Raw genomic sequence first — 144,179 nt, 5'->3', positions numbered from 1 at the left:
GGTATGCTGGACTCTTAAAACATGGATTTGGGTTTAAGGTTTTCGATGCATAAGTAGCATCTCTACTTAGTGCGGAGTTTTGGCTAGCAAAGATATTAGGAAAGCACCACATGTTAGAGGATCTATAACAATATAACTTCTATGTGGATGTGAACAAACATAAATCATTACGTTGTCTTCCTTGTCCAATGTCAATGGTTTTAGCATACTATAATTAATGGGAGCCAACAATCATAAAATATGTCAAGGATAGTGTATTAGCATGTAAAATCTTCTCTTCCCAAATTAATTCTTACATGTGTTGCATTATGGACCAGTGCTATGTTTGTCAATCTTCAACAAATTTTACTACTTATACTTTTCCTTTTGTGGTGTCACTACTTACTATAAGATTAGTATATGATCTTTTTCATTATTTTCCTTTATTTGGATTGCAGCAAGAAAGTAAATAAGCAAAACTCAAACTAAACTTTATTATATAACTCTCACTCGATTACATAGATAGATAGATAGACCACGAAGCTAGCATTCGAAAAGATGGATCAAACTAAACTTTTATTTGGCTGAATCACGAAATAGCTAGAGATCAAACTAAGATGGATAAAGATAATAAGAGTGATGGTGACACGATGTCGTGGCACCTCCCCCAAGCTTGGCACAAGCCAAGGGGAGTGCCCATACCCGTGTACTCAAGTCTCCTTCTTTGGTGATGAAAATGGAGGTGGTGGTGGTGTAGCATTTTTATTTTCCAACTTGCATTTGAGGCCAAAATTATCCACCCTCAGATTCTCATTCTCCAATTCTAGATTTAATATCTTCTCATAAGGCTACTTTGCTCTCCTGCAGAAAATGGGAAGGGATAAATTCGACCTTAGGTTTGTACTTGTTAGGGAGGATTGACTTCTTGAATTCCACATGCATATCTCCGGGTTGAGGTAGTGGATCCTCCTCTTCCTCGGAGCTATCCTCCTTTGCTTCCTTCATATATTCATCTTCCTTCACCTCTATAGTCCAGCTGTAGTGATCCACCTCTTCGTAGACCTTAGGGTTCGCGATGTAGTCAGTGACATGGCTCTCTCCCTCCGAATCTTGAGACGACATAATTCCAAATCTGCTAGGAAAACAACGCGAAACAAGAACATAGGATTTTTTCCTTGGAATGGGGGTCAAATCATTGAGAGATATATACAGAGAATTTTTATACAAGGAAATATGTGTCGCACAAAAAACGGAGCGAGGAAGGTGCCCGAGGGGACCACTAGCCACGAGGCCGCTCTAGGGGGACTGGCGTGCCCTAGTGCCTAGTGGGAACCTTGGTTGCCTTCCTGTGTGTTTATCAATTTCATAATTTTTCTAATATTCCAAAACTGACAAAAATTTTTTTTGCGGATTTTTCTGAGTCCGTTTACTTACCGTGTCACATACCTTTTACTTTTAAGGGTTCTGGAGTGTTCTGGAGTGTCTCCTTAGTGTGCTCCTCCAGTTTCATGGTTCGTATAATATTTGTTTCGACATAAACTGGTGTACGTGAAATATAATTCTTTATTCTTTGTCAATTGACCACCTTCAGGTTAGTGCCTTCGAGATTATTGATATTTATAGCTCCAGACCGATAAACTTCTTCGATGATATATGGTCCTTTCCATTTGGAGAGAAATTTTCCTGCAAAAAATATAATACGAGAATTGTACAATAGAACATATTCACCAACTTTGAATTTTTGCTTTTGGATTCTTTTGTCATGCCATCTTTTAACTTCTTTTTTGAATAGTTTGGCATTTTCATAATCTTGGGTTCTCCATTCATCTAATGAGGTAATATCAAATAACCTCTTTTCACCAGCAAGTTTGAAATCATAGTTGAATTATTTAATTGCCCAATAAGAGTTATGTTCTAACTCAAGAGGTAAATGACATGCTTTCCCATAAACCATTTTATAAGATACATACCCATAGGATTTTTATAAGCTATTATGTAGGCCCACAATGCATCATCTAATTTCTTAGACCAATTCTTTCGAGACCTATTGATAGTCTTTTGCAATATTAATTTTATTTCTCTATTGGTTAATTCTACTTGATCACTAGATTGAGGATGATAGGGAGATACAATTCTACGGTTAACATCATATCTAGCAAGCAACTTACAGAACGCACCATGGATAAAATGTGAACCACCATGAGTCATTAAGTATCTAGGGACTCAAAACGTGGGAAAATAACTTCCTTAAGCATTTTAGTAGAGGTGTTATGATCGACACTATTGGTTGGGATAACTTTGACCCATTTAGTGACATAATCAATAACAAGCAAAATATGTGTATACCCATTAGAGGAAGGAAAAGGTCCCATAGAATCAAATCCCCAAACATCAAATGGCTCAATAAAAAGTGAATAATTCATAGGAATTTCCTGACGTGTGATAATATTACCAATTATTTGACATTCATCACAAGAGAGGGCGAACTTACGAGCATCTTTGAAAAGAGTAGGCCAATAAAACCCAGACTGTAATACCTTGTGGGCAGTTCTATCTCCCGCATGGTGTCCTCCATAAGCCACGAAGTGACACTTCTGAAGGATTTGTTCCTATTCATGCTAAGGTATACAACATCTAATAATACCATCTACTCCCTCTTTACAAAGATGTGGGTCATCCCAAAAGTAATGTCTCAAATGAAAGAAGATTTTTTTCTTTTGCTGTAGGTGAAACTAGGTGGTATGTATTTAGAAACAATGTAATTAGCATAATCACCAAATCATGGTGTGTTCTAAGAAGCATTGACCATAACTAGTTGTTCATCAGGGAAGCTATCATCAATAGGTAGTGGGTCATCAAGAACATTTTCTACCTACAGGGTTCTCAACTCCTTTCCTATCAATGATATGCAAATCAAATTCTTGCAGCAAAAGAACCCACCTAATAAGTCCAGGTTTAGCATCTTTCTTTTCCATAAGATATTTAATAGCAGAATGATGAGTGTGAACAATTACTTTAGAATCAACAATGTAAGATCTGAATTTATCACAAGGAAATATATCTGGTAAGAATTTTTTTTAAGTGGTAGCATAATTTCTTTGGGCACTGTCTAGAGTTCTACTAGCATAATGGATAACATTTAATTTCTTATCAACTCTTTGTCCTAGAACAGCACCAACAACACAATCGCTAGCATCACACATAATTTGAAAAGGCAAGTTCCAATTAGGTAGTTGAAGAATAGGTGAAGAAGTTAACGCTTTCTTAAATGTTTCAAAGGCTTCTACAGAATCATCATGAAAACGAAAGGAACATACTTTTGTAACAAATTAGTAAGAGGCCTAGAAATTTTAGAGAAGTATTTAATAAACCTCCTATAGAAACCAGCATGACCAAGGAAATTATGGATACCTTTAATATCTTTAGGACATGGCATCTTCTCAATTGCATCCACTTCAATTCCTCGTTTGAAAATTTTATGACCCAAGACAATACCTTCATTTACCATAAAGTGGCACTTCTCCCAATTCAATACAAGGTTAGTTTGCTCACATCTTGGCAAAACTCGATCAAGGTTTCTTAAGCAATCATCAAAAGAAGTCCATAAACGGAAAAATCATCCATGAAAATCTCAACAATATTTTCACAAAAATCACAGAATATAGCAGTTGTACATCTTTGAAAGGTAGCAGGTGCATTATATAATCCAAAAGGCATAGTGCTATAAGCATAGGTTCCAAAAGGACAAGTAAAGGTGGGTTTCTCTTGATCAGTTTGTGAAATAGGTATTTGAGAGAAACCATAATAACCATCTAGAAAGCAAAAATGAGTTTGCTTCGACAATCTTTCTAGCATTTGGTCTATGAAAGGTAAAGGATAATGGCCCTTTCTAGTAGCTTTGTTTAATTTTCTAAAATCAATTACCACTCTATAACCACTCACAATTCTTTGTGGAATGAGTTCATTTTTATCATTACGAACAACATTGATACCTCCTTTCTTAGGAACATAATGAACGAGACTTACCCATCTACTATCAGCTATGGGCTAAATTATACCTGCTTCCAGAAGCTTTAATATTTCATTTCTTACCACTTCTTTCATTTTGGGATTCAGTCCTTGTTGGTGATTTACAACAGGTTTAGCATCTGGTTCCATATTAATCTTGTGCTCGCACAGAGTGGGACTAATGCCCTTAAGATCATCAACAGTATACCAAATAGCATCTCGGTGCTTCCTTAAAGTTTTTAACAATATTTCTTCTTCATGCTCTATAAGGTTAGCACTGATAATAACATGATATATCTTCTTTTCATCAAGATAAACATATTTTAAAGTGTCAGGTAATTGCTTTAGTTCAAACACAGGATCACCCTTGGGAGGAGGAAGACCTCCTAGAGTTTCCACATGCAAGTTGTGTTTAAGGATAGGCTTTTGCTCAAAGAACATATTATCTAGTTCATTTCTTTCACACATATGCATATCATTTTCATGGTCTAGCAAATATTGTTCTAAATGATCAGTAGGAGGAATGACAATAGAAGCAAGACCAATTACTTCATCTTTACTAGGCAATTCTTTATCATGGGGTTGCTTACTGAACTTGGAGAAATGAAACTGATGAGACATACCTCCAAAATTAACACTGATAGTTTCCTTTTTTGCATTCTATTCGAGCATTGACAGTGTTCAAGAAGGGTCTACCAAATATTATGGGACAAAAATCATCTTGTGGTGTGCCAAGTACTAGAAAAATAGTAGGGTACTTTATTTTTCCATACAAGACTTCAACATCTCTAACAATCACAAGTGGTGTGATGGTGTCTCTATTAGCAAGTTTATAGTAACATCTATGTCTTCTATTTCAGCGGGTGCTATCTCATGCATAATTTCTTGATATAATTTGAAAGGAATGGCACCAACACTAGCACCCATATCACATAAACCATGATAACAATGATCTCCTATTTGGACTGAGATGACATGCATGCCAGCAACAGGTCTATTCTTATCTTTAGTATGAGGTTTGGCAATTCTAGCAGCTTCATCACAGAAATAAATAACATGCCCATCTATATTATCGACCAAGAGATCCTTAACCATAGTAATAATAGGTTATACCATGATTTGCTCACACGGTTTGGTTGTTCTAACATACCTTTTGTTAACCATGGTTGAAGCTTTAGCATGTTCCTTTATCCAAGCAAGGAAAGGTGGTTTTTCAATATAAGCAGTAGACACAACTGGGTCAACATTGTAAATGATAGTTTCATCCTCAACTTGAATTGGTTCTTCAACTTTTTATTTAATAGGTGGATGATATTTAAACCATTTATCTTTAGGGAGACCAACATGAGCAGCAAAGGTTTCACAGAATGAGTCTACTATCTCAGAGGCAAGCCCATATTTAGTGCTAAACTCATTGAACGCATTGGTGTTCCTAAAAGATTTAACACAACCAAACTTTAGTTTTATACCTAACTCTTTACCTTCATCGATTTCCCAATCTTCAGAGTTACGTTTAATTCTTTCCAAAAGATCCTACCTGAATTCAATAGCCTTCTTCATAAAAGAACCAAAACAAGAAGTATCGAGCATGGTTTGATCATTATGAGAAAGTCGAGCATAAAAATTCTAAATAATAATTTCCCTTGGGAGCTCATGATTGGGACATCAATGTAATATTGAATTCAGCCTCCCCAAGCTAGAGCGACACTTTCTCCTTCACGAGGCCAAAAATCACACATAAAATTCCGATCATGATGAACAAGATGCATAGGATAAAATTTCTGGTGAAACTCCAATTGCAATCAATTCCAGTTCCAAGATCCTCTATCATCCCATAGCCTATACCATGTCAATGATTTTCCCGAGTTGGAGTTCAGCCTACTGCTATCCCACAGACAACATCGCCAGAATTTGACACATTGACATAGGCTGGGCTTGCGTTGGTTTTTCCCTTGTAGAGGAAAGGGTGATGCAGCACAGGAGCAGTAAGTATTTCCCTCAGTTTGAGAACCAAGGTATTGATCCACAAGGAGGGTCTCGTCAAGTCCAGAGTACCTGCGCAAACACAAAAAAGCTTGCACCCAATGCTTCAAAGGGGTTGTCAATCCCTTCAAGATTGTTTGCAAAGTGAGATGTGAAGGCGGAAAGTGCAACCAAGTAAAAAGTGTAAGGCTGGAAATATGGTGTGGAGTAGACCCTGGGGGCCATAGTGTTCACTAGAGGCTTCTCTCAAAATAGCAAGTGTTACGGTGGGCGAACAAATTACTGCCGATCAATTGACAGAACCGCGCAAAGTCATGACGATATCTAAGGCAATGATCATACATATAGGCATCACGTCCGAGACAAGTAGACCGATACTTTCTACATCTACTACTATTACTCCACACATCGACCGCTATCCAACATGCATCTATTGTATTGAGTTCATGATGAACAGAGTAACACTTTAAGCATGATGACATGATGTAGAGGGATAATATCAAACGAATGATGAAAACCCCATCTTTTTACCCTTGATGGCAACAACATGATGCGTGCCTCGCTACCCCTTCTATCACTGGGTGAGGTCACCGCACGGTATGAACCCAAAACCAAGCACTTCTCCCATTGCAAGAATCATAGATCTAGTTGGCCAGACAAAACCCACAACTCGAAGAGAATTACAAGGATATGAAATCATGCATAAGAGAGATCAGAAGAAACTCAAATAAGATTCATAGATAATCTGATCATAAATCCACAATTCATCAGATCTCGACAAACACACCGCAAAAGAAGATTACATCGGATAGATCTCCATGAAGATCATGGAGAACTTTGTATTAAAGATCCAAGAGAGAGAAGAAGCCATCTAGTTACTAGCTATGGACCCGTAGGTCTATGGTGAACTACTCACGCATCATCGGAGATGTCATGGTGTTGATGAAGAAGCCCTCCGTATCTGAATCCCCCCTCCGGTAGGGCACCATAACGTGCCCCAGATGGGATCTTGCGGAGACAGAAGCTTGTGGCGGCGGAAAAGTACTTTCGATGATCTCTTGATTTTTTCTGCAATTTATGGGAATATATAGGCTAAAGACCTAGGGCAAAGCGTGTCCAGGGGGCCCACAAGCCTGGATGGCGTGGCTTCCCCCTGGCCGAGGGGTGGGGGCTTGTGGGGCCCCTGAGGCTCCCCTGCCTTGGCTCCCAAGCTTCCCGATCTTCTTCCGTTCCAGAAAAAATCTTTTCGGGGATTTTCTTCTGTTTGGACTCCGTTTCAAAATCTCCTCTGAAAGGGGTCAAAAACATGGGAAAAACAGGAACTGGGACTTGGCACTGAGTTAATAAGTTAGTCCCAAAAATATATATATAAGGCATACAAAACATCCAAATTTTGACAAGATAATAGCATGAAACCATAAAAAATTATAGATATGTTGGAGACTTCTCAAGCATCCCCAAGCTTAACTCCTGCTCGTCCTCGAGTAGGGAAGTTATAAAGAATGAATTTTTGATGTGGAATGCTACCTAGCATAGTTGTCCTTTGCAACTTCTTTCGTGTGACATGAATGTTCAGATCCGTAAGATTCAAAACAATAGTTTGCTATTGACATGAAAACAATAATACTTCCAGCAAACTAGCAAGGTAATCATGAACTTTCAAAATAACAAGGCCAAATGAAGTTATCCCTACAAAATCATATAGTCTGGCTATACTCCATCATCCTCACTTAACTAATGTAAATCATGCACAACCCCGGTATTGGCCAACTAATTGTTTTCACACTCTTACTTTCTCAAACTTTTTATAACTGTCACGCAATACATGAGCGTGAGCCATGGATATAGCACTATAGGTGGAATAGAGCGTGGTGGTGGTTGTGAGACAAAAAAGAGGAGATGGCCACATTGACTCGGTGTATCAAAAGGCTATGGAGATGCCCATTAATAGATATCAATGTGAATGAGTAGGGATTGCCATACAGGGGATGCACTAGATCTATAAGTATGTGAAAGCTCAAAAGGAGAACTAGTGGGTGTGCATCCAAATTGCTTGCTCACGAAGACCTAGGGCAATATTGAGGAAGCCCATCATTGGAATATACAAGCTAAGTTATATAATGAAGATTCCCACTAGCATATGGTAGTGACAAAGCAAGAAGCTCTCAATCATGAAGAACATGGTGCTATCATGAAGCACAAGTGTGGAAAAAGATAGTAGCATTGTCCCTTCTCTCTTTTTCTCTTTTTTTTCATTCGGGCTCTTATGCCTCTTTTTTTTCTTTTCTTTTCTTTTCTCTTTTTGTTTTTGTTTTTGGGCTCTTTGGCCTCCTAATTTTTTTTCCTCACATGGGACAATGCTCTAATAATGATGATCATCACACTTTTATTTACTCACAGCTCAAAGATCACAATGATGATGACTCCATAGGAAATGCCTCCGGCAGTGTACCGGGATGTGCAACGGTCTAGCATGGCGTATGATGTTGAAACATATCGCTAGCTATCTTACGATCATGCAATGGCAATATGAGAATGACGACACAAGTCATGAGAAGGAACGGTGGGAGTTGCGTGGCAATATATCTCGGAATGGCTATGAAAATGCCATAGTAGGTAGGTATGGTGGCTGTTTTGAGGAAGGAATTTGGTGGGTTTGTGTACCGGCGAGAATTGCGCGGCACTAGAGAGGCTAGCAATGGTGGAAGGTGAAAGTGCATCTATACCATGGGCTCACATTGGTCATTAAGAACTCACATACTTGTTGTGGAAGTTTTTATTAGTAATCGAAACAAAGTGTTAAACGCATACTCCGAGGGGAAGGGTTGGTAGGTGTAAACCATCGCGCGATCCCGACCTCAACACAAAGGATGACAATCAATAGATCAATTATGCTCCGACTTCATAACATAGCGGTTCACCATACGTGCATGCTACTGGAATCACTAACTTCAACACAAGTATTTCTAGATTCACAACACCCTACTAACATAACTCTTAATATTACCGAATCCATGTCTCAAAATTAAATGAGAGGAATCAAAACTTCTCTTTCTATTCAATGCACATGAAGATGGAGGTTTTTGCATCCTCTTTGGGTACCTATCACATTTGGGACTACTTTCATAGCATAAGCCAACTACCAAATCACGCACTACCGTGCTCTAAAAGATATAAGTGAAGCACATAGAGCAAAAGTATATAGCTCAAAAGATAAAACTGAAACACTATGAGCATTCTAGCAAAATCACGATGAGTGCATGTCTCACTCTCTCAAAAAGGTGTGCAGCAAGGATGATTGTGACACAACAAAAGGAAAAGACTCCTACGATACAATACGCTCCAAGCAAAACACATATCAAGTGGTGAATAAAAATATAGCTCCAAGTAATGTTACCGATGGATTGAAGACAAAAGAGGGGATGTCTTCCTAGGGCATCCCCAAGCTTAGGCTTTTGGTGTCCTTGAATTTGGCTTGGGATGCCTTGGACATCCCCAAGCTTGAGCTCTTTCCACTCCTTATCTCTTTGTCCATGAGAACATCACCCAAAACTTGAAAACTTCACAACACAAAACTTAAACAGAAACTTGTGATAACATTAGTATAAGAAAACAAACTACCACTTCTTTTGGTACTGTAGCAAACTTGAATTCCATCTATATTGATGATGGGCTAATGTATTCTCACTTTTCCATGGCTAGTACCCCCGATACTAACCATAGTTTTATCAAAACAAGCAACCAACTCAACAAAAACAGAATCTGTCATAAACAGACCAGTCTGTAGCAATCTGTATACTTCGTATACCTCTGGTACCTCAAAACATCTGAAACATTACGACGGCCTGGGTAAAAATCATATCAATCAGCAGAAAAAAGAATCAACTCAAAAACTCTTTCTGAATAAAAATTAAAAATCATCTCGGGAGCAAAAAGTTTCTGTCGTTTTCCAGCAGGATCAAACAACCATTACCAAGACTAGTCATAAAGGCTTTGCTTGGCTCAAAAAAAAGGAAACACAAAAAACACAATCACAACAGAATTATGAAAGTGTGGACACAACAAAATAGAAAGAAAAAGATAAATTCATTGGGTTGCCTCCCAACAAGCGCTATTGTTTAACGCCCTTAGCTAGGCGTAGAAGCGATAGAATCACGTATCGTCGTCTTTGGTGCTCAAACCATAAGTGGCCCTCATCATGGATTCATAAGGCAATCTTATTTTCTTTCTAGGAAAGTCTTCCATGCCCTTCCTTAAAGGAAATTGAAATCTAATATTCCCTTCTTCATATCGATGATAGCACCGATAGTCCTTCGGAAAGGTCTACCAAGAATAATGGGGCATGTAGGATTGCAATCAATGTCAAGCACAATGAAATCCATGGGTACATAGTTCCTATTTGCAATAATAAGAACATCATTGACCCTTCCCATGGGTTTCTTGACCGTAGAATCAGCAAGATGCAAATTAAGAGAACACTCTTCAATCTCATTAAAACCCAGAACATCACATAAAGACTTTGGAATCGCAGAAGCACTAGCACCCAAATCACACAAAGCATTGCACTCATAGTTTTTATTTTGATTTTGATGGTAGGTTCCCACTCATCATGAAGCTTTCTAGGGATAGATACTTCCAATTCAAGTTTCTCTTCAAGAGATTTTATCGTAGCTTCGAAGATATGATCGGTAAAGGCTTTGTTTTTGCTATAAGCATGTGGAGAGTTCAACATGGATTGCATCAAAGAAATGCATTCAATCAAGGAGAAACTATCATAATTGAATTTATTGAAATCCACGGTAGTAATTTCATTACTACTCTAAGTTTTAACGTCTTCTACTCCACTTTTAATGCTTTTAGCATCAAGATAGATGGACTCTGAATCATTGGGGCACTTTTCAACCAAAGTGGATTCATATCCAGACCCATAATCATTAGGTTTGACAAGAAAACAAAAATTCAATGGGAGTCACACCAAGCACTTTAAGATCTTCGTGATTCTCATCACGAGAACACGCCTTTTTAAGCCATTCATGTCTAGCACGAATTTGGGCAGTTCTTTCTTGGTTCTCAATCATGGAAACACGCGTAGCTTTCAAAGTTTCATCCATGTTGATTTTGGGAGGAGCACATCTAACTTTCAAAGCATCAACATCACAAGAAATTATATCCATGCTCTTAGGAAAATCGTCAGTTTTGAGTAGTTTTTCCTCTATGGACGCATTGAAAATCTTTTGAGAGTTAATGAACTCTTTGATATTACTCTCTAGATCAGAGGGTAATCTATTGTAATTTCCATGAGTATTGTTGTAGGAGTTGCCAAAGTTATTAGAGGAGTTACTAGGAAAAGGCCTAGGAACATAGTTTCCTCTAAAGGCATTGTTGTTGCCAAAGTTATTCCTACCAACAAAATTAACATCCCAGCTAGCGTTGCTACTCTCAATCAAAGAAGACAAAAGCATATCATTAGGATCCAAAGGAGCACTTCTACTAGCAACCAAATTCATTAACTCATCCATCTTAGCACTCAACGAGTTAATTTCTTCTATAGCGTTGTACCTTCTTACTAGTAGGTGACCTTTCAGTGTGCCACTGAGAGTAGTTTCTCATGATGTTGTCTAAGAGCTTTGTGGCTTCCCCTAACGTGACTTCCATGAATGTTCCATCTGAGGCAGAGTCCAAGATATTTCTAGAAGCGAAATTCAAGCCAACATAAAAGATTTGAATAATCATCCAAAGACTCAAGCCATGAGCGGGACAATTTCTAATCATTAATTTCATTCTCTCCCAAGCTTGTGCAACATGTTCATGATCAAGTTGCTTGAAATTCATGATATCATTATGGAGAGAGATGATCTTAGCCGGCGGAAAATACTTGGATACATAAGCATCTTTGCACTTATCCCAAGAATCGATAATATTTTTGGCCAAAGAAGAAAACCAAATTTTTGCGCGATCTCGCAACGAGAAAGGAAAAAGCTTCAATTTCATCACATCATTATCAACATCTTTTTTCGTTTGCATATCGCAAAGCTCAATGAAGGTATTGAGATGGGATGCGACATCTTCACTAGGAAGGCCAGAGAATTGCTCTTTCATAACAAGATTCAGCAAAGCGGCATTAATATCGTATGACTCCGCACTAGTGGCGGGAGCAATAGGAGTACTAATAAAATCATTATTATTAGTATTCGAGAAGTCACAAAGTTTGGTGTTTTCGTTCATGGTGACTTCAGCAAGAAAGCAAGCACACAAGCAAACAAAGAGCAAGCGAGAAAAAGGGCGAACGAAAAGGCGAACAAAAAAGGCAAATTGGTGAAGTGGGGGAGAGGAAAACGAGAGGCAACTAGCAAACAAAGTAAATGCAAGAGATGAGTTTACGACACCTACTTGGATGAGTTCTTGACTTGATCTTCCTCCCTGGCAACGGCGCTAGAAATTCTTCTGCTATCCCGCAGACAACAGCGCCAGAAATTGACACGTTGACAGAGGCTGGGCTTGCGTTGGTTTTTCCCTTGAAGAGGAAAGGGTGATGCAACACAAGAGCAGTAAGTATTTCCCTGAGTTTGAGAACCAAGGTATCGATCCAGAAGGAGGGTCTCGTCAAGTGCAGAGTACCTGCGCAAACACAAACAAGCTTGCACCCAACGCTTCAAATGGGTTGTCAATCCCTTCAAGATTGTTTGCAAAGTGAGATCTGAAGGTGGAAAGTGCAACGAAGTAAAAAGTGTAAGGATGAAAATATGGTGTGGAGTAGACCCTGGGGGCCATAGTGTTCACTAGAGGCTTATCTCAAAATAGAAAGAGTTATGGTGGGTGAACAAATTACTGCCGAGCAATTGATAGAACCGCGCAAAGTCATGACGATATGTAAGGCAATGATCATACATATAGGCATCACGTCCGAGACAAGTAGACCGATACTTTCTGCATCTACTACTATTACTCCATACATCGACCGCTATCCAGCATGCATCTAGTGTATTGAGTTCATGACGAACAGAGTAATGCTTTAAGAAAGATGACATGATGTAGAGGGATAATCTCAAAACAATGATGAAAACCCCATATTTTTACCCTTGATGGCAACAGCACGATGCGTGCCTCGCTACCCCTTCTGTCACTGGGTGAGGTCACGGCACGGTATGAACCAACAACCAAGCACTTCTCCCATTGGAAGAATCATAGATCTAGTTGGCCAGACAAAACCCACAACTCGAAGAGAATTACAAGGATATGAAATCATGCATAAGATAGATCAGAAGAAACTCAAATAAGATTCATAGATAATCTGATCATAAATCCACAATTCATCGGATCTCGACAAACACACCGCAAAATAAGATTACATCGGATAGATCTCCATGAAGATCATGGAGAACCTTGTATTGAAGATCCAAGAGAGAGAAGAAGCCATCTAGTTACTAGCTATGGACCTGTAGGTCTATGGTGAACTACTCACGCATCATCGGAGAGGTCATGGTCTTGATGAAGAAGCCCTCCGTATCTGAATCCTCCCTCCGACAGGGCACCAGAACATGCCCCAGATGGGATCTTGCGGAGACAGAAGTTTGTGGTGGCGAAAAAGCACTTTCGATGATCTCCTTATTTTTCTGGAATTTATGGGAATATATAGCCGAAAGACCCAGGGCAAATGGCGTCCAGGGGGCCCACAAGCCTGGATGGCGCGACCACCCCCCTGGCCGCGGGGTGGGGGCTTGTGGGGCCTCTGAGGCTCCTCTACCTTGGCTTCCAACCTTCCTGATCTTCTTCCGTTCTAGAAAAAATCTTTTCGGGGATTTTCTTCCGTTTGGACTCTGTTTCAAAATCTCCTCTGAAAGGGGTCAAAAACATGGAAAAAACAGGAGCTGGCACTTGGCACTGAGTTAATAAGTTAGTCCCAAAAAAATATATAAAAGGCATACAAAACATCCAAAGTTTGACAAGATAATAGCATGAAACCATCAAAAATTATAGATACGTTGGAGACGTATCACCTACCATAGCCTATACCATGTCAATTTTCATCTCGAGCATACAAATTCTGAATAATAATTTCCCTCGGGAGCTAATGATTGGGGCATTAATATAGCATTGACTTCAGCCTCCCCCAAGCTAGAGCGATACTTTATCCTTCACGAGGCCAAAAATTGTAGATAAAATTCCGATCACAATCAACAAGATGCATAGGATAAATTTTCTGGTGAAACTCCAATTGCAATCGATTCTAGTTCCAAGATCATGTATCATCACATAGCCTATAACATGTTAATGCTTTTGCCATAAAAGTTCTGAAAAATAATTTACTCGGGAGCTTCTGGTTGGGGCATTAATATTACATTGACTTCAGCATCCCCCAAGCGAGAGCGATAATATCTCCTTCATCAGGCCAAATATTATAGATAAAATTCTGATCACGATGAACAAGATGCATTGGATAAAATTTCTGGTGAAACTCCAATTGCAATCGATTCCGGTTCCAAGATCCTCTATCATCACATAGCCTATACCATGCCAATCCTCCCCCCAAATATAAAGGGAGAACCTTCTTATTGACTTCATCTTCAGATAAGCCTGCAAGCTTAAATAATCCACAAACTTCATCCACATAGATTAGGTGCATATCGGGATGTTTTGTTCTATCTCGTGCATAGGAATTAACTAGCAGTTTCCTTATCGTACCCAAAGGAATTTCATAATAAACATTTTCAGTAGGTTTAGCAGGTTGAGGGTGTTGGAAAATGCCCTAGAGGCAATAATAAAATAGTTATTATTATATTTCCTTGTTCAAGATAATCGTTTATTATCCATTCTGGAATTGTATTGAATGGAAACTCAAATACATGTGCGGATACATAGACAACACACTATCCCTAGTACGCCTCTATTAGACTAGATCGTTGATTAAAGATGGTCAAGGTTTCCCATCCATAGACAAGAGTTGTGACTTGATAACGGGATCACATCATTAGGAGAATGATGTGATGGACAAGATCCAAACTATGAACGTAGCATGTGATCGTGTCAGTTTATTGCTACTGTTTTCTGCATGTCAAGTATATGTTCCTATGACCATGAGATCATGTAACTCACTAACACCAGAGGAATACCTTGTGTGTATCAAACGGCACAACGCAACTGGGTGACTATAAAGGTACTCTACAGGTATCTCCGAAGGTGTCTGTTGAGTTGGCATGGATCAAGATTGGGATTTATCACTCCGTGTGTCGGAGAGGTATCTCAAGGCCCACTGAGTAAAACAACATCACAACAAGACTTGCAAGAAATGTGACTAAAGAGTTAGTCACGGGATTTTGTATTACGGAACGAGTAAAGATACTTGCCATTAATGCGATTAAAAAAGGTATAGAGATACCGAGGATCAAATCTCGGGCAAGTAACATACCGAAGGACAAAGGGGATAATATACGGGATTAACTGAATCCTTGACATAGCGTTCAATCGATAATGATATTCGTAGAATGTGTAGGAGCCAATATGGACATCCAGGTCCCACGATTGGTTATTGACAGGAGAGTGTCTCGGTCATGTCTACATAGTTCTCGAACCCGCAGGGTGTGCACACTTAAAGTTCGGTGACGTTTCTTTATAGTTGAATTATTTATGTTGGTGACCAAATGTTGTCCGTAGTCCCAGTTGAGATCTCGGACATCACGAGGGATTTCAGAATGGTCTGGAGATGAAGATTGATATATAGGAAAGATGTATTTGGGTTTCGGAAAGATTTTGGGCATTACCGGTAAAGTACCGGGAGTGACGAATGGGTTCCGGGGGTCCACCGGGAGGGCACCCACCAGGAGGAGAACCACATAGGCATATAGGTGGCGCACCAGCCCTTGGTGGGCTGGGCGACCGGCCTCGTGGGCCTATTCGGCCGAATAGGAGAGGTGGGGAGGAAACCCATTAGGAGGAGGAGGACTCCTCCACCAAACCGAATTGGAGGAGGAGTCCTCCCCCTTGTGTGCCGCCGGCCAACCCTAGGAATTTTTCCCTAGGGCGCCACCTCTCCCTCCCACCTATATATAGTGGAGAGGAGAGAGGCTAGCTGCACCACAAGCCACAGTGCAGCCCCTCTCCCTCCACTAGTTCATCACACCTCGTAGGCTAATTCGGCAGCGCACGGCAAAGCCGTGCCGGATCAGCTTCTCCAACATCACCGCCACGCCGTCATGATGTCAGATAATTCATCTACTTCTTCACCCCTCTTGCTGGATCTAGAAGGCGGAGATCGTCATCAAGCTGCACGTGTGGTGAACGCGGAGGTGTCGCTCGTTCAACACTAGATCGGGATTGGATCACGAGACGGCTTGCGATTTGGATCACGAAGACGTTCGACTACATCAACCATGTTTCTTAATGCTTCCCGCTTAGTGATCTACAAGGGTATGTGGATCCAGTCTCTCCTCTCATAGATGGTCATCACCATGGATAGATCTTATGTGTGCATAGGAATGTTTTTGTCTCCCATGCAACGTTCCCCAACAGTGGTATCAGAGTTAGGTCTATGCGTAGATGATATCTCGAGTAGAACACAAAGGAGTTTGTGGGTTTTGATATTCAGATTGCTTCCCTCCTTAGTCTTTACTTGTTTCAGCAGTACTGTTGGATGGAGCGGCCCGAACCAACCTTACTTGTGTGCGTATGAGAAACCGGTTCCATCGAATGACATGTAACTTGTTGCATAAAGATGGCTGGCGGGTGTGTGTTTTTCGGCGCTAGTTGAATCAGATTTGACAGAGGCGGTCCTTGGAGAAGGTTAAATAGAACTTGTATATCACAGTTGTGGTTTTTCGTAGGTAAGAATCGTTCTTGCTAGATACCCATAACAGACACGTAAAACATGCAACAACAAATTATAGGACGTCTAACTTGTTTTTGCAGGGTATGATGTGATATGATATGGCCAAGAACATGATGTTATATATTTGTTGTATGAGATGGTCATGTTGTAATAGTTAAATATCGAATTGCATGTTGATGCTACGGCAACCGGCAGGAGCCATAGGGCTGCTTTAATTTATTTTGGCGCTTGGTGATGCTTTACTTTATCGCTAGATCAGTAGCTTTAGTAGTACAAGGATAGTTGGTGTGACAACCTCGATGGCAGCACAATGATGGAGATCATGGTGTGGTGCCACTTATGATGGAGATCATGCCGGTGCTTTGGAGATGGAGATCAAAAGCACAAGATCATGGCAATATCATGTCACTTATGATTTGCATGTGATGTTAATCCTTTTTATGCAACTGATTTTGCTTAGGACGACGGTAGGATTATAAGGTGATCCCTCACTAAAATTTCAAGATAAAACTGTGTTCTCCCCGAGTGTGCACCGTTGCGAAAGTTCATCGTTTGGAGACACCACGCGATGATCGGGTCTGATAGACTCTACGTTCACATACAACGGGTGTAAGACCTTTTTGCACAGGAGGAACACTCGGGTTAAAATTGACGAGCCTAGCATGTACAGGCATGGCATTGAAACACAAGAGACCGAAAGGTCGATCATGATTCATATAGTAGATATGAGAAACATAGAGATGTTCACCATTCAAGCCAACTCGTCTCACGTGATGATCGGACTTGGGTTGGTGAATTTGGATCATGTGTCACTCGAAGGACTAGAGGGATGTCAATTTGAGTGGGAGTTTATTATTAATATGATTAATTAAACTCATTATCTTGAACAATAGTCTAAGTAATGTTTGCAAAATTATGTTGTAGATCAATGGCTCGCGCAATAGCACCCCTGAATTTTAATGCATTCCTAGAGAAAGCCATGTTGAAAGATGGTGGAAGTAACTTTGTAGACTGGGCCCGAAATCTGAGAATTGTTCTCATGGTTTCCCAAAAGGCTTATGTCCTTGATGCACCGCTAGGTAACATGCCACCCAACCGGCGACCCAAGATGATATCAACCGCAGACAAGAAGGCGGCCAACGCCAAACAAGGTATATTTGATATACATGTTATTGATGTGTACCTCACCAACTCTCGTTGTAGTGCCTGGATATTTGATACCGGTTCGGTTGCTCACATTTGCAACTCAAAACAGGAACTAGAGAATAGATGGAGGTCGGCGAAGGACGAAGTGATGATGCATGTGGGAAATGGTTCCAAGGTTGATGCGATAGCCGTCGGCACGCTCTCAAATCAATTTCCATCGGGATTAGTAATGAACCTGAATAATTGTTATTTAGTGCCTACGTTAAGCATGAACATTATATCTGGATCTTGTTTATTGCGAGACGGTTACTAATTTAAATCACAGAATAATGGTGGTTCTATTTATATGAGTAATATCTTTTATGGTCATGCAACAATGTGAGGGGTTTGTTCTTATTGAATCTTGATAGTGGTGACACACATTGATGCCAAAAGATGTAGAGTTGATAATGATAGTATCACTTTCTTGTGGCACTACCGCTTAGGTCATATTGTTATTAAACGCATGAAGAAACTCCATGTTGATGGACTTTTGGAGTCACTTGATTGTGAACCATGCCTCATGGACAAGATGATTAAAGCTCCGTTCTCCGGAACAATGTGTGCAAGTGACTTATTGGAGATCATACATACTCATGTGTGCGGACCAATGAGCATAGAGGCACCCGGTGGTTATCGTTATTTTCTCACCTCTAGAGATGACTTAAGTAGACACGGATATATTTACTTAATGAAACACAAGTGTGAAATGTTTGAAAAGTTAAAGCAATTTCAGAGTGAAGTTGAGAATCATCGTAACAATAAGATTAAATTCCCGCGATCTGATCGAGGAGGAGAATATCTGAGTTATGAGTTTGGCACACACTTAAGACAATGTGGAATAGTTTTATAGTTGAAACCGCCTCGAACACCACAGCGTAATGGTGTGTCCGAACATCGTAATCGTACTTTATTGGATATGATGCGTTCTATGATGTCTCTTACCAATTTGCCATTATCATTTTTGGGTTATCATTAGAGACAACTGCATTCATTTTAAATTGGGCACCATCAAAATCCATTGAGACGACCCCATATGAACTATGATTTGGCAAGAAGCCAAAGTTTTCAGTTATTAAAGTTTGGGGATGCGATTCTTATGTCAAAAAGCTTCAACCTAAAAATCTAGAACCCAAAGCGGAGAAATGCATCTTCATACGATGCCCAAAAGAGGCAGTTGGGTATACCTTCTATCTCAGATCCGAAGGCAAAGTGTTTGTCGCAAAAAATAGAACTTTTCTTGAGAAAGAGTTTCTCTCGAAAGAATTGAGTGGGAGGAAGATAGAACTTAATGAGGTTATAGAACCTTTACTTGTACGAGAGAGTAACACACTGCAGAAAGATGTTTCTGTGGAACCTACATAAGTTGAAGAGAAAGTTGACGATGATGATCATGTAGCTTCAGATTAAGTTGTTGTCAAACCTCACAGGTCGACGAGGACACGCACTGCTCCTGAGTGGTACGGTAACCCTGTCTTGTTAGTCATGTTGTTGGACAATGATGAAACTACGAGCTATGAAGAAGTGATGGCGGGCCCGAATTCCAACAAATGGTTAGAGGCCTTGAAATCCGAGATAGGATCCATGTATGAAAACAAAGTATGGACTTTGGAAGTATTACCTGAAGGGTGAAAGGCCATTCATAATAAATGGATCTTTAAGAAGAAGATGGAGACAGACGATAATATCACCGTCTATAAAACTTGGCTTGTGGCAAAGGGGTTTTCACAAGTTCAAGGAGTTGACTACGATGAGACTTTCTCACCCGTAGCGATGCTTAAGTCCGTCGGAATCATGTTATCAATAGCTGCATTTTCTTATTGTGAAATTTGGCAGATGGATGTCAAAACAACGTTTCTTAACGGTTTCCTTAAGGAAGAGTTGTATATGATGCAACAGGAAGGGTTTTGTTGATCCATAGAACGCTGACAAAGTATGCAAACTCCAGCGATCCATTTATGGACTGGTGCAAGCATCTCGGAGTTGGAATCGACGCTTTGATGAGGTGATCAAGGCGTTTGGGTTTATACAAGTTTATGGAGAAGCTTGTATTTACAATAAAGTGAGTGGGAGATCAATAACATTTCTAATATTATATGTGAATGACATATTGCTGATTGGAAATAATATAGAACTTTTGGGAAGCATAAAGGATTATTTGAATAAGAGGTTTTCAATGAAGGACCTAGGAGAAGCTTCTTACATATTAGGCATCAAGATCTATAAGATAGATCAAGACGCTTAATAGGACTTTCACAAAGCACATACCTTGACAAAGTTTTGAAGAAGTTCAAAATGGAACAGTCCAAGAAAGGGTTCTTGCATGTGCTGCAAGGTGTGAAGTTGAGTAAGACTCGATGCCCAGTGACTGCAGAAGATAGAAATAAGGTGAGTGTTGTTCCCTATGCTTCAGCAATAGGTTCTGTCATGTATGCAATGTTGTGCACAAGATCTGATGTCAGCCTTGCCATAAGTATGGCAGGGAAGTTTCAAAGTGATCGAGGAATAGAACACTGGACAGCGGTCATGAATATTCTGAAGTACCTGAAAAGGACTAAAGAAATGTTTCTCGTGTATGGAGGTGATAAAGAGCTCGTCGTAAAGGGTTACATCGATGCAAGCTTTGACACTGATCCGGATGACTCCAAGTTACAAACCGGATATGTATTTATTCTCAATGGGGGTGTGGTAAGCTGGTGCAGTTCCAAGCAGAGCATGGTAGCTAATTCTACATGCGAAGCGGAGTACATAGCTGCCTTGAAGGCAGCGAAAGAGGGTGTGTCGATGAAGGAGTTCATGACAGATCTTGGAGTTGTGCCTAGTGCACTAAATCCAATGACTCTGTTCTATGACAACACTAGTGCCATTTCTCTAGCCAAGCAACCAAGGTTTCACAAGAGGACCAAACACATAAAGCGATGCTTCAATTCCATCCGCGATTACTTCAAAGAGGAGGACAAAAGTATTTGCAAGGTACAAACGGATCTCAATGTTGCACACCCGTTGACTAAGCCTCTTCCACGAGCAAAACATGATCAACACTAGAGTTGTATGGTTGTTAGATTCATTACATTGTAAATCACATAGTGATGTGAGCTAGATTATTGACTCTAGCGCAAGTGGGAGACTGTTGGGAATATGCCCTAGAGGCAATAATAAAATAGTTATTATTATCTTGCCTTGTTCAATATAATCATTTATTATTCATGCTAGAATTGTATTGAATGGAAACTCAAATACATGTGTGGATACATAGACAACAAACTGTCCCTAGTAAGACTCTATTGGAGTAGATCGCTGATCAAGGATGGTTAAGGTTTCCTAGCCATAGACAAGAGTTGTCACTTGATAACGGGATCACATCATTAGGAGAATGATGTGATGGACAAGATGATGAGGACATGACTACATTGGATATTATCACAATCATTGCATATACGTATTTATGTGAGGTGATTTCTGATGAAAGTCATGCAATAATTTATTTATGTTATCCGGAACAAAAATACTTCACCTATTTTTATTTTATGCCTAAATGTAGAATGACCGAACACTTGTATGAACCACGTGTGATGACAAGGGAAGAGGAAATGGTTGGGTGCTATTCAAGAGGTCCTCTCATGTCAAAGGAAATAATTAGTTGTTGTTCAAGAAGTTCTCTCACGTCACTTTTAGGCCAAGAGAATATTGAGTCCAAGTCTTTCACGTTCTGGACTTAGATTCGGACAACACAGATATACTTGTACGAAAACGCCTTCAACTTTTCCATCCTAAGTCCGAATTGGGTGATTTGTTTCGAGCTCAAAGTAGATTTTATGTTCTTTCCAGCCTAATTGGAATCACCTTCAAATTCTTCCGGAGCGTGGAGATATCGACCACACAATATGACGTTGCACCAGAATCCGAGTTAAACAACAAGTCCAAAGGTGTTGCACCACCTCCACTTCGTCCCATAGGCCTTGTACGACCTAGGATTAGTTTTATGCTGTCTTGGGATGTCCTCCCACCTCCTTGGCCATCACCCCTTGCTCCTATATAAGTAGATCAACCTAGTAGCTTTTTGCTTGGGATTTGTTTAGTTAAAAGTTAGTCAATGCAACTTCGTGTACTTTGTTTGTGTCCAATGACCAGACTAAGACCGCTTTAGGATCCCCACCTTTATAAATAATTCATATATATTCGTAATATTCAGATTACTTTTGTCATATTCTTGCTTGTACTTCGATTGCTTGCAGGAAGAGACCTTCGTGGTCAGGTTGATCGTGCTCCGGTGTGGTCAATAACCTCTTGGAGATTGGTTTAGCGATTGCTAAGGTGCAACATCATTCATGTTTGTAGTCAGATCGTCAAAGTCATCTCCACCAAATCGTAGCCACCATCTCATTGAAAGATCGGGACACCCTCGCTCTTATCAAGTGGTATCTGTTTTCAGGTTGCTCGGTGAGAATTTCCAGTTATGCCTAGATTCGATTTATTTTTCTCACCTATTACCCAAGAAAAAACCACAAAAAAGAGTTAGATCTAAACATCCTTTATCCAAGTCATTCTGAGCCTTTGCGATTTTCTTTCCAGTGCTTTCATAGTTGAATTATCGGTTGCATCATCGTGCTAAGTTGCTGGTCTTAGCGTCTAGTCTTTTAGAGTTTCGAGTTCTGTTCACAAGTTGTCACGCCGCCGCCGCACCATCTTCATCGTTGATGCCATATACCACCACCACGCTTTCGTCATCCCTTCCATTGTCGCCCACCACCATCCATCAATATTCTCCACGTGCTCCAATTGTTCGTTGTCATTATCATACTTGAGGTCATTCGCGTCTCTGCTTCATCAAATCTACATCTTATTTGCTTGTTCAAGAGAAGACGAAAAAAAGTGAGAAGACAAAAAAGATAAAAAAAGAAATTAACAAGTGAGAGAAAAACAGAGAGAAAAAAGTATAAAGAAGTGAGAGAAAAAAACACAAATTTCGGATCTATCTAGAATCAACCCCGTGTCTGAATTCAGATTGGAAACTGTTTTGCGCAGTGTTCAGTAAAACAGGTGTATCTTCCTTACACGAAGTCTGTTTTGGCTCCACGAGTAATCAAACTCGAGCTATTGACGAGCCGCATCTGAATAGTTCATCTAGCTTGTTCACTATTGTCACCTTAAAATAGGCTTCTAGATAAGACTTTTTGCCCTCCGAACATCAGGAGCACTGTTTGTCAATATTTTTTAGGTCTGTTCCAGATTTTTTTGAGTCCTCATATGATCTCAGAATTGAGTGATTCTATTTGAATTATAAAGCTTGAGTCAGTAGCATTCTTGCGAAAAAATATCAGAAATATGACATCATATTTTCAAGAGGGAAGTTCTAGAGATAGTTTTGGCTTATCCTGCTTGGAGGTCATTTGTCATCACTATCTTTAGTACCATTGTGAACTTCAAATATATCTTCCTATCTAGAGTTACTTCATATCATCCGTTGCTTCTATTTGTGCTGTGACGTGACTCCATTAGTATTCTAGGCTCGCGTCTCTAGTACGGTCTAGTCTAGGACCAACACAGTACCGTCGTTGAGCGTTTATTCAACATTGCATCTCTGAATTGATTATTGCTAATCTTTTGGTACCATATATTAAGCTTTCGTAACTCCACATATTTCTACACCTTGTATACATACGTTTACCTGGCAATCGCTATATCCAAGCTTTGAGAGTTTTGAATACACAGGTTGTCGATCACCACCTACTGTTGGGTAAGAACTGGTAAGAATTTGAGATTGGCTTGACGGATTTGTGACACACCACCACCAGCACCACCACCACTTCCCAGTAGTTCATAGGAACAATATTTTTGGATTTTTTTTACTAGTCATGACAGGATCCAGAGTTGTCAGTTCATGGGCTTCTTCGATCGTGGGAGACGTGCGACCAAAACAACTATTACGAGAGGTGCAGAGAGATACAATTGCACATCATGAGATTAATGTTTCTATACCACCATTTAATGGCCGTTCTAGACCTTCTTTATATATTGAATGGGAATTTGAAATAAATGATATATTTTCTTCCCATAATTATATTGAACATAAGAAAGTTAAGGTCGCGGATGGTTCTTTCACCGGTTATGTGATGACCCACAAGTATAGGGGATCAATCGTAGTCCTTTCGATAAGTAAGTGTGTCGAACCCAACAAGGAGCAGAAGGATCTGACAAGTGGTTTTCTGCAAGGTAAAATCTGCAGGCACTGAAATTTGTCGGTAACAAGTGATTGTGTGGTGAGATGATTCGTAGCAAGCAACAAGTAACAAAAGTAGCAACGATGCAGCAAAGTGGCCCAATCCCTTTTGTAGCAAGGGACAAGCCTGGACAAAGTCTTATAGGAGTAAAAACGCTCCCGAGGACACACGGGAATTTCTGTCATGTTAGTTTTCATCATGTTCATATGATTCGCGTTCGTTACTTTGATAGTTTGATATGTGGGTGGACCGGCGCTTGGGTACTGCCCTTACTTGGACAAGCATCCCACTTGTGATTAACCCCTCTCGCAAGCATCCGCAACTACGAAAGAAGAATTAAGACAAAGTCTAACCATGGCATTAAACTAGTGGATCCAAATCAGCCCCTTACGAAGTAACGGATAAACTAGGGTTTAAGTTTCTATCACTCTAGCAACCCATCATCTACTTACTACTTCCCAATGCCTTCCTCTAGGCCCCTAATAATGGTGAAGTGTTATGTAGTCGATGTTCACATAACACTACTAGAGGAAAAACAACATACAACATATCAAATTACCAAACGAATACCAAATTCACATGACTACTATTAGCATGACTTATCCCATGTCCTCAGGAACAAAAGTAACTACTCACAAAGCATAATCATATTCATGACCAGAGAGGTAATGAGTAGCATCAAGGATCTGAACATAAACTCTTCCACCAAGTAATCCAACTAGCATCAACTACAAAGAGTACTCAACACTACTAGCAACCTTACAAGTACCAATCGGAGTCGCGAGATGGAGATTGGTTACAAGTGATGATCTAGGGTTTGGAGATGAGATGGTGCTGATGAAGATGTTGATGGCGACGAGTCCCCTCAAATGAGAGGAGTGTTGGTGATGACGATGGCGACGATTTCCCCCTTCGGGAGGGAAGTTTCCCCGACAAGATCGTCCTGCCGGAGCTCTAGATTGGTTCTGCTCAAGTTCCGCCTCGTGGCGGTGGTGAATCCACGAAAAAGCTCCTCCTTGATTTTTTCCTGGACGAAACCCTTCATATAGCAAAAGAGGGGGCAAGTGGGCCTGCAGGGTGCCCACAAGCTCTCATGGCGTGGCCTTGGGGGGGGGGGGGGTGGCCGCGCCGTGCAGGCTTGTGGCCACCTGCACGCCCCCCTCTGGCATTTCTTCGGCCCAGTATTTTTGATAAATCGGGAAAAAAATCCTCGTTGATTTTTACGGCGTTTGGAGTTGCATAGAATAGGTATCTCAACTTTGCTCCACTTTCAGGCCAGAATTCCAGTTGCCAGCATTCTCCCTCTTCATGTAAACCTTGCAAAATAATAGAGAAAAGGCATAAGAATTGTACCGTGAAGTGAAATAACAGCCAAAGAAGGGATAAATATCAACATGAAAACATGATGAAAACATGATGCAAAAACCGTCTAGAAAGCAGAAGTGTGTGTGTGTTTGGACAGCCTTCCTAGCATTTGGTCGATAAAAGGCAAAGGGTAATGATCTTTCCTAGTGGCATTATTCAGTTTCCTAAAATCGATCACCATCCTATAGCCAGTAATAATCCTCTATGGGATCAGTTCATCCTTATCATTAGGGACAAAGGTAATGCCTGCCTTCTTGGGGATGCATTGCACCAGACTCACCCAATCGCTATGAGCAACATGATAGATGATACGTGCTTCCAGGAGCATTAGTATTTCTTTTCTCACTACTTCTTTCATCTTAGTATTTAATCTCCTTTGATGATCAACAACTGGCTTGAAATCAGGATCAATTTTAATCTTGTGCTGGCATAGAGTAGGACTAATGCCCTTAAGATCATCAAGAGTATATCCAATAGCAGCACGGTGCTTCCTCACAGTTTTTAGTAACTTCTTTTCTTCAGGCTCTGAGAGGCTAGCACTAATTATGACAGGATATATCTCCTTTTCATCAAGATAGGCATACTTAAGAGTATCTGGCAACTATTTAAGCTCGAACATAGGATCACCCTTTGGTGGGGGTGGATCCCCAAGCAGTTCAACAGGCAAGTTATTCTTAAGAATATGATATTGTTCTAAGACAACTCTATCTATCTCATCCCTTTCATCCATATGCATATCATTTTGATGCTCAAGCAAGTATTGCTCTAAGGGATCAGTAGGAGGCACGACAATAGAGGCTAAGGCAATAGTTTCATCCCTACTAGGCAACTCCTTTTCATGAGGTTGTCTACCAAACTTAGAGAAATTGAACTCATGTGACACACCTTCAAAGCCAACAGTGACAGTTTGCTTCTCACAATCAATACGAGCATTGACGGTATTGAGAAAAGGTCTACCAAATATGATGGGACAGAAGCTATCTTGTGCGGTATCAAGAACGAGGAAATCAGTAGGATACTTCCTTTTACCACACAAGACTTCACCGTCCCTAACAATTCCCACACGGCATATAGTATCTCTATTGGCAAGTTGAATAGTGACATCAATAGGCTCTGTCTCAACAGGTGCAATCTCATCTTTGGTTTCATCGTATAAGGATTGAGGTATTGCACTGACACTAGCACCCACGTCACATAAACCATGATAACAATGATCTCCTATCTTAGCAGAAACCACAGGCATGCCAACAACAGGCCTATGTTTGTCTCTAACGTGAGGTTTAGCAATTCTAGTGGCCTCTTCACAGAAGTGAATATCATGTCCCTCAACATCGTCGGATAGAAGATCTTTGATGATAGCAATGCTAGGTTCAACTCTAATTTGCTCAGGGGGTGTAGGTGTTCTAATATAGCCTCTACGTATCACAGTTGAAGCTTTAGAATGATCCTTTATCCTAACAGGGAAAGGTGGTTTCTCAATGTAAGCACTGGGAACCACAGGATCATTATAGGCAATGACTTTCTCTTCAACTGGAGTGGGTTTAACTACATTGACTTCTAAAGGAGGATGATATTTAAACCACTTCTCTTTGGGGAGATCAATATGAGCAGCAAAGGATTCACACAGTGAAGCTACTATCTCAGAGTCAAGTCCATACTTAGCGCTAAAGTCACAAAAAGTATTTGTCTCAACAAAGGATTTAACGCAATCAAACGTGAAATTCATACCTGACTCCTTACCTTCTTCAAGCTCCCAATCTTCAGAGTTGCATTTAATTCTCTCCAATAAATTCCATTTGAAGTCAATATCTCTCTTCATAAAACAACCGGTACAAGAAGTGTCAAGCATGGTGCGATCATCATGAGAAAGCCGAGCATAGAAGTTCTGAATGATAATTTCTCTCGAGAGCTCATGATTGTGGCATGAATATAGCATCGATTTAAGCCTCCCCCAAGCTTGAGAGATGCTTTCTCTGTCACGAGGCCAAAAATTATAAATATAATTCCGATCACGATGTACCAAATGCATAGGATAAAACTTTTGATGAAATTCCAATTTCAACCGATTGTAGTCCCACGATCCAGTATCATCACATAGCCTATACCATGTCAACGCCTTATCCTTCAAAGATAAAGGAAATACATTCTTATTGACCTTATCCTCGGGCACACCTGTAAGCTTAAATAAACCACAAACTTCATCTACATAGATTAGATGCAAGTCTGGATGTGATGTTCCATCTCCTGTAAAAGGATTAGCCAGCAGTTTCTCAAGCATACCCGAAGGAAATTCAAAGCAAATATTTTCAGTAGGTGCAGCAGGTTGAGGAGCAACTATTTATGCTTCCGTTCGATGTGAAGATACCCCAAACAAGCCCCTCAAAGGATTAGTATCCATAGTGACAAGTGACAATAAATTTCAGCACACTATATGAATGTTTCCTTACCAAGTTCCACTTACCAAAGGCGCTTCACTCCCCGGCAACGGCGCCGGAAAAGAGTCTTGATGACCCACATGTATAGGGGATCAATCGTAGTCCTTTCGATAAGTAAGAGTGTCGAACCCAACGAGGATCAGAAGAATCTGACAAGTGGTTTTCAGCAAGGTAAAATTTGCAGGCACTGAAATTTGTTGGTAACAAGTGATTGTGTGGTGAGATGATTCATAGCAAGCAACAAGTAACAAAAGTTGCAACGGTGCAGAAAAGTGGCCCAATCCCTTTTGTAGCAAGGGACAGGACTGGACAAAGTCTTATAGGAGGAAAATGCTCCCGAGGACACACGGGAATTTCTGTCATGCTAGTTTTCATCATGTTCATATGATTCGCGTTTGTTACTTTGATAATTTGATATGTGGGTGGACCGGCGCTTGGTTACTACCCTTACTTGGAAAAGCATCCCACTTATGATTAACCCCTCTCGCAAGCATCCGCAACTACGAAAGAAGAATTAAGACAAAGTCTAACCATAGCATTAAACTAGTGGATCCAAATCAGCCCCTTACGAAGTAAAACATAAACTAGGGTTTAAGCTTCTGTCACTCTAGCAACCCATCATCTACTTACTACTTCCCAATGCCTTCCTCTAGGCCCCAAATAATGGTGAAGTGTTATGTAGTCGACGTTCACATAACACTACTAGAGGAAAAACAACATACAACATATCAAATTACCGAATGAATACCAAATTCACATGACTACTATTAGCATGACTTATCCATGTCCTCAGGAACAAAAGTAACTCCTCACAAAGCATAATCATATTCCTGACCAGAGAGGTAATGAGTAGCATCAAGGATCTGAACAGAAACTCTTCCACCAAGTAATCCAACTAGCATCAACTACAAAGAGTAATCGACACTACTAGCAACCTTACAAGTACCAATCAAAGTCGCGAGATGGAGATTGGTTTCAAGTGATGAACTAGGGTTTGGAGATGAGATGGTGCGGATGAAGATGTTGATGGTGACGAGTCCCCTCCGATGAGAGGAGTGTTGGTGATGATGATGGAAACAATTTCCCCCTCCGGGAGGGAAGTTTACCTGACAGGATCGTCCTGCCGGAGCTCTAGATTGGTTCTGCTCAAGTTCCGCCTCGTGGCGGCGGCGAATCCACGAAAAAGCTCCTCCCTGATTTTTTCCTGGACGAAACCCTTCATATAGCAAAAGAGGGGGCAAGTGGGTCTGCAGGGTGCCCACAAGCCCTCATGGCGCGGCCTGGGGGGGGGGTGGCCGCGCCGTGCAGGTTTGTGGCCACCTGCACGCCGCCCTCTAGCACTTCTTCAGCCCAGTATTTTTGATAAATCGCGAAAAAAATCCTCGTTGATTTTTACGGCGTTTGGAGTTGCGCAAAATAGGTATCTCAACTTTGCTCCACTTTCAGGCCAGAATTCCAGTTGCCGACATTCTCCCTCTTCATGTAAACCTTGCAAAATAAGAGAGCAAAGGCATAAGAATTGTACCCTGAATTGAAATAACAGGCAAAGAAGCGATAAATATCAACATGAAAACATGATGCAAAATGGACGTATCATTATGCTTCAGTTTGGTGGAGCGAATATTGTCGATTACACCTTGATTATGTACCTACTACTTGGGATGATTTGGAACTTTCCATGAGACACACATTCGTTCCTACTTATTATACTCATGGAATGATTAAAAAGCTACACCATTTAAAACAAGGTAGTGACATTGTAATGAAATATTATGATGATTCATAAACGACCTTGTTGCATTCCTTGTTAGAAGAAAGTGAAGAAGATTTTATGGATATATTTTGGGGAGGATTAAACCATGATATTCAGGAGATACTAATTCATGAAAAGTGCTATCCTATGGATCGTTTGTTTCGTCTTGGTTGCAAAGCTGAACAGGAAATAAAATGACATGTTGCCCACAAGGAGAAAGAGTGCAGGGTGCTTATTCCAAGAGTTGATTTGGTTGTTCCTTCAACTACTGGGTGTACGATATCAACCACATCAATTGTTGTGAGGGCTATATGTCCTTCACCATGTGACACGTTACCATCGAGAGTGGCTACATTATTTGCGTTGATCATAAGGGGTAATGCCAAAGGTACTTATTTTCCACCTCCACGTGAGTATGATGAATGTCTTGTCAATTTGAATGCACCCCGTGATGAGCCACCTAGTACTTTGATCATATCACCTATTTTAGAGAACTACATTGATGATTTGACTTTGCCGCGTGATCAAACAACTACAATATCAACAATTTTGAGTGCACCCATTGAATAAACTATTGCTGAGAAAGAACCATGTGAACAAGGGAATAAATCAATTTTGGATCAAATATGTTTCAAAATAATTGTGCCAATGTGTAATCATTTTTATATGACCTCCAATCTTGGTGATGATTCTATGTCAAATGACATGTTGCATGTTTGCTTATTTCAGCCTGTTGTAGCATGTAAATTTGAAAAAATTCAAGTTTGTTCACCAATGTTGGGATGGTTTAGTGATGAGCATTGTCAACCTTTTGATATAAATAACAACTTCACTTGTATGTGGAAGCTGAGTTGCAATATTTTCATGCGTTATACTTGTTGTGATAATATTTTGGCATTATTTTTCATAATCTATGAAAGTTACTCATGTATACATTTTTCATATGTGCAAAAACCAAGGGAAGTAAAAATGGATGACATATACATGTACACCTTGTCTCTTTTGTTAGTCACATTTCAGATTAAGCATCGCCGAGGACGGCTTTATTTTCAAAAAGGGGAGGATGATGAGGACATGAATACCTCGGATATTATCACAATCATTGCATATACATATTTATTTGAGGTGATTTCTGATAAAAGTCATGCAATAATTTATTTATGTTATCCGGAACAAAAATACTTCACATGTTTTTATTTTATGCCTAAATGCAGAATGACCGAACACTTGTATGAACCATGTGTGATGGAAAGGGAAGAGGAAATGGTTGGGTACTATTCAAGAGATCCTCTCATGTCAAAGGAAATAATTAGTTGTTGTTCAAGAAGTTCTCTCACGTCACTTTTAGCCCAAGAGAAGATAGAGTCCAAGTCTTTCATGTTCCGGACTCAGATTCGGACTACAGAGACCTAACTGTACGAAAACGCCTTTAACTTTTACATCCGGACTCCGAATTGGATGATTCCTTTTGGGATGAAAAGTAGATGTGATGTGCTTTCCATCGCAATTGGAATCACCTTCAAATTCTTCCGGAGCATGGATATATCGACCAAATAATATGACGTTGCACCAGAATCCGAGTCAAACAACAAGTCCAAAGGTGTTGCACCACCTCCACTTTGGCCCATAGGCCTTGTACGACCAAGGGTTAGTTTTAGCCTGCCTTCGGATGTCCTCCCACCTCCTTGGCCGCCACCCCTTGCTCCTATATAAGAAGATAATCTTGGTAGCTTTTTGCTTGGGATTTGTTTAGTTAAAAGTTAGTCATTGCAACTTCGTGTACTTAGTTTTGTGTCCAACAATCAGACTACCGCTTTCGGATCCCCCACCCTTATCAATACTTCATATATATTCACAATATTCAGATTGCTTTTATCATATTCTTGCTTGTTCTTTGATTGCTTGCAGGAAAAGACCTTCATGGTCAGCTTGATCATGCTCCGGTGTGGTCAATAACCTCTTGGAGATTGGTTTAGCTATTGCTAAGGCGCAACGTCGTGCACGTTTGTAGTCAGATCATCAAAGTCGTCTTCACCAAATTGTAGCCATCATCTCATCGAAAGATCGGGACACCCTCTCTCTTATGACAAGACCCAAACTATGAACGTAGCATGTGATCGTGTCAATATATTGCTACTATTTTCCACATGTCAAGTATATGTTCATATGACCATGAGATCATGTAACTCACTAACACCAGAGGAATACCTTGTGTGTATCAAACGTCGCAACGTAACACAGTGACTATAAAGGTATTCTATAGGTATCACCGAAGGTGTCTGTTGAGTTGGAATGGATCAAGATTGGGATTTGTCACTTCGTGTGACGGAGAGGTATCTGAGGGCCCACTCGATAATACAATATCACAACAAGCCTTGCAAGCAATGTGACTAAAGAGTTAGTCATGGGATTTTGTATTACGGAAAGAGTAAACAGACTTGCGAGTAACGAGTTTCAACAAGGTATAGAGATAACGACAATCGAATCTCGGGCAAGTAACATACTGAAGGACAAAGTGAATAATATACAGTATTAACTGAATCCTTGACATAAAGGTTCAGCCTATGAAGATCTTCCTAGAATGTGTAAGAGCCAACATAGACATACGGGTCCTGCTATTGGTTATTGACCGGAGAGTGTCTAGGTCATGTCTACATAGTTCTCGAACCCGCAGGGTGTGCACACTTAATGTTCGGTGACGTTTCTATATAGTTGAATTATGTATGTTCCTCACCGAATGTTGTTCGGATACTCGAATGAGATACCGAACTCCACGATGGTTTCCGGAATGGTCCGGAGATGAAGATTTATATATAGGAAATATGTATTCGTGTTCCGGAAAGATTGCGAGCATTACCATTAAAGTACCGGGAGTGACGAATTGGTTCCGGGGGTTCACCGGGGGGCACCCACCCGGAGGAGAACCACATAGGCCTAAAGGTGGCGCACCAACCGCTGGTGGGCTGGGAGGTCAGCCCCATGGGCCTATTCAGCTGAATAGGAGAGGTGGGGAGGAAACCCACTAGGAGGAGGACTCCTCCTCCACCAAACCGAATTGGAGGAGGAATCCTCCCCCTTGTTCGCTGTGGGCCAATGATGACGAGGTGATGTATATACTTCTCGCCCCTCCTTGGATACCCCAAGTGGAAGGTGGAGATGTAGTCCGTATCAAATTTCCCTCACACAGAGACTGTAAGGTTGGAGAGAAAACATCACATAGCTACTGGTCATGGACTTATGGTCCAAGGGGAACTACTCACGGCACATCCGGGAAGCGTCCATGGTGGTGGAGAAGCTCCCGGAGGTCAATCCTCCCCCGGCACGGTGCCGGGAAGAGGTCTCCTCACGCTCCCGGTCTCGGAAGCGCTGCGGCGGCGGAATGATGGATAAATTCGTGATTCCAGAAAGTCTGCGAGGGCTTCCTCTCAGGACTCCAAATATAGGCCAAAGGAGGGCACCGGAGGAGGTGGGACCCACCTAGGCGACCTCCTAGCGTGGCCTAGGGCCTGGTCGTGCCAGCAGGCCATGTGGGAGGCACGTGGCCCCCCTCTCTCCCTCCTTCATTGATCCGGAAGCTTCTGTTTCGCTGATTTTTTTATATTTTTTCTGGATTTTTTCGGGCTTCGGAAAATTGGGTAAAATCCCCTGCAAAATAGACATCAGCACACAGAAACTGGCACTGGATGCACTGAGTTAGTAGGTTAGTCCAAATATGTGTAAAATGATATAAAAGTGTAGCAAAACATATAACAATGTCACCCAAAAGATCATGGAACAAGCAGAAATTATAGATACCATTGGGACATATAAACATCCCCAAGCTTAATTTCTTCTCGTCGTGGAGTAGGTAAGTGATAACACAATAATTTCTGTGGTAACATGCTAATACATATATAATAACTTCAAAGTAAATAAAGTGAGAGATGCAATTCAAGTCAAGACAATAACAAGCAAGAGTCTATATCTAGTATTGAATTTAGCAAAGTAAGAACAAAAAGGTGCAAGAGCCCTTGCTGTCCGTGACTCGAATGTCTCCAAATGGTGTTTGTGTGCAAGAAGTGAGAGATGGGTTGAGATCATAAAATATTTTTTTAATTGAGAACTCAATCTACTAAATCTCACATTTAGTCTCCTTCAGAATCTTATTTTGACTCATCCCCAGACCACTTGTCACACACAAGTCAAAATTATCCTCTCCCTTTCGATTTTGAGCACTCATGCAATTTATGAGTGTAAGCAAGATATCTTGGCACTTAGGATGGCAAATAGAATAATGATGGGGTAGGAAGACAAAAAGGTGTGAAAGTCTCACATCAACCAGGACAACCATAGACGAGAGAAAGCCAAATGATAGATATGATGTGAGGAGTGGGGACTACCATGTAATTTATGCACATATGAGCTACGGTAAGCTCTCCAATGGAACTAGTGGGGGTGCATCCAACTTGTTTGCTCATGAAGACCTAGAGCTCATTTGAGGAGGCTCATCATTGGAATATGCAAACCAAGTTCTATAGTGTAAGGATCCCCGCATAGTTATGCATGAATGATAATCTCTATGTAGTACCAATATAGTAATGGACTACGAGTGTGGATCTTTCAAAAGGAATAGTAGTGTTGCCCCCTTCTCTTTTTTTTCTTTTTCTCCTTTTTTTATTTATATGTGGCCTCTTTGGATCTTTCTTTTTATCTCTCATTTGTCCTCTTTGGGATCTTTTGTCTGTCCTCTTTGGGATCATTTCCTCTCTTAAGGGCAACACTCTATGTTTTACATGAATAAAAATAAAAATCATCACACTTCATAAGAAGTAATCAACATAAAGACAAGTGAAAACTATCATGATGTATGCAAATGTATGCCTCTGCCAGTGTAGCAGGATATGCAATGATACTAGCGCGTCATGTAATAGTAATAAGAGCAAGGCCCAACTAGCATGCGACTCTATGATCAAGCAAAATCATGTATGACATGAAGATAAAGTCATGAGATGGTGGATGTTGCATGGCAATGTATCTCGAAAGGCTATGTAAATGCCTTAATAGGTAGGTGATGACCCACAAGTATAGGGGATCAATCGTAGTCCTTTCGATAAGTAAGAGTGTCAAACCCAACGAGGAGCAGAAGGCTCTGATAGATGGATTTCAGCAAGGTAATAACTGCAAGCACTGAAAGTAGCGGTAACAAGTGATTGTGTAGCGAGGTGAAACGTAGCAAGCAAAGAGTAACAAGTAACAAGTAGTAGCAACGGTGCAGCAAGTGGCCCAATCCCTTTTGTAGCAAGGGACAAGCCTGAACAAAGTCTTATAGGAGGAAAAACGCTCCCGAGGACACACGGGAATTTCTGTCATGCTAGTTTCATCAGGTTCATATGATTCGCGTTCGTTACTTTGATAGTTTTATATGTGGGTGGACCGGCACTTCGGTACTGCCCTTACTTGGACAAGCATCCCACTTATGATTAACCTCTCTCGCAAGCATCCACAACTACAAAAGAAGAATTAAGACAAAGTCTAACCATAGCATTAAACTAGTGGATCCAAATCAGCCCCTCACGAAGTAGCGCATAAACTCGGGTTTAAGCTTCTGTCACTCCAGCAAGCCATCATCTATTTACTACTTCCCAATGTCTTCCTCTAGGCCCAAATATGGTGAAGTGTTATGTAGTCGACGTTCACATAACACCACTAGAGGAAAAACAACATACATCATATCAAAATACCGAACGAATATCAAATTCACATGACTATTATCAGCATGACTTATCCCATGTCCTTAGGAACAAAAGTAACTACGCACAAGACATAATCATAATCATGACCAGAGGTGTAATGAATAGCATCAAGGATCTGAACATAAACTCTTCCACCAAGTAATCCAACAAGCATCAACTACAAAGAGTAATCAACACTACTAGCAACCTTCCAAGTACCAATCGGAGTTGCCAGACGGAGATTGGTTACAAGAGATGAACTAGGGATTGGAGAGGAGATGGTGCTGATGAAGATGCCTCCCCTCCGACGAGAGGAGTGTTGGTGATGATGATGGCGACGATTCCCCCCTCCGGGAGGGAAATTTCCCCGGTAGGATCGTCCTACCGGAGCTCTAGATTGGATCTGCTCAAGTTCTGCCCCGTGGCGGCGGCAAAACCACGAAAAAGCTCCCGTATTATTTTTTCCAGGTCAGGATGCATCATATAGCAAAAGAGGGGGGCTAGTGGGCCTTCAGGCAGCCCACAAGCCTGCCCTGCGCCACCAGGGGGTGGTGTCGGTCGGCAAGCTTGTGGGGCCCTGGTGGCCCCCTCCGGTAGTTCTTTCGCCCAGTATTTTTAATATATTCCAGAAAAAATCCACGTAAATTTACAGGGCATTTGGAGATGTGCAGAATAATGGACTAGGATTTGCTCCTTTTCCAGTCCAGAATTCCAGCTGCCTGAATTCTCCCTCTTCAAATAAACCTTGCAAAATAAGAGAGAAAAGTCATAAATATGGTACCACAAGTAATATAACAGCCCAAAAAGCAATAAATATCAACATGAAAGCATGATGCCAAATGGACGTATCAACTCCCCGAAGCTTAGACCTCTCTTGTCCTCAAGCGAAAACTAAGTTCCATAAACATGTCCACGTGTTTGGGGACGAAGGTGTCGATAAAACATAATACGAACATGAGGGCATCATGATCTCACATAGAATAACAATATATCATAAAGATTCTTATGGGAAAGTAACAATTCCTTCACAAAGCAAAGCATGAAGAAAAAACCTTACCGAGAAGTAACCAACAATAATCCATAGTCATTGAAGCAATTGAAATTTATCACAACATCAGAAAGAGTCAAATAAGAGCTTGTAAGGCAAACCCACATACTCAATCATCTCTTTCGTTTTCCAAAATTGTTACAACTCACATGGTACTCATGGTGTCAAAGTTTCAGCTGGACACAAAGGAAGATAGGGGCTTATAGTTTTGCCTCCCAACGGTTTACCTCAAGGGTAAAGTCAACAACAATAAAGCATAAGTACTCAACTCCAAGTTGATATATGAATATAGATCTTTCCCAAACATGTGACGGTAGCCAAGACAAAGGCAAAAAGGGAATTGGTGACGATCACCATGACTCTTACAAGGGTAAAAAGTAAAGGTACAAGATAGGCCCTTCGCAGAGGGAAGCAGAGGTTGTCATGCGCTTTTGAGGTTTGAATGTGTGTCCTCTTAGTGCGGAGGAACGTCACTTTATATTGCCTCCTGTGATAAAGAACATTATTATGCAGTCTGTCGCTTTTATGTCTTCCTCATCATAGGTTCGTACAAAGCTTATTTTCCACACACTAATAGATCATACATATTATAGATCAATTTTTATTGCTTGCACCAATGACAACTTACTTGAAGGATCTTATTCAATCCATAGGTAGGTATGGTAGACTCTCATGGCAAAATTGGTTGGAGGTTTATGGATGCACAAGTAGTATCTCTACTTGGTGCGGGAGTTTTGGCTAAAATGAGGTGGAAGCAATCGTCCCATGCTAAGGGATCTCTAATCATATAACATTGTTTGGAACTAAGCAAACACAATTCATTATGTTGTCTTCCTTGTCCAACATCTACTCCTAGGCATGTAATAGTTTGGTGAATGCTCACAATTGTAAAAAGTGTCTAAGATGATATATTTATATGTGAACCTCTCTTTCCTCACTACTCCCTATTAATTGCAACAATGACTAATGTCTATGTTGATTTATTCTCAACAAGTTTCAATAATCATACGTGTCCTAAGTGAAATTATCACTTTCCATAAGATCGTCTCATGATCTTTCATGCTATCATTATTTTCATACTTTTGATCATGGCACAAAGCAAAGCCCTTGGCTAAGACACTCTTTATTATATAGCTCGTAAGCTCGAATACATCGGGGGAGACACAAAAGCAAAAGACTCAAACTACAAAGTATAGACTTATTCCTCTGAAAGAAGAAATAAAAACTGAAAAGGAAAGAACTAAAACAAAGGTAAAAGCAAAAGATATAAAGGTGATACGATACCAGGGCAACTCCCCCAAGCTTGGCAGAAGCCAAGGGGATTTCCCATACCAATGCTTAGTTGTCTTCCTTTGGCGGTGATGGTGGTGTTGTCGCCTTTGATTCCAAGAGAGCTATCAACCTTTGATTTATACCTCTGAGATCTGTGACATGGTTTTCCAGCAAAACAACTTCACGAGAAAGAGAAATATTGCGAGCACGAGTTGTTTCGCAAAACCTCAAGACTTCAATCAAGGATGGAGACAACATGTGGAGGAAGGGTTGGAGAAAGTCTATTCCTTCAACGTTTTCAACGTTGAACATAGGTTGAACTTCCTCCTTAGCTTGGGTTTTCTCCTTAGCTTGGTCTCTTGCTTCCGTAACTTCTACTCTTTTCATATCAGCATCTACTTCCTCATGAACTTGGTGAGGATCATTCTCCCCAACAGATTCCGGAGACATCTTTGCTCTAAATCTGCGGCAGACAACAAGCTCGAAACGAAAACAGAGGAAAACTACGCAATACAGAGATCGAAACCTTCGGGCGACTATATATTGATTTTCCTGGGCCAGAAGGAGTCCTCCGCATTAAAACGGAGTCCGGGAGGCACACGAGGTGCCCACAAGCTTGCCCACCGCCACCAGGGGGGTAGGGCGGTGTGGGCCCTTGTGGCTTCCTCATTTGCTCTTCGGACTGCTTTTTATTTTTCTAATTTTCCAAAAATTCCAAAACTGAGGAAATTTCCAATTGGAAAAGCATCGGAGTCCAATTTCTTGTCGAAATAGAAGCATCTTCTTTTTCAAGGTTTGAAACAGGCTGATAAACATCCCTTATGTACTCCTCTGGAGTTATGACATTGATGATATTGGTCTCAACATTTATGGGAGTACCAGAGATGTGATGCTTGATTCTTTTCCCATTAACCACTCTAGGAAAATTTCCTTCCATGTTATTGATTTTGATGGCACTAGAACGATATACTTCCTCGACAACATAGGGACCTTCCCATTTAGAGAGAAGCTTGCCTGCAAAGAATCTCAAACGAGAATTGTATAGCAAGACATAATCACCTACATTGAACTCTCGTTTATGTATTCATTTGTCGTGCCATCTCTTAACCTTTTCCTTGAACAACCTGGCATTCTCACATGCCTGGGCTCTCCATTCATCCAACAAGCTGATATCAAACAACCGCTTCTCACGGCAAGTTTGAAATCAAAGTTGAGCTCTTTGATTGCCCAATAAGCTTTGTGTTCCAGCTCAAGAGGTAAATGACAGGCCTTACCGTAAACCATTTTATACGGTGACATGCCCATGGGATTCTTATAAGCAGTCCTATAAGCCCATAGTGCATCGTCAAGTTTGCTAGACCAGTTCTTTCGAGATCTATTGACGGTCTTTTGTAGGATCAACTTGATCTTCCTATTACTCAATGCCACTTGACCATTGGACTGAGGATGATAAGGAGATGCAACTCTATGGTTGACATCATACTTAGCTAGCATCTTGCGGAGAACACCATGAATGAAGTGTGAACCACCATCAGTCATCAAGTATCTAGGGACTCCAAATCTTGGGAATATGACTTCTTTAAGCATCTTAATATAGGTGTGGTGATCAGCATTTTTAGTGGGGATAGCTTCTACCCACTTAGTAACGTAATCCACAGCAACTAAGATGTGAGTGTACCCATTGGAACTCGGGAAGGGTCCCATATAATCAAAGCCCCAGACATCAAATGGTTCAATGAGAAGTGAATAGTTCATAGGAATCTCTTGACGCTTACTGATGTTCCCTATCCTTTGGCATTCATCACAAGACAAGACAAACTTGCGAGCATCCTTGAAGAGAGTGGGCCAATAGAAACCTGATTGCAATACCTTATGGGCAGTTCTATCTCCAGCATGGTGTCCTCCGTAGGCTTCGGAATAACACTTTAGCAGGATTTGTCCCTGTTCATGTTCAGGCACACAAGGTCTAATAACACCATCTACTCCTTCCTTATAAAGGTGAGGATCATCCCAAAAGTAGTGTCTCAAATCAAAGAATAATTTCTTCTTTTGTTGATAGGTGAAACTGGGTGGTATGTATTTGGCTACGATATAGTTTGCATAATCAGCATATTTGCACTATGTGAAGTGCGGATGACATTTAATTGCTCATCAAGAAAGCTGTCATCAATAGGTAGTGGGTCATCAAGGACATTCTCTAGCCTAGAAAAGTTATCTGCTACAGGGTTATCAGCACCCTTTCGGTCAACGACGTGCAAATCAAATTCCTATAGCAGGAGAACCCATCTGATCAGCCTAGGCTTAGCGTCCTTCTTCTCCATGAGGTACTTAATAGCAGCATGATCAAAGTGAATAGTGACTTTGGAGTCAACTATGTAAGATCTGAACTTTTCACATGCAAACACGACTGCTAAAAATTCCTTCTCCGTAGTGGCATAGTTTCTTTGGGCACTGTCTAGAGTTTTAATAGCGTAGTGAATGAAATTCAACTTCTTGTCAACTCTTTGTCCTAGAATAGAACCAACAACATAATCACTAGCGTCACACATGATTTCAAAGGGCAAGTTCCAGTCAGGTGGTTGAACAATAGGTGCGGTTATCAAAGCCTTCTTAAGTATTTCGAAAGCTTCCTCACAATCCTCATCAAAAACAAAAGAAAAAGAGGTTGGTAAGAGGCCTAGAAATCTTAGAGAAGTCTTTAATGAACCTTCTATAGAAACCAGCATGACCTAGGAAACTCCGTATACCTATGATATCTGTGGGGCAAGTCATTTTCTCAATTGCATCAACCTTAGCCTTATCAACTTCAATGCCTCTTTCACATATTTTGTGTCCTAAGACGATACCTTCATTAACTGTAGCGACCCGACTCAAAACGAGTCAAGCCTCCATGTATCTGTGCCATCCCTGGATCAGTATGCTGGCACACACAGTACATCAATGTATATATCAAAGTGCAATCACATGTAAATAGCGTAAAACTGATATATACCTTAAATATCTCAGCGGAAACAGTCAAGGGAGTGGAGTCCCAAATAACACCAACGGCAGGTTGAGTGCGGACCGTAACCCTGAATCGTACTCTTACTCGTCGAGGAAAATATCTGCAACATAAGACGTTGCAGCCGTGTAGGTCAGCATATTGAATATGCCGGCAAGTCACAAAAGAGAGGGGTAAAATATCATCTATACTATATGCATATATGGCAGGTGGTGTTGTAAGTTTTAGCGTAAAGCAAATTTTCTCCTACAACAAGAGGGGCTAAAAGCAAAATATTACTATGCTGTTGGTAGTTAATGAGATGGTTCCGCCAACCAGTTCTCATACCCAGGTTATCAATATTACCCACATCAAATATATATAAATGGTGTTGAGAATTCCAGATAACTTCAGTTCATTTGGCTCAAGTTGTCCATGACCGTGGACATGGCTAATCGATTAGGTTTGAGTACTCTGCAGAGTTTTGCACACGTTCCCCACAAGATTTGATCGCCTCCGTGTATGTCCTCGCACTTCAGATTGTTTGAAGACCAGATGATCAAAACATGGTATTTCAACGGGTCCCTCTGAATCCCTGTCGGTGCCTATCCAAATCCTACCGTTCTTCTACATCTGCTGGCACCGCCTGTCCAGAGTCGCCGCGTTGTCCAACCAAGCCAGAGCCCATAATGACTTGTGGCTGTGCAGGTAAGCCTTGGGTCTTGAAAATATCTGTCCGTCTCTTTGAGCCTGGGTGAAGCTTTCCGCAAGATGTCATGGCACGTCTCCAGCATCCCGGGTCATCCACTGATTTCTTCAGGGAGCCGATCAACCGTCCTTCACCCAGAGTTGCATTGCATCACGAGGTCTTGAAAAGTCTTGACTTAACCGGTCTTGGTTATTACATTATTCTCGCATCACTCGTGATAAACTCTCAACCAGAATCCCGTCTACTCAAGCATAGCAATATGAAATTTGTCATCCCGGGCCAAGTAACGGGGTTGTTGGGTGGCTACCACATGATACTACAATATGTAACCATAATTTCCAAGTACCTACTCAGCATGCAATTGGGCATAGGATGGTAGAACTACGATGCATAAAACATAGGTGATACATGATCAAATGACTTGCCTGGTGATGTTGACGAAGAAGAATTTTCGTTCTCGAGGAATAACCTGATAGACTACTCGTCACACTCCGATGAAATCTATATAACAACCATATCATTCACGTAAGCACTGATACTAGCAATCATTCTAGCAATCAAAACAAAAGAGAGAGCGAATAAGAATCCGAAAGAAACTTCAACTAAAACTAGAAGTCTTCTACTACATCAAACACCAAATAGTATTTTTGTTCTAACTGAAAATAAAACATTAAATAACAGAGAACTAAGATATAAATTTAACCAAGATAAAATAAAGTATTTTTCACAAAACTATTTGAAAGTATTTCCAAACGGGATTTGAAACAGTAGAGAAATCAATTGCAAGTTATTAGAGAACTAGAATTGATTTCATGATAACAAATAAAAATAAAAATAAAAATTTGTTGAAAACCTACTGTTAACTAACAGAAACAAAATATAAACTTTCTGAAATATAAAAGAAAATAATTTAAAAACAATTATAGAAAAATAAATAGCCATAATCCTAAAAGAACTAAAACAGAATCTGTTTTGGTAAAAACCCCAAGTAAAATTATTTAAAAAAATTGAAACTTAAACTACTGAAAGGTATGATCACTAGTAAACAGCAGGAAAAAGAATTAAATTAAAATCTGTTTTTAAACTCCGAGAATAAGCAAAACAAGGTTTAAACTAAATCTGGTCTAATTCAAATTTTATAATTCCAAAATAGACAAATTATATATTTTCGGAAACTACAAGAAATTTGTGATCTAACGCAAAAGTAGTCACCTAATTTGGAGTTACACACTAATAGATATGAATTTTATAAATTTGCTCTTTTTCTAAAAAAACTGTGACGGGATTTCTTTGAAGCTCACCATGGATGGAAGGTTGGCCGTGGCTGGGAGGTTGGCCGGCGAGGGGAGGTTGCCGGCGGGAAGGGGGAACGGCGGAGGGGGTCCCGGCGCTGGTGGGGAGGGGCTTCAGGGCGTCCTGGAGGCGAGGAGGGGCGTCCTGGGCGTCTGTTTCGGCGTACTCCTGGCGGCTTCTACGGGATCTTGGTAGGGGGATGTCGGCGGGGAGTTGACCTGCAGGGGGCGACGTGGTGAGGGGGAGTTGGCGTGGGGGGCGCGACAGGTAGTGGGGGGGTTGCAGGAGGGGTGGGGTGAGGATAGGGAGCTCCTGTAGGCTTCGTTCTTGGCAGGAAGATGGAGATGGTGACGAGGTGGCTACGGGTAGGGAGGAGACGAGGTGATGGGGAAAATGGAACGAGGAGAGGAGGGGCGTTCTTATAGGGGTGGTGGGAGGCTCGGGAAGGAAGTGTAGCCTGCGAATCGGGGGAGGGAAGCTTCCTGGGAAGCTTTTCCCCTGGCCACAGAAGGAAGCTCGTGAGGAAGAAGAAGAAGGTGGGATTGGGCCAGATTGGTTTCCTAACGTGGCCCAAGTACATTCCTAAAGTAAGAGATCTCTTTCCCTTTTTATTAAAACAGGAATTAATACGAGTAAAAGGAAAAAGAATATCCTTGGAATATAGGGGAATAATATATTAAAATTTCTAGAAAAATAAATTCAAAAAGATGGACATTTTTCCACGGCCAAAATAAATACTTCAAAAAAAATGTTTTTCAGAAAATCCCCTAAATGCTTTATTTATTTTTGCAAATAATTACTCAAATAAATCTTGGGTGTCATGGCTCAAATATTTCAAAGAATATCCCCGGGTTTGGAGGGTCATGTTTCTCCTCTCTTTTTCTCTTGTTTGACAAAGTATTGTTCCCGGCATTCCGTGAGTGAAGAAGAAAACAAAATGCAAAGGAAAAATCGAAAGGAAATTCAAGTGCCACCTTGGTTCAAATTCTTTGTAGTTGAAGAAGTCATGCTATCTCCTCTCGCTGGTTTTAAAAAGATGGATTTGAACTCATAGGAAACGGGAAAGTCATTTTATTCCCTCTCATTCAAAAGTTTTTGAAAAGTTTCAAATTTCACTCAAGGTTCAATCACTCAAACAAACAAAAAATCAATCTAATAATTTTATTAACATTCCAAAATTTGGGATGTTACATTAACCATAAAGTGGCACTTCTCCCAATTCAAGATGAGGTTGGTTTCTTCGCATCTTTGTAAGATTCGATCAAGGTTGCTGAGGCAATCATCAAAGGAAGACCCATAAACGGAGAAGTCATCCATGAAAACCTCGACAATCTTTTCAAAAAAGTCACAGAATATAGCCATCATACATCTTTGGAAGGTGGCTGGTGCATTACATAACCCAAAAGGCATACGTCTATAGGCAAAGGTACCGAAAGGGCAGGTGAAAGTGGTTTCCTCTTTATCAGATTGTGCAACAGGTATTTGCAAGAAACCTGAATAACCGTCTAGAAAGAAGAAGTGAGTGTGCTTTGATAGCCTTTCTAGCATTTGGTCGATGAACGACAAAGGATAATGATCTTTCCTGGTTGCCTTGTTCAGTTTCCGGAAGTCTATCATCATTCTATAGCCGGTAACAAATCCTTTGTGGGATTAGTTCATCCTTATCATTAGGAACGACGGTGATACCTACCCAATCACTATGAGCAACAGGATAAATGATTCTTGCTTCCAGAAGCTTTAATATTTCTTTTCTAACGACCTCTTTCATCTTAGGATTTATTCTCCTTTGATGATCAGCAACTGGCTTAAAGTCAGGATCGGTTTTAATCTTGTGCTGACATAGAGTAGGACCAATACCCTTAAGATCATCAAGAGTATATTCAATAGCCGCGCGGTGCTTCCTCAGAGTTTTTAGTAACTTCTTCTCTTTGCACTCTGAGAGGAGAGCACTAATAATGACAGGATATATCTCCTTCTCATCAAGATAGGCATACTTAAGAGTATCAGGCTACTGTTTAAGCTCGAACACAGGATCACCCTTTCGTGGGGGAGGATCCCCAAGCAGTTCAACAGGCAGATTATTCTTGAGAATAGGATGTTGTTCTAAGACAATTCTATCTATCTCATCTCTCTCCTCCATATGCATATCATTTTCATGCTCAAGGAGATATTGCTCTAAAGGATCCATAGGAGGTACGACAATAGAGGCAAGAGCAATGATTTCGTCCCTACCAGACGACTCTCTTTCATGGTCTTGACTTCCAAACTTGGAGAATTAAATTCATGAGACACACCCTCAAAACTTATTGTGACAGTCTGCTTAATGCAATCAATGTGAGCATTGACAGTGTTGAGAAAGGGTCTACCAAATATGATGGGACAAAAGCTATCTTGTGCAGTACCAAGGACGAGGAAATCAGTAGGATACTTCGTCTTACCACACAGGACTTCTACGTCTCTCACAATTCCCAAAGGGCAGATAGTGTCTCTATTAGCTAGCATGATAGTGACATCAATGGGTTCTATCTCAGCAGGTGCAATCTCATCTTTGATTTCATCATAGAGAGAACGGGGTATTGCACTAACACTAGCTCCCATATCACATAAACCATGGTAGCAGTGATCTCCTATCTTAACAGAAACAACGGGCAGGCCAACTACAGGTCCGTGCTTGTCTTTCGCGTGAGGTTTAGCAATTCTAGCAGAGTCCTCACAGAATTTAATAACATGCCCGTCTATGTCTTCAGCTAAGAGATCTGTGATAATAGCAACACTAGGTTCAACTCTAATCTCCTCAGGGGGTCAAGTGGTCTAATGTAACCCCTACGTATCACAGTTGGAGCTTTAGAATAATCCTTCATTCTAGCAGGGTATGGTGGTTTCTCAGTGTAAGCACAAGGAACAACAGGATCACTAAAAGCTATGATTTTCTCCTCAACTAGATTGGTTTTGGCTATGTTGCTTTCTACAGGAGGATGATATTTAAACCACTTCTCTTTGGGAAGATCAACATGAGAAGCAAAATATTCACATAGAGAAGCTACTATCTCAGAGTCTAGTCCATACTTAGCGCTAAAATCTCTAGAAGTGTTTGTCTCAACAAAAGATTTAACGCAATCAAACTTGAAATTCATACCTGAGTCCTTACCTTCCTCGAGCTCCCAATCTTCAGAGTTGCATTTGATTCTCTTCAATAAATTCCACTTGTGATCAATATCCTTCTTCATAAAAGAACCGGCACAAGAAGTGTCAAGCATGGTACGATCTTCATGAGAAAGCCGAGCATAAAAGTTTTGAGTGATGATTTCTCTCGAGAGCTCATGATTGGGGCATGAATATAGCATTGATTTAAGCCTCCCCCAAGCTTGAGCTATGCTTTCCCTGTCACGAGGCCAAAAGTTATAAATAAAGTTCCGATCACGATGTACTAAATGCATAGGATAGAACTTTTGATGAAATTCCAATTTCAACCGATTGTAGCCGCATGATTCAGAATCATCACATATCCTATACCATGTCAATGCCTTATCCTTCAAAGATAAAGGAAAGACTTTCTTATTTACCTCATCCTCGGGCAAACCTGCAAGCTTAAATAAACCACAAACTTCATCTACATAGATTAGATGAAAGTCTGGATGTGAAGATCCATCTCGTGTAAAAGGATTAGCCAGCAGTTTCTCAAGCATACCCAAAGGAATTTCACAAAAGATATTTTCAGTAGGTACCTCAGGTTTAGGAGCAACTCCTCGTGCTTCCGTTCATGGTGAAGATACCCCGAACAAACTCCTCAAAGGAAGAGTTTCCATAGTGATAAGTGACAATAAATTTCAGCACAGTATAAAAATGTTTCCTTACCAATTTCCACTTACCAAAGGCGCTTCATTCCCCGGCAACGGCGCCAGAAAAATGCTGACGTCAGCTGTGCTTCCCTGGCAATGGCTCCAGAAATGTGTTGATCCTGCAATCTCTAGTGTTAGCTAGACGAATGCTTATAACAACTAACCTTCTCCTCCAACGACACTAGAAGAATGCTGCTAGCACTCCCCGGCAATGAAACTAGAAGAATGTTGTTGATGGCCCACCAGCGCGTGGGTTCACAGGAGTTTTCGAGGGTAGAGTATTCGACCCAAATTTTTAGGTAAGCCTAATGAGGTGAGAGTATACTCCCAAGTATTAGCAGTTGAATGTGTCAGATTCAACCACACCTGAAAGATTAGTATCTGCAAGCACAATAGTGACAACGAAGTAGTAACAGCGAAGTAGCAGGTATCGGCAGTGTAACGAGCAATAGCAGTGGCAAGGAACAGCAGTAGTGACAGCAGTAGCAAGTAGCAACAGTAGCAGTAGAGCAAGACAAGTAACAACAGTAGCAACAGTAGTAGCAGCAGAGCAAGACAAGTAACAACAGTAGTAACAGTAGTAGCAGCAGAGCAAGACAAGTAACGACAGTAGCAACAGTAGCACAAACTCGTAGGCATTGGGTCGGTGATTTGTTTGGATGATATTCATCATGCAACAACTATAACACGGATAGATATGTGGCTAGCTCTCGTTCGTCAATGTGATGTAGGCATGCATTCCATGTGTCGTCATACATGCTTAGGGAAAAGAACTTGCATGACATCTATTGTCCATCCCTCCCGTGGCACCAGGGTCCAAAAGGAAACTACGAGATATTAAGTTTCTCCTTTTAATAAAGAACAGGACCAACGCATTAGCACTTGGTGAACACATGAACTCCTCAAACTATGGTAATCACCGGGAGTGGTTCCGGTTATTGTCACTCCGGGGTTGCCGGATCATAACACATAGTAGGTAACTACAACTTGCAAGATCGGATCTAAAACACACATATATTGGTGACAACATAATAATTTCAGATCAGAAATCATGGCACTCGGGCCCTAGTGACAAGCATTAAGCATGGCAAAGTAGTAGCAACATAAATCTCAGAACATAGTGGATACTAGGGATCAATCCCCATCAAAACTAACTCGATTACATGATAGATCTCATCCTACTCATCACCGTCCAGCGAGCCTACAAATAGATTACTCACGAACGACGAAGAGCTTCATGGAATTGGAGAGGGAAGAAGGTTGATGATGACAATGGCAACGATTTCCCCTCTCCGGAGCCCAAGACGGATTCCAGATCTGCCCTCTAGATGAAGAACAGGTGGTGGCGGCGCCTCCATATCGAAAACGCGACGAAAACTTCTCTTTTTATTTTTTCTGGGACGAAGGACAACTTATAGAGATGGGATTGGGGGCGGCAGGTGCCTGTGGGCCCCACAAGCCTGCCCACCGCCACCAGGGGGGTGGTGGCGGAGCAGGGGCTTGTGGCCAACTAGCCAACCCCCTCAGGTGGATTCTCGCGCAGGTATTTTTGATATTTTCCAAATCTGCTCCCCGTAAATTTTCAGGACGTTTGGAGAACTTTGATTTCTGCAGAAAAATAACACCAAGGCAATTCTGCTGAAAACAGCGTCAGTTCAGGTTAGTTCCATTCAAATCATGCAAATTATAGTCCAAAACAAGGGCAAAAGAGTTTGGAAAAGTAGATACGTTGGAGACGTATCAACTCCCCCAAGCTTAAAGCCTTGCTTGTCCTCAAGGAACTCAGTTGACAAACTGAGAGAGAAAGAAAACTTTGACAAACTCTGTTTGATCTTGTTGTTGCAACTATGTCTAACTCATAACTAGAATTTCAGCAAGATCACAAGTTAACCACAAAAGCAAATGACACAAAGTTCTCACGGTAAACTAATATCAATGGCATAATCAGCTAACGAGCAAATAATAATGAGCTTCAAATACCAACAGTTCAATCAAAACAAGCATGAAGCAATATGAATAGGTGGTATCTTGCTAGCTCTTTCTGAGACCGCAAAACATAAATGCAGAGCACTTACAAAGATCAAGAGCTGACTAAACATTGTAATTCATAGCAACGAAGATCCAGTCATAGTCATACTCAATATCAATCAAAATCAAAGCATAAAAATGACAGAGGTGCTCTCTAATTGGTGCTTATATAAGAGGAGGATGACTCGACAAGAAAATAAATAGACAGGCCCTTCGCAGAGGGAAGCATTGATTTGCAGAGGTGCCAGAGCTCAAGCTTTGAAAACAGAGATAATCATTTTGGGTGGCATGCTTTCATTGTCAACGCAATGACCAAGAGTTCTCAATATCTTCCATGCTACTCATGCTATAGGCGGTTCCCAAACAGAAAAGTAAAGTTTTAACTCCCCCACCACCAATCAATCACACTCCACGGCTAGCCGAATCCTCGGGTACCATCCATACTAACATCAATCCAGGGGGAGTCTTGTTTTACAGTTATGTTTTCGATTTAAGCATGGAACTGGCCATCCCAAATACCGGCCCCTTTCTCATGAATGACTGTGAATAAACACATGTCGAGGATAACACTCCTAGCATGGAAGATACCAATAGCCCTCTATCACCACATGAGCGGTTCGGGCATGCAAAACAGATTTATTTCTTGAAGGTTTAGAGAATGGCACATGCAAATTTACTTGAACGGCAGGTAGATATCGCAAATAGGTAGGTATGGTGGACTCTCATGGAAAAACTTTTGGGTTTATGGAGGTGGATGCACAAGCAGTATTCCCGCTTAGTACAAGTGAAGGCTAGAGAGCGACAACAGTCATCAAGATGCAATGAGTTTGACTAACATTGAATGCAAGCATGAACAGGATATAAATCACCATGAACACGATCATCATAGAGGCTATGTTGATTTTGTTTCAACTACATGCATGAACATGCGCCAACTGAAGCCACTTGAAACATTCAAAGGAGAATACCATCCTATCATACTACATCATAGTCATGTCAAAATCTATGTTGGCAATCAAGACAAAGCATTATAAGCTCTCAGCTAAATAAGCATGGCATCAGAAACTATGATCTCTAAGTTGTCATTGCAAACATGGTTCTCTCACAACAAAGCTAAATCTGGGTCGACAAGCTAGTCATATTTACAAAAACAAAATAGATAGAGTTCATACCAGCTTTTCAGTCTCAGCCACTTCATCATATATCATCATTGTTGCCTTTCATTTGCACGATCGAACGATGAAAACGATAATAAGCGCATTGGACTAAGCTGAATCTGCAGGCAAACACAAAGGAGAAGACAAAGTAATATGGCTCTTTGAAAGCTAAACAGGTAAGCATGCAAGAACCAATAAGCATTGTAACCAATATCTTCTACCTTGACACAAAGAAAAAGAAAACTATTTACACGGGAGAGCTCCCAACAAGAAAAAGAAGAAAGAAAAATATTTTTGGGTTTTCTCAAAAGGACACAAAACAAGAAAACTAGAAAACGAAAAGAAACTAGCATGGATAATACAGTGGCAAAGTGTACACACCGGCTAACAAAGCAAAAGCATAAGCATGAATCTAAAGTCGGTGAGAACACATACTCCCCCAAGCTTAGGATTTTGGCCTAGCTTGGTCTACTCCCATGGATGATCCTGGCGAAACCCAAAGTCATAATCAGTGTTATATGAGAGTGCTGTAGCCACTGCCTGAATAGCTGCCTCACGAAGTCGAGCAACAGTCGCCTCCCTCTCATACTCCTCTGCCTCTCCTATTGTTATGTAGTATCTTCGTTTAACCTGAAAGTCAAAGAAAGCAGGAGCAGGAAGGGTAATATGGAAAACACGTTGCCGGTGAAATATCAAGCGGGATAGGAGAGATCCATGATCTCTCTCAAGGAACTGGTAGCGTGTTAGAGCGACACGATCAAGGTAGGTTGTACGGAGAGGAGGGTCTTCTCGACGGATGGTTACTCCAAGAAAATTTGCTAAGCGTGTAGCATAAACTCCACCAAAGAAATCCCCCTCACTGGCATTTTTATTCAGCCTCCTTGCTATAATGGCTCCCATATTGAAGCTCCTATCACCTATTACTGCACTCTTAAGGATACTAAGGTCGGAAGCGCATAGGTGACAATGTCCACCCTTGTCGTTAATGCACCTACCTATGAAGAGGGCAAGGTAGTGCAAGGCAGGGAAATGGATGCTTCGTATGGTGGCTTGCGTGATATCTCTGGTTTCTCCAACAGTTATACTGGAGACAAAGTCTCTCACAGAAGACTTAGGAGGATCAATAAAACTACCTCCATCGGGTATCTTGCAAATCCTATTGAAATCCTCCAGACCCACGGTATAGGATTTATCGTACAAATCAAACAGTATGGATGATTTATGCCCAGCTAAAAATTTAAATCTACACACGAAAGAGGCAGTGAGCATAGCATACTGTTCACATTTATCTGAGAGGAATTCTTCTAACCCGGCATTGCGGACAAGTGCACCAAACTCATCCTTGAAGCCTGTTCGATCATGAACTCATCGGAAGACCATTCACATGGTTGCACCGGCGCGTCCCTTAGTTGAAAAGGTTCGGGCTCCCGAAAGGAGAGACGAGGACACTTCTTACTTGAGGAACCACCATGAAACTTCCTCCTTAACGTAATTTCCTTTTGTTGAATTTTTTTGAAGTTCAAGAGAAAAGTGAATAAAGACCCACCACACTTTGTGTCAACTACTCCTACTAGTGCCTAGAGACCGTATCACGCGCTAAAACTACTTGGGACTAGCTAAAATCAACTTTTATAGCTCAAGAACAGGGTCAGCAAGGCAGCAAGAATTCGCGAAGGATAATGCACTAGAGCAAAAACTAATTGGTCCAATGGAGGAGTCACTTACCAAGGAGTAATTTCCCCAAAACAGTTCATAGAATGCTGCTTTGAGCAAGGAGATCGAAAATCACAGCCAAATGAGCAAGAACACGGGTTTGAGCTGCGAAACAATTTTTTCTGGAGGCGGAAGAAGAGGCTGAGAGCTGGAATGAGTGGAGGGAGTGCCTGTGCGCCCCACAAGCTTGCACGCCGCCACCAGGGGGGGTAGGTGGCGGTGGGGGGGCTTGTGGCCCACTGGTCAGGCCCCCTGACCAGCTCTCAGGCTCAGAAATTTTCAAAAATTCCAGAAAAAATCATACTAAATTTTCACGACCATCGGAGAACTTTTTTTTTGAGGTATTTTTCTCCAGGACGCTAAAACAGAAAACAGGAAAAGCTAAACTAATTCTATCATTTTTCTTCTAAGCAACAGAAAATGAAGACTCAAAACAGAGGTATGTGACTCTCTGATTCATCTGTTTCATGGTCATCGAAAGAAATCCGTCAATGCGATTGATCAAGTCCTTATGACAAAACCTTCTCGAATCGCAAGAGAGAACGGAGAATTTTTGAATAGCCACTAAGTCACCTCAATGGGGATATGGATCTCCCCAACAAGCAAATCATACTTCATCTTGACACGAGGAATAGGGCATTCAAAGCTCCCAATGAGAATCGATGAAGTCTTTTTGATAGCATTGATGCAATGTACTGGATATCGTTTCTTCGGAAAGTGCACTGTGTGTTGATTACCGTTGACATGGAAAGTGACATTGCCTTTGTTGCAATCTATAACAGCCCTGCAGTGTTTAAAAAGGGTCTTCCGAGGATGATAGCCATGGCATCATCCTTGGGAATATCCAAGATAACAAAGTTTGTTAAGATAGTGGTATTAGCAACCACAACAGGCACATCCTCGCAAACACCGATAGGGAAAGCAGTTGATTTGTCGGCCATTTGCATAGAAATTTCAGTGGGTGTCAACTTATCCAACTCAAATCTACGATAAAGAGAGAGCGGCATAACACTAACACCGGCTCCAAGGTCACATAAGGCAGTTCTTACGTAGTTTCCTTTAATAGAGCAAGGTATAGTGGGCACTCCGGGATCACCAAGTTTCTTAGGAGTTCCACCTTTGAAAGTGTAATTGGCAAGCATGGTGGAGATCTCAAGATCTGGTATCTTCCGTTTATTAGTCACGATATCTTTCATGTACTTGGCATACGGAGACATCTTGATCATATCAGTTAACCGCATCTGCAGAAAGACGGGTCTTATCATCTCAACGAAGCGCTCAAAATCCTCATCATCCTTTTTCTTGGATGGCTTTGGAGGAAAGGGCATAGGCCTCTGAACCCATGGCTCTCTTTCTTTACCATGCTTCCTAGCAGTGAAGTCATTCTTGTCGTACTTCTTAGGTTGTGGGTTATCAGGATTAACCGTAGGTTCAATCTCCACATCCTCATCATGGCTAGGTTGAGCATTATTATGAACATCACTATCCACATTGTCACCAGGTTCATGTTCATCACCTGATTGTGTTTCTGCATCAGACGCAGAAATATCATTAGATTCTTCAGGTGTGATATTATTTGGTGAACTGGCGTGCAGGTTTCTATCATCCTTCTTCTTCTCCTTAGGATGACTAGGTGTATCAGCATTGATTCCTTGAGAATCTTGATCAATTCTCTTAGGATGACCTTCAGGATACAAAGGTCCCTGAGTCATTTTGCCTCCTATAGTAATGACTCTGACAGAGTTGTCATTTAATTCATTGAGCAAGTCATTCTGAGCTTTAAGTACTTGTTCTACCTGAGTAGTAATCATAGAGGCATGTTTACTCAGAAGCTTCAGAGCATTGACATTTCTGTCTACACAAGCACTTAGATGGCTAAGCATACGGGCACTTTGTTCCAAATGTCTGCTAACACAATCATTGAAACTCTATTGTTTGGCAACAAACTTGTCAAATTCATCAAAGCATAGGCTAGCAGGTTTATCAAAAGGAATATCACTGTCATCAAACCTACGCAGAGAATTCACTTCTACTACCTGTATTGGGTTATCGAGACCGTGGATCTGTATGATAGGTGGTAGATTTTTGACATCTTCAGATGTAATGCCTTTCTCTTGCATATATTTCTTGACTTTTTGCATATCTTTGGGACTGAGGAATAGAATAACTCTTTTCTTAGGAGTTGGCTTAGGATGTGGTTCGGGAATAGTCCAAGCATTATCGTTGATCAAGAGGTTGTTCAGTAGAGTCTCAGCTTGTTCTACAGTTCGTTCCCTAAAAACACAACCGACACAACTATCTAGGTAGTCTCTAGAGGCATCGGTAAGTCCGTTATAGAGGATATCAAGTATCTCGTTCTTCTTGAGAGGGTGATCAGGCAAAGCATTCTGTAGCTGGACGAGCCTCCCCCAAGCTTGTGGAAGACTCTCTTCTTGGAGTTGAGCAAAGTTGTATATTTCCTGCAAGGCAGCTTGCTTCTTATGGGCAGGGAAGTATTTCTCACAGAAGTAATAGACCATCTCCTGGGGACTACGCACACATCCAGGAGCAAGAGAGGTGAACCAGGCTTTAGCATCATCCTTTAGAGAGAAAGGAAACAACTTAAGGATATATTAGTGGCGGATCTTCTCCTCATTAGCGAAAAGGTTGGCTATTTCGGATAGTTCGGCAAGATGGGCTATGACCGCCTCAGACTCATAACCGTGAAAAGGATCAGATTCGACTAGAGAGATTGTCTCAGGGTCGGCAGAGAATTCATAATCTCATCAGTGACAAAGATAGGCGAAGTGGCAAACTTCGGATCATTTTTCATCCTAACTTCCCAAGATTTTTCCTTCCACTTGAGAACTAATTTCTCAGCGTCATAGGCATCCTTACACGCAAGAAAATCCTTAGCTATCTCTCCCTCCATAACGTAACCCTCAGGTATATCAGGCAATTCATATCTAGGAGAGCTAGATCTAGCAGGATCAAAAGCAGGTTCTATCTCAATAGCATCAGCAGTATCAGAAGCATCACGAGCATTGGTAGTAACTCTAGCAATATGAGCATCAAGGAACGCTCCCAGTGGAACATGAGGCAAATGAGTATCTCTAGCAGTATCAAGCATAGCATCATCAGGCAAAATAGCATCTCTAGCATCATCAGGCAAAGCAGTATCAAGCATAGCATCTCTAGCAGTATCAAGCATAGCATCAAGCATAGTATCAGGCATAGCATCATCAGGCATAGTATCAAGCATAGTATCAGGCATAGCATCATCTGGCATAGTATCAAGCATAGCATCTCTAGTAGTAGTATCACAAGCATCATCAAGCACATGCGACCTATCAAGATTTCTAGCAGGAGGTGATGTCGCAAACTTACTCATAACTAAAGGTGAATCAAGTGCAGAGCTAGATGGCAATTCCTTACCTCCCCTCGTAGTTGACGGCAAGACTTTGGTCTTCGGATCCATCAGATTCTTCATAGTGATCAGCAGATATAAATCCCAAATGACTCAGAAAATATAGCAATACCTCCCCGGCAACAGCGCGAGAAAAAAGTCTTGATGACCCACAAGTATAGGGGATCAATCATAGTCCTTTACATAAGTAAGAGTGTCGAACCCAACGAGGAGCAGAGGGCTCTGATAGATGGATTTCAGCAAGGTAATAACCGCAAGCACTAAAAGTAGCGGTAACAAGTGATTGTGTAGCGAGGTGAAACGTAGCAAGCAAAGAGTAACAAGTAACAAGTAGTAGAAACGGTGCAACAAGTGGCCCTATCCCTTTTGTAGCAAGGGACAAGCCTGAACAAAGTCTTATAGGATGAAAAACGCTCCCGAGGACACACGGGAATTTCTGTCATGCTAGTTTCATCATGTTAATATGATTCGCGTTCGTTACTTTGATAGTTTGATATGTGGGTGGACCGGCGCTTGGGTACTGCCCTTACTTGGACAAGCATCCCACTTATGATTAACCTCTCTCGCAAGCATCCGCAACTACAAAAGAAGAATTAAGACAAAGTCTAACCATAGCATTAAACTAGTGGATCCAAATCAGCCCCTCACGAAGCAGCGCATAAACTGGGGTTTAAGCTTCTGTCACTCCAGCAACTTATCATCTACTTACTACTTCACAATGCCTTCCTCCAGGCCCAAATATGGTGAAGTGTTATGTAGTCGACGTTCACATAACACCACCAGAGGAAAAACAACATACATCATATCAAAATACCGAACGAATATCAAATTCACATGACTATTATCAGCATGACTTATCCCATGTCCTCAGGAACAAAAGTAACTACTCACAATACATAATCATAATCATGACCAGAGGTGTAATGAATAGCATCAAGGATCTGAACATAAACTCTTCCACCAAGTAATCCAACAAGCATCAACTACAAAGAGTAATCAACACTACTAGCAACCTTACAAGTACCAATCGAAGTTGCGAGACGGAGATTGGTTACAAGAGATGAACTAGGGATTGGAGAGGAGATGGTGCTGATGAAGATGCCTCCCCTCCGACGAGAGGAGTGTTGGTGATGATGATGGCGATGATTCCCCCCTCCGAGAGGGAAATTTCCCGGGTAGGATCGTCCTTCCGGAGCTCTAGATTGGATCTGCTCAAGTTCCGCCCCGTGGCGGCGGCGAAACCACGAAAAAGCTCCCGTATGATTTTTCCCTGGTCAGGACGCATCATATAGCAAAAGAGGGGGCTAGTGGGCCTTGAGGCAGCCCACAAGCCTGCCCTTCGCCACCAGGGGGGTGGTGGCGGTGGGCAAGCTTATGGGGCCGTGGTGGCCCCCCTTCGGTAGTTCTTTCGCCCAGTATTTTAATATATTCCAGAAAAAATCCACGTAAATTTTCAGGGCATTTGGAGATGTGGATAATAGTGGACTAGGATTTGCTCCTTTTCCAGTCCAGAATTCTAGCTGCCTGAATTCTCCCTCTTGAAATAAACCTTGCAAAATAAGAGAGAAAAGGCATAAATATGGTACCACAAGTAATATAACAGCCCAGAAAGCAATAAATATCAACATGAAAGCATGATGCAAAGTGGACGTATCAGTAGGTATGGTGGCTGTTTTGAGAAAAGATATAATGAGGATAATGTATCATAGAGCGTATCATGTCATGGGTTTGGATGCACCGGCGGAGTTTGCACCAACTCTCAATGTGAGAAAGGGCAATGCACGGTACCGAAGAGGCTAACAAAATATGGATGGTGGAAGTGCCAACAATCAAATACTCACATTAGTCCGAAGAACTTATACACTTATTATCGGTAACTTTCTATCTAGTTAGTAAATTCACAAAGAGACAAGTACCCCGAGGAGGAGTGTTTGGGGGTTTGGTTATCCTTGCACATCCTCGACTCATGGTAACATGACGGTACTCGATATATTCCAACCCCTCCAGAGGTTAGCGATCAATTTAGTAGCTAGAGTTCTCAACTAATTTTAGTTTTTGAAAAACACACGGATTTACCAAAATGCGACACCTATAACTAATAGGCTCAAGCTCTTGGCACCAATAGTCCAAACATTACTCAAATCAATACCTCAAAACTATTGCAAGTTACTACTATACTTAAATAACAACCTCAATTACCTACTCATGAAGAGGCACAACTTAGTGCAACAAGCCAACTCTCTAAACAAGATAAGCATGATAACTCAAGAAAGTTCCAAAGTCAACCTAGATAAAAGCTCTTAAAAAGATAAGCATGAAAGCTAAGAGCTAAGCAGAGAGTAGCTACGAAAAGATGAAGACCACACAAAAAGAATAAGCATGGAAACCTATGTTGTGTTCTAGAGTGGAATGGAGTGTGTCTCTCTCCCTAACAAGGTAGGCTAGGTTAGGACTTGTTATGACCAGCAAGCAAAACTAAAAATCAAATCGCGAGACGCTCCAAGCATAGCACTGATGACCCACAAGTATAGGGGATCGCAACAGTTTTCGAGGGTAGAGTATTCAACCCAAATTTGTTGATTCGACACAAGGGGAAGCCAAAGAATATTCTTGAGTATTAGTAGTTGAGTTGTCAATTCAACCACACCTGAAAGAATTAGTATCTGCAGCAAAGTATCAGTAGCAGAGTAGTGTGATAGCAACAGTAGCAACGGTAATAGTAGCAGCAGTGACAGTAGTAGCAGTAACAGTAGCATCAGTTACAAAAGTAGCGACAGAGTAACAGTAGCAAGGACCAGTAGAAAAAACACGTAGGTGTTGGACCAGTGATGGATAATTATGCCGGATGATATTCATCATGCAACACTTATAGCACGGAGAGATAAGTAACTAGCTCCAGTTCGTCAATGTAATGTAGGCATGTATTCCGTATGTAGTCATACGTGCTTAGGGAAAAGAACTTGCATGACATCTATTGTCCATCCCTCCCATGGCAGCGGGGTCCTAATGGAAACTATGGGATATTAAGGTTCACCAAGTGCTAATGCGTTGGTCCGGTTCTTTATTAAAAGGAGAACCTTAATATCCCGTAGTTTCCTTTTGGACCCCGCTGCCACGGGAGGGATGGACAATAGATGCCATGCAAGTTCTTTTCCCTAAGCACGTATGACGACACACGGAATGCATGCCTACATCACATTGATGAACGGGATCTAGCCATATATCTCTCCGTGTTATAGCAGTTGCATGATGAATATCCTCCAAACAAATCACCGACCCATTGCCTATGAGTTTGTCCTACTACTGCTGCTACTACTGTTGCTACTGCTGTTACTTGTTTTGCTCTGCTGCTGCTACTACTGTTGCTACTGCTGTTACTTGCCTTGCTCTGCTGCTGCTACTACTGTTGCTACTGCTGTTACTTGTCTTGCTCTGTTGCTACTGTTTCTACTGTCTCTTGCTACTGTTGCTACTTGCTACTGCTGTCACTAACGCTGTTCCTTGCCACTGCCGTTACTCGCTACTTTGCTGTTACTACTTTGCTTGCAGATGCTAATCTTTCATGTCTGGTTAAATCTGACAATTCAACTGCTAATACTTGAGAGTTTTCTCTCACCTCCCGTCGTGCGAATCAACAAATTTTGGTCGAATACTCTACCCTCGAAAACTGTTGCGATCCCATGCGCTTGTGGGTCGTCAACAACATTCTTCTAGTTTCGATTGCTGGAGAGTGCTAACAGCATTCTTCTGGTGCCGTTGCAAAGGGGAAGAACAGTTGGCATCACCAGGTCATAACACATAGTAGGTGAATACAACTTGCAAGATAGGATCAAGAACACACATATATTGACGAGAACATAATAGGTTCAGATTTGAAATCATGGCACTAGGGCCCTAGTGACAAGCATTAAGCATGGCAAAGTAGTAGAAACATCAATCTCAGAACATAGTGGATACTAGGGATCAATCCCCGTCAAAACTAACTCGATTACATGATAGATCTCATACAACCCATCACCATCCAGCAAGCCTACGATGAGATTACTCACGAACGGTGAAGAGCATCATGGAATTGGCGATGAAGGAAGGTTGGTGATGACGATGGCGACGATCTACCCTCTCCGGAGCCCAGAACAAACTCCAGATCTGCCCTCCAAAGGAAGAACATGTGGTGGCGGCGCCTCCGTATCGTAAACACGATGAACTCTTCTCCTTGATTTTTTTTCCGGACGAAAGGGACTAAATAGAGCTGGAATTGGAGGAGGTGGAGCTTCGTGGGCCCCACAAGCCTGCTAGGCGTGGCCAGGGGGGCCCGCGCCTGGTGGGCTTGTGGGCTCCTCGCTCCACTCCTCCGGTTGATTCTTGCGCCGATATTTTTTATATATTCCACAAAAAATCCTCGTAAATTTCCAGGTCATTCCGAGAACTTTTATTTTTGCACAAAAACAACACCATGGCAATTCTGCTCAAAACAACGTTAGTCCGGGTTAGTTCCATTCAAATCATGCAAATTAGAGTCCAAAACAAGGGAAAAAGAGTTTGGAAAAGTAGATACGACAGAGACGTATCAACACCCCAAAGCTTAAACCCTTGCTTGTCCTCAAGCAATTCAGTTGACAAACTGAAAGAGACAAAAGAAAAACTTTTACAGACTCTGTTTGATCTTGTTGTTGCAATTATGTCTAACTCATTTTCAGATTTTCAGCAAGATCATAAGAAAACCACATAAGCAATGACATCTAGGTCTCATGGTAAACTCATATCAATGGCATAATCAACTAATGAGCAATAATAACAAGTCTCAAAGGTCAGCACTTCAATCAAAACAATCATGAAGCAGTATGAACACATGGTATCTCGCTAGCTGTTTCTGAGACTGCAAAACATAAATGCAGAGCATCTTCAAAGACCAAGGACTGACTGAACATTGTAATTCATGGCAAAGAAGATCCAGTCACAGTCATACTCAATAAGAATTAAAAGCAAAGCATAGAAATGACACAGGTGCTCTCTAGTTGGTGCTTTTATAAGAAGAGGATGACTCAACAGAAACATAAATAGATAGGCCCTTCGCAGAGGGAAGCATTAATTTGCAGAGGTGCCAGAGCTCAAGCTTTTAAGACAGAGATAAATAATTTTGGGTGGCATGCTTTCATTGTCAACACAATGACCAAGAGTTTTCACCATCTTCCATGCTACAAATACTATAGGCGGTTCCCAAAAAGAAAAGTAAAATTTTGAGTCCCCACCACCATCAATCACACTCCACGACTAGCGGAATACTCGGGTGCCGTCCATACCAACAACAATCCAGGGGGAGTTTATTTTCAATTATCTTTTCGATTTGAGCATGGAAATGGACATTCCAATTACCGACCCCTTTCTCATGAGTGATAGTGAATAAACACGTATCGAGGATAACAAGCCTAGCATGGAATATACTGATCGCCCCTTGTCACCACATGAGCGATTCGGGCATGCAAAACAAATTATTAGTTGAAGGTTTAGAGAGTGGCACATGCAAATCTACTTGGAACGACAGGTAGATACCGCATATAGGTAGGTATGGTGGACTCATATGGAACAACTTTGGGTTTATGGAAGTGGATGCACAAGCAGTATTCCCGCTTAGTACAAGTGAAGGCTAGCAAAAGACTAGGAAGCGACCAACTAGAGAGCGACAACAGTCATCAAAATGCATTGAGATTAACCAACATTGAGTGCAAGCATGATTAGGACATAAATCACCATGAACATGAATATCATAGAGGCTATGTTGATTTTGTTTCAACTACATGTATGAACATGTGCCAAGTCAAGCCACTTGAATCATTCAAAGGAGGATACCATCCTATCATACTACATCATAATCATCTCACAATTCATGTTGGCATCCAAGACAAACCATTATAAGCTCCTAGCTAATTAAGCATGGCATCAGAAAATATGATCTCTAAGTTGTCATTGCAAACATGTTTCTCTCACAACAAAGCTGAATCTGGAACGATGAGCTAGTCATATTTACAAAAACAAAATAGATCGAGTTCATACCAGCTTTTCCAGGCTCAGCCACTTCATCAAATATCGTCATTATCGCCTTTCACTTGCACGCCCGAATGATGTGAACAATGATAATAGTGCCCGTGCATTGGACTAAGCTAGAATATGCAAGCAAACACAAAGGAGAAGACGAAGTAATATGTCTCTTTGACAGATAAATAGATAAGCATGCGAGAGCCACTAAACATTGTAACCATGGTCTTCTACCTTGACCCAAAGAAAAAGAAAACTATTTACACGGGAAAGCTCCCAACAAGCAAAAGAAGAAAGGGAAATATTTTTGGGTTTTCTCAAACTAGACAAACACACGAGAAAAAAAAGAGAAAAAGAAATATACTAGCATGGATGATACAGTGGCAAAGTGTGAACATGAATATAAAGTCGATGAGAAACACGTACTCCCCCAAGCTTAGGATTTTGGCCTAAGTTGGTCTACTCCCATGATGGTCCGGGCGATACCCAAAAACATAATGGGGGTTGTAAGGGAGCGCTGCAGCTACCGCCTGAATAGCTGCCTCAAGGAGGCGAACAACCTTTGCCTCCCTCTCATACTCCTCTGCCTCTTCACTGGTTATGTAATATCTCCGTTTTACCTGAAAGTCAAAGAAGGCAGGAGCAGGAAGGGTAATATGGAAAACACGCTGACGGTTAAATATTAACCGGTATAGGAGGGATTCATTATCCCTCTCAAGGAACTGATAGCGCGTCAAAGCAGCGCGATCAAGGAAAGCTGTATGGAGCGGGGGATATCCTTCGTGGATGGGTACTCCAAGAAAATTTGCTATGCGAGTGGCATAGATCCCACCAAAGGAATCCCCTTCATTAGCATTATTATTCAGCCTCCTTGCTATTATAGCTCCCATTTTGAAACTTCTATCACCAGTTACTGCGCTCTTGAGAATACTAAGGTCAGGTGCGCAGAGGTGACAATGCTCGATCTTGCCATTAATGCATCTAGCTATGAAGATGGCAAAGTAATGCAAGGCAGGAAAATGAATGCTCCCCATGGTAGCCTGCGTAATATCTCTAGTTTCTCCAACAGTTATACTAGAGAGAAAAAAATCTCTAACCGAAGATTTAGTAGGATCATTGAGACTACCCCAATCAGGTATCTTGCAAATTCTATTGAAAATCCTCTAAATCCATGGTATACGATTTGTCATAGAGATCAAATAGTACAGATGTGTCACGACCAGCTGAAAATTTGAATCTACAAACAAAAGAGGCAATGAGAGTAGTATACTGTTCACATTTGTCGGAGATGAATTCTTCAAGTCCAACATTGTGAACAAGTGTATCAAACTCGTCTTTGAAACCTGCATCAATCATGAATTCATCAGAAGGCCATTCACATGGTTGTACCTGTGCGTTCCACGGTTGGTAAGGATCGGGTTCCCGAATCGCGAGACGGGGGCCCCTCTTGCTTGGGGAACCACCATGATAGTTTCTCCTGAACATCTTCCTTTTCTGAAAATTTCAGTGACTCAAAGGAAAAGTGAACAAGGCCCAATGAAACTCGTAGCAACTACTCCGACAAGTGCCTAGAGGCCATATCACGCATCAAAACTACTTGGGACCAGCTAAAATTAGCATGCAAAGCTCAAGAACAGGGTCACCAAGGCAGCAAAAATACGCGACATATAAGGCACTAGAGCAAAAACTAATTGGACCAATGGAGGAGTCACATACCAAGGATCAATTTCCCCAAAACAGTTTGGTGAGTGGGGCTTTGGACAAGGAGATCGAAAATCACAGCAAGAAGAGCAAGAACACGGGTTTGAGCTGGGAAACAATTTTTTTTCTGGAGGTAGGAGAAGGAGATGGGAGCTGGAATAAGTGGAGGGGGGATATGTGGTCCCCACAAGTATTGTAGGCGCGACCAGGGGGGTGCCCGCGCCTCTAGGGCTTGTGGCGCACTGGTGCATCCCCCTGACTAACTCTCCGTCTCAGAATTTTTCAAAAATTCCAGTAAAAAATTGATACGTCCATTTTGCATCATGCTTTCATGTTGATATTTATCGCTTTATGGGATATTATTACACTTCACGGTACAATACTTATGCTTTTTCTCTCTTATTTTGCAAGGTTCACATGAAGAGGGATAATGCCGGCAGTTGGAATTCTGGCCTGAAAAAGGACCAAGTTTGATATACCTATTCTACGCAACTCCAAAAGCCTTGAAAATCAACGAGGATTTATTTTGGAATTTATAAAAAATACTAGGCCAAAGAAGTACCAGAGGAGAGCCAGCAGGAGGCCACAAGTCTGCTAGGCGCGCCCCCTGGCCACGCCTAGGCGGCTTGTGGGCACCCTGGTGGCCCTCTAGCCCCCCTCTTTTGCTACAATATGGGTTTCGTTCCAGAAAATAAAAGGAGGAGGCTTTCGGGAGGAATCGCCGCCGCCACGAGGTGGAACTTGAGTAGAACCAATCTAGAACTCCGGCAGGGTCATCCTGCCGTGGAAACTTCCCTCCCGGAGGGGGAAATCATCGTCATCGTCATCACCAACACTCCTCTCATCGGAGGGGACTCATCACCATCAACATCTTCATCAGCACCATCTCAGCTCCAAACTCTAGTTCATCTCTTGTAACCAATCTCCGTCTCGTGACTCCGATTGGTACTTGTTAGGTTGCTAATAGTGTTAATTACTCTTTGTAGTTGATGCTGGTTGGATTACTTGGTGGAAGATTAAATGTTCAGATCCTTGATGCTATTCATTACCTCTCTGGTCTTGAATATGATTATGCTTTGTGAGTAGTTACTTTTGTTCCTGAGGACATGGGATAAGTCATGCTATAAATAGTCATGTGAATTGGGTATTCGTTCAATATTTTGATGTGTTGCATGTTGTTTTTCCTCTACTGGTGTTATGTGAACATCGACTACATAACTCATCACCATTATTTGGGCCTAGAGGTAGGCATTGGGAAGTAGTAAGTAGATGATGGGTTGCTAGAGTGACAGAAGCTTAAACCCTAGTTTATGTGTTGCTTCGTAAGGGGCTGATTTGGATCCACTAGTTTAATGCTATGGTTAGACTTTGTCTTAATTCTTCTTTCGTAGTTGCGGATGCTTGTGAGAGGGGTTAATCATAAGTGTGATGCTTGTCCAAGTAAGGGCAGTACCCAAGCGCCGGTCCACCCACATATGAAACTATCAAAGTAGCGAACGCGAATCATATGAACATGATGAAAACTAGCTTGACAGAATTTCCCATGTGTCCTCGGGAGCGCTTTAACTCCTATAAGACTTTGTCCGGGCTTGTCCCTTGCTACAAAAGGGATTGGGAAACTTTGCTGCACCTTTGTTACTTTTGCTACTTGCTACTTGCTACGAATCATCTCATCACACAAATATCTGTTACCGATAATTTCAGTGCTTGCAAAGAATACCTTGCTGAAAACCACTTGTCAGATCATTCTGCTCCTTGTTGGGTTCGACACTCTTACTTATCAAAAGGACTACGATAGATCCACTACACTTGTGGGTCATCAAGACTCTTTTCTCGTGCCATAGCCGGGGAGTGAAGCGCCTTTGGTAAGTGGAATTTGATAAGGAAACATTTATATAGTGTGCTGAAATTTATTGTCACTTGTCACTATGGAAACTAATACTTTGAGGAGCTTGTTCGGGGTATCTTCATCTCGAACGGGAGCACAAGGAGTTTCTCCTCAACTTGCTGCACCTACTAAAAATATTTGCTTTGAATTTCCTTCGGGTATGCTTGAGAAACTACTGGCTAATCCTTTTACATGAGATGGAACATCACATCCCGACTTGCATCTAATCTATGTAGATGAAGTTTGTGGTTTATTTAAGCTTGCAGGTTTGCCCGAGGATGAGGTCAGGAAGAAGGTCTTTCCCTTATCTTTGAGGGATAAGGCGTTGACATGGTATAGGCTATGTGATGATACTCGATCATGGAACTACAACCGGTTGAAATTGGAATTTCTTCAAAAGTTTTATCCTATGCATCTAGTACATCATGATCAGAATTATATTTACAATTTTTGGCCTCGTGACAGAGAAAGCATCGCTCAGGCTTGGGGGCTTCTAGAGAGAAATTATCATTCCGAACTTCTATGCTCGGCTTTCTCATGATGATCGCATCATGCTTGACACTTCTTGTACCGGTTCTTTTATGAAGAGAGATATTGACTTCAAATGGAATTTATTGGAAATAATTAAACACAACTCTGAAGATTGGGAGCTTGATGAAGGTAAGGAGTCAGGTATGAATTTCAAGTTTGATTGCGTTAAATCATTTGTCGAAACAAATACTTTTTGTGATTTATGGCTAAATATGGACTTGACTCTGAGATAGTAGCTTCTTTGTGTGAATAATTTGTTGCTCATATCGATCTCCCCAAAGATAAGTGGTTTAAATATCATCCTCCCTTAGAAGTAAATGTAGTTAAACCCAATCCAGTTGAAGAGAAAGTCATTGCCTATAATGATCCTATTGTTCACAATGCTTACATTGAGAAACCACGTTTCCCTGTTAGGATAAAGGATCATTCTAAAGCTTCAACTGTGATACGTAGGGGCTACATTAGAACACCTACACCCCCTGAGAAAATTAGACTTGAACCTAGCATTGCTACTACCAAAGATCTCCTGTCCGACAATGTTGATGGCCATGATATTCACTTATGTGAAGATGCTGCTAGAATTGCTAAACCACATGCTAGAGACAAACATAGGCCTGTTGTTGGCACACTTGTTGTTTTTGTTAAGATAGGAGATCATTGTTATCATGGCTTATGTGACGTGGGTGCTAGTGTTAGTTCAATACCTCAATCCTTATACGATGAAATTAAAGACGAGAGTGCACCTGTTGAGATGGAACCTATTGATATCACTATTCAGCTTGCCAATAGAGATACTATCTGCCCTGTGGGAATTGTTAGAGATGTTGAAGTCTTGTGTTGTAAAACGAGGTATCCTGTTGATTTCCACGTTCTTGCTACCACACAAGATAGCTTTTGTCCCATCATATTTGTCAGACCCTTCCTCAATACCGTCAATGCTCATATTGACTATGAGAAGCAAACTGTCACTGTTGGCTTTGAAGGTGTGTCACATGAGTTCAATTTCTCCAAGTTTGGTAGACAACCTCATGAAAAAGAGTTGCCTAGTAAGGATGAAATTATTGCCCTAGCTTCTATTGTCGTTCCTCCTACTGATCCTTTAGAGCAATACTTGCTTGAGCATGAAAATGATATGCATATGGATGAAAGGGATGAGATAGATAGAGTTGTCTTAGAACAATATCCTATCCTTAAGAATAATTTGTCTGTTGAACTGCTTGGAGATCCACCCCCACCAAAGGGTGATCCTGTGTTCGAGCTTAAATAGTTGCCTGATACTCTTAAGTATGCTTATCTTGATGAAAAAGAGATATATCCTTTTATAATTAGTGCTAGCCTCTCAGAGCATGAAGAAAAGAAGTTACTAAAAACTCCAAGGAAGCACCGTGATGCTATTGGATATACACTTGATGATCTTAAGGGCGTTAGTCCTACTCTACGCGAGCACAAGATTAAAACAGATCCTGATTCCAAACCAGTTGCTGATCATCAAAGGAGATTGAATCCTAAGATGAAAGAGGTAGTAAGAAAAGAAATACTAAAGCTCCTGGAAGCAGGTATTATCTATCCTGTTGCTCATAGTGATTGGGTAAGTCCCATGCATTGCATCCCTAAGAAGGGAGGTATTACCGTTGTCCCTAATGATAAGGATGAATTGATCCCTTAGAGGATTATTACTGGCTATAGGATGGTGATTGATTTTAGGAAATTGAATAAAGCCACTAGGAAAGATCATTACCCTTTGCCTTTTATCGACCAAATGCTAGAAAGATTGTCTAAACACACACACTTCTGCTTTCTAGATGGTTATTCTGGTTTCTCCCAAATACCTGTTGCACAATCTGATAAGGAGAAAACCACTTTCACTTGCCCTTTCGGTACCTTTGCTTACAGACGTATACCTTTTAGCTTATGTGATGCACCTGCTACCTTTCGAAGATGTATGATGGCTATATTCTCTGACTTTTGTGAAAAGATTGTTGAGGTTTTCATGGATGACTTCTCCGTTTACGGGTCATCTTTCGATGATTGCCTCAGCAACCTTGATCGAGTCTTGCAGAGATGTAAAGATACCAACCTTGTCTTGAATTGGGAGAAGTGCCACTTTATGGTTAATGAAGGCATCGCCCTAGGACATAAAATTTCTAAAAGAGGTATTTAAGTCGATAAGGCTAAGGTTGATGCAATCGAGAAAATGCCATGCCCCACAGATATCAAAGGTATAAGAAGTTTCCTTGGTCATGCTGGTTTCTATAGAAGGTTCATTAAAGACTTCTCTAAGATTTCTAGGCCTCTTACCAATCTCTTGCAAAAGGATATTCCTTTTGGTTTTCACGATGATTGTGAGGAAGTCTTCGAAATACTTAAGAAGGCTTTGGTAACGGCACCTATTGTTCAACCACCTGATTGGAACTTACCTTTTGAAATCATGTGTGATGCTAGTGATTATATTGTTGGTGCTATCCTAGGACAAAGAGTTGATAAGAAGTTGAATGTTATTCACTATTCTAGTAAAACTCTGGACAGTGCCCAAAGAAACTATGCTACTACTGAAAAGGAATTTTTAGCAGTCGTGTTTGCATGTGAAAAGTTCAGGTCTTACATTGTTGATTCCAAAGTCACTATTCACACTGATCACGCTACTATTAAGTACCTCATGGAAAAGAAAGACGCTAAACCTAGACTTATCAGATGGGTTCTCTTGCTACAAGAATTTGATTTGCATGTTGTCGACAGGAAGGGTGTTGATAATCCAGTAGCAGATAACTTGTCTAGGTTGGAGAATGTTCTTGATGACCCACAAACTATTGATGATAGCTTTCCTGATGAGCAATTGAATGTCATCAATACTTCATGTAGTACACCGTGGTATGCTGATTATGCAAACTATATCGTCGCCAAATATATACCACCTAGTTTCACATACCAACAAAAGAAGAAATTCTTCTTTGATTTGAGACATTACTTTTGGGATGATCCTCACCTTTATAAGGAAGGAGTAGATGATGTTATTAGACGTTGTGTACCTGAACATGAACAGGGACATATCCTATAGAAGTGTCACTCCGAGGCTTACGGAGGACACCATGCGGGAGATAGAACTGCACACAAGGTATTGCAATCAGGTTTCTATTGGCCCACTCTCTTCAAGGATGCCCGTAAGTTTGTCTTGTCTTGTGACGAATGTCAAAGAATAGGTAATATTGGTAAACGTCAGGAAATGCCTATGAATTATTCACATGTCATTGAACCATTTGATGTTTGGGGCTTTGATTATATGGGACCTTTTCCAAAATCCAACGGGTATACTCATATCCTAGTTGCTATTGATTACGTTACTAAGTGGGTAGAAGTTATCCCAACTAGTAATGCTGATCACAACACTTCTATCAGGATGCCTAAAGAAGTTACTTTCCCTAGATTTGGAGTCCCTAGATATCTAATGACCGACGGTGGTTCACATTTCATTCATGGTGATTTCTGTAAAACGCTTGCTAAGTATGATGTCAATCATAGAATTGCATCTCCCTATCATCCTCAGTCCAGTGGTCAAGTAGAGCTAAGTAATAGAGAGATTAAACTAATTCTGCAAAAGACTGTCAATAGGTCTAGAAAGAATTGGTCTAAGAAGCTCGATGATGCACTGTGCGCTTATAGAACTGCCTATAAGAATCCCATGGGCATGTCTCCGTACAAAATGGTTTACGGCAAAGCATGTCATTTACCTCTTGAGCTAGAGCACAAGGCTTATTGGGCAATCAAAGAGCTCAACTTTGATTTCAAACTTGCTAGTGAGAAGAGGTTATTTGGTATTAGCTCGCTTGATGAATGGAGAACTCGGGCATATGAAAATGCCAAGTTGTTCAAATAAAAGGTTAAGAGGTGGCATGATTAAAAGATACATAAATGTGAGTTCAATGTAGGTGATTATGTCTTGCTATATGATTCTCGTTTAAGTTTTTTTGCAGGCAAGCTTCTCTCTAAATGGGAAGGTCCTTACATTGTTGAGGAAGTATATCGTTCCGGTGCCATCAAGATCAACAACACGGAAGGTAATAATCCGAGAGTGGTAAATGGGCAAAGAATCAAGCATTATATCTCAGGTACTCCCATAAATGTTGAAAGCAATATTATCAATATCATAACTCCCGAGGAGTACATAAGGGATATTTATCAGCCTGTTTCAGACTCCGAAAACGAAGAGGTATGTGATTCGGTAAGTAAACCGACTCCAAAACTTTTCCAGTAGGAATTTTTCTCCGGTTTGGATTTTTTTTTGAAAAATAGAAAATTTTAAAGTAGTCCGGAAAGCGCACGAGGAGGCGACAACCCTGCCAGGCGCGGGACACCCCCCTGGCAGTGCCTAGGGGCTTGTGGCCACCTCGTGTGCCTCCCGTACTCCGTTTTCTTGCGGAATACTCCTTCTGGTCGGAAAAAACATTATATATTCTCTCGTATGTTCTGACCCTCGTATCACGCAAGTTTTCTTTGTTTTTGTTTCGAGCCCGTTTCTGCTGCAGATCTAGATCGCTATGGCTTCCCCAAAAGCTCCAAAGGACAAGATCTTCGAGAAGGTCATCAATCCCTACCTCACGGGAGTGTTGCAACACCCTCAATCTATCGAGATGCATGAGGGGATGCTGCACATCCGTGATGTTCAGGGGCCCAAGAAGACCGGAAGCATGGAGGCGAGGCTCGAAGCAATGGAGCAACAAGTCTTCAAGTGCCAAGGGGTGGTGGAGCATGGACTCAACACCAACCACATGATGATCACGGAGTTCGCCAACAAGCACAATATTGATCCCAATGACATCGGGAAGCACCTCTCCAGGCTCTATGACAGAATTGATCACCTCCAAGCCCAGATCTATGACCTGTAGAACCAAAACTGTGCGTATGAGTATAGATTTAAATCAATACGGTTGGCTGCATATTTGAGGATTTCGGAGATTCGGTCATCTTTCCATGATGGAGCACCTATGCCTTGGAAGACGGAGGATCAAACCCAGGTTGCAACAACTCCACCACCATCACCTCCAAAGGAAGACAACTAAGCATGGGTATGGGCAATCCCCTTGGCTTGTTCCAAGCTTGGGGGAGTTGCCCCGGTATCGTATCGACATCACATCTTTTTCCTTTACCTTTTCTTAGTTTGTTCCTTTTTGGTTTTATCTTTCTCTAGTGGAATAAAGTTCTTAGTGTTTTAAGCTTGAGTTTTTCTTTGTGTCACCCCCGATGTATTCGAGCTCGTGATCCATATAATAAAGAGTGTCTTAGTTAAGGGCCTTGCCTCATGCCATGATCAAGAAAATGATGAAAGAACAAAAGCATGAAAGATCATGTAATGATCTTATGGGAAGTGATGGCTACACATATAAAAAGAATGTTGATTGAAACTTGTTGAGGGTAGACAAACATAGACCTTGGTCATTGTTGCAATTAGTAGGAAGTGATAAAGAAGGAGAGGTTCACATATAAATATATCATCTTTAACACCATCTATGATTGTGAACACTCACTAAACTATTACATTATTAGAAGTAGATGTTGGACAAGGAAGACAACATAATGAATTGTGTTTGCTTGGTTACGAACAATGTTATATGACTAGATATACCTTAGCATGTGATGATTGCTTCCACCTCTTATTAGCCAAAACTTCCGCACCAAGTAGACATACTACTTGTGCATCCATAAACCTTCAACCCCAGTTTTGCCATGATCCACCATACCTACCTAGGGATTGAATAACATCCCTCAAGTAAGTTGTCATTGGTGCAAGCAATAAAAATTGCTCCCTAAATATCTATGATCTATTAGTGTGTGGAAAATAAGCTTTGTACGAACCTGTGATGAGGAAGACATAAAAGCGACGGACTGCATAATAAAGTTCGTTATCATAGGAGGCAATATAAAGTGATGTTCCTTCACACTAAGAGGTCGCACATCCAAACCTCAAAAGCGCATGACAACCTCTGCTTCCCTCTCCGAAGGGCCTATCTTGTACCTTTACTTTTTCCCCTTAAAAGAGTCATGGTGATCTACACCAATTCCTTATTTCGCCTTTTTCTTGGCTAACGTGATATGCTAGGGAAAGATCTATATTCGTATGTCAACTTGGAGGTAAGTATTCATGAATTATTATTGTTGACATTACCCTTGAGGTAAATGGTTGGGAGGCAAAACTATAAGCCCCTATCTTTGTCTGTGTCCGACTGAAACTTTGATCTCATGAGTACCACATGAGTTGTAGCAATTGTAGAAGACAAAAGGATGATTGAGTATGTGGATTTGCTTTACAAGCTCTTACTTGACTCTTTCTGATGTTATGATAAATTGCAATTGCTTCAATGACTAAAGGCTATCTGTTCTTAATTCTCACTAAGGTTCTTGATCCTTACTTTACTTTGTGAAGGAATTATCACTTTAGCATGAGAGATTATATGATGATATTGCTGTTCTGACTATGATCATGATGTCTGCATGTCCGTATTTTGTTTTGTCGACACCTCTCTCTCTAAACATGCGGGCATATTTATTGATCTCGGCTTTCGCTTGAGGACAAGTGAGGCCTAAGCTTGGGGGAGTTAATACGTCCATTTTGCATCATGCTTTCATGTTGATATTTATCGCTTTATGGGCTGTTATTACACTTCAGGTACAATACTTATGCCTTTTCTCTCTTATTTTGCAAGGTTTACATGAAGAGGGAGAATGCCGACAGTTGAAATTCTGGCCTGAAAAAGGAGCATGTTTCAGATACCTATTCTGCGCAACTCCAAAACCATGAAAATCAACGAGGATTTATTTTGGAATTTATAAAAAATACTGGGCCGAAGAAGTACCAGAGGGGAGCTAGCAAGAGGCCACAAGCGTGCTAGGCGCGGCCCCCCTGGTCGCGCCTAGGGGGCTTGTGGGCACCCTCGTGGCCCTCTGGCCCCCCTCTTTTTCTACAAGATGGGTTTCGTTCCAGAAAAAATCAAGAGGAGGCTTTCGGGAGGAATCGCCGCCGCCACGAGGCGGAACTTGAGCAGAACCAATCTAGAGCTCCGGCAGGGTCGTCGTACCGGGGAAACTTCCCTCTCGGAGGGGGAAATCGTTGCCATCGTCATCACCAACACTCCTCTCATCGGAGGGGACTCATCACCATCAACATCTTCATCAGCACCATCTCATCTCCAAACCGTAGTTCATCTCTTGTAACCAATCTCCGTCTCTCGACTCCGATTGGTACTTGTAAGGTTGCTAGTAGTGTTAATTACTCTTTGTAGTTGATGCTGGTTGGATTACTTGGTGGAATATTATATGTTCAGATCCTTGATGCTATTCATTACCTCTCTGGTCATGAATATGAGTATGCTTTGTGAGTAGTTACTTTTGTTCCTGAGGACATGGGATAAGTCATGCTATAAGTAGTCATGTGAATTTCGTATTCGTTCGATATTTTGATGTGTTGTATGTTTTTTCCTCTAGTGGTGTTATGTGAATGTCGACTACATAACACTTCACCATTATTTGGGCCTAGAGGAAGGCATTGGGAAGTAGTAAGTAGATGATGGGTTGCTAGAGTGACAGAATCTTAAACCCTAGTTTAAGCGTTGCTTCGTAAGGGGTTGATTTGGATCCACTAGTTTAATGCTATGGTTAGACTTTGTCTTAATTCTTCTTTCATAGTTGCGGATGCTTGCGAGAGGGGTTAATAATAAGTGGGATGCTTGTCCAAGTAAGGGCAGTACCCAAGCGCCGGTCCACCCACATATCATACTATCAAAGTAGCGAACGCGAATCATATGAACATGATGAAAACTAGCTTCACAGAATTTCCCATGTGTCCTGAGGACCGTTTTACCTCCTATAAGACTTTGTCCAGGTTTGTCCCTTGCTACAAAAGGGATTGTGCCACTTTGATGCACCTTTATTACTTTTTCTACTTGCTACTTGCTACGAATCATATTATCACACAACTATCTGTTACCGATAATTTTAGTGCTTGCAGAGAATACTTTGCTGAAAACCACTTGTCAGATCCTTCTGCTCCTCGTTGTGTTCGACACTCTTACTTATTGAAAGGACTACGATAGATCCCCTACACTTGTGGGTCATAAAAAATCATACTTGATTTTTAGGGCATTCGGAGAATTTTTATTTTTGGGATACTTTTCTACAGGACGCGAGAAACAGAAAACAGGAAAAACTAAAGTTAAATCTATCATGTTTCTTCTAAGCAACCGAAGGTAAAGGTTTGGAACAGAGGTTTGTGACTCTCGATTCATCCATCTCATGGTCATCAAAATAAATCCCTTAATGAGATTGATCATGTCTCCTTGACAAACCTTTTCGAATCGCATAAAAAGAACGGAGAATTTTCGAATAGTCACTAGGTTACCTCAATGGGGATGTGCCTATCCCCAACAAGCAAATCATACTTCATCTTAAAAGTAGGTATAGGGCATTCAAATCTCCCAATAAGAATCGATAAAGTTTTTTCAATAGCATTGATGCAATGTACCCGATATCGTTTCTCCAGAAAGTGCACCATATGCTCATTACCATTGACATGGAAAGTGACATTGCCTTTGTTGCAATCTATAACAGCCCCTGCAGTGTTTAAAAAGGGTCTTCCAAGGATGACCGCCATGACATCATCCTCGGGAATATCCAGAATAACAAAGTCCGTTAAGATAGTAACGTTAGCAACCACAACAGGCACATCCTCGCAAATGCCGATAGGAAAATCAGTTAATTTGTCGGCCATTTGCAAGGAGATTTCAGTGGGTGTCAACTTCTCCAATTCAAGTCTACGATAAAGAGAGAGAGAGGCATAACACTAACACCAGCTCCAAGATCGCATAAAGCAGTTGTAACGTAATTCCTTTTAATGGAGCAAGGTATAGTGGGCACTCCGGGATCATCTAGTTTCTTAGGAGTTCCACCCTTGAAGGTGTAGTTGGCAAGCATGGTGGAAATCTCAACCTCAGGTATCCTCCTCTTATTAGTAACAATATCCTTCATGTACTTAGCATACAGAGACATTTTGAGCATATCTGTCAAACGCATTTGCAGAAAGATAGGTCTAATCATTTCAACAGATCGCTCAAAATCCTGATCATCCTTTTTCTTGGATGGTTTGGGAGGAAAGGGCATGGGTTTCTAAACTCATGGTTCCCTTTCTTTACCGTGCTTCCTAGCAATGAAGTCATTCTTATCATATCTCCTAGTCTTAGGTTGTGGGTTATCAAGATCAACATATTCAATCTCCACATCCTTATCATTGCTAGGTTGACCATCATCATGAACAACACTATTGATATTATCATTAGGCTCATGTTCATCACTAGACTGTATTTCGGCATCGGAAACAGAGACATTGTTTGGACTCTGAGGTGTAACAGCAACAGGATTGCTAGCGTGAAGGTTCCTATCATCTTTCTTTTTCTTCCTAGGATGACTAGGTGCATCTGTGCTAACTCCTTGAGAATCTTGTTCAATTATCTTAGGATGACCCTCAAGATACAAAGGTTCCTGGGTCATTCTACCGCCTCTGGTGATAACTCTAACACAATTGTCATTCAACTCATTGAGCAAGTCATTTTGAGCCTTAAGTACTTGTTCCACTTGAGTAGTAACCATAGAGGCAAGGTTACTGAACAACTTAAGATCATTGACGTTTCTGTCCACACAAGCACTTAAATGACTAAGCATATGAGCATTATGTTCCAATTGTCTGCTAACATAATCATTGAAACTTTGTTGTTTGGCAACAAAGTTATCAAATTCATCCAGGCATAAGCTAGCAGGTTTATCAAAAGGAATATCACTCTCATTGAACCTACAAAGAGAATTTACCTCTACTACATGTGTCGGGTTATCAAGACCATGGATCTCTTCGATAGGTGGTAGATTTTTGACATCTTTAGATTTAATGCCGTTCTCTTTCATAGATTTCTTAGCTTCTTGCATATCTTCAGGACTGAGGAATAGAATACCTCTTTTTCGAAGTTGGCTTTGGAGGTGGTTCGGGAATAGTCCAAGCATTCTCATTGCACAAGATATTATTCAATAGGATATCGGCTTGTTCTACAGTTCGTTCCCTAAAAACACAACCAACACAACTATCTAGGTGGTCTCTAGAAGCATCGGTTAGTCCGTTATAGAAGATATCATGTATTTCATGCTTCCCAAGAGGGTGATCAGGCAAAGCATTCAACAGCTTGACGAGCCTCCCCCAAGCTTGTGGGAGACTCTCTTCTTCGACTTGCGCAAAATTATATATTTCCTGCAAGGCAACTTGCTTCTTATGGGAGGGAAATATTTTTCAGAGAAGTAGTAGATCATATCCTGGGGACTACGCACACAACCAGGAGCAAGAGAGGTGAACCAAGTCTTAGCGTCATCCTTTAGCGAGAAAGGAAACAACTTAAGGATATTGTAGTGGCGGATCTTTTCCTCACTCGTGAATAGGGTGGCTATATCATGCAGTTTGGTAAGATGTGCTACAACCGTTTCAGGCTCATAACTGTGAAAAGGATCATATTCGACCAGAGTGATTAACTCACGGTCGACAGAGAATTCATAATTCTTATCGGTCACAAAGATAGGCGAAGTAGCAAACTTCGGGTCCTATTTCATCCTAGCGTTCAAAGCTATCCTTACAAGCAAGAAAGTCCTCAGCTATCTCTCCCTCCATAACAGAACCCTCAGGCATATCAGGAAATTCATATCTAGGAGAGCTAGTTCTAACAGGCGAAATAGCAGGTTCTACTTCAATAATCTCAGTAGTTTCAGAAGTATCATCACATCTAGCAGCAACTCTAGCAATTTGTGGATCAAGGAATGCACCTAGTGGCAAAGAAGTATCAAGCAAAGCATCATCACAAGCATCATGGACAGCAGAAGTAGCATCATCAAGCACACGCGACATATCAAAATTTCTAGCAGGAGGTGGTGTCGCAAACTTACTCATAACTGAAGGTGAATCAAGTGCAGAGCTAGATGACAGTTCCTTACCTGTCCTCGTAGTTGAGGGAAAGACTTTAGTATTTGGATCTCTTGGATTCCTCATAGTGATCAATAGACGTAAATCCCAAGTGACTCGGAGAATAGAGCTATGCTTCCCCGGCAACGGCGCCAGAAAATAGTCTTGATAACCCACAAGTATAGGGGATCGCAACAGTTTTTGAGGGTAGAGTATTCAACCCACATTTGTTGATTCGACACAAGGGGAAGCCAAAGAATTTTCTCGAGTATTAGCAGTTGAGTTGTCAATTCAACCACACCTGAAAGACTTAGTATCTGCATCAAAGTATCAGTAGCAGAGTAGTGTGATAGCAACAGTAGCAACGGTAATAGTAGCAGCAGTGACAACAGTAGCAGTAACAGTAGGAGCAATGATAGCAGTAGCGACAGAGTAAAAGTAGCAAGGACCAGTAGGAAAAACTCGTAGGCATTGGATCAGTGATGGATAATTATGCTGGATGATATTCATCATGCAACAGTTATAACACGAAGAGATAAGTAACTAGCTCTAGTTCGTCAATGTAATGTAGGCATGTATTCCATATGTAGTCATACATGTTTAGGGAAAAGAACTTGCATGACATCTATTTCCATCCCTCCCGTGGCAACGGGGTCCTAATGGAAACTACGGGATATTAAGTTTCTCATTTTAATAGAGAACCGGAGCAAAGCATTAGCACTTAGTGAATACATGAACTCCTCATACTATGCTCATCTCCGGGAGTGGTTCCGGCTATTGTCACTCCGGGGTTGCCGGGTGATACGTCTCCATCGTATCTACTTTTCCAAACTCTTTTGCCCTTGTTTTGGACTCTAATTTGCATGATTTGAATGGAACTAACCTGGACTGATGATGTTTTCAGCAGAATTTCCTTGGTGTTATTTTTGTGCAGAAATCAAAGTTCTCGAAACGTCCTCAAAATTTACGGGGAGCAGTTTTGGAAAATATAAAAAATATCTGCGCCAAGTTCCAGCTCAGAGGGTGGGCCAGTGGGCCACAAGCCCTGGCTCCGCCACCACCCCTGGTGGCGGTGGGCAGGCTTGTGGGACCCACACGTCTCTGCCGCCCCCAACCTCAAGTCTATAATTCCCCTTTCGTCCTAGAAAAAATAAAAAAGAGAACTTTTCGTCGCGTTTGCGATATGGAGGCACCGCCACCACCTGTTCTTCATATGGAGGGCATATCTGGAGTCCGTCTTAGGCTACGGAGAGGGGAAATCGTCGGCATCGTCATCATCAACCTTCTTCCCTCTCCAATTCCATGAAGCTCTTCGTCGTTCGTGAGTAATCTATTCGTAGGCTCGCTGGGCGGTGATGAGTAGGATGAGATCTATCATGTAATCGAGTTAGTTTTGATGGGGATTGATCCCTAGTATCCACTATGTTCTGAGATTGATGTTTCTACTACTTTGCCATGCTTAGTGCTTGTCACTAGGGCCCGAGTGCCGTGATTTCAGATCTGAAATTATTATGTTGTCACCAATATATGTGTGTTTTAGATCCGATCTTGCAAGTTGTAGTTACCTACTATGTGTTATGATGCAGCAACCCCGGAGTGACAATAACCAGAACCACTCCCGGTGATGACCATAGTTTGAGGAGTTCATGTGTTCACCAAGTGCTAATGCGTTGGTCCGGTTCTTTATTAAAAGGAGAACCTTAATATCCCGTAGTTTCCTTTTGGACCCCGCTGCCACGGGAGGGATGGACAATAGATGTCATGCAAGTTCTTTTCCCTAAGCACGTATGACGACACACGGAATGCATGCCTACATCACATTGACAAACGGGAGCTAGCCATATATCTCTCCGTGTTATAGTTGTTGCATGATGAATATCATCCAAACAACTCACCGACCCATTGCCTACGAGTTTGTCCTACAGCTGCTGCTACTACTGTTGCTACTGATGTTACTTGTTTTGCTCTGCTACTGCTACTACTGTTGCTACTGCTGTTACTTGTCTTGCTCTGCTGCTGCTACTACTGTTGCTACTTCTGTTACTTGTCTTGCTCTATTGCTACTGTCTCCTACTACTGTTGCTACTTGCTACTGCTGTCACTACCGCTGTTCCTTGCCACTGCCGTTACTCGCTACTTTGCTGTTACTACTTTGCTTGTAGATACTAATCTTTCAGGTGTGGTTAAATCTGACAATTCAACTGCTAATACTTGAGAGTTTTCTCTCACCTCCCGTCGTGCGAATCAACAAATTTTGGTCGAATACTCTACCCTCAAAAACTGATACGATCCCATGCGCTTGTGGGCCGTCAACACCACTCTTCTAGTTTCGATTGCCGGAGAGTGCTAGCAGCATTCTTCTGGTGCCGTTGCAAAGGGGAAGAACAGTTGGCATCAAGCATTTTTCTAGCGCCGTTGCCGGGGAGGTATTGCTATATTCTCTGAGTTACTTGGGATTTATATCTGCTGATCACTATGAAGAATCTGAAGGATCCGAAGACCAAAGTCTTGCCCTCAACTACGAGGGGAGGTAAGGAATTGCCATAGAGCTCTGCACTTGATTGACCTTCAGCTATGAGTAAGTTTGCGACATCACCTCCTGCTAGAAATCTTGATATGTCGCCTGTGCTTGATGATGCTTATGATGCTATTGCTAGAGATGCTATGCTTGATACTATGCCTGATACTATGCCAGATGATGCTATGCTTGATACTGCTGGAGATGCTATGCTTGATACTACTAGAGATGCTACCTTGCCTGATGTTCCACTACGGGTGTTCCTTGTTGCTCATATTGCTAGAGTTACTGCCAATGCTCGTGATGCTTCTGAAACTGCCGATACTATTGAGATAGAACCTGCTTTTGCTCCTGCTAGATCTAGCTCTCCTAGATATGAATTGCCTGATATACCTGAGGGTTACGTTATGGAGGGAGTGATAGCTGAGGATTTTCTTGCGTGTAAGGACGCCTATGACGCTAAGAAATTACTTCTCAAGTGGAAGGAAAGATCTCGGGAAGCTAGGATGAAATATGACCCGAAGTTTGCCACTTCACCTATCTTTATCACCGATAAGGATTATGAATTCTCTGTCGATCTTGAGATAATCTCTCTAGTCGAATCTGATCCTTTTCACGATTATGAGTCTGAGACGGTCATAGCCCATCTTGCCAAACTACATTATATAGCCAACCTTTTCACTAATGAGGAGAAGATCCGCCACTACTATATCCTTAAGCTATTTCCTTTCTCTCTAAAGGATGATGCTAAAGCGTGGTTCATCTCTCTTGCTCCTGGATGTGTGCGTAGTCCCCAGGAGATGGTCTATTACTTCTGTGAGAAATATTTCCCTGCCCATAAGAAGCAAACCGCCTTGCAGGAAATATACAACTTTGCTCAACTCCAAGAAGAGAGTCTTCCACAAGCTTGGGGGAGGCTCATCCAGCTACAGAATGCTTTGCCTGATCACCCTCTTAAGAACAACGAGATACTTGATATCCTCTATAACGGACTTACCGATGCCTCTAGAGACCACCTAGATAGTTGCGCCGGTTGTGTTTTTAGGGAACGAACTGTAGAACAAGCTGAGACTCTACTGAATAACATCTTGATCAACGATAATGCTTGGACTATTCCCGAACCACCTCCTAAGCAAACTCCAAAGAAAAGAGATATTCTATTCCTCAGTCCCGAAGATATGCAAGAAGCCAAGAAATCTATGCAAGAGAAAGGCATTAGATCTGAAGATGTCAAAAATCTACCACCTATCGAAGAGATCCATGGTCTCGATAACCAGATACAGGTAGTAGAAGTGAATTCTCTGCGTAGGTTTGATGAGAGTGATATTCCTTTTGATAAACCTGCTAGCCTATGCTTTGATGAATTTGACAACTTTGTTGCCAAACAACAGAGTTTCAATGATTATGTTGGCAGACATTTGGAACAAAGTACTCGTATGATTAGCCATTTAAGTGCTTGTGTACACAGAAATGTCAACGATCTAAAGCTTCTGAGTAAACATGCCTCTATGATTACTACTCGGGTAGAACAAGTACTTAAATCTCAGAATGACCCGCTCAATGAATTAAATGACAACTCTGTCAGAGTCATTACTAGAGGAGGAAAAATGAGTCAGGAACCTTTGTATCCTGAAGGTCATCCTAAGAGAATTGATCAAGATTCTCAAGGAATCAATGTTGATACACCCAGTCATCCTAAGGACAAGAATAAGGATGATAGAAACCTACATACCAGTTCACCAAATACTATCACACCTGAAGAACCTAATGCTATTTCCGCGTCTGATGCAGAAACACAATCTGGTGATGAACATGAACCTGGTGACAATATGGACAGTGATGTTCAAAACGATGCTCAACCTAGCAATGATGAGGATGTGGAGAGTGAACCTACGGTTAATCCTGATAACTCACAACCTAAGAAGTGCGATAAGAATGACTTCACTGCTAGGAAGCATGGTAAAGAAAGAGAGCCATGGGTTCAGAGACCTATGCCCTTTCCTCCTAAGCCATCCAAGAAAAGGGATGATGAGGATTTTGAGCGCTTCGTTGAGATGATAAGACCCGTCTTTCTGCAGATGCGGTTAACTGATATGCTCAAGAAGTCTCCGTATACCAAGTACATGAAAGATATCGTGACTAATAAACGGAAGATACCAGATCTTGAGATCTCCACCATGCTTGCCAATTACACTTTCAAAGGTGGAACTCCTAAGAAACTTGGTGATCCCGGAGTGCCCACTATACCTTGCTCTATTAAAGGAAACTACGTAAGAACTGCCTTATGTGACCTTGGAGCCGGTGTTAGTGTTATGCCGCTCTCTCTTTATCGTAGACTTGAGTTGGATAAGTTGACACCCACTGAAATTTCTCTGCAAATGGCCGACAAATCAACTGCTTTCCCTATCGGCATTTGCGAGGATGTGCCTGTTGTGGTTGCTAACACCACTATCTTAACAGACTTTGTTATCTTGGATATTCCCGAGGACGATGCATTGGATGTCATCCTCGGAAGACCCTTTTTAAACACTGCAGTAGCTGTTATAGATTGCAACAAAGGCAATGTCACTTTCCATGTCAATGGTAATGAGCACACATTGCACTTTTCGAAGAAATGATATCAAGTACATTGCACCAATGCTATCAAAAAGACTTCATCAATTCTCATTGAGAGCTTTGAATGCCCTATTCCTCGTGTCAAGATGAAGTATGATTTGCTTGTTGGGGAGATACATATCCCCATTGAGGTGACTTAGTGGCTATTCGAAAATTCTTCGTTCTCTCTTGCGATTCGAGAAGGTTTTGTCATAAGGACTTGATCAATCCCACTGACGGATTTCTTTCGATGACCACGAATGGAATGAATCAAAAAGTCACATACCTCTATTTTGAGTTTTCCTTTTCTGTTGCTTAGAAGAAAAATGATAGAATTAGTTTAGCTTTTCCTGTTTTCTGTTTTAGCGTCCCGGAGAAAAATACCTCGAAAATAAAAGTTCTCCGATGGTCCTGAAAATTTAGTATGATTTTTTTCTGGAATTTTTGAAAATTTCTGGGCCTGAGAGCTGGCCTGGGGGCCTGACCAGTGGGCCACAAGCCCTGCCACCGCCACCTACCACCCTGGTGGCGGGGTGCAAGCTTGTGGGGCCCACAGGCACTCCCTCCACTCATTACAGCTCCCAGCCTCTTCTTCCACCTCCAGAAAAAATTGTTTCACAGCTCAAACTCGTGTTCTTGCTTATTTGGCTGTGATTTTCGATCTCCTTGCTCAAAGCACCATTCTCCGAACTGTTTTGGGGAAATTACTCCTTGGTAAGTGACTCCTCCATTGGTCCAATTAGTTTTTGCTCTAGTGCTTTATCCTTCGCGTATTCTTGCTACCTTGATGACCGTGTTCTTGAGCTAGAAATGTTGATTTTAGCTAGTCCCAAGTAGTTTTAGCGCGTGATACGGTCTCTAGGCACCAGTAGGAGTAGTTGCTACAAGGTATGGGTGGTCCTCATTCACTTTTCTCTTGAACTTCAAATTTTTTAGCAAAAGGAAATGATGTTCAGGAGGAAGTTTCATGGTGGTTCCTCAAGTAAGAAGGGTCCCCGTTCGATGGGGTCATAGTCCTAGGGTAGGGTCATAGGCCTGCCATACAGGTCCTACCCAAGGACTACCCCACACAAAGGACAGGACCCTAAGTCTTCCCCGACTGAATTAAGGAGTCCCCATCATCCAGTCGGTAACAAGCACTGAATCATCCAGTCGGAGACTAGCATTTACAGGGCACCAGGCTAACCGACTGGATACACTCGGTACATCGTAACCTCTCTGGAGGGAAACTGTCGTACGTTTCCCGATGCATTTATTAGCATTTAGAGCATACGTTACCTGTAACGTACACATTCAATCGCCACTACTCCGCCCCTGAATCAGAACCGTTGTGGAGGGCAGCACACTCTATATAAGCCGCCCTCCCCCACTGGTAAAGGGGTTAGCAAATCATTGTATTCCATATTACACTCGGCAACAAGTTCCGAGAGCACTGAGATGTAGGGCTGTTACCCCCACCGCAGAGGGTCCTGAACTCATACAACCTCGCCGTAGCTAGGACTCTGCCCATCTCATTCGTACCCTACACATCTACTGTCAGGCTTATACCCACGACAGTTGGCGCCCATCGTAGGGCAGGCGTCTAAGCGACTTCCGGCGAGTTTGCGACTACTTCCTTTCGTCATGTAGTATGGTGGAGATTCGAGCATGGGTCACCAGATCCTCTTCGGCGTTCTCTCCTTCACTGTCGACGATTCGGCGTGGCTTTGGGAGGCGCCTCTCGACGTCGAGGCGCTTCCCCGTTGCGGGGCCACGCACTTCCATGCCGGCGCTCGCGGCGTTCTTATTCTCCAACAATCGGCTCCATTGTCGGCTTGCCCCTCCGTCATACGCCGCAACAAGCGGTCCCGCAGTCCGCATCTCCAACGTTGGGTGCAGCATGCCCGAGCACGTCAGATCGCGTCCTCTCAAGTGGCAGTTCTGGAGTCTGTTGTGGTTGCCCCACGTTCCCAGTGCTCGGGCTCGGTTCCGACTGAGCTTCCTTTCGAGTACGCGGGTCGCGGGCCTGCAGCAGAAGTACACATGGCTAACACCCATGAAGATCCCCGTCAAGCCGGCCGGAGCGAGCGCGAAATCGGCGAAGCATCCGGTGCACGTCGTCCACCTCGTCGTTCTGCCAGTCGGCACACTCGGCGGAGCAACGTGGAGTTGTTCCGCACACCTCTCCTAAACTTGGCTGCGACTGCCAAGATTGCCGATTCCCTCCAGCCGACTGATTCAGAGGCAGGAAGGGGAATCGAGCAGATCGGAGCTCTGTTGCACACGGCGCAGCAGCAGAATTTGGCAGTCTCCCAGTCGCACAATCGGATCTACAATAGTTCCGTCCATGCAAACACGCATCGGTCGGTTCACAGCCCTGGTTCCCATCAGCACCACAGGGGAGGCAGCCGTTCCATGATCCGTGAAGATCGCTGCCGCTCACGCACCCCTCCGCGAGGTGGGCCCTATGGGTCCCGGAATCATGATGATCGGCATTCAGTCGGCGACACTTACGACAGGGGTCGAGCCCACCGCGATGGTCACGATATAGACCGTCCGAGTGGAAGCAGGACCATCGTGTCCGGCCCCGAGTATTTTAGTCGAGCCATCCGCTCGGCTGACATCCCGCCCAACTTCCGATTGGCAGTGGGAATCGGTAAATTTACGGGGGAATCCAAGCCTGAAACATGGCTGGACGACTACCGAGTGGCAGTCCAGATCGGAGGAGGGGACGACCATGTCGCTATGAAGCACCTCCCTCTGATGCTCGACGGCTCGGCGCGGGCTTGGCTGAACAAGTTGCCCCCCTCAAGCATTTACAGTTGGGCAGATCTGGCCCGAGTGTTCATCAGGACCTTCGAAGGGACGTGCGAATGCCCTGCAGGCCTTGTGGAGCTTCAACACTGTGTCCAGAAGCCGAGTGAGCCCTTGCACGACTTCATCCAGCGATGGACAACTCTCTACCACACGGTGGAGAACGTCACCGAGCATCAAGCGGTCTGTGCATTCAAGGCAGGCGTACGGTACAGAGAGATGTACTTGAAGTTCGGTCGAACAGGTGACATCTCCATGAGCAAGATGATGGAGATAGCGGCTCTCTATGCAAATGGAGAAGAAGAGGACCGCATCCGGAGCGGCAAACACAAGACAGTCGGTGATGTCGACGGAGGTAACACTCGGAAGCAGAAACAGAATGTTCCGCCCAGACCGCAAGCAGAAGCTGCTGCTGTGACCAGCGCCAAGTTCAAGGGCAAAGGGAAAGCGCAGTTTACCCCCAAGAAGAAGCCGTTCAACAATCCCATCCTGGACCAGCCTTGTCCGGTTCACACGAAGATGGACGAAGAAGGCAACCTCATATACGCGAAGCACACCACTCGACAGTGTCGTCTCCTGATCCAGGGGTTCAGCGAAGGGCAACCGAGTGAGAAGAATCCTGAATAAGATGAGGAGGATAAGGAGGATCCGTTCCCCTAGGTCCATGCAACCCTCATGATTTTTGCTGACGTCGAAAGCAAGAGTCGACTGAAGCTGGTGAACAGAGAAGTCAACATGGCCGTTCCGACTGCCCCCAAGTTCCTTAAATGGTCTCAGACTGCGATCACCTTCGACCAGTCGGGTCATCCAGCGCATGTCCCCACCCCAGGAAGACAGGCTCTGGTCGTCGACCCGGTGGTGGAAGGAGTCCGACTGCGCAAAGTCCTCATGGATGGCGGTAGCGGACTGAACATCATGTACGCTGACACTCTCAAGGGAATGGGCATTCCGATGTCCAGACTCAGCGAGAGCAGTATGCAGTTCCACGGAGTCGTCCCTGGACGAAAGGCCAAGTCACTCGGCCAGATCGCGTTGGACGTCATCTTCGGCTCCGACAAAAACTTTCGCAAGGAGAAGCTCACATTTGAGGTGGTGGATTTCCAGAGCGCTTACCATGCAATTCTGGGCCGCCCGGCATAGGTGAGCTTCATGGCACGTCCATGCTATGTGTACTTGAAGTTGAAGATGCCAGGCCCGAAAGGCGTGATCACCATCACGGGCAACCGCCAACAAGCCGAAGAGTGTCTGCAGCAGGGATCAAGAATCGCCGACCAGCAGATGGCGGTTCTCGAGCTCGACGAGTACAAGAAGACAGTCGACCCTGCCGACCTGATGCACTCAAAGAAACCAGCCTCTGAGTCCGCGTTCCAGTCGGCGGGGGAGACGAAGAAAGTCAGCATCCACCCGACGGACGACTGTGCCGCCCCAACGAACATCTCCACCACCCTCGATCCTAAATAGGAAGCCGAGCTGACCCAATTCCTCCGTGAGAACTGGGACATCTTCGCATGGAAACCTTCTGACATGCCAGGTGTACCCAGGGAGTTGGCTGAGCACCGGCTGCATGTGGATCCCATCGCTCGGCCCATCCGAGAGCGTCTACGCCGGTCCGCCGCGCGCAAGAGGAAGGCAATCGGAGAAGAGGTGGCCAAGTTGTTGGTTGCCAACTTCATTCGCGAGGTTCACCACTCCGAGTGGCTCGCCAATGTCGTCATGGTGCCCAAGAAGGACAAGTCGCTCCGAATGTGCATTGACATCAAGCATCTCAATAAGGTCTGCCCGAAAGACCATTTTCCGCTCCCCCGCATAGATCAAATTGTCGATTCGACTGCGGGATGCGAGCGTTTGTCATTTCTTGATGCCTATTCGGGCTATCATCAGATCCCTCTGTATGGTCCCGACGAGTTAAAAACAGCCTTCATCACCCTGTTCGGGTGCTGCTGCTACATCACTATGCCTTTCGGTCTGAAGAATGCAGGAGCTACCTTTATGCGCATGATCCAAAAATGTCTCCTCGACCAGATCGGTCGCAATGTGGAGGCATATATGGATGATATCGTAGTCAAGTCACGCAAAGGTTCCGACCTGCTGACTGACTTGGCAGAAACATTCGCCAACCTTCGTAGGTACGATATCAAGCTCAACCCAGCCAAATGTTCGTTCGGTGTTCCCAGCGGAAAGTTACTCGGTTTCTTCGTTTCTGAACGAGGGATCGACGTCAAGCCCGAAAAGATCGGGACCATCGTCCGAATGGAGAAGCCGGTTAGAATACACGATGTTCAACGGCTCACAGGTTGCCTAGCGGCTTTGAGAAGGTTCATTAGTCGACTCGGCGAAAAAGCACTTCCTCTGTACCGACTCATGAAGAGGTCAGATACCTTCGAGTGGACAGACGAAGCCCAAGTCGCATTCGACGACCTCAAAGTCCTACTTTCCACCCAGCCGATTCTCATTGCTCCGCTCAGTAAAGAGCCCCTTCTTCTATATATCGCGGCTACAAATCAAGTCGTCAGTACTGTTCTTACAGTCGAGCGAGAAAAAGAAGGCAAAGCATACAAAGTTCAGCGGCCAGTGTACTACGTCTCCGAAGTCCTGACCCCTTCCAAGCAGAGGTATCCCCATTATCAAAAGCTTATCTATGGGATCTATATGACTGCGAAGAACGTGGCCCATTATTTCCAAGACCACTCGGTATCTGTCATTTCTGATGCTCCGTTGTCGGGAATTCTCAACAATTGAGACGCGTCAGGCCGAGTGGCGAAGTGGGCAATGGAGATGCTGTACTGTGACATCAAGTTCGAGGCCAAGAAAGCTATTAAGTCTCAAGCCCTGGCTGACTTTATAGCAGAATGGGTAGAACAACAGCAACTGACCCACATCTACTCGGCTCATTGGACAATGTTCTTTGATGGGTCTAAGATGTTGAATGGCTCCGACGCTGGTGTTGTGATTATATCACCAAAGGGCGACAAGCTCAAGTACATGCTTCAGATACACTTTGATTCCTCCAACAACGAGGCAGAGTAAGAAGCTCTCCTCTACGGATTGCGCATGGCCATCTCACTCGGCGTCCGTCGCTTGATGGTCTACGGCGATTCGGATTCGATGGTCAATCAAGTGATGAAAGAGTGGGACGTAAGGAACCCCACCATGACAGCATACTGCAATGCAATGAGGAAGCTGGAGAAGAAGTTTGAAGGTCTAGAGCTCCATCATGTTCCGAGACTGAAGAACCAAGCAGCTGACGAGTTGGCGAAACTCGGATCCACTCGGAGACCAGTCCCGAGTGATGTCTGCCTCGAGCACCTTCATCTTCCCTCAGTCAAAGAAGATCCCTTCACAGAAGAACCGGTACAACCCAAGAGCGCAACAGATTCGACAGAAGTCGATGTACCTGCTATGGTTGATCTAGTCATGGAGATTCTGGTTGTCGTTCCTGATTGGACTGTGTCGATCATTGCATATATCCTGTGGCAAGAACTTCCAGAAGACGAGGTCCAAGCCAGGAAAATAGTTCGCAGGTCGAAGGCATTCACTGTCATTGATGGTCAATTGTACAAGGAGAGTGTTTCAGGCGTTCTTCAATGTTGCATTTCCCCAGAGGAAGGGCAGTTGATCCTAGAGGATATTCACTCGGGAACCTGCGGTCATCACGCTTCTTCGAGAGCAATCGTCGCCAAGGCATTCAGATCCGGTTTCTTTTGGCTGCAGGCAAACGAGATGGCTAAAGATATGGTCGACCGATGTGAAGGCTGTCAGTTCTACTCCAACAAGTCCCACAAGCCAACATCTGCATTAAAGACGATCCCACTTGTGTGGCCATTTGCCGTTTGGGGATTAGATATAGTCGGACCATTCAAGACAGGCCAAGGAGGCTACACACATCTGTTGGTGGCAGTCGACAAGTTTACAAAATGGATAGAAGCCAAGCCCATCAAGAAACTTGATGCCTCAACAGCTGTCAAGTTTGTCAGGGACATAATTTCCAGATTCGGGGTACCTCACAGCATAATCACGGACAACGGGACAAACTTTGACTCAGACAGATTCAAAGGCTTCTGCACGAGTTAGGGTATCTGAGTGGATTTTGCTTCCATAGCACATCCTCAATCCAACGGGCAAGCTGAGCGGGCGAATGGACTTATTCTTCAAGGTTTGAAGCCCCGACTCCTGCGAGAGGTAGGACACGCTGCTGGTGCATGGGTCACCGAGTTACCTTCAGTGCTTTGGGGTCTCCGCACCACTCCGAACAGATCAACGGGGCGATCACCGTTCTTCCTCGTTTATGGACCAGAAGCGGTCCTTTCGAGTGACCTGCTTCACAATGCCCCACGAGTCGAACTCTTCTCCGAAGCTGAAGCAGAAGAAGCGAGGCATGATGGAGTCGATCTTCTAGAGGAGGAGCGCGAGATGGCACTTACTCGCTCAACAATTTACCAGCAAGATCTGCGACGCTTTCATGCGCATCATGTCAGGAGTCGCACATTCCAAGCAGGCGATTTAGTGCTCCGAGTGGATCAACAAAGACCCCACAAGTTGGCTCCGGCCTGGGAAGGGCCTTTCATCATCTCCAAGGTGCTGAACAATAGAGCATACAGACTCTACAACATTCAGAGGGAGACAGACGAGCCACGCACATGGAACGCAGATCTCCTCAAGCGCTTTTATACGTGATCGTCGACTGAAGCAGTGTAACGAACAAGTTTTGACGAAATAATATATACAACAGATTCAGTTTTTTGCAGATTCAGAGTTTCCCCACGGTCGCAGACTCCGGTCACACACACAAAAAAAAACTTAGCTGCGATCCTGAATTGTCTAAGTACTAACTTCCACCGAGTGTGCACTACAAGTCACACTCGGGGACTTAGCGGAGATCCTGAATCGCCTAAGTACTAACCCCCTCCGAGTGCGCACTACACGTCGCACTCGGGGACTTAGCCGTGATCAAGAATCACCTAAGTAATAACTTCCTCCGAGTGTGCACTACACATCACACTCGGGGACTTAGCTGGGATCCTGAATCGCCTAAGTACTAACCCCCTCCGAGTGCGCACTACACGTCGCACTCGGGGACTTAGCTGTGATCAAGAATCACCTAAGTAATAACTTCCGCCGAGTGTGCACTACACGTCGCACTCGGGGACTTAGCTGTGATCAAGAATCAGCTAAGTATTAACTTCCTCCGAGTGTGCACTACATGTCGCACTCGGAGACTTGGCTATGATCAAGAATCACCTAAGTATTAACTTCCTCCGAGTGTGCACAACACGTCGCACTCGGAGACTTCGCTGTGATCAAGAATCACCTAAGTATTAACTTCCTCCGAGTGTGCACTACACGTCGCACTCGGAGACTTAGCTGTGATCAAGAATCACCTAAGTAATAACTTCCTCCGAGTGTGCACTACACGTCGCACTCGAAGGCTTAGCTGTGATCAAGAATCACCTAAGTGCTAACCTCCTCCGAGTGTGCACTACACGTCACACTCGGGGACTTAGCGGTGATGAAGAATCGCCTAAGTAATAACTTCCTCCGAGTGTGCACTACACGTCGCACTCGGAGACTTAGCTGTGATCAAGAATCACCTAAGTATTAATCTTCTCCGAGTCTGCACTAAACATCGCACTCGAAATAGCATTCAAACAAAAGACTAAATGTTTTCATTCCGATTCCAAAAGTCTAGCATGGATAGCTAACTCGGTGCGGATCAAGCCACACCGATTTAAAAGTATCACAACCAACAGGAGTGGCAAGAGTACCTTACAGATAAACACTCGGCATACCGAGGATAAAGTTTTATTACGCGTCAGCTGGGCCGACGCCAGGACTGGAGGGCTCCACGAAAGTGTCCAAGTCGATTCCGTCGGCGATGCGGGTAGCAGTCTCAAGGAACGTCTCCATGAAGTCTTCGAATTGAAGCTTCTTCGTGTTGGCGACCTTCAGTGTCTTCAGCTTATCTTCCCGCACCTCCTTGCAATGGACTCGGACCAAGGACAGCGCAACATCAGCACCGCAACGCGCTGCCGATTTCTTCCACGATTGCACTCGGCTCGGAATCTCCTCCAGTCGCGCCATCAAGGTCTCCATCTCCTGCCGTGACTCGTCTTCCGGCCAAAGTTCCTTGTCAATTCGACCAATGACTTCTCTCAGTCGACCGATGAAAGGACTCACTTTGCCTATGCGGATATGCGCCCGGAGCAGATCCCGGTTGGCCTCCTCGCCAAGTGGCACGTTGTCCTGAATGGACCGCTCCACAGCCGCTGCTTCAGCTTCAGCATCAATGCAAAAGCCTGCAACAAACGGGCAAGCATACAATAAAAACCGAGTGTAACGCACACGGTACAAGCACTCGGCAAAACATAAGACTTACCAGCCAGACGAGTCATCATCTGCCCAGCCCAGTCCTTGACATACTTCTCGTGAGCTATGCATCGCCTATTCTGGACAGCCATCTGATTCATGAGAACAGTCCTCTGTTTCCCCATTTTTTCTAACTCCTCCGTCAACACCTTGTTCGCCTCCCGAGCCTCCTCCAGGGACTTCTCTTGTCCCTCCAGAGCATCCTTCATGCCGGCCATGGCGAGCATAGCAGCATCAAGTTCACCAGCGAACTGGTTCCTCTCCGCTCTCAGGGCCTCATAGGTCGTCCCCATTTCACAAGTTTTCTGCCACCAAGAAACAAAGGACAATCAACAAGTTCATCAGTTAACAGTCTAAGTTCTTCAGACCCCTGCCGACGCAAGCAGTCGACAGCGGTCTCGGGGACTACACCCAGTGGGTTCACTAAGAGTGACCCCACTGGCATGCACCTCAAGCAGGCCTGCCCTATTGAGATGCATGTTATCACCTACGCCTCCGAGGCCAATACTACCCGACCTGAGTGCAACCTACTCTCGGGGACTCTTACCGTAAGTGCACTCCGACTGCAACAAATACTCGCACTCGGCAACCCTATCTACAGACACAACCAAACTCAAGGCAAAATGTATAAAGACAACTGTCGGTTCAAGCACTCGATAGAACTCTCGGGGACTACACCCACTGGGTTCACTCAGAGTGAACCCATTGCAAACAACACCAACACCCAGTGGGTTACAGGAGAAAAGTAAATACTTACTAGACCACTTACTCGGATATCATCGTGCAGCTCCAAGCTCCGCTGGTACAAGGCCGCAACGGAGTCATAAGCCCTCTTGGCTTCTCTAGCCATCAGCTCCGCCTACACCATGGCCCCCTTGGCCGCTCCTACCTGCTCCTCCGGAAGACGCCGGATGTTGAATTCAGCATTCGACGAACCAGGAATCGTCGGAGGTTCCTGGGGCATCCCAAGGTCCGCCCCAGTCGGTTCCTCCCCCACCAGCACTGGTTCAGTCAGTGGCGGCGCTTCAGTCGGCGGGACGTCGGCGACGGGGGCGGCAGCAGGAGGAGCAGCCTCAAGGACAGGCTCCACGGTGGGGTCGGCTCTCCCCTGGTCATCTTCGTCCAGGCAAATCGCCCCTGACAAGCCAAATGACATGACGTCTCAGAAAAAGAAAGGAACAAGCCCTATAATAGAATTGGAGACACGATGGGATAAAACGCCCGACTCTCCTACCACGCACCTGGCTAGGACGAAACGACGTTGTCCGTGTCCATGGGGTCATCCCCTTGGCGGGCCGGAGAGGTGGGAGAGGTAGCGACCCTGTCGAGTGAAATCCATTCGACCTATAAATAGGAGTTCACTCGGATAACAGAAAGAGCCGAAAGCTAGATACACTTACGTGGAGGTGACAGGGATAGCAACCCTCATTCGCGGCAGAGCCTTCCGAGGCTTAGGCCCACTCGGCTTGGGCGCCCTGGAAGACTGGCCCGCGGGCTCAGCAGCGGCGTCCCTGGCCCTCTTGGTGCCTCGAACACTCGGGACCACCGGAGCAGTAGGCGGAGCACTCGACGACGCAGGAGGAGCTGAAGGGACGGCGGGCTCGTGTCGGCGCTTAGTCCGATGCTCTGGTCGTGGAGGTGGCGAGTCTTGCTCTTCATCTTCTTCCTCTTCCTCGCTGTCCTCCTCCTCCGATTCCCCGCTATCGGAGACATATTCGGCGCTATCCACGCTGCCCTCCTGACTGCCTTCCTCCTCTTCCTCCTCCGGATTCCTATTTGAGACGGGGGAGAACCAGTTGGTCCACGCCTGCATGAAGTTCAGTCGGAAACATTAGGCATCACACAGAGGTATAAGCAAACGACTGGAATTAAGACAGTTCGATGCACTAGACTAGTGCCACTCACCTGATTCGATGGAGGATGATCCGCGCTGTAAGGCTTCACTCGGCGAGCTCCTTTGGGGTTCTCACAGGGACCCGTGATTTGGAGCACCCACGAGGTCACCCTCTCCTCGGTCAGGCCCACCACGTTGGTTCGAGTGGAATCTTCGGGCCCCGTGTAATGCCACATAGCATGGTCGCGAGCCTGCAGAGGCTGGATCCGCCGACCAAGGAAGACTTCCAGCAGGTCTATACCGGTGACCCCCCTCCTGACGACATCCACGAGTGCCTCAACCAAAGGCTGGATGTCGTTTTTCTCGGCCTTCGAGAGCGCGAGCTGCTTAGGCGGGGCGGGCCGGTCTAGACTAAAAGGAGGCAGTCCAGTCGACGCATTCAGACAGGCGATGTCCTGGCAGTAGAACCACGTCGACTGCCAGTTCCTAACCGACTCACTCAATTAGAGAGCAGGATAGCTACTCCGACTCTTCTTCTGAAATCCTAAACCTCCGCAGAGCTGGAGGAGGTGAGTCTTATCATCCGACTAGCTAAGTCGTTTGATAGTCTGGGATCGGGCGGAGAAGATGTGTTTGAACAAACCCCATTGGGGAGGACAACCGATGAAACACTCGCACAAAACAATAAAGGCAGAAAGATGGGCGATGGCATTCGGAGAAAAGTGGTGAAGTTGGGCCCCGAAGTGATTCATGATGCCTTTAAGGAAGGGATGCGGGGGCAAAGAAAAACCTCTGTGAACATGGCTGAGGAGCAGGACGCGCTCCCCCTCCCGAAGCGCTGGCTCGACCTCATCGTCCGCCGGCAGTCTCCAGGACTTATGCACGAGCATTCCGTGCTCCACCACCTCCAGCAGATCTCCCTCCGTCACCGTGGAGGGGAGGAAGTCTCCTTGGATCCACCCCGCCGGCAGCGGCCGCTGCCGCTGCTGAGCAGGCGCCGCCGCCTTGTTCTTCTTCTTCCTCGCCTCCATCTTGCTGGTCTGGCCCTTGGTCATGGAGGTGACGGCGAACCCTCGAGAGGGAGGAGAAGGAAGGAGCGTAGGTGCGCAGGGGGTGGCGAGGAGGACGGAGCAGGCGAGAGCGAAATATTCGGCGAGCGTAACGGAGGAGCCTCGCTGCCCAGAGTTAAATAGAGTGTCGATTAGTGTGACAGCCCGATGCCGACGTTCAAGAAGCTTCCCCTCTCTTTCCGTTTTCGTCGTGTGGCTTATTTTAATCGTCGTGTCATCATCGCATCATGGCATCATCAGCATTGCATCAACATCTCCGTTGCCACCAGTTTTTCAAAACTTGCATCCGCTAGTAGTTGTCGGTCCTCGTCGTTGTTCGTTCCGAGTCCAACCGCACACGCACGCACCCGCGGCACCGTCGAAACCCTGTTTTTAAAGCGCGTTTAAAACTTTCTCTGATCGGGTTGAGATTTGACGTGCGGTCGTGTTTAGTTATAGCGAGGCCGCCCGTTGAATTTCGTCGCGATCGGAGACCGTCTGGTTCCCGAACGGTCGCCCGTAGCGGCACCGTATTCGGTACACCGTCGGACGTGTGTCGGTGTTTTTAAATCCGTGCCGCGCCGCCCGTTCTCCCTCTCGTCTCCGGATATCTACACAACACGGCCACGTAGCTCGTCCCGCGTTCGGAATCGTCCGAATCCGACCCCGCAGTTGGCTCCGGATCGCGATTCCGGTTAACCGAGCCCCCCCATTTGTCTATAAATACCCCCCCTCCTCCTTAATTTTCGGACAACCTCTCTCTCTCTTCCTCGTTTTCCATGCAAACCCTAGAACCGCCTCGTAATCCGCGCCCAACTAGTCTCCACCCACCTCCTGAGCCTCAGGTCCGATCCAGCCTAGCGCACCCGATCTGGACCGTCGGATCTCGGATCCAACGGCCCAGGGCGCCTCCCTCCTCCTGCCCGGGATGCCTCCCATGGCAGCCGCCTCCCCTGCCGAGCAGCCCGCGCGCCTGAGGCCGCCGCCGCCAGCCGCCGCCGCCCCGCGCTGCCGCGCCGCCGCCAGCGCCGCCTCCCTGCAGCCCCGTCGGAGCGCCGCACCGCCTGCCGGAGTTCTCTCCCCGCGCCGTCCGCCGCTCGTCCGAGCTCTCTCTCCGCCGCCTGCGCTAGCACCTTCCGCGATGGCCCCCGCGCCAGATCCGGCCGTTCCATGCCCGGATCCGATCCCTGCCGCCGGTTCCCTTCGCCTCCCATGCCGGCACCTTCCTCTGTCAGCGCCGCCATGGCCTCGTGGCCTCGCCCCGCGAGAACGACGGGAGGGAGCCGAGGCTGCCCCTTCGCCAAGCCGCGTGGGCCGGCCCAGCGCTCCAGGCTCCCTATGAACCCTAGCTGGGCCTCGCCAGGAGGCTCCCGAGCCGGCCCAGCACTGCGTGGGCTGCTCCCCTGCGACAAGGCCGAGGCCGAGGCCTCCTGCTCCCTCCAGGCCAGGCCAGCCCGAGCTAGACCCAATGTGAGCGCCCCTCTGCCCCTCTATCCAGCGCATGTGCATGTTTTAGTATCTTGCGCTTATCAGTTTTGGCCCGATTAGAATTTAGGGATTTTCTGCGACTTAATAATTTAAGGAAATTAGATTATTTTCGTATGTCCGTATCTTTTTACCCGTAAGTCGGAACGACGCGTATTTTATATGCTTTTGGGGTAGTTTCGCGCGTAGAGTATGAATTTGAAACTTGCATATTTGTTTAACGCTGTTTAGAGTGCCTAATGCCTCGTTTTACGTGCTGTTGAACTAGGTTCCATTCCGTAGTTATTTTCGTGCGTATCCGGATTGCCCGTATGCCATAGATTTAATGTCCATGTTTTAGGGACCATATTTCCACGTATTTTCGAACGGTCACTCGTATTTTCCCGTGTAGGGTTTTGCCGGTAGTTTATTTTCTCGTTTAGAGGTATTATCTCGCATTATTGTGTAGCGTTATTTTGTGTTGCAAACCCCACGTATTATATATGTTTCCGGGGTAGAAAAATCTCATGGATTTTTCTGTGCAATTAGTTTTAGCTTTTAAGGAAGTTAGTTTGCGAGTTATTTTGACGTGAAGCCCTTTTGTTTAATTCGTAGGATTTATTCCGTGCCTCGTTTGAATTAGTTGTCAACTAGGGAGTTGATCTTGGATGTTTTGTTTAGCCTATGGTATTTTTGGTTGCAATAGAAATGCATGTTTAGGTGTTGTTTGACTGCCCTCAAGTTGCTTGATTAGTGCTGTTTTAGAGGAGCTGAAATATTTCTAAGTCTGGAATCTGATATATTTTGTTGCTGTCTTGTCTTTCTTGCATCTTTAGATCTGTAGCTATTTTGAGGTTGGTCCAATGGAGTTAGTTGTTCCCCTTGTGTTCCTCTAGCATCCTGTTAAGTTTCATGCCATTTGGAGTCCTGTAGATATAGGTTTTTCTGCTGTCAATATTGCTTCAGGCTGAAAACTGCACTTTGACGAGGTGTTATTTTCACTAAGTCTGAAATAGCGTGTGAGATGCCATTTTGTGTCTTCTTTTCCTAGCGATCCATGAGGCCATGCTAGTTGTTGTTAGTTGTTTGTAGTAGTGCTTTTTTCCCTCTTTCATGCCATGCCTTGCTTGAGCTCATCGGAGTTGTGTATTCGTAGTTGTGGGGCGAAGATTATGCTATGTGGCTGTTTTTGGCAGTTTGTAGTCATTTCTTGGTTTGCTCGTAGTTTTCGAACCGTAGCTCCGTTTTGATCGTGTCCTACATGAAACTTGCTTAGAATCTTGTGTAGTTTCATTTTCTCTTGCTGTTTGTATCATTTGAAGTGCTCGTAGCCGTCGTTGCACACATATCGCATTCATGCCATCATATCTTGCGGTGCTCGTAACTTTTGATCCGTAGCCCCGTTGGAGATATTCTCTACGTGTAGGTTGCTTGCCTTGACGCGTAGAATCACGTAAACCTATTTGTTTTGCTGTTCAACAACCAATTAAATGCATTAATTCAGATCTGGACAGAATTGTAAATTAACATGTGAGGTCGTTTCGGAGGTGCTATATGTCATATCCGACCTCATTTAAAATGCCTAGATAGGTAGTTTATTTTGCCGCTCCACCTCTTGCATGTTTGACAACTTTAATATGGCCGAGTAACTAATCGGGATAGAACTAAATAATTAACGTGGAGTTTCGTCAATATGCAACTCGTTGCATATTGAACTTCACTTAATGTGTAGTGTTTGATTGTGTGAATTGTCATGTCGTGACTTGCACGTATTCAGTAGCTCATGCATCATGTGTGTCTTGCATCGTGTGGTGTATAACGTGTGTTGATGCTTGTTTCCGGTTTCCTCCGTCTCGATAGAGTTCCGCAAGCGTGTCGGATGTGAGGACCGTTCGACTACATCGGATCGTCTGCTTCACGGAGACATTCTTCTTCCAAGCGGGATCTCAGGCAAGATGATCATTTCCCCAGATACCATTACTATCATTGCCATGCTAGTTTTACCGTTTCTATCGATTATGTCTTGTTGCCTACCACCTGTTAAATATTAGCCTCTCAACAATGCCATGATCACCTTCAACCTGTTCGACCTAGCAAACCACTGATTGGCTATGTTACTGCTTGCTTAACCCTGTTGATAGCGTTGCTAGTTGCAGGTGTAGATGCATCCATGTGAAAGCATGGGTTCCTTGTCATATCACCATATTTATTGCTATTTAATTTAATGCACCTACATACTTGGTAAAAGGTGGAAGGCTCGGCCTTTCTAGCCTGGTGTTTTGTTCCACCTTTGCCCCCTTAGTTTCGGCTACCGGTGTTATGTTCCATAATCGAGCGCTCCTAACACGATCGGGGTTGTTATGGGGACCCCCTTGATAATTCGTTTTAGATTAAAGCTGGTCTGGCAAGGCCCAACATTGGTTTTACATGTGCCCAACATAATAACTTGATAATATTGAAATGCATAGGGAGTTAGCGCTACCCGAGGAGTAATTTTACATAAACAGGGGGGCCAGTGCTGATGGTGTTGGTCCCAAACGGTCTGCCTGCGGGGCCACCGCGAGGAAACTCGAGGTTTGGCACCTGTAGCTAGTTCCATCCGTCGTGTCCTGAGAACGAGATACGCGGCTCCTATCGGGTACGTCGACATGTCGGGCGGCCTTGCTGGATTAGTTTTACCTTTGACGAGATATCTTGTGCATCTGGATTCCGGTGATGCTTTGGGTAATCTCAGAGTTGAGGTTTTCCACTAGGGATTCCGACGAGATCGCGAGCTTCGTGATTGAGGATTTCTATGCGGCTTGTGGTAATTTGTGATGGACTAGTTGGAGCACCCCTGCAGGGTTAAATCTTTCGGAAAGCCGTGCCTGCGGTTATGTGGCAATGTGGAAACTTTGTTTAACACTGGTTCTAGATAACTTGAAGATAACTTAATTAAAACATGCCAACTGTGTGTGTAACCGTGATTGTCTCTTTCGTGAGCTCCTTCTCCGATCGAGGACACGGTGGGGTTAGTCTGACGTAGGTAGGTGTTCAGGATCATTCTTTTGATCATCAGTAGTTCACGTCCGCAATGCGTAGTTCTTCCCCCCTCTTACTTCTGGTACTCGTAAGTTAGCCACCTCATATCTGCTTAGCCGCTGCTGCAACCTCACCACTTAACCATACCTCACCCATTAAGCTTTGCTACTCTTGATACCTTTGGAAATGAGATTGCTGAGTCCCCTGTGGCTCACAGATTACTACAACACCAGTTGCAGGTACACGTTAAGATTTCTTGACGCGAGCACGTTGATTGTTCATTTGGAGTTGCTTCTTCTTCTTCTTCTTCATCGATCTAGGATGGGTTCCAGGCCGGCAGCCTGGGATAGCAAGGATGGACGTCGTTCTTCTTTTGTCGTTTGTTTTCGTCCGTAGTCGGACCCTGCTCTTACTCTTGATGTTTATGTAATGTACTGATGTGACTCTGATGTAGCTTGTGGCGAGTGTAAGCCAACTCTTCTTATATATCTCATCTTTTCAGTAAATGTACTTGTAACGATATCCATTCTTGCGACACGACGAGATGCGCTTCTATCCCTGACGAGGTCTTCGTGCCAAATTGAGGATAGGGTCGCATCTTGGGCGTGACAATTAGGTCACTGGCGAATGGGCCCGAAGCCTTATCCGCCCGACCGGCCGCGGCGATATCAGTGGAGGAGTTGAAGGCGCGAGAATCGAGGCGTCAGGCACTACTTGAGTGCGCTGGCGTCATCCCCGCTGAGCGCGCGGAACCCGAAATTTGAGATCCCGAAAAATCCGCCGCTGTCAGTTGACCAGTCGCGTCAAAAGAAACACTCGGTCCCCGACAGTCTGTTTCGCAAGCATTCCACTCGGATCGCTGGTCAGGAAAGATGAAATGGATAGAGGCAAGCAACACCCCAGCCAAATCTAGTCCAATCGGATCTGAACCTCAAGCACCGCTTCGGCGTTTCAACCCCAATCCATTCGGGGACTAATGATGGGGTCATAGTCCTAGGGTAGGTTCATAGGCCTGCCATACAGGTCCTACCCAAGGACTACCCCACACAAAGGACAGGACCCTAAGTCTGCCCTGACTGAATTAAGGAGTCCCCATCATCCAGTCGGTAACAGGCACTGAATCATCCAGTCGGAGACTAGCATTTACAGGGCACCAGGCTAACTGACTGGATACACTCGGTACATCATAACCTCTCTGGAGGGAAACTGCCGTACATTTCCCGATGCATTTATTAGCATTTAGAGCATACGTTCCCTGTAACGTACACATTCAATCGCCACTACTCCGCCCCTGAATCAGAACCGTTGTGGAGGGCAGCGCACTCTATATAAGCCGCCCTCCCCCACTGGTAAAGGGGTTAGCAAATCATTGTATTCCATATTACACTCAGCAACAAGTTCCGAGAGCAATGAGACGTAGGGTTGTTACCTCCACCGCAGAGGGGCCTGAACTCATACAACCTCGCCGTAGCTAGGACTCTGCCCATCTCATTCGTACCCTACACATCTACTGTCAGGCTTATACCCACGACACCGTCTCTCTTTTCGGGAGCCCGAACCTTTTCAACTAAGGGACGCACCGGTGCAACCATGTGAATGGCCTTCCGATGAGTTCATGATCGAAGTAGGTTTCAAGGATGAGTTTGATGCACTTGTTTGCAATGCCGGGTTAGAAGAATTCCTCCCAGATAAATGTGAACAGTGTGCTATGCACACTGCCTCTTTCGTGCGTAGATTTAAATTTTTAGTTGGCCGTGACTCATCCATACTGTTTGATCTGTACGATAAATCCTATACCATGGATCTGGAGGATTTCAATAGGATTTGCAAGATACCTGATGGGGGTAGTGTTAATGATCCTTCTAAGTCCTCGATCAGAGACTTTATCTCCAGTATAACTGTTGGAGAAACCAGAGATATCACGCAAGCCACCATAGGAAGCATCCATTTCCTTGCCTTGCACTACCTTGCCCTCTTCGTAGGTAGGTGCATTAATGGCAAGGGTGCACATTGTCACCTATGCGCTTCCGACCTTAGTATCCTTAAGAGCGTAGTAACAGGTGACAAGAGCTTCAATATGGGAGCTATAATAGCAAGGAGGCTGAATAAAAATGCCAGTGAGGGGGGTTTATTTGGTGGAGTTTATGCTACATGCTTAGCAAATTTTCTTGGAGTATCCATCCGTCCAAAAGATCCTCCTCTCCGTACAGCCTACCTTGATTGTGTCGCTCTAACACGCTACCAGTTCCTTGAGAGGGATCATGGATCCCTCCTATACCGCTTGATATTTAACCGGCAGCGTGTTTTCCATATTACCCTTCCTGCTCCTGCTTTGACTTTCAGGTAAAACGAAGATACTACATAACCATTGGAGAGGCAGAGGAGTATGAGAGGGAGGCGACGGCTGCTCGACTTCATGAGGCAGCTATTCAGGCAGTGGCTGCAACACTCCCGTATAACACCCATTATGACTTTGGGTTTCACCAGGATCATCCTTGCGAGTAGACCAAGCTAGGCCAAAAGCCTAAGCTTGGGGGAGTACGTGTTCTCACCGACTTTACATTCATGCTTATGCTTTCACTTTGTTAGCCGGTGTTTGCACTTTTCCACTGTATTATGCATGCTAGTTTATTTTCATTTTCTTGTTTTCTTGTTTTGTGTCCTTTTGAGAAAACCCAAAAAGATTTTTCTTTCTTCTTTTGCTTGTCGGGAGCTTTCCCGTGTAAATAGTTTTCTTTTTCTTTGTGTCAAGGTAGAAGATATTGGTTACAATGTTTAGTGGTTCTTACATGCTTACCTGTTTAGCTTTCAAAGGGCCATATTACTTTGTCTTCTCCTTTGTGTTTGCCTACAGATTCAGCTTAGTCCAATGCTCTTATTATCGTTTTCATCGTTCCATCGTGCAAACGAAAGGCAATAATGATGATATATGATGAAGTGACTGAGACTGAAAAGCTGGTATGAACTCTATCTATTTTGTTTTTGTAAATATGATTAGCTTGTCGACCCAGATTTAGCTTTGTTGTGAGAGAACCATGTTTGCAATGACAACTTAGAGATCGTAGTTTCTGATGCCATGCTTATTTAGCTGAGAGTTTATAATGGTTTGTCTTGAATGCCAACATAGATTTTGAGATGACTATGATGTAGTATGATAGGATGGTATTCTCCTTTGAATGTTTCAAGTGGCTTGACTTGGCGCATTTTCATGCATGTAGTTGAAACAAAATCAACATAGCCTCTATGATGTTCGTGTTCATGGTGATTTATATCCTGTCCATGCTTGCATTTAATGTTAGTCAAACTCATTGCATCTTGATGACTGTTGTCGCTCTCTAGTTTCGCTTCCCAGTCTTTTGCTAGCCTTCACTTGTACTAAGCGGAATACTGCTTGTGCGTCCACTTCCATAAACCCAAATTTTTTTTCCATCAGAGTCCACCATACCTACCTATTTGAGGTATCTACCTACCGTTCCAAGTAAATTTGCATGTGCCATTCTCTAAACCTTCAAGAAATAATCTGTTTTGCATGCCCGAATCGCTCATGTGGTGACAGGGGGCTATTGGTATCTTCCATGCTAGGTGTGTTATCCTCGACATGTGTTTATTCACTGTCACTCACGAGAAAGGGGTCGGTAATTGGAATGCCCAGTTCCACGCTTAAATCGAAAACATAACTGTAAAACAAGACTCCCCCCGGATTGGTGTTAGTATGGACGGTACCCGAGGATTCGGCTAGCCGTGGAGTGTGATTGCTTGATTGGTGGTGGTGGTGGGGTACTTTTCTGTTTGGGAACCGCCTATAGCATGAGTAGCATGGAAGATATTGAGAATTCTTGGTCATTGCGTTGACAATGAAAGCATGCCACCCAAAATTATTATCTCTGTTTTCAAAGCTTGAGCTCTGGCACCTCTGCAAATCAATGCATCCATCTGCGAAGGGTCTGTCTATTTATTTTCCTGTTGAGTCATCCTCCTCTTATATAAGCACCAATTAGAGAGCAGCTCTGTCATTTTTATGCTTTGCTTTTGATTGATATTGAGTATGACTATGACTGGATCTTCGTTGCTATGAATTACAATGTTTAGTCAGCCCTTGATCTTTGAAAGTGCTCTGCATTTATGTTTTGCAGTCTCAGAAAGAGCTAGCGAGATACCATCTATTCATATTGCTTCATGCTTGTTTTGATTGAAGTGTTGGTATTTGAAACTCATTATTATTTGCTCGTTAGCTGACTATGCCATTGATATTAGTTTACCATGAGACTATGTGTCATTTGCTTATGTGGTTAACTTGTGATCTTGCTAAAATTCTGGTTATGAGTTAGACATAGTTGCAACAACAAGATCAAACAGAGTTTGTCAAAGTTTTTCTTTCTCTGTTAGTTTGTCAACTAAGTTGCTTGAGGACAAGCAAGGTTTTAAGCTTGGGGGAGTTGATACGTCTCCATCGTATCTACTTTTCCAAACTCTTTTGCACTTGTTTTGAACTCTAATTTGCATGATTTGAATGGAACTAACCGGGACTAACGCTATTTTCAGCAGAATTGCCTTGGTGTTATTTTTGTGTAGAAATCAAAGTTCTCCAAACGTCCGGAAAATTTACGGGGAGCAGTTTTGGAAAATATAAAAAATATTTCTGCCAAGTTCCACCTGAGGGGGTGGGCCAGTGGGCCACAAGCCCTGGCTCCGCCACCACCCCCTGGTGGTGGTGGGCAGGCTTGTGGGGCCCACACGGCTCTGCCGCCCCCAACCTTAGGTCTATATGTCCCCTTTCGTCCCAGAAAAAATAAAAAGAGAAGTTTTCATCGCGTTTGCGATACGGAGGCGCCGCCACCACCTGTTCTTCATCTGGAGGGCATATCTGGAGTCCGTCTTGGGTTCCGGAGAGGGGAAATCGTCGCCATCGTCATCATCAACCTTCTTCCCTCTCCAATTCCTTGGAGCTCTTCGTCGTTCGTGAGTAATCTATTCATGGGCTCGCTGGGCGGTGATGAGTAGGATGAGATCTATCATGTAATCGAGTTAGTTTAGATGGGGATTGATCCCTAGTATCCACTATGTTCTGAGATTGATGTTGCTACTACTTTGCCATTCTTAATGCTTGTCACTAGGGCCCGAGTGCCATGAGTTCAGATCTGAAATTATTATGTTGTCACCAATATATGTGTGTTTTAGATGTAATCTTGCAAGTTGTAGTTACCTACTATGTGTTATGATCCGGCAACCCCGGAGTGACAATAACCGAAACCACTCCCGGTGATGACCATAGTTTGAGGAGTTGATGTGTTCACCAAGTGCTAATGCGTTGGTCCGGTTCTTTATCAAAAGGAGAACTTTAATATCCCGTAGTTTCCTTTTGGACCCCGCTGTCACGGGAGGGATGGACAATAGATGTCATGCAAGTTCTTTTCCCTAAGCACGTATGACGACACACGGAATGCATGCCTACATCACATTGATGAACGGGAGCTAGCCATATATCTCTCCGTGTTATAGCTGTTGCATGATGAATATCATCCAAACAAATCACCGACCCATTGCCTACGAGTTTGTCCTACTACTGCTGCTACTACTGTTGCTACTGCTGTTACTTGTTTTGCTCTGCTGCTGCTACTACTGTTGCTACTGATGTTACTTGTCTTGCTCTGCTGCTGCTACTACTGTTGCTACTGCTGTTACTTGTCTTGCTCTGTTGCTACTGTTTCTACTGTCTCTTGCTACTGTTGCTACTTGCTACTGCTGTCACTACCGCTGTTCCTTGCCACTGCCGTTACTCGCTACTTTGCTGTTACTACTTTGCTTGCACATACTAATCTTTCATGTGTGGTTAAATCTGACAATTCAACTGCTAATACTTGAGAGTTTTCTCTCACCTCCCGTCGTGCGAATCAACAAACTTTGGTCGAATACTCTACCCTCGAAAACTGTTGCGATCCCATGCGCTTGTGGGTCGTCAACAACATTCTTCCAGTTTCGATTGCTGGAGAGTGCTAACAGCATTCTTCTGGTGCCGTTGCAAAGGGGAAGAACAGTTGGCATCACCAGGTCATAATACATAGTAGGTGACTACAACTTGCAAGATAGGATCATGAACACACATATATTGACGAGAAAATAATAGGTTCAGATCTGAAATCATGGCACTCGGGCCCTAGTTACAAGCATTAAGCATGGCAAAGTAGTAGAAACATCAATATCAGAACTTGTGGATACTAGGGATCAATCCCCGTCAAAACTAACTCGATTACATGATAGATCTCATCCAACCCATCACCGTCCAGCAAGCCTACGATGAGATTACTCACGAACGGTGAAGAGCATCATGGAATTGGCGATGAAGGAAGGTTGGTGATGACGATGGCGACGATCTCCCCTCTCCGGAGCCCAGAACAAACTCTAGATCTGCCCTCCAGAGGAAGAACATGTGGAGGCGGCGCCTCCGTATCGTAAACATGATGAACTCTTCTCCTTGATTTTTTTTCCGGACGAAAGGGACTAAGTAGAGCTGGAATTGGAGGAGGTGGAGCTTCATGGGCCCCACAAGCCTGCTAGGCGTGGCCAGGGGGGCCCGCGCTTGGTGGGCTTGTGGGCTCCTTGCTCCACTCCTCCGGTTGATTCTTGCGCCGGTATTTTTTATATATTCCACAAAAAATCCTCGTAAATTTCCAGGTCATTCCGAGAACTTTTATTTCTGCGCAAAAACAACACCATCGCAATTCTGCGGAAAACAACGTTAGTCCGGGTTAGTTCCATTCAAATCATGCAAATTAGAGTCCAAAACAAGGGCAAAAGAGTTTGGAAAAGTAGATACGATGGAGACGTATCAAGCACATATCATATGAAGTGATAAAATATAGCATGAAGATGGACGACCTGATGATTATTGATAGAGAAGGGGATGCACGAGGGCATCCCCAAGCTTAGACGCTTGTGTATCCTTGAATATTTCTTGGGATGCATGGGGGCATCGCCAAGCTTGAGCGCTTGACACTCCTTTATCTTCTTTCATCATCTCCCCTATCGCAAACTTGAAAACTCCCTTCATACGAAAGCCATCATAAGCTGATTAGAATGGTTAGTACCCTTAATAAAATAATTCAATACCTGCTGGAAATAAAGTTTTTCATGAAAAGCTATTGCTTATCATGAATGGCAAAAGATTTTTGCAAATAAAAAGCAAGCTTAGAATTTGCAAAACAATGAAAACACAAAACATGGCAGAATATGTGAAAAACAGAACAACGGGTAGTAAGTAATTTATTCGGGGCACTTCTGCAACTCAAATAAAAAACTCAGAACATATGCCAGAAAGGCAATTATATAGATCTGGCGATTTGTGTGAATTTTTCCGTGAGACAGACAAAATCTGTTTCTGGATAGCATGTCACAATTTTTGAATTTTCTTGCAATCGGAAGCTATAACTTGGCACAAAGCTTAAAAATAAATATACAATAATGTTGCTACAGTAGTAACACACATCAAGACCACTAAAACATAAAGTAAGTATATATTGGGTTGCCTCCCAACAAGCGTTTTCTTTTATGCCTTTGAGCTAGGTATAATGCAAGAAGATCAAATTGTATCAATTGAACCATCTCAATATCATGAAAGAGCTCTTCAATAATACAACTAGTCTTAAGAGGACTCTCAAAGAGAGAATTAGTGGAAACACTTCTAGGAGCAAAAGCAAAGGTAGTAAGACCAGCTGGAATTTCATTTCTAATTCTATTTAAGAGAGGTATCTCTTCCAAGGTCTTCACAGTTTCAACACCCTTAGCTATAGGTATACTTATTTTGGATTGAGGAACCTTGGGTACGTTAACAAACCTAGGTCCCTTCCTTGCGGGGGTTTCTACCTTTTTAGTCTTGATGGGGGATAGAGTAGTTCCTAAAGTTTAAAAAATATCCTCGATCTTATCAATCCTAGAAGGATCCACATCATGGGATTTAAGGGTCTCCAAAAATTTGTAAATTTTCTTCATGGAGATATCAAGTCTATTTAAGTTCCCTTGAATCCTATGATCTACTTCATTAATTTTACTCATGCTTGGCATCTCTAGCTTTATTTTCTCAAGTTTACTCATAACATGAGATAAAATGATATCATCCTTTATGTCAACAATAGGTGGGGTTCCGAAAAGATTTTCCATAACGTTAAGAGCCTCCCCAACGGGAGCTTCCAAGAAATTTCCTCCTATTATTGTGTCTAGAACAAACCTATGCCAAGAAGTAATACCAACATAAAAAGTTCTATGCAAAATAGTGGTGGATTGATTCTTGGTGGCTCTATCTTGAGAGTTTTTAATTCTATACCAAGCATCTTTAAAAATTTCTCCAACCCTTTGTTTGAAGGTGAGAATCTCTCCTTCGGGTGCAACACTAGAGGCAAAGGATTTAGGCATACTGGCAAAGCAAAGTAACTATTTTTTTGTGGTTTTTAGTATAAGACTCTAAAGCAAAACTAAAAAGCAAACTAACAAGACTAAAAATCAAAGGTAAAAGATAGCGTGCAACTCCCCTATCTTGAAGACTGGAGTCCCCGGCAACGGCGCCAGAAATTCGCTTGATGACGAGGTGATGTATATACTTCTCGCCCCTCGTTGGATACCCCAAGAGGAAGGTGGAGACATAGTCAGCAGCAAATTTCCCTCACACAGAGACTATAAGGTTTATCGAACTAGTAGGACTCCTAGGATCAACAAGTAGGTGTCTCCCACCCCTGTCAAGCAGAAGACGTGGACCTGCACAGACAAGAAATAACTTTGCTTCCAATGAGTACAGAGTGGGTGTCAATCTCCCTGGCCTTGTAGTTTGCAAAGGATCAAAACACAAGCGTGAAGGTAATAGTGATTGCAAGGGAAAAGTATTGAAAGCGGTAAATGATGGAGGTGTAAACAATGATGGTGATATGGACCGGAGTCACATGACGTTCACTAGTGATGTCTCTCTCCCAAAAGATGATAAACAACTATGCTAGGGTAAACAAATCACAGTTGGGCAATTGACAGAATTATGATCGTACCGCAATGCTAATTATGCTCCATGATAGTTAGATGTTCAATAGTAATGGGAAGTACGCCCAGACAAGTATACCGTTTATTCATCAGCATCTACTTACTAATCATCCACCTTGAGATATCTATCCAGAACATCTCTCCGGTATTATGTTGCGAGCCCCACCCAAAGTGTAAACTCAAAGCAACGGACAACTGCATTAACGAACTATGCTTAAGGTAAACAATCCTTGCAACCGTGGTCACAAGCACCATTGTTTTCTCCCTAGTGGCAACAAGCACATCCCCTAGTCTCATGTTTCTTTCACTCAAGCTTGACATCGAGGGGCCCGAACCCACAATCATGCATAACGCTCCCTCTTGGAGTTACGATCTACTACTTGGCCAAAGCAATAAAAAGCAACAGAGAACATGCATGAATCACTAAGGAACATAATATAAAAGGATAATCAAATATATAACTCATAACAATCTGAACATAATCTCATAATCCATCGGATCCCAACAAACCGAGCATAGCAATAGCAAGAGAATTACGTAGATGCCATGATCATGTAGGGCAGCTCACAAGGACTAACCATTGAAGCAGAATATTGGAGAGAAGACATCACATAACTACTGGTCATGGACTCATGGTCCAAGGGGAACTACTCAAGACACTTCTGAGAAGCATCCATGGTGGTGGAGAATCTCCCAGAGGTCAATCCTCCCTCCGGCAGGGTGCCGGGAAGAGGTCTCCTGACACTCCCGATCTCGGAAGTGCTGCGGCGGCGGAACGATGCAGAAATTCGAGATTCCAGAAAGTCTGCGAGGGTTTCCTCTCGGGACTCTAAATAAAGGCTAAAGGAGGGCACCGGAGGTGGTAGGACCCACCCAGGCGACCTCCTGGCGTGGCCTAGGGCCTGGCCGCGCCAGCAGGGCGTCTAGGAGGTCCCTGCCCCCCCTCTGGCCCTCCTTTGATGATCCGGAAGCTTGTGTTTTGCTGATTTTTTATATATTTTTTTGGATTTTTTCGGGCTTCGGAAAATTGGGTAAAAGCCCCTGCAAAATAGACATCAGCAAATAAAAATTGGCACTGGGTGCACTGAGTTAGTAGGTTAGTCCAAATATGTGTAAAATGATATAAAAGTGTAGCCAAACATATAACAATGTCACCCAAAACATCATGGAACAAGCAGAAAGTATAGATATGTTTGGGACATATCAGCCAACCGTGGGGATTTCCCCTAGGGCGCCACCCCTACCTCCCACCTATATATCGTGGAGAGGAGAGAGGCTACCCGCACCACAAGCTACTATGCACACAGTCTCCCTCCACTAGTTTGTCACACCCCATAGGCTAATTCGGCAATGCATGGCGAAACCTGCCGGATTAGCTTCTCCAACATCACGTCCATGTCGTTGTGCTATCGGAGAATTCATGTACTTATTCGCCCCTCTTGCTGGATCAAGAAGGCAAAGATCGTCATCAAGATGCACGTGTGCTAAGCGTGGAGGTGACGTCCATTCAACACTAGATCGTGATTGGGTCACGGGACAACTTGCGATTTGGATCACAAAGACGTTCGACTACATCAGCCGTGTTTCTTAATGCTTCCCGCTTAGTGATCTAGAAGGGTATGTGGATCCGATCTCTCCTCTCGTAGATGGTCATCACCATGGATAGATCTTATGTGTGCGTAGGAATTTTTTTGTTTCCCATGCAACGTTCCGCAACAAAGGGACCACTCTTGGTGTTTCTGGTCGAGGTGAAGATACCCCGAACAAACCCCTCAAATGATTACTTTCCATAATGAAAAGCAAAAGTAAATTTCATCTTATAAAAGGTTCTTCCCTCCCCGGCAACAACACCAGCAAGAGTCTTGATGACTGAGGGAGTCCTGGATTCTGGGGTCCTCAGGTGGCTGGTTAGTGAATATTGGATGAGCCCATTGCGCCGTGCTCGAGAAGATGGGGCTTGATGACGACCTCTACTCTGGAAGGAATATCTCGAAGATTGTTGTGTACTCAAAGCTTAGAAGGACTAGGCCGGCCCATCTATTCCCGGTTATAGTCGGTATGATGTAAACCTAACCTAGGTGTCTATATAAACCAGGGACCCCTATCCATATAGAGGAGGCTGAATAATCTAGGGTTTAACATATAAGATCTCGAGGTAGATCAATGCTGTAATCATCTTCATCAATACAATCAAGTAGGACGTAGGGTATTACCTCCATAGGAGGGCCCGAACCGGGGTAAACCACTATCTCCCCTCTCTTCCAGCAACTCATCGATCCAAGGTCCATAGTTCGGGACCCCCTACCCGAGATCTGGCAATTTTCACACCAACATTGGTGCTTTCATTGAGAGTTCCACTTCAGGATCGCCAAAAGTTTTGATGGCTTTCTTAATCATCAGTGACAGAATCAGCAATAGTGACATCTTTTTCCCCGGACAGGTTCTCTCGTTCGGCAGCATAATGCTGCGCTTAGACCCAACCGACCATCTTGGCCAGATTGGAAGCTTCATCCCCGATCAGCAAGTGAGGTGAGGGCGTTTCGAACCACCAACCTGTCCACAGACCAATATGGTCCTCACAAGAATCCCGGCCTCGGCCGAGGAGATCAAAAACCCGAAGCTTTAACTTCGGGTCCCACGTCTGGCCATGTCATCGGACCCCTCTCTTTTGAAGAGTCGGCCCCTAGATCGGACCTAACCCGGATGACGGAATCGTGATGACCCACAAGTGTAGGGGATATATCATAGCCTTTTTGATAAGTAAGAGTGTCAAACCCAATGAGGAGCAGAAGGTATTGACAAGTGATCTTGAGCAAGGAATAACTAGAAGTACTGAAAGGTAACTTTTTATGGGTTTTCTAGAATAAGCAACAAGGAAATAAATGCAAGTAAAGTAAATGGTGTCGAGGTGCGGAAAGTGGCCCAATCCTTTTGAACACAAAGGATAAGCCGATAGACTAAACTTATAAAGATTAAGGCGTTCCTGAGGACACACGGGAGACATAGTCAAGTACTTTCACCATACTTTGTCTAGTACTATGTTTTGTATTGATAAGTGTTATGTGGTGGATCTTAACTAGTGCACCTTCTAGGCTAAGACAAGCGCACTCTTATGGTTAATCCCTCTTGCAAGCATGCGCAAATACGAGAGAGAAATTAAGGCAAAGCATAACCATAGCAATAAGCTTTAGGATCCAATACTCCCTCATGCAAAAGTATGCAAACTGGGGTTCAGGTTTCTGTCACTCCGGCAACCCACCATAAGCATTCTTTATACACGATGCATTCCCGTAGGTCCTTAAAAAGTCGAAGTGTTATGTAGTCGATGTCCTTCAACATCGTATGACTACTAGCATCTAGACTTTTCCCATGTCCTCAAGAACTAATGGAAGTACTCACAAGACATAAAATAGATAATGATCAGAGGTGATCAAAATATGATTAACAATCTGGTCATAACAATAATTCTCCAACAAAAGAGTAATCAAGACCGGTAGAGTAGAGGGGATGAATAGTGCAAGGTACAACTCCTATTGCAATGGTGAAGTAGATGGGATGAAGGTGGAGATGTTGATGGTGTTGGTGATGATGGTGATGATGATCTCGATGATGCCGGTGACGATGGTGTTGATGATGAAGACGATCTCCCCTTCCGGGAGGAGTTCTCCCCAGCGGAATCTGCCCACCGGAAAGGTCTTTTCTTCTCTGTATGTTTCCGCCGCGGAGGTATGGCGGAATCGCGAAAATTCTTCTGTTCTCGGGATTTTTAGGTCAAGAGGGGAATGTAGGGCAAAGGAGAGCACCGGGGGCTGGGCCCATCACCCAGGCGGCCTCCCGGCATGGCCTAGGGGGGGGGCAGCAGGTCGCCGGGTGACCTGTGGGCCCCTCCGGCTCTTCTTTGGCCTGTCTTTGGGACATGTTCGGAAACTTCTTCCCTCAAAATTTCAGCGCAATTGGATATGTTCTAATATTTCAACTCTTCGTGCTATTTTCTCCGCTAAATCCTGCGTGTGTTGTTTCGGCACCGGAAAGTTGTAAACTATGTAAAATAAGCCAAAATACTATAAGTACATCATCATAAAGTGAAATATATCAATGAATAGAGACAAATTATGATAAAAAATAGTGATGCATTTTGGACGTATTAGATCGTAGCAAAAGGCTTTGGCCGAACACACCTCCCTCATAGAGGCCACGTATGCTAACTCCGAAAACCATCCGATGATGCATCAGGACGAGCTATCGGCGTTAAGAGAGATGCTCGGCGGGTTGCAATCGTTGCACATCTCAACCAGCCTGAACTGCTCAGAGTATGGCTCGGAATACGGGGACTTTTACGACCCACCCACCACCCATTTGGTAGCAATCATCGAAGATTCAACCAACGCGCTGGACTACGGCTCTGAGGAGCTTGAGGGCATGGACGAGGAGGTCGAGGAACCCACTCCCACAAACACAGGGCAATGGACCGCAACGTCCATGTATGACGTCTATATGGTGGACACTCCCGATAACAACGATGGCCTCCCCCTCAACTGAACGATGAAAAATCCGTGGAGGAGAATTCAAAGCGTCGAAAACAATGTAAGTGTGCTAAATTGGACAAGGGAAAAGTCTTTGCACAAGGCACTGGGAAAATAAAACCCAGAAGACCACGACAACCTCGATATGCTAGAACATCCGCTCGAGGATGCGGACCAACCCGAGGAGCAGGACGGCCCTGACGACATCAACAGGTTGGATGACAATGATTATCTTCCAACCGGTGACTACCCAGAGGACAAAGACTTCGCAATACTCGATGACCTTGGAGGTCAGGAAGAATTTTGGCGGTTACTCCTAGCTACCGCTTGAAGCTTAAGGGCAAGGGATCGTCAACTCCAGGCCGAACAAGACACTATAAATAGCAGATGGACCAAGGTACTGGCCGTCGAAGAAGAGCACAACCCTCGATGGCTGGAATACAAGAAAAATTACCCAGGTCGCTGACTGTTGCCACAATTCGATGATGGGGCCCCAAGGCCCGCATCCCCCGAGCGAACAGATTATGACCAGCCTGACCGCTTACCTCGAGGGCGCGATAGGGTGGCATCGGACGCCGAATATTATCCCGGGCTACCCCGTGGAAAGGTGAAGGAGAAAGCACACCCTCGTGGTAGAAACAACATGCGATACAACCTAGGTAACAAGAGAGGCCGCAGCAGATCCATTTACGGGTCAAGAAAGTACTCCCCCACTAGATGGGACGGAGAGCCACCTCGGGTCCTCTACTACGCCAGAGATCAGGATTCATACCGGACTCAACCCAAAGCCTATCTTTGGCATAAGATAGTCCGGACTAGAGGCGTCGCACACCCGCTATGCTTCACTAACAAAGTAATGTAGCAACAGTTCCCAGAGGGATTCAAACCTGTTCACATGGAATAGTACGAGGGAACTACGGATCATGCAGTCTAGATATGCGATTTTCTTCTCCACATTCCCATGGCGAGAGGAGACGGTCTCCATGCCATAAAATACTTGCCCCTCAAGTTGGAAGGGCCAGCACGACACTGGTTAAACAGCCTACCTAAAGGCTCGATCAGAAGCTGGGAAGAGCTCGAAGAAGCCTTCATGTCTAACTTCCATGGGACCTACCTTCGGCCCCGGGATTCCTCTGACCTAAGTAATGTCGTCCAGAAGGTGGGCGAGTCAGCCAGTGAGTTCTTGAACTGATTCTTAACAAAGAAAAACCAAATCATTGATTGCCTAGACGCCGAGATAATAGCCTCTTTCACACAGAACGTCCGAGACGAGTGGATGGCTCGCCAGCTCGGACAGGACACGCCAAGGACAATGTCCACCCTAACTTCACTCATGACCCACTTTTGCGAAGACAACTGGCTAGCTCGGCGCAACCACAACTCAGACGATCCTGGAATCTCTGAAGTTCGGGATGGGAACGACAAGCCGAGGAAAAACAATTACAATCGCCGCCTCCGTACAGGCGACACCAATGACACAACGTCCATGTCAAATCCCTAGTTTCCACTTGATGATTAGCAAGAATGTGCTCATGTTTTATTCTTGCATTAAGAATGAAAATGGAAATCAAAGAAAAACCCTAGCACTTCCATATACAACCCAATTCAAAACATGTGATAAATCAATGAACCCAAAATGGCCTTCATAATATCCCACCTTTTTTTGATAAATATTGGAAACAATAGTTCAGGGGTGGAACTTATTTTTAAAATACATTTTGAATTTTATTTAAATCATAAAAGCTACTGAAATCACCCAAATATTTGATTTTAAATATTCCAGAATTTCATAAAATATTGAATTATTTATATTGGCTTGGAAATATGCCATATAACACCCCAAAGTTTTATTAACTATTTATAGGAATAGTTTGGAGCCAAAATAAAATCAAATAAATGTCAGAAATGATTTAACAGAAATCACAAAAGAAAGAAATTGGAAAAAAGCTTACTTGACGCTCACCTTGGCCCAGCCCATCTTCTCCCTTGTCGTCTTCCTCCTCGCCAGTCGGCAGCAGGAGGTGGCCGCCGCTTCCTCCGGCGCGGCCACGCACCTGGGTGCCTGTGGGGACTCTACGTCGCACTGGCCGCGAAGGGATAAGCCTCCCAAGGCCATTCCATCCCTCTCCCTCTCCTCATTTGCTCTCCTGCACCCCTCCTCTCGGCCGACCTTAGAGCCGAGCTTGAGCTCGTGCTAGCTGCCGCTCCGACCGACCGTCCATCCTTGCCTCTGAGCCACGCAGAAGCTCCGCCAAGGCGTCCTGAAGCTTCCCAGCTAGCCACACGATGCCGAGAGCCCCTGAGTCACTGGATCGCCGTCATCGTAAACCTTCGGCCACCAAGCTCTCCGTCTTCAATTCGTCGTCCCGAGGCCGTCCCCGAGCCATCTTTCGTCGTCCCTGCCCTCTTTGTGAGCTTAGGGATCCATTCCCATGCCTTTCCCCTTCGATCCCGAGCCCACCGGAGCCCGATGAGATCCGCCACGGGAGCTCATCGCCGGTGACGCTCGGGTGATTGGTTATTCATTCCGAGGCCACCATCGGCTCCAGCTCGTCGCATATATGCCATAGGAGCACATCCCCGCGTGTGTTGAGCCCCGTAGCAGTGACCTCGACGAGGCCCGAGCTTCGGCAGCAGCCAAGCTCATCGCCGGCATCGATTCCAGCCACCCCAGCCCCTGGGGTTTGCTCCATCATGCAGGCCATCGAGTGGCTGTTCTCCTAGTGCCTTCTGCCGCTCGTTTGGTCATCGAAGACGTGTTTCCGATGCTCTCCGCCGTCCCCGGTGCTGCCGGAAGCTCACCGCCGGCGAGCTCGACCTCATCGCCGGTGGGTTCAACCCCCCCTGAGCCTATGACAGCTCGGACCAGCCCCTGAGTAATTAAGTTTAGGTTAATGAAAATAATTAACTAATTCAATCCCTAATCAGTCATTCACATGTGGCCTAGCCACTGTTAATTAGCTATTTAACTTAAAGTTTAATTAAAATCTAACCAGAGTCACTACCACTAGGTCTGGTCAGGTTTGACATTCAACGGCCAGATTGACCTGCTCATGTCATGCTGATGCAGTAATACTATTTCTGTTTTATAATAATTCAAGAATAAGTGCAAAACTTTGGAAATTCATAGAAAATTAAATATAACTCAAAATTTGACAAATAATATATGTAAAATGATCAGAAAAATTCAATGAACACAATGGTGCTATTTTCATGCATGACAAACAAACTTATGACACATCATCAGGTCAAATCAGTTAAATGAATTTGATAAATATATTATTTCAAATAATATTTGAATTTTAAATTCAAATCAGATTCATACTAAGGTTCTGTTAGTCACCTTAAACCATGCTACATTTCATTTCATGCCATGATCTTACATCATATTGTTGCATATGAATGATATTGATTGTCGTTATTATTTCGGAAGGCTGTGCCCTTGCGGATACGTCAGAATATTCGACTGACGGATTTAATCCTTGTGTTGACCAACAAGGCACGTACCCTTTTGATCATCCCGATATAATCCCATGTTCCTGCTCCTGCTCCCACTTATTGCATTAGGACAAATTATTTCAAATGCTTTACTTCGGTAGCTAAACCTATTCCTTTGCATCACATGTCATTGTCACACTAAATAGCCAAACCTTGCAACCTAGCATACCTGGTAGTTGCTTGAGCCATGATGTGTCTTATCCTGCTTTGCTTGCTATGCCTAGAGTTGTGTCAGGTCTGTTTCATCTGGGTGATGAACAGGAATGGATGAAACTGTTCTAGTGACAAAGAATAAGTGTGGAACCTGATTTCGTAAAGATACCGATGAAAGGCTATGTAGGAGTACATGTCGGGTTGTTTCATTGGAACCTTCCTTAGGAACTAAGTTCCATGTATGTAATCCAAGACTAGTTACTACCACATGCTGGGCCTTGAAATATGACCCCGCAAGACTTATTAATCGCCTAGTACTCGGTCCAGGAGTTGCAAGTAGTTTCTGGTGTTCATAGTCATGCTGGAGTCTGTGCATAGTGCTGACCTTAGAGGTGGGTTATGATGCGGTAGGTAGTGGCACGGTGTACCAAGTGGCACCTGGATGGTGGGCTTGGGAATCCTGCGCACATCGTTTGGGGCCGTGGCAGAAACCTCGGCCGGACTTCCGTGGGGGATCACTCTCAAATAGGTGATAAACCTGGACTAGGTATTAGCGTGGTTAACGGTCGTGGCCGACTCCCTCGTCGGGCTTCCGCTTGAAGGTTGTCGAGGTGCATGACGTGCACATGGCGATAAGTGGTGAGAGCGTGTGTGTAGAAGTACACCCCTGCAGGGTTATGATCTATTCAAATAGTTGCGTCCACGGATATGGACTACTTGGAGACATATGTTGTTCATAGACAACTTCAATGGCTACTCATAAAAGTGTCAGGATAAGTGTGAGTATCATGTATGGCATTTCCGTAGGGACACGGAAAAGAATCCATGATAGTGTATTGTTGTGGTGGTAGTGGACTCGTGCACGACTTATCAAAGTTGTTTAAAACTATTTAAAATTGTAGTTTAGTCTAGCCAAGAGTCAAAGCTGGCTTCCTGCATGTAACCCCACAAACCCCTTTATTGATAGATGTGCATGAGTAGATAGATCTGTTCTAAAGTCTTGCTGAGTACTTTTGTACTCATGTTTGTTTAATAAATGTTGCAGAGGATACCCACGAGCCAACAGGTGGGTTCTTTCTAGACCTCGATGATGATGAGTAGCTGGTGTCCCACCTACGACCTGGCCCCTTTCAGAAGGGATCTGTAGATAGTCAGGCTTTATGCCTTTTCCTTTCAATTGTCTGTACCCAGACAGCTTTAATGCTTCCGCTTGGTTTGTATGACTCTGCTTGTATGACTTGAGTGTCGGGTCATGTGACCCCTACCTGTATGAACATATTATGGAAGACTCTTCCGAGTCTTCTAAATAAATGTTGTGATGCTGTATAGCTATGGTGTGATGCCATTGTTGTATCTATGCATATCGAGTATTGTTGGAATTATGCCCTAGAGGCAATAATAAATGTATAGTTATTATTATAATTCCTGTATCAAGATAATAGTTTATTATCCATGCTATAATTGTATTGAATGAAGACTCATTTACATGTGTGGATACATAGACAAAACACCGTCCCTAGCATGCCTCTAGTTGGCTAGCCAGTTGATCGATGATAGTCAGTGTCTTCTGATTATGAACAAGGTGTTGTTTCTTGATAACTGGATCACGTCATTGGGAGAATCACGTGATGGACTAGACCCAAACTAATAGACGTAGCATGTTGATCGTGTCATTTTGTTGCTACTGTTTTCTGCGTGTCAAGTATTTATTCCTATGACCATGAGATCATATAACTCACTGACACCGGAGGAATACTTTGTGTGTATCAAACGTCGCAACGTAACTGGGTGACTATAAAGATGCTCTACAGGTATCTCCGAAGGTGTTAGTTGAGTTAGTATGGATCAAGACTGGGATTTGTCACTCCGTGTGACGGAGAGGTATCTCGGGGCCCACTCGGTAATACAACATCACACACAAGCCTTGCAAGCAATGTAACTTAGTGTAAGTTGCGGGATCTTGTATTACGGAACGAGTAAAGAGACTTGTCGGTAAACGAGATTGAAATAGGTATGCGGATACTGACGATCGAATCTCGGGCAAGTAACATACCGAAGGACAAAGGGAATGACATACGGGATTATACGAATCCTTGGCACTGAGGTTCAAACGATAAGATCTTCGTGGAATATGTAGGATCCAATATGGGCATCCAGGTCCCGCTATTGGATATTGACCGAGGAGTCTCTCGGGTCATGTCTACATAGTTCTCGAACCCGCAGGGTCTGCACACTTAAGGTTCGACGTTGTTTTATGCATATTTGAGTTATATGGTTGGTTACCGAATGTTGTTCGGAGTCCCGGATGAGATCACATACGTCACGAGGGTTTCCGGAATGGTCCGGAAATGAAGATTGATATATAGGATGACCTCATTTGATTACCGGAAGGTTTTCGGAGTTACCGGGAATGTACCGGGAATGACGAATGGGTTCCGGGAGTTCACCGGGGGGGGGGGGGGGGGCAACCCACCCCGGGGAAGCCCATAGGCTTTGGGCAGACACACCAGTCCTTAGTGGGCTGGTGGGACAGCCCCAAGGGGGCCTATGCGCCTAGAATAAAGAATCAAAGGAAAAAAGAAAAAAAAAGAGGGAGGAAGTGGGAAGGGAGGGGGACTCCTCCCACCAAACCAAGTCCAACTCGGTTTGGGGGGGGAGTCCTCCCCCCCTTGGCTCGGCCGACCCCTTGAGGGTCCCTTGCACCCCAAGGCAAGGTCCCCCTCCCTCCTCCTATATATATGGAGCTTTTAGGGCAGATTTGAGACGACTTTCTCACGGCTGCCCGACCACATACCTCCACGGTTTTTCCTCTAGATCGCGTTTCTGCGGAGCTCAGGCGGAGCCCTGCTGAGACAAGGTCATCACCAACCTCCGGAGCGCCGTCACGCTGCCGGAGAACTCTTCTACCTCTCCGTCTCTCTTGCTGGATCAAGAAGGCCGAGATCATCGTCGAGCTGTACGTGTGCTGAACGCGGAGGTGCCGTCCGTTCGGTACTAGATCGTGGGACTGATCGCGGGACTGTTCGCGGGGCGGATCGAGGGACGTGAGGACGTTCCACTACATCAACCACGTTCTCTAACGCTTCTGCTGTATGATCTACAAGGGTACGTAGATCACTCATCCCTCTCGTAGATGGACATCACCATGATAGGTCTTCGTGCGCGTAGGAAATTTTTTGTTTCCCATGCGACGTTCCCCAACAGTGGCATCATGAGCTAGGTTCATGCGTAGATGTCTTCTCAAGTAGAACACAAAAGTTTTTGTGGGCGGTGATGTGCGTTTTGCTGCCCTCCTTAGTCTTTTCTTGATTCCGCGGTATTGTTGGATTGAAGCGGCTTGGACCGACATTACTCGTACGCTTACGAGAGACTGGTTTCATCATTACGAGTAACCCCCTTTGCTCAAAGATGACTGGCAAGTGATGGTTTCTCCAACTTTAGTTGAATCGGACTTGACCGAGGAGGTCCTTGGATGAGGTTAAATAGCAACTCCTATATCTCCATTGTGGTGTTTGCGTAAGTAAGATGCGATCCTACTAGATACCCTTGGTCACCACGTAAAACATGCAACAACAAAATTAGAGGACGTCTAACTTGTTTTTGCAGGGTATGATTGTGATGTGATATGGCCAATGATCTGATGTGATATATTGGATGTATGAGATGATCATGTTGTAATAGAAATATCGACTTGCACGTCGATGGTACGGCAACCGGCAGGAGCCATAGGGTTGTCTTTATACTAACGTTTGTGCTTGCAGATGCGTTTACTATTTTGCTAGGATGTAGCTTTAGTAGTAATAGCATAAATATCACGACAACCCCGATGGCAACACGTTGATGGATGATCATGGTGTGGCGCCGGTGACAAGAAGATCGTGCCGGTGCTTTGGTGATGGGGATCAAGAAGCACATGATGATGGCCATATCATGTCACTTATGAATTGCATGTGATGTTAATCCTTTTATGCACCTTATTTTGCTTAGAACGACGGTAGCATTATGAGGTGATCTCTCACTAAAATTTCAAGACGAAATTGTGTTCTCCCCGACTGTGCACCGTTGCTACAGTTCGTCGTTTCGAGACACCACGTGATGATCGGGTGTGATAGACTCAACGTTCACATACAACGGGTGCAAAACAGTTGCGCACGCGGAACACTCGGGTTAAGCTTGACGAGCCTAGCATGTGCAGACATGGCCTCGGAACACATGAGACCGAAAGTTCGATCATGAATCATATAGTTGATATGATTAGCATAGGGATGCTTACCACTGAAACTATACTCAACTCACGTGATGATCGGACTTGGGATAGTGTAAGTGGATCATGAACCACTCAAATGACTAGAGAGATGTACTTTTTGAGTGGGAGTTTAGCATATAATTTGATTAAGTTGAACTCTAATTATCTTGAACATAGTCTAAGTCCACTTTGAATATATTTGTGTTGTAGATCATGGCTCACGCAAGTGTCATCCTGAATTTTAATACGTTCCTAGAGAAAGCTAAGTTGAAAGATGATGGAAGCAACTTTGTAGACTGGGCTCGTAATCTTAAGCTAATCTTACAAGCTGGGAAGAAGGATTATGTCCTTAATGCTGCGCTAGGAGATGAACCACCCGCTACGGCTGATCAGGATGTTAAGAACGCTTGGTTAGCGCGTAAGGAGGACTACTCAATAGTTCAATGTGCAGTCTTGTATGGCTTAGAACCGGGACTTCAACGTCGCTTTGAGCATCATGGAGCATTTGAGATGTTCCAGGAGTTGAAGTTTATCTTCAGAAGAACGCCCGGATCGAGAGGTATGAGACCTCCGATAAATTCTATGCTTGCAAGATGGAGGAAAACTCGTCTGTCAGTGAACATGTGCTCAAAATGTCTGGGTACTCAAACCGTCTAGCTGAACTGGGGATTGAACTCCCGCAAGAAGCTATCACTGACAGAATCCTTCAATCACTGCCGCCAAGCTATAAAGGCTTTGTGTTGAACTACAACATGCAAGGGATGAACAAGTCTCCCGGCGAGTTGTTTGCGATGCTGAAAGTCGCAGATTCTGAACTCCGTAAAGAGCATCAAGTGTTGATGGTGAGCAAGACCACTAGTTTCAAGAGAAACGGCAAAGGCAAGAAGGGCAATTCGAAGAAGAGCGGCAAGCCTGTTGCCAATCCGCCGAAGAAACCCAAGGCTGGACCTAGGCCTGAAACAGAGTGCTTCTATTGCAAGGGTATGGGTCACTGGAAGCGCAATTGCCCCAAGTATCTGGCAGATAAGAAGGCGGGCAAAGAAAAATCAGGTATATTTGATATACATGTTATTGATGTGTACTTAACCGGCTCTCGTAGTAGTGCCTGGGTATTCGATACTGGTTCTGTTGCTCACATTTGCAACTCGAAACAGGAACTGCGGAATAGACGAAGGCTGGCGAAAGACGAAGTGACGATGCGCGTAGGAAATGGTTCCAAGGTTGATGCAATCGCCGTCGGCACAGTGTCACTTCAGCTACCATCGAGATTAGTGATGAACTTAAATCGTTGTTATTTAGTGCCTGCGTTGAGCATGAACATTATATCTGGATCTTGTTTATTGCGAGACGGTTACTCTTTTAAGTCTGAGAATAATGGTTGTTCTATTTCTATGAGTAACATCTTTTATGGTCATGCACCGAATGTGAGAGGATTGTTCATATTGAATCTTGATAGCGATACGCATATACATAACATTGAGACCAAAAGAGTTAGAGTAAACAATGATAGCGCCATATTTTTGTGGCACTGCTGCTTGGGTCATATTGGTGTAAAGCGCATGAAGAAACTCCATGCTGATGGACTTTTGGAGTCACTTGATTTTGATTCACTTGACACGTGCGAACCATGCCTCATGGGCAAGATGACTAAGACTCCGTTCTCCGGAACAATGGAGCGTGCAAGTGACTTGTTGGAAATCATACATACAGATGTGTGTGGTCCAATGAGCGTAGAGGCACGTGGCGGATATCGTTATTTCCTCACCTTCACTGACGATTTAAGTAGATATGGTTATGTCTACTTGATGAAACACAAGTCTGAAACATTTGAAAAGTTCAAGAAATTTCAGAGTGAAGTGGAAAATCATCGTAACAAGAAGATCAAGTTCCTACGGTCTGATCGTGGGGGTGAATATCTGAGTTTCGAGTTTGGTGCTCACTTAAGACAATGTGGACTTGTTTCACAGTTAACACCGCCTGGAACACCACAGCGTAATGGTGTGTCCGAACGTCGTAATCGTACTTTGTTAGAGATGGTGCGATCTATGATGTCTCTTACTGATTTGCATTGGAAACAGCTGCATTCACTTTAAATAGGGCACCATCAAAATCCGTTGAGACGACACCATACGAACTGTGGTATGGCAAGAGGCCAAAGTTGTCATTTCTTAAAGTTTGGGGATGTGATGCTTATGTCAAAAGGCTTCAACCTGAAAAGCTGGAACCCAAAGCAGAAAAATGCGTCTTCATAGGCTACCCAAAAGAGACAGTTGGGTACACCTTCTATCTCAAATCCGAGGGCAAAGTGTTTGTTGCTAAGAACGGAACTTTTCTCGAGAAGGAGTTTCTCTCGAGAGAATTGAGTGGGAGGAAGATAGAACTTGACGAGGTTGTCGAACCTCTCATCCCTCTGGATGGTGGCGCAGGGCAAGGGGAAACCTTTGTCATTGCGACGCCGGTTGAGGAGGAAGTTAATGATGATGATCATGAAACTCCAGTTCAAGTTTCTGTTGAACCACGCAGGTCGACGAGATCACGTGCTGCTCCAGAGTGGTACGGTAATCCCGTCTTATCAATCATGTTGTTAGACAACAATGAACCTGCGAATTATGAAGAAGCAATGGTGGGCCCAGATTCCAACAAATGGCTAGAAGCCATGAAATCTGAGATAGGATCCATGTATGAGAACAAAGTGTGGACTTTGGAGATGCTACCTGAGGGCCTCAAGGCTATTCAGAACAAATGGATCTTTAAGAAGAAGACGGACGCTGACGGTAATGTGACCGTTTATAAAGCTCGACTTGTGGCAAAGGGTTTTTCACAAGTTCCAGGAATTGACTACGATGAGACTTTCTCTCCCGTGGCAATGCTTAAGTCCGTCAGAATCATGTTAGCAATAGCTGCATTTTTCGATTATGAAATCTGGCAGATGGATGTCAAAACGGCGTTCCTTAACGGTTTCCTTAAGGAAGAGTTGTATATGATGCAACCCGAAGGTTTTGTCGATCCTAAAAATGCTGACCAGGTGTGCAAACTCCAGCGATCCATTTATGGACTGGTGCAAGCATCTCGGAGTTGGAACAAACGCTTTGATGAGGTGATCAAAGCATTTGGGTTTATACAAGTGGTTGGAGAATCTTGTATTTACAAGAAAGTGAGTGGGAGCTCTGTGGCGTTTCTAATATTATATGTGGATGACATATTACTGATTGGAAACAACGTAGAGCTTTTGGAGAGCATAAAAGGTTACTTGAATAAAAGTTTCTCTATGAAGGACCTAGGAGAAGCTGCTTACATTCTAGGCATTAAGATCTATAGGGATAGATCAAAACGCCTGATAGGACTTTCACAAAGCACATACCTTGATAAAGTTTTGAAGAGGTTCAAAATGGAACAGTCCAAGAAAGGGTTCTTGCCAGTGTTACAAGGTACGAGATTGAGTAAGACTCAGTGCCCAGCAACTGATGAAGATAGAGAGCATATGCGCTCCGTCCCCTATGCTTCAGCCATAGGTTCTATCATGTATGCGATGCTGTGCACTAGACCGGATATTAGCCTGGCCATAAGTATGGTAGGTAGGTTCCAGAGTAATCCAGGAGTGGATCACTGGACAGCGGTCAAGAATATCCTGAAGTACCTGAAAAGGACTAAGGAGATGCTTCTCATGTATGGAGGTGACAAAGAGCTCGCCGTAAAAGGTTACGTCGATGCAAGCTTTGACACAGATCCGGACGACTCTAAGTCGCAAACCGGATACGTATTTATTCTTAATGGGGGCGCAGTAAGCTGGTGCAGTTCCAAGCAAAGCGTCGTAGCAGATTCTACATGTGAAGCGGAGTACATGGCTGCCTCGGAGGCAGCTAAGGAGGGTGTCTGGATGAAGCAGTTCATGACGGATCTTGGAGTGGTGCCAAGTGCACTGGATCCAATAACCTTGTTCTGTGACAACACTGGTGCCATTGCCTTAGCAAAGGAGCCAAGGTTTCACAAGAAGACCAGACACATCAAACGACGCTTCAACCTCATCCGCGACTACGTCGAGGAGGAGGACGTAAATATATGCAAAGTGCACACGGATCTGAATGTAGCAGACCCGCTGACTAAACCTCTTCCACGACCAAAACATGATCGACACCAGAACTGTATGGGTGTTAGATTTATTACAATGTAATGCACATGGTGATGTGAGGGCTAGATTATTGACTCTAGTGCAAGTGGGAGACTGTTGGAATTATGCCCTAGAGGCAATAATAAATGTATAGTTATTATTATAATTCCTGTATCAAGATAATAGTTTATTATCCATGCTATAATTGTATTGAATGAAGACTCATTTACATGTGTGGATACATAGACAAAACACCGTCCCTAGCATGCCTCTAGTTGGCTAGCCAGTTGATCGATGATAGTCAGTGTCTTCTGATTATGAACAAGGTGTTGTTTCTTGATAACTGGATCACGTCATTGGGAGAATCACGTGATGGACTAGACCCAAACTAATAGACGTAGCATGTTGATCGTGTCATTTTGTTGCTACTGTTTTCTGCGTGTCAAGTATTTATTCCTATGACCATGAGATCATATAACTCACTGACACCGGAGGAATACTTTGTGTGTATCAAACGTCGCAACGTAACTGGGTGACTATAAAGATGCTCTACAGGTATCTCCGAAGGTGTTAGTTGAGTTAGTATGGATCAAGATTGGGATTTGTCACTCCGTGTGACGGAGAGGTATCTCGGGGCCCACTCGGTAATACAACATCACACACAAGCCTTGCAAGCAATGTAACTTAGTGTAAGTTGCGGGATCTTGTATTACGGAACGAGTAAAGAGACTTGTCGGTAAACGAGATTGAAATAGGTATGCGGATACTGACGATCGAATCTCGGGCAAGTAACATACCGAAGGACAAAGGGAATGACATACGGGATTATACGAATCCTTGGCACTGAGGTTCAAATGATAAGATCTTCGTAGAATATGTAGGATCCAATATGGGCATCCAGGTCCCGCTATTGGTTATTGACCGAGGAGTCTCTCGGGTCATGTCTACATAATTCTCGAACCCGCAGGGTCTGCACACTTAAGGTTCGACGTTGTTTTATGCATATTTGAGTTATATGGTTGGTTAACGAATGTTGTTCGGAGTCCCGGATGAGATCACGGACGTCACGAGGGTTTCCGGAATGGTCCGGAAACGAAGATTGATATATAGGATGACCTCATTTGATTACCGGAAGGTTTTCGGAGTTACCGGGAATGTACCGGGAATGACGAATGGGTTCCGGGAGTTCACCGGGGGGGCAACCCACCCCGGGGAAGCCCATAGGCTTTGGGGAGACACACCAGCCCTTAGTGGGCTGGTGGGACAGCCCCAAGGGGGCCTATGCACCTAGAATAAAGAATCAAAGGAAAAAGAAAAAAAAAAGAGGGAGGAAGTGGGAAGGGAGGGGGACTCCTCCCACCAAACCAAGTCCAACTCGGTTTGGGGGGGGAGTCCTCCCCCCCTTGGCTCGGCCGACCCCTTGAGGGTCCCTTGGATCCGAAGGCAAGGTCCCCCTCCCTCCTCCTATATATATGGAGCTTTTAGGGCAGATTTGAGACGACTTTCTCACAGCTGCCCGACCACATACCTCCACGGTTTTTCCTCTAGATCGCGTTTCTGCGGAGCTCAGGCGGAGCCCTGCTGAGACAAGGTCATCACCAACCTCCGGAGCGCCGTGACGCTGCCGGAGAACTCTTCTACCTCTCCGTCTCTCTTGCTGGATCAAGAAGACTGAGATCATCGTCGAGCTGTACGTGTGTTGAACGCGGAGGTGCCGTCCGTTCGGTACTAGATCGTGGGACTGATCGCGGGACTGTTCGCGGGGCGGATCGAGGGACGTGAGGACGTTCCACTACATCAACTGCGTTCTCTAACGCTTCTGCTGTACGATCTACAAGGGTACGTAGATCACTGATCCCTCTCGTAGATGGACATCACCATGATAGGTCTTCGTGCGCGTAGGAAATTTTTTGTTTCCCATGCGACGTTCCCCAACAAGTATGTCATGCGTACGTGTGCTGCACTATGATATGTATGGGATTCGACACCTAGTCGTATGCCTTAGTAGCTCTCTATACAGAGAAATGCCCCTTTGTGTCTCCACCGAGCCTTGGTAGTTCGCTATTGCTCCGGACAAATTGGTTGACCAGCATGTATCCTTCTTAGTTGTTGTGTCTGTCCCTACGGGGAAATGTCACGCGGTGTAATGGAGTCCTTGTAGCTTGCTATGACTCGTTGATGACCGACACCTGCTTTGCTGGGTTATGTATGCCTGTCTCTGTACACTTGAGCCACTTGAGTTTATGACTATTTATGTCGACCCGGGTTCTTTGACATTGGAATTCTAGCGACACAAATGCATACGTTAGTCAAAAGGCGCAAACGGTCCCGGCTAAGGTAAGGTGGCAGCCATGGGGTTAACCGTGTGTGAGACCGCAAAGGGATCCGATGTGTTACAGGCTGGATTCTTTTGGCTTAGGATCGGGGTCCCTACAATCCAACGCTGGGTTCTGCAGCTCCAAGCCAAGACATCGGAAGAAACCCTTTAAAGGGAATAAAGATGGGCCAACCCAATGGAAAAAAATTATGGAACGACCTTGTCGAATCCACGACACTTAAGATAAGCCAGCCATTAACACCAACCGTAACTATTGGGTATTCAAGCAGGACGAAAAAGTAGCGGTCGAAGAACAAGGCTGGAGCCCTCGAAGCGAAGACGATGAGGAGCCCATGGCCCGAACAACGGGGGCCAAAAATAGTTCTCTCCTAGGGTAACAATCGTAAACATGATTTACGTAACTCACATACCCAAGAAGGAGCAGAAGTGAGCCCTCCGAGAAGTCTATGCCGTAGAGCCTATAGCACCAAAGTATAATCCATGGTCGGCTTTCCCAAACATATTCAACCGCAAGGATAATCCGACCAGCATCCGTCATGGAGGGTCGACTGCCCGTGTCCTCGACCCCATTATAAATGATTACCACCTCACTAGAGTCCTCATGGAAGGTTGGAGTAGCCTTAATCTAATCTACGCAGATACGTTGAAAAAGATAGGCATTGACCCATCAATAATAAAACCAAGCAACACTACCTTCAAAGGAGTAATTCCACGCGTCCAGGCCCGCTGCTCTAGAACCATGACACTGGAAGCCATGTTCGGCTCACCCGATAACTTCTGCAATGAAGATTTGATCTTTGACATTGTCCCCTTTCGCAACGGGTACCACGCACTGCTCGACTGCAGTGCCTTCGCCCAATTTAACGCGGTGCCCCATGATACGTCCATTTTGCATCATGCTTTTATATCAATATTTATTGCATTATTGGCTCTTAATACACATTATGGTACAATACGTATGTCTTTTTCTCTTATTTTACAAGGTTTACATAAAGAGGGAGAATACCGGAAGTTGGAATTCGGGACCGGAGAAGGAGGAAATGTGAGGGACCTTTTCTGCACAACTCCAAAAGTCCTGAAAATTTACGAAGAATTGTTTTAGAATATATAAAAAATATTGGGCAAAATAAGTACCATACGGGACCCACCAGGAGGTCACAAGCTTGTTGGGCCTGGCCTACCCCTCCTAGTCGCGTCCCTATGGCTTGTGGGCCCTCGGGCAGGCCTCCGGTGCCCATATTCTCCTATATGAAGGATTTTGACATGGAAAAAATCATATCAGAGATTTCGGGACGAAGCATCGTCGACTCGAGGCGGATGTTCGACAGAACCAATCTAGAGCTCCGTGGAGCTATTTCATCGGGGAAACTTCCCTCCCGGAGGGGGAAATCAAAGCCATCGTCATCACCAACGATCCTCTTATCGGGAGGGGATCAATATCCATCAAAATCTCCATTATCACCATCTCCTCTCCAAACCCTAGTTCATCTCTGGTATCCGATCTTTTTCTCAAAACCTTAGATTGGTACATGTGGGTTGCTAGTAGTGTTTATTACTCCTTGTAGATGATGCTAGTTGGTTTATTTGGTGGAAGATTACTCCTCTGATTATGAACATGAATATGCTTTGTCAGTAGTTACGTTTGTTCCCGAGGACATGGGATAAGTCTTGTTATAAGTAATCATGTGAATTTGGTATTCGTTCGATATTTTGATAAGATGTATGTTGTCTCTCCTCTAGTGGTGTCATGTGTATGTCGACTAGATGACAATTCACCATTATTTGGGCCTAGGGGAAGGTATTGGGAAGTAATAAGTAGATGATGGGTTGCTAGAGTGACATAAGCTTAAACCCAATTTTATGTGTTGCTTCGTAAGGGGCTGATTTGGATCCATATGTTTCATGCTATGGTTAGATTTATCTTAATTATTTTTTCGTAGTTGCGGATGCTTGCGAGAGAGGTTAATCATAAGTGGGATGTTTGTCCAAGTAAGGGCAGCATCCAAGCACCGGTCCACCCACATATCAAATTATCAAAGTAACGAACGTGAATCATATGAGCATGATGAAAACTAGCTTGACATAAATTCCCATGTGTCCTCGGGAGGACTTTAATTTATATAAGAGTTTTTTCAGGCTTATCCTTTGCTACAAAAAGGATTGGGCTACTTTTCTTCAAAATTGTTACATTTGTTACTTTCTACCCATTACGAATTACCTTATCACAAAACTATCTATTACCAATAATTTCAGTGCTTGCAGAGAATATCTTACTGAAAACCGCTTGCATTTCCTTCTGCTCCTCGTTGGGTTCGACACTCTTACTTATCAACAGGACTACGATAGATCCCCTACACTTGTGGGTCATCAAGACTCTTTTCTGGCGCCGTTGCCGGGAAGTGAAGCACCTTTGGTGAGTGGAAATTGCTAAGGAAAATTTTATATATTGTGCTGAAATTTACTGTAACTTGTCACAATGGAAAATAATCCTTTGAGGGGCTTGTTCGGGGTATCTTCACCCCGACTGGAAACACAAAGAGATGCTCCTCAAACTTCTACACCTACTGAAAATATTTATTATGAAATTCCTTCGTTTATGATAGGAAAACTTCTAGCTAATCCTTATGTAGGATATGGAGCACTTCAACCTGATTTGCATCTAATCTATGTGGATTATTTAAGCTTGCATGTATGCTCGAGGATGATGTCAAGAAGAAGGTATTTCCTTTATCTTTGAAGGAAAAAGGTGTTGACATGGTATAGGCTATGTGATGATATTGGATCATGGAGTTACAACCGATTGAAATTGTAATTTCATCAGAAGTTTTATCCTATGCATCTCGTTCATCGTGATCAAAATTATATTTATATTTTTGGCCTCGTGAAGGAGAAAGAATTGCTCAATCTTGGGAAGGCTTAAGTCATTGTTATATTCATGCCGAAATCATGAGCTCCCGAGAGAAATTATTATTCAGAATTTTTATGCTTGGCTCTCTCGTAATGACCAATCCATGCTCGACACTTCTTGTGATGGTTCCTTTATGAAGGTAGATATTGAATTTGAATGGGACTTATTGGAAAGAATTAAATGCAACTCTGAATATTGGGAACTCGAGGAAGGTAATGAGTCAGGTATAAGCCTCAAGTTTGATTGTATTAAATCCTTTATAGACACCGATGCTTTTCGTGATTTTAGCACTAAATATGGACTTGACTCTGAGGTAGTAGCTTCATTCTGTGAATATTTTTCTACTCATGTTGATCTCCCCAAGGAGAAGCAGTTTAAATATCATACTCCCATTGAAGTTAAAGTGGTTGAACCTATTAAAGTTGAAGAAGAAACTATTATTTATAATGTTGATCATGTTATTCCTACTGCTTATATTCAGAAACCACCCTTCCCTATTAGGATAAAGGAACATACTAAAGCTTCAACTGTAGTTCGTAGGAGTTGTACTAGAACAACTATACCTCCTGAACAAATTAAAATTGAACCTAATATTGCTATGTTTAAAGATCTTTTGGTTGATAATATTGATGGGCATGTCATTCATTTCTGTGATGAAGCTGCTAGAATTGCAAGACTTGATACTAAAGGTAAGCATAAACCTATTTTTGGCGTGCCTGTTGTTTCTGTTAAAATAGGAGATCATTGTTATCATGGCTTATGTGATGTGGGTGCAAGTTTGAGTGCAATTCCCTTTACTTTATACCAAGAAATTATGAATGATATTGCACCACCCGAATTAGAGGAAATTGATGTTACCATCAAGCTTGTTAGAGATGTTAGAGATACTATTGCACCAATTGGGATTGTTAGAGATGTTGAAGTCATGTGTGGGAAAATAAAGTATCCGACTGATTTTCTTGCTCTTGGTTCCCCACAAGATGATTTTTGTCCCATTATATTCGCTAGACCCTTCTTGAATATTGTTAATGCTAAGATTGATTGTGAAAAATAAACGGTTACTGGAAGCTTTGGGGATGCATCTCATGAGTTCAATTTCTCTAAATTTTGTAGACAACCCCATGACAAAGAATTGCCTAGTAAAGTGAAATTATTGGTCTCGCTTCTATCGTTGTGCCTCCTAGCGATCCCTTAGAACAATATTTGCTAGACCATGAAAATGATATTGTCACATCCCTGACACCTTAAGCAAGTTACTCTTGTGCTCATGTCTTCTTTGCATTTGCATCTAAGAATTTTCAACAAGAACAAGAAAGTGGCAAAGGAAAAACTCAAAACCCTAGCAACTACTTAAAATAAAGAAAATCTCAAACTAGTTAAAATCAATGAACCCAAAATGGCCTCAAGAAATGTTCAAACTTTCTGGTAAATCATGAAAGTAAATGAGCATTGGAGAAAACTATTTTCTTGGCACTTTAAGCATTTTAAATAAATGCAAAAAGCTACTGGTTTCAAGTTTTAAATTTGAAAACAGAAACTTTAAATTTTCAAAAATGTTGAAAACTTTGGAAATGGTTGGGAATATTATAACAAATATTCAGGTGTGTTTAAATTAGTTTTTACCACCATTTTGGAGCTGAAATAAATAGCAAAACATTAGTTAGCAAAACAGAACAAAACAGAAAAGAAATAAGAGGAAGAAAAACCTTACCTGTCGCCTTAGGAGGCCCAGCCCACCAGGGGCAGGGTCGTCTTCTACCTCTGCCTTCTGGCAGAGGGGAGATCGACCACGACGGCCCCCTCCACCTCCTGCTTCGCCGTGGCGAGCTCCAGAGCCCCCGGGACAGCGCGACAACGGGGATAAGCTCCCCGGGGCCTCCTCTATCCATTCCCTAGCACCGTTTTCCCCCTCCTCTCGGATCTTTTCCTCCCTCCTGCTGCCGCCATTACCACGAGCTCGAGCTCGAGCCGCAGCGCTTCTAGCCACGGGAACCTTCCTCCGAGTAGTCCAGCAGCTTCGCCTCGTCGGTCTGGTCCTCTCTGGAGAAGCCGAAGCTTCCCCGAGCTCTGCATCGCCCCAACGCCATCGTCTTCCACCTCCGGCCGCCGGACCTATCCCGTCGATTCACTCCCTCCGGCGCACCCCCGAGCCCCTCAACAACAGCATCGGAACCGCCGTGAGCTCGTCGTCGTTTCCCCTCTCGCCCCACACTCTTCCGTGCACCGTAGCCCCGTTCCCCACCAAGGCCGAGAGCTCCTCGCCGCCGGTCATGTCGTCGCCGTCGCTGTGGTGTCTGTTCCACGCGCTCGAGCTAGGTATCGAGCTCCTGGAGCCTCCAGGAGTGTGATGAGCCCTTCAGCTGCCCTCCCCGTGCCCTAGAGCCATCACTCGTGGAAGGCCGTGCTTCGGCCGCCGCTTCGTCTCATCGCCGGCGCCTCTCCCGGTGACCCTAGCCTCCCCTGATGCCCCCGCTAGATGCGGCATTGCACCAGCTACCCGTAGCTCCTCTCTGCGCCCAAAACCGACGGCCGATGCGCAGTCTAGCTCTCTCCGGCGAGCCCTGCGCCGCGCCCGTGGTCGCCGCCGGCCATGCTCCGGTGGGGGCCGACGTGGCAAAGCTAATCCAGTAGATTAGGAGCTTAATCTCTCGCTGACAGTGGGCCCAAGGCCAAGTCAACGTAGTTAAGGGACTGGTCAGCGCGGGATTAGTTCCAGAGAGGCTGACCAGTGGGCCCCCCCTGTCAGGTTTGACCTGAACAGGTCGGCTGACCTGCTGACGTCAGGTTGATGCAATAAAGAGAATTTCCAGTATAAAAATAATTCCAGAAATGTTTAAAACTTCAAAAATTCATAGAAATTAATCTGTAACTCCAATGAAAATAATTTATATATGAAAAAGTATCAGAAAAATTCAAGGAATCTGAATATGCTATTTTCATTCATGTTTGAAAAAGTTACAGAATCCTAACATGAAGAATAATGAATAATTCAATTCTTATAATTACTTCATAAATGGAATTTCGAAAAATATTCAAATTTCATTATGAATGCCATGATCACACACTGTCCTAGTTACAAATCAGTACCATAACATGACATCTCATGCATGGTAACATCAAGTTGATCTGAGCATCAGGTCGAATCAATTAAACCGGTACCCGTGAATACCCCGTTTGAATTGATATTCGAATGTGATTCAAATCAACTCTAAACATAATACATGTTGATTGTAATAACCTATCACTTTGCATTCTCATGCCATGCTCATGCATCATCTTGTTTGCATATGACTGTTATTGATTGTTGCCATTCATTTCGCTAGGCTCCGCACCCCCGGATTCCACCAAATATCCGTGTGACGGATATCGTTCCTCCTCTGAGCAACAAGGCAAGCAACCCTTTTGATCATCTCGATAATTCCCATGTTCTTGCTCCTGCACTTATTTATTGCATTAGGATCAAATGCTTCAACTGCTTTTACCATGTTAGTTGAACCCACTTCCTTTGCATAACCTAACCTTGTCACAGTAAATAGCCGAACATTGCAACCTAGCATACCTGGTAGTTGTTTGATCTATGATGTGCCTTATCCTGCTATGCATGCTATGCTTAGAGTTCTGTATGGTCTGTCATCTGGGAGATGAGCATAATTGTGGGAATGGGTTCGGTAAGCAAAGGTTGTGTGTTGAACTTGATTTGGTAAAGGTACCGGTGAAAGGCTGTGTAGGAGTACATGGCGGGTTGTTTCATTGGAACCGTCCTTAGGAAGTGAGTTCCGTGTATGTAATCCAAGACTAGATACTACCACATGCTGGGCCCTGAAATATGACCCCGCTCGGCCTATTAATCGCTTAGTACTTGGTCCAGGAGTTGCAAGTAGTTTCTGGTGTTTATAGTAATGCTGGTGGCCGTGCATGGTGCTGACCTGAGAGGTGGGCTGTGATGCGGTAGGCAGTGGCACGGTGTACCAAGTGGCACCCGGATGGTGGGCTTGGGAACCCTGCCACATCGTTTGAGGCCGTGGCGGAAACCCCGGCCGGCCTTCCGTACGGGTTACTCTCAGATAGGCGATAAACCTGGACTAGGTACTAGTGTGGTTAACGGTCGTGGCCGACTCCCTCGCCGGGCTTCCGCTTGAAGGTTGCCGAGGTGCATGACGTGCACATGGCGATAAGTGGCGAGAGCGTGTGTGACGAAGTACACCCCTGCAGGGTTATGATCTATTCGAATAGCCGCGTCCGCGGATATGGACTACTTGGAGACATATGTTGTTCATAGATAACTTCAATGGCTACTCATAAAATTGCCAAGATAAGCGTGAGTGTCGTGGATGGCATTTCCGCACGGAGACAGAATGATTCCACGATAGTGTATTGTTGTGGTGTTAGTGGACTCGTGTGCGAGAAATCAAGTTGTCAAAATTATTTAAAAATGCAAGTTGTCTAGCCACGAGTCAAATGCTGGCTTTCCGCATGAAACCCCACAATACCCTTTTGATATCTTGCATGAGTAGTTAGTTATCCTAAAGTCTTGCTGAGTACCTTCATACTCATGTTTGTTTAATAAATGTTGCAGAGGTTGCTAATGAACCTAATGGAGGGTTCTTCGTAGACATCGACGACGACGAGTAGCTGGTATCCCAGCTACGATCTAGCCCTCCGTTGGGTCTGTAGTATAGTCAGGCCATGTGCCATCTAGTTGCCTTGTATGTACTCAGACAGTTTTATCTCTTCCGCTGGCTTGTAACTAAATGACTGCAATTATGGGTCGTGAGACCCTTAATGTGTAATATTATGTGTGTGGCTCTTCCGAGCCTCTTAAATAAAGCTTATATGTTTATGGTTATGTTGTGATGCCATCGATGTATCTATACATATCGGTATGCCATGCGTACGTGTGTCGTACTTGATATGTATGGGGTTCGATTACCTAGTCGTGAACTTTAGTAGCACTCCTTACGAGGAAATGCCCCTTTGCGATCCAATGAGCCTTGGTAGTTCGCTACTGCTCCGGACACATTGGTTGACCGACATGTGTCCTTCTTAGCTGTTGTGTCTGTCCCCTTTGGGGAAATGTCACGCGATGTAATGGAGTCCTTGTAGCTTGCTACGACTCGTCTACATTCGCTGATGACCGACACCTGCTTTGTTGGGTCATGTATGCCTGTCCTTGTGCGGTACTGCCACTTTGGTTTATGACTAGACATGTCGATCCGGGTTCTTTGACATTGGATTGCCAGCGACACTATCGCATACGTGAGTCAAAAGACGCAAACGGTCCCGGCTAAGGTAAGGCTGCAGCCGTGGAGTTAACCGTGCGTGAGACCACAAAGGGATGCGATGTGTTACAGGCTGGATTCCTATGGCTTAGGATCGGGGTCCCGACAGCGTTGGTATCAGAGCCTGACTGACTGTAGGATTACTAAGCCAAACTGGTCGAAGTTGAGTCTAGAATTGCTTTAGTTATATATAAGGGAATTGTTTGTGGAAGGGAACGTAAGACTCTTGTTCTCTTCTCAAGTTATTTGTATTCTGGTCATCCTCGTCTTTTCTGCGGGAATTAAGGACTAGGTTACTCATCTTCTCTTAGGCTCGTGTTTCTGATCGGTAGATTATAGGACTACGGATCAAGAGACATTGGGTTTCTTCTATTCCTAGGAAAAAGGAAGTAAGTTTGATGATCAGAGAGTTGAACTTGATAGTTGAGTGGTTACGCTATTCCATTTTGGGTTGTCTCAAAATTTGTTTTTTTGAGCATTTACAGCCGTTATGCTGCCCAATTTTTCATCCAGAGCTCTAATGCTTTTGCATTACTCTCTATTTACAGATGCCTGGCCGTCCTTCTCGTCAGGCGGTACGTCTGACCAGGTGCATTGATGTGCCGGGTCATACGGCCATGCTGGTCAGGGTGATGTCGGTGTGCGGTTACCACTGGTACCCCGAGTACAAAGTGGAGGAACAGTACCGAGACTTCAACCAGAGCTAGTACATCTGCACTGTTAGGGTATTTCCAGACTACCCTGGAGCTGAGAAGCCAATCCATTGGTCCTATGGGTTGGGAGTCACTGTTGACATGGCAGTACAGGATGCTGCCTATTCAATGCTGACAATTATGAGAGCGAGACATGCACTGCTGCAGAATTCAGAGTTCTGCTATGTTCCGGCCTCTCAGCCTGGTGAAGAGGGATACCTCAGTGGAGTCTATTTTGATTCTTCTATGGAGGATCCACTACTGCAGTCCACTGTTGAGATGCTAGAGAACAGAAACAGGGATGCTCGTGCTCTCCGTATGGAGCTTTATGCTACCCGCGTCCGTCTGTGGACGGCTTTGACGCAACTGGCACCGGTAGTCCAGACAGGGTATGGAGAGATGGAGATGTTGAACCCTGTTAGGACCCATCTTCCGGCTCACGTTGACTGGCCAGCTATAGGAGGAGTCACACCTCTTCGGGGACCCCTCTTACCACCAGTCAAGGGACCAAGGCCACATCCGTGTCCTTATGGATCCCAGGGATCTCAGGCTAGAGTGTTTCCTGACCTGCAGGTTAAGCTTCCAGGTCATGGAGGTAATCTCTATGAGATGTTCTATGCGGATGCCTGAGCTATGAGCGGAAGGATAGTATGGTAGTAGCCGTACGTTCACAGTCCTGCGTGACCTGTGAAGTATGTATGTAATGTGAAATGAATTCCGGAGGCTTAGATAAATAATGTATAGGCAGCTTGTAAGCCTCTGATGAGTAGTTTCATAATTTTAGTAGTTGCTCTTCGGTTAAGGTTGTACTGAACTATGTAAGGGTGTGTATGAACCATGGTGTATATATAGCAGTTGCTTGTTACCATGCTGTTCGGATATTCATTTCCGCATTCCGTGTGTTCAGTACATTCTTAATCCCTAGCTAGTATTGATATGATATTGGTCTAAGCTATGAGTTTGTTTGTCAGGATGGTGTTCACCAGGTTGAACCGTGCCCCTGCTCATGAGCAAGGTGAGGGTAGTCAAGCGTCGCAGGAAGACCTGCCTCACCCACCTTCTCTGGTGGAAGTGATGCTTGAGGCAGAAAGAAACAAAAGGGAGACTAACCGACTGCTAGAGCGTATTGAGCAGAATACGGCTCGTTAGCCTAGGAATGCTGCAGTGTCCCTCAATGACTTTGTGAAGCTGAATCCTCCAAAGTTTCATCATTCTGTCGATCCCCTCGACGCTGATGACTGGCTGTGCAGCATCTCACGCAAGATTCGCTCTGCGAATGTGTCTGAGGCCGACAAGGTGACCTTTGCTGCATATTTCCTGGAGGGACCCGCCAATCTGTGGTGGGAGAACTTTCAAGCTATGCGTCCCGCTGAACCAGTGGCCACATGGGCAGACTTCAGTGCAGCTTTTCGTGTGCACCATATTCCAGAGGGCCTGATGGACAAAAAGAGAGAGGAGTTCTGTGCCTTCACTCAGGGCAAGTTGTCTGTGGATGCCTATAGCCGCGAGTTCAGTAATCTCGCCCGCTATGCAACAGAGGAGGTGTCTACTGACGCCAAGAAGCAAGCAAGATTCCGTAAGGGTCTGAGCCCTGAGCTCCGTCGTGATCTGCGCCTCCATGAGTGTGCAAGCTTTCAAGCCCTGGTCAACAAGGCGATCAGTGCGGAGACTGGTCATACTGACTTCGAAGCCACAAGGAAGCACTCCCGTGACTTTGGCTCATCTTCTGGTTCCGCGTTTCCAAAACGCAGGCTGTGGGTTCCAAACAGTTCTCTGCCGCCAAGATACACTCTGAGGCCATCCTACGTGGCGCCTCCGACGAATCAGGCCAACCCTCCAGCAAAAGCTTATGGTGGTCCAGCTAGCAATGCTGCACCACGTGCCAACCAGGTGATATGCTACAAGTGTGGAGAACCAGGGCAATATTCCCGTGAGTGTCCTCAGAATGTGGGTGCCAAGCAACCCGGAAAGTCCGTCGGGCAAGCCAAGTCGGGCAAATCTTACTATGTGAAGCCAACTCCTGCACGTGGCCGTGTGAACTATGTGTCAGCAGAAGAAGCTGCAGAGGATCCCGACGTCCTGCTGGGTACGCTTCTTGTTAACCATCACCCAACGTCCATTCTCTTTGACATTGGGTCTTCTCATTCCTTCATTTCAGAAAGTTATGCACAGTTGCATAACATGTCTTTTTGTGATATGCCAATCCCATTGGTTGTCCAAACCCCTGGTAGTAAATGGCAAACCTCCAGGATAACCTATGACAATGAAATTCTAGTAGACAGGCTAGTTTTTCTAGCCTCGTTGATAGCTTTGAAATCTTCGGATATAATATCATCTTGGGCATGGACTAGATGACAACTCACTATGCCAAGATTGATACTCATTCTAGAAATGTCTAGCTTACCCATCCCTCGGGTGAGATAGTAAATGTCTCTACTCGAGTTGCCAAATGCCAGCTCTATTCCTTAAATGCCAGCCCTCTTCCGGAACTTGAAGACATTCCGGTAGTCCGTGACTTCCCTGATGTTTTTCCAGAGGAACTGCCAGGAATTCCACCTGATAGAGATGTAGAGTTTGTAATAGATCTTGCTCCGGGAACTGTTCCAATAGCCAGAAGACCTTATAAGATGGCACCCCTAGAGCTAGCCGAACTTAAGAAGCAATTAGATGAGGCCTTGAACAAAGGTTTCATTCGTCCTAGCTCTTCTCCTTGGGCTTGTCCCATCCTCTTCGTCAAGAAGAAAGACGGAACGGATTGGATGGTTGTAGATTACCGACCAGTTAATCTGGTCACCATTAAGAACAAGTATCCGCTCCCCAGGATCAACGATCTATACGATCAGCTCGCTCGATCCTCAGTCTTCTCCAAAATGGATTTGAGGTTGGGATACCATCAAATCAAGATTAAGAACGGGGACAGTCCAAAAACGGCTTTTGTTACTCGTTATGGCCAATATGAGTACACCGTTATGTCCTTCGGTTTAACCAATGCCCCAGCCACCTTCTCTCGACTGATGAATTCAATCTTCATGGAGTACTTGGATAAATTCGTCGTGGTATACCTCGATGATATTCTCATCTACTCGAAGAATGAACAAGAACATGCCGAGCATCTAAGGCTGGTATTGATGAAACTTCGAGAGCATCGCCTTTATGCCAAATTCTCAAAATGTGAATTCTGGTTACCAGAAGTGACCTATCTGGGTCACGTAATCTCTGGTAAGGGTATTGCTGTCAATCCCGAGAGAGTTCAAGCTGTCCTTGATTGGACTCAACCTGAATCGGTTAAGCAAGTTAGGAGTTTTCTTGGTCTAGCGAGCTATTGTCACCGCTTTGTCGAGAATTTCTCCAAGGTTGCAAAGCCTCTAACTGAACTCCTCAAGAAAGATAAAAAGTTCGAGTGGACACCACAGTGTGAGCATAGTTTTCAGGAACTGAAAAGACGCCTGACTTCCGCACCTGTGTTGCTACCACCAGATTTTTCGAAGGACTTTGTTATCTATTGCGACGCCTCGCGACAAGGATTAGGTTGCATTCTCATGCAAGATCGTCATGTGATCGCATACGCATCTCGACAGTTGCGTCCACATGAGGATAATTATCCCACACATGACCTTGAGCTTGCAGCTGTGGTCCATGCACTAAAAACCTGGCGACATTACCTTCTGGGTAATCGTTGCGAAATATTCACTGATCACCAAAGTCTGAAATATATTTTCACCCAGCCGGATTTGAATCTCAGGCAAAGACGGTGGGTTGAGTTGATCTCGGATTACGACTTAGGGATAACTTACACCCCGGGGAAGGCCAATGTTATGGCCGATGCGCTAAGTCGTAAATCTTATTGTAACAATTTGATGCTACGACAAGGTCAACCACATCTCCATGAGGACTTTCGGAAGTTAAATCTTCATATTGTTCCTCAAGGATTCCTTTCTACCCTGGTGGCGAAGCCTACTCTTAAGGATCAAATTATAGCTGGCCAAAAGCGTGACAAGGGTATATCACGGATCAAGGAGAATATTTTTAGCGGAAACGCTAAGGAATTTTCCATGAATGATCAAGGTGTTGTGTTCTTCCAGAACCGTCTAGTGGTTCCTAAGAACCCACATCTAAGGCAGTTAATCCTTAAGGAGGCTCATGATTCTCCTCTCACCATTCATCCCGGTAGTACTAAGATGTATCAGGACCTACGCCAGAGGTTCTGGTGGACTAGGATGAAGAGAGAAATTGCTGAGTTCGTTGCTAACTGCAACATCTGTCGTCGAGTTAAGGCAGCACATCAAAGGCCTGCTGGCACCCTTCAACCTCTAGCTATTCCTGAATGGAAATGGGATAAAGTTAGCATGGATTTCATTACCGGATTTCCCAAGACCAAGAAAGGATATAATGCTATCTTTGTGGTCATTGACCGTCTTTCCAAAGTGGCTCATTTTCTTCCCATTCGTGAGAGTATAACAGCTAGCCAGCTAGCAGAGTTATATATCTCTCGAATAGTGTCTCTTCATGGTGTTCCCCTGGAGATTAACTCGGACCGTGGAAGTATCTTTACTTCTCGCTTCTGGGAAAGTTTTCAGAATGCCATGGGGACTCACATATCTTTTAGCACTGCTTTCCATCCTCAATCAAGTGGTCAAGTAGAAAGAGTGAATCAAATCCTAGAAGATATGCTCCGAGCTTGTGTTATTTCGTTCGGTATGAATTGGGAGAAGTGCCTTCCATTCGCCGAATTCGCTTATAACAATAGTTATCAATCAAGCTTGGGCAAAGCTCCTTTTGAAGTTCTCTATGGACGAAGATGTCAAACACCTCTTAATTGGTCAGAAACCGGAGAGAGGCAACTCTTTGGCCCGGATATGATCCAGGATGCAGAAGAGCAGGTTCGCATTATTCGCGAAAAGTTGAAAACAACCCAGTCTCGTCAAAAGAGCCAGTATGATCGTCATCATAAGGTTGTGGCCTTTGAAGTTGACGAGAAGGCTTACCTTTGGGTTACACCTTTGAAGGGTACCCATCGTTTCAGTATCAAGGGCAAATTGGCTCCTCGTTACATTGGTCCTTTTCGCATTCTTGCCAAACGAGGAGAAGTTGCCTACCAGTTGGAACTTCCTCCGCATCTTTCCAAGGTTCATGATGTTTTCCACATCTCGCAACTCAGGCGTTGCTTTTCGGATCCTATCCGTGAAGTGGATCACGAAACGCTTGATCTCCAAGATAACCTTTCATACCGAGAATACCCCGTGCGTATTCTTGATCAAGCTGAGCGTACCACTCGATGTCGAAACCTCAAGTTTCTTAAAGTTCAATGGTCAAATCATTCTGAAAAGGAGGCAACTTGGGAAAGAGAGGATCGTCTCCGACTTGAGTATCCTGCGTTATTCCCGATGACTTCTAAATCTCGGGACAAGATTCTTTTGAGTGGGGTGAGCTGTCACATCCCTGACACCTTAAGCAAGTTAGTCTTGTGCTCATGTCTTCTTTGCATTTGCATCTAAGAATTTTCAACAAGAACAAGAAAGTGGCAAAGGAAAAACTCAAAACCCTAGCCACTACTTTAAATAAAGAAAATCTCAAACTAGTTAAAATCAATGAACCCAAAATGGCCTCAAGAAATGTTCAAACTTTCTGATAAATCATGAAAGTAAATGAGCATTGGAGAAAACTATTTTCTTGACACTTTAAGCATTTTAAATAAATGCAAAAAGCTACTGGTTTCAAGTTTTAAATTTGAAAACAGAAACTTTAAATTTTCAAAAATGTTGAAAACTTTGGAAATGGTTGGGAATATTATAACAAATATTCAGCTGTGTTTAAATTAGTTTTTACCACCATTTTGGAGCTGAAATAAATAGCAAAACATTAGTTAGCAAAACAGAACAAAACAGAAAAGAAATAAGAGGAAGAAAAACCTTACCTGTCGCCTTAGGAGGCCCAGCCCACCAGGGGCAGGGTCGTCTTCTACCTGTGCCTTCTGGCAGAGGGGAGATCGACCACGACGGCCCCCTCCACCTCCTGCTTCGCCGTGGCGAGCTCCAGAGCCCCCGGGACAGCGCGACAACGGGGATAAGCTCCCCGGGGCCTCCTCTATCCATTCCCTAGCACCGTTTTCCCCCTCCTCTCGGATCTTTTCCTCCCTCCTGCTGCCGCCATTACCACGAGCTCGAGCTCGAGCCGCAGCGCTTCTAGCCACGGGAACCTTCCTCCGAGTAGTCCAGCAGCTTCGCCTCGTCGGTCTGGTCCTCTCTGGAGAAGCCGAAGCTTCCCCGAGCTCTGCATCGCCCCAACGCCATCGTCTTCCACCTCCGGCCGCCGGACCTATCCCGTCGATTCGCTCCCTCCGGCGCACCCCCGAGCCCCTCAACAACAGCATCGGAACCGCCGTGAGCTCGTCGTCGTTTCCCCTCTCGCCCCACACTCTTCCGTGCACCGTAGCCCCGTTCCCCACCAAGGCCGAGAGCTCCTCGCCGCCGGTCATGTCGTCGCCGTCGCTGTGGTGTCTGTTCCACGCGCTCGAGCTAGGTATCGAGCTCCTGGAGCCTCCAGGAGTGTGATGAGCCCTTCAGCTGCCCTCCCCGTGCCCTAGAGCCATCACTCGTGGAAGGCCGTGCTTCGGCCGCCGCTTCGGCTCATCGCCGGCGCCTCTCCCGGTGACCCTAGCCTCCCCTGATGCCCCCGCTAGATGCGGCATTGCACCAGCTACCCGTAGCTCCTCTCTGCGCCCAAAACCGACGGCCGATGCGCAGTCTAGCTCTCTCCGGCGAGCCCTGCGCCGCGCCCGTGGTCGCCGCCGGCCATGCTCCGGTGGGGGCCGACGTGGCAAAGCTAATCCAGTAGATTAGGAGCTTAATCTCTCGCTGACAGTGGGCCCAAGGCCAAGTCAACGTAGTTAAGGGACTGGTCAGCGCGGGATTAGTTCCAGAGAGGCTGACCAGTGGGCCCCCCTGTCAGGTTTGACCTGAACAGGTCGGCTGACCTGCTGACGTCAGGCTGATGCAATAAAGAGAATTTCCAGTATAAAAATAATTCCAGAAATGTTTAAAACTTCAAAAATTCATAGAAATTAATCTGTAACTCCAATGAAAATAATTTATATATGAAAAAGTATCAGAAAAATTCAAGGAATCTGAATATGCTATTTTCATTCATGTTTGAAAAAGTTACAGAACCCTAACATGAAGAATAATGAATAATTCAATTCTTATAATTACTTCATAAATGGAATTTGGAAAAATATTCAAATTTCATTATGAATGCCATGATCACACACTGTCCTAGTTACAAATGAGTACCATAACATGACATCTCATGCATGCTAACATCAAGTTGATCTGAGCATCTGGTCGAATCAATTAAACCGGTACCCGTGAATACCCCGTTTGAATTGATATTCGAATGTGATTCAAATCAACACTAAACCTAATACATGTTGATTGTAATAACCTATCACTTTGCATTCTCATGCCATGCTCATGCATCATCTTGTTTGCATATGACTGTTATTGATAGTTGCCATTCATTTCGCTAGGCTCCGCACCCCCAGATTCCACCAAATATCCGTCTGACGGATATCGTTCCTCCTTTGAGCAACAAGGCAAGCAACCCTTTTGATCATCCCGATAATTCCCATGTTCTTGCTCCTGCACTTATTTATTGCATTAGGATCAAATGCTTCAACTTCTTTTACCACGTTAGTTGAACCCACTTCCTTTGCATGACCTAACCTTGTCACAGTAAATAGCCGAACCTTGCAACCTAGCATACCTGGTAGTTGCTTGAGCTATGATGTGCCTTATCCTGCTATGCATGCTATGCTTAGAATTGTGTATGGTCCGTCATCTGGGAGATGAGCAGAATTGTGAGAATGTGTTCGGTAAGCAAAGGTTGTGTGTTGAACTTGATTTGGTAAAGGTACCGGTGAAAGGCTGTGTAGGAGTACATGGCGGGTTGTTTCATTGGAACCGTCCTTAGGAACTGAGTTCCGTGTATGTAATCCAAGACTAGATACTACCACATGCTGGGCCCTGAAATATGACCCCGCTCGGTCTATTAATCGCTTTGTACTCGGTCCAGGAGTTGCAAGTAGTTTCTGTTGTTTATAATAATGCTGGAGGCCGTGCATGGTGCTGACCTGAGAGGTGGGCTGTGATGCGGTTGGCAGTGGCACGGTGCACCAAGTGGCACCCGGATGGTGGGCTTGGGAACCCTGCGCACATCGTTTGAGGCCGTGGCGGAAACCCCGGCCGGACTTCCGTACGGGTTACTCTCAGATAGGCGATAAACCTGGACTAGGTACTAGTGTGGTTAACGGTCGTGGCCGACTCCCTCGCTAGGCTTCCGCTTGAAGGTTGCCGAGGTGCATGACGTGCACATGGTGATAAGTGGCGAGAGCGTGTGTGACGAAGTACACCCCTGCAGGGTTATGATCTATTCGAATAGCCGCGTCCGCGGATATGGACTACTTGGAGACATATGTTGTTCATAGATAACTTCAATGGCTACTCATAAAATTGCCAAGATAAGCGTGAGTGTCGTGGACGGCATTTCCGTATGGAGATGGAATGATTCCACGATAGTGTATTGTTGTGGTGTTAGTGGACTCGTGTGCGAGAAATCAAGTTGTCAAAATTATTTAAAAATGCAAGTTGTCTAGCCACGAGTCAAATGCTGGCTTTCCGCATGAAACCCCACAATACCCTTTTGATACCTTGCATGAGTAGTTAGTTATCCTAAGGTCTTGCTGACTACCTTCGTACTCATGTTTGTTTAATAAATGTTGCAGAGGTTGCTAATGACCCTAATGGAGGGTTCTTCGTAGACATCGACGACGACGAGTAGCTGGTGTCCCGGCTACGATCTGGCCCTACGTTGGGTCTGTAGTATAGTCAGGCCATGTGCCATCTAGTTGCCCTGTCTGTACTCAGACAGTTTAAACTCTTCCGCTGGCTTGTAACTAAATGACTGCTATTATGGGTCGTGAGACCCTTAATGTGTAATATTATGTGTGTGGCTCTTCCGAGCCTCTTAAATAAAGCTTGCATGTTTATGGTTATGTTGTGATGCCATCGATGTATCTATACATATCGGTATGCCATGCGTACGTGTGTCGTACTTGATATGTATGGGGTTCGATTACCTAGTCGTGAACTTTAGTAGCACTCCTTACGAGGAAATGCCCCTTTGTGATCCAATGAGCCTTGGTAGTTCGCTACTGCTCCGGACACATTGGTTGACCGGCATGTGTCCTTCTTAGCTGCTGTGTCTGTCCCCTTTGGGGAAATGTCACGCGATGTAATGGAGTCCTTGTAGCTTGCTACGACTCGTCTACATTCGCTGATGACCGACACCTGCTTTGTTGGGTCATGTATGCTTGTCGTTGTGCGGTACTGCCACTTTGGTTTAGGACTAGACATGTCGATCCGGGTTCTTTGACATTGGATTGCCAGCGACACTATCATATACGTGAGTCAAAAGACGCAAACGGTCTCGGCTAAGGTAAGGCTGCAGCCGTGGAGTTAACCGTGCGTGAGACCACAAAGGGATGCGATGCATTGCAGGCTGGATTCCTATGGCTTAGGATCGGGGTCCCGACAAATATGCATATGAATGAAAGGAATGAAATAGATAAGATTTTCTGTGATCAACGACCTATTTTGAAACACAACATGCCTGTTGAAATACTTGGGGATCCTCCTCCACCTAAGGGTGATCCCGTGTTTGAGCTTAAAGAATTACCTGATACTCTGA

The sequence above is a fragment of the Hordeum vulgare genome, chromosome 5H (assembly GCF_904849725.1).
Source record: "Hordeum vulgare subsp. vulgare chromosome 5H, MorexV3_pseudomolecules_assembly, whole genome shotgun sequence".
Lineage (NCBI taxonomy): Eukaryota > Viridiplantae > Streptophyta > Magnoliopsida > Poales > Poaceae > Hordeum > Hordeum vulgare.
The sequence above is the reverse complement of the archived record's forward strand: the minus strand, read 5'-3'. Positions refer to the sequence as shown.